The sequence below is a fragment of the Cryptomeria japonica genome, chromosome 4 (genome assembly GCF_030272615.1).
Source record: "Cryptomeria japonica chromosome 4, Sugi_1.0, whole genome shotgun sequence".
NCBI lineage: Eukaryota > Viridiplantae > Streptophyta > Pinopsida > Cupressales > Cupressaceae > Cryptomeria > Cryptomeria japonica.
This window is the reverse complement of record NC_081408.1, coordinates 371,206,206-371,350,384: the sequence shown is the minus strand read 5'-3', so window position 1 is coordinate 371,350,384 and position 144,179 is coordinate 371,206,206. Positions and strand designations below refer to the sequence as shown.

Sequence of the window (144,179 nt, the reverse complement as noted above, 5' to 3'; positions counted from 1 at the left end):
AGATCATTCTAGCTAGATCATGCATTTCATATCATTTGCATAATCATGAAGTAGCTACTCAAATCTTGAGTTGCCACTTTGGAGGTCACTGTTTCGTTGAGAGCCAACAATCCAACACCTTCAAGGTCCTCAAGAATAGAGGAAAATGGGACATCTCAAGGAAGGCTTATGGTTTGATTTCATTATGTAGTTTTCAATTTGCTTTCCATTTATGTTTTGTTCTCTCATTAATTGTGCATGTTGAATACATAATTGACCATATTTTTAGCATCACACTTCTAACTGCTCCAACCAACTCATGACTGATGGATGACATTTTACATCTCTTTCGCACTTTTTAGCAATGTTGCAACTTTACAACTTTTGCATTTTTGACACAACTTTGCCAACTTTGACCATATCCTTCTTGTATATTTCCAACATGACAAAAATGGACTCAATATAATCAATTACAACATTTTTAATCCTTTTATGGATATTTTGACCTTAGTTGACTCTATCAAGACCTATTAGGTCTCTTGGTACAAAATAGATCTTCAAGCCTTACAATTGGGTTGTTCTTGATATCAATGGACTTTATGACCTTACAAATCATGTACGAAAATTACAAATAAGAGAAAAAAAATGTACTTTGACCTCATAAGATATCTTTATGCCTGGGTGCCTCCGCACCATTTCATTATATATTTTTTTATAAGTTTATTGGGTTGATTTTGATAATGTTTTTAATATTCTTGTCGTAATCGGATGATCGGGGAAAGGCACCAGCAGTAGAGGAGAGCATCCATAGCGAGGTGCAATCACTATTATGCGATGATGACATCGCATATTCCACAAACCCTCTGGATATGATAAGGAAGACCAAAAAAAATGCAATGAAGAAATCCTTCAGTTATTATTCACAGTGCCTCAAACAAATGAGATAAGAGAAAGGGTTAAAATATTGACTGAGAGAGCACGAAACTTGTAAGTTATCATAAGATCTTTAATTATGACATAAGTTCATTTATGGTTTTATTTTTTGTACTATTTTATGTCATGAACTAAAATGTGTGTTTTTTTTATAGGATTTTTTGCGTCCTCGTGATATTGCTAGCCATCATCAGGGTACTGCAGGTGTTGCCCAAGGAGTAGGGGTTGGTACAAGTTTCGATCTTGATCTTCTTGTGCATAAATCACATCATCTGACCCCATCATCCATGCCTGTATTATCGACTAAAATGTTGGCAACACATAGCATGCAGGCATCAGGTAGTACACCCTCTGGCAACGAAAACATGTCAGAACATGTGTCAGGACATGTACCTGGGGATGCAGAGGCCACTAGTATTAGTGATGTTTTAGCAGCATTTCCTTGATCTTCCCGTATTAGTAGTACGGGAACATTTCCGGTCACATTTATGGTGATCGAGGATTTCATTCCCATAAATATAGAGAAGGTCCCGAGTACTTTAAAATGTTTTAATTATTATTATATGTAATCCAATTAAAATTTACTTATTGATCACTCTTTTTAGACTAATGATCGCATGATCTTTTTGCAAGAAATGATGTTTTTTAATAAACATCGAAATGATATTACATTGGAGATCTTTGGGCCCACTATACGTACATGGTCGAATGCCCAAAATGAATATTTAAAAGATGAGCTCATTAACCATTTAGTTGTGTTGTTCGATAATAACACATTCAACCAAACCAATGTCCTTAAGAAAGTTGGTATCTATCTAAAGTATGTGAGGGGCCAATATAGGTCACATGTAGAGAAGAACAAAAAGTACGAGCATCCCCCATGATTCTAGAGAGGGAGTGGAAGGACCTAGTGTCAGATGGGAAGGAGAAGGCTTAAAAGAAAAAAGGAAAGACACCATTGGGCCAAGGAAGGCATGTGATACTATCAACAATGTAATTATATACCGATTACTCAATATTTTTACATAATCTAATGTATTTCAACCTTTTCATAGGATGCCTGACACATCGAAGGCAACAAAGGCAAGAGTAGCACAAACTTGGCTTTGGTGGTTATATGAAATTAGTTGCACGAATTGTAAGTATCAATAAATGAAATATTGCATCCAAGTAATAAACTGCAAACAATTTTGGTTCTATCACACCATTAAATCAAAATTCATGATCTTATACAAAAATATAGGGCTTTAAATTCAAGAGAGTGCCCACAAAAGAGGACTTGAAGATTGCCTTCTAGCAAGGCTATGGAGTCGTGGCTGAATGCCTAAGACTCTTGACTGGGCAAACACAAGCTTCCACTGTATCCGACACACAGGTAAACAAACTCAATGAAGTTTATTTAAAATTGAATACTTGTGCAATCTATTCAATATTAATTTCTACCATAAAGTAATTATGTGCCCATTTGTTTTAAACAAGCAAGTGATGATAATACTGCACATGACATTGGGATGCACCTTGGTGAGGGTGGAGCACAACCTGCAGATGAAGGTCATGGTCGTGTTCATCTCGGTACTGGATGTATTCATGTGCTATACAAAATGAATTATGGATTAATACAATTAAACATCTTTAATTGCAATTGGTGTATTAATTAATGTAACCTTTTATGTTTAAACTTTGGAGCATGTAAAGCGTGATCAACATGTTGAGCATGATTAGGCTAGACAAGATCAGAAACATGATGTGGCTCAGCCATTAGGTAAAGAGGACCACTCTAATGTTATTTTAAACATATTTAATTGTGATTGGTGTATTAATTAATGTTACCTTTCATGTTTCAACTCCAGAGGATTTAGAAGGTGTTCAACATGTTGAGCACGAGGCTATAAGACAAGATCAAGAACATGATGTGGCCCCATCAAGTAAAGAGCACCACTCTAATATTATTTTAATCAATGAAATACTTGTAACAAGAATAATAAAACATATCAATTTAACATTTCTTTGTTATTGCAGCAGACCCCCCCTTGCAGCGGCCTCCACGTTGTGAGTACACAACTAGGTATATATTAAGATCATGAGCAGAGGATAGAACAACTGAAGGGGGGACAAATAATTTAGAAAATGATGCTCCACTTCTTCTTTATTTGGCTGCCAAAAAAAAAAAAAAAGTGATTTTAATCATGTTATGACAACCATATTTTTTATAATATGTAAAAACTGAAACAATGAATATTATATGTTAATGAATGAATGTGAATATTTTAATGAATGAATTTTATATGTTATTAATGGATGAATGAATGAGTGTTATATGTTATTATTAGATGAATGAATGAATGATATATGTTATTAATGGATGAATGAATGATTAATGTTATATGATCGGGTATGGGGAATTGAGAGTGATGTGAGTGTGTGGGCGCGGAGGGTGGACGGGCCATATGAGCTTCCACCTTCGCATGGTTGGCCCTATTAAGTAGAGAATATTAAACTATTCTCGAAACAAAGAGAAGCTCAAAAGGTAATGCACTTTTCAATATTTCATTATGTTGCACTTTTAAGCTTATGCAATTTTCATTAGTTCTCTTTGCTTCAATATGTTACCCTTTGTACTTATTTTACTTTTTAACACATCTCACATGTTACCTTGGATGACAGCTTTTGCAGAGGATTCTAGTTGGCACAATATTTCCAATTGAGAGTATTTAGATCATGTCTTGAATATCATCTGAGTTCGAGTCAATTTATGAAGCTGCAATGAGTCTTAGTTTGTGAAAGCCTAAAAAAAAACCCTTTCTTCATTGGTGGCATTTTCCTTAGACTATTTTGAATTTGGCAAGCACAAATACTTTGTGCTAAATCAGTTAAAGTGTTAAATTAATGGCATTATAGTTGTGGTCCATCCTTCGACATTAAGTCATTTTGTTATAAAACAATCAGATATATGGTAGTTTAATCACATAAATTCCTAGTAACATATTTTTTTATATTTTGTTTCATGCTAGGTAAGTTGTTTTTCTATGTGAACACTTGTTAATTGTTTCTTATTATAAATTAGAGAACACATTTCTACATTTGAACTTATTTAATTGTTGATAGAAACATGTTAAGGCATTCTTTTAACTTTTTTTATTCATAGATCATTATAGAGACAGTAAATTATTCATTGAACTGGATCATGCTTTGTAATTGCAGATTATTTATTGCAATATTGGAAATCCACATTCGTTGGGTCAATAGCCAATTATATTTTTCTGAGAGGTTTATTTCTTTTTGTTATTTGTGTAATTATAAATTGACGTGATTTGTGGAAGATTTAACCTTATGTTCTGCAAAATTTATTTTTTTCAATGATATTTGTATAGGTGCTAGCGTTATGTCACCATCCAACACTTCTGGACAAAGACGAAACACATGGCATCTTTAGGTAGGCCAATCTACACATGCCACTACCTTACAAATTTCAAAGCTCACTAAGAATATTTTGTATGTTCTATTGTAATTTTTTTGTTCGTAAACCTTTTTCATTGTTGTTAAGATACTAACACTTGTTGTTACAGTTCTGATACTATTAATAGGGCTTGGCAAATCCTAGACGGAATTTCGGGAAGAGCTACTGGAGCCTACAACCATAGCCAGGTATAATACACAATAAAACTTACTTTTTTTTATCTATGTTGATTTTGCATATCCATGGTTGAATAAGTTGTTTGGGAAATCTATATAAAAAGGTAGTATCTGCAAATTAACTTTACATAGTATGAAGATGTCAAACTCAGCTCTTATGAAATTTTTATTTTTGAGTTATTTTTTCTCCTTTTTGATAATAAGATTCTTTGAGCCTTGAGGTATAATAAAAATTATACATATCATTTTTTTGCATATAGGAGTGTGTTGCAAATGAGGAGAAGGAACTTTTGGACAAATTTGCAGAAATGTTGGCAAGTTCAACTACTCTAAAACCACAATTAGTGAGTCTTCTCTTAAATCACACTTTTAATATTGAAATGAGTTTCTTTGAAGTTTAACATTGTTCCACACCAGTTCACTCGGGTCACAATAATCTCATAGAATTGGCGAGATATATTCCTTAGAATGATTATTGACTTGTATATCTATTTGATGTGAATGCCTTGCAAACTTTTTTTGGCCAACTCTTTGTTACCAATAATAAAATTTGTTCAAATGTGTGTAATAGAATACATTTGAACGAATAATTTTTTTTTTAAAACAATACATTTTCATCGCAATTTCGACAATCACAAACCGATAAACCACTAAAACTTCCGATGAAATTGTTGTATGTGCGATGATATTTTCATCGTAACGACATGCTCCACATCATCACAATTGCGACAAACCACTAAAACATCTGACGAATTTGTTGTATGTGCGACGATATTTTTGTCATACTAGCATGCTCTACATTGTCGCAATTATGACAAACCACTAAAACTTTCGACGAATTTGTTGTATGTGTGACAATATTTACGTCATAACAACATGCTTCACACCGACGCACTTGCGACGAACCACTAAAACATCTGACGAGGTTGTTGTATGTGCAACAATATTTTCATTGTACTGGCATGCTCAACATCGTTGCAATTGCGACGAACAACTAAAAAACTTCCAATGAAGTTGTTCTATGTGCGATTATATTTTCATCGTAATAGCATGCTCCACATCGTCGAAATTGCAACGAACTTTTGGTGATTTTTCGATGCTTTGAAAGTAATATTTTGCAATGTTTTGTGGTTATTGTTCATCGCAAGATGGATGAAAGTTTCATCAATTTTTCGATGAAAATCGATTTCATTTTTCATGGCATTCTCCGACGACACTTGGTTGAGGATTCGACGAATTCAGGTTCGTTGGAAAAGTGATGAATTTTGTATGAGTGTTTCGTCGATAATCCAACAATAATTTGTCAAAGTTTCAACAAATATTCATCATAAATTGGTTGCAAACAAGCTCATAACACTACCAGTTAATCCACCTTATGAACCAAAAGTAAAACCTGCATGGTGGAATGATGATGAGTATTGTGAGTATCACAAGAGCAAAGGACACACAACATGTAATTATCATAGATTGAAGGATGTTATATAAGATCTTATTGACAAGGGTGACATAGAAGTTGATGGTCATACCTCCAACGAGGAACATGCGATGTTTAAGAAGCCATTCCCCGAACATGATAAAGGAAAAGCCAAAATGGATAATCAATCCAATTATGCTAAGATGTCCTATGATTATGATTCTACCGTTAACCACATTTCAGTGGACAATTATGTTTCTACCATTATCATAAAGGACAAAACTCCCGAAGGTTCTACCCAAAGGAGAAAAGTTGTTTTAAAAGGCATTAGACCATCTTCCTCATCCTCTAAAGACAAAACCTCTAAATGTAATGTCATGACCCATCGAGGTAAAGTCACTTTGCAAGGTGTTCCATCCAAGACCATAACCTCATCATCTACCAAAAATAAGTATGACCTTGTAGATTGGTTAGGGAAGACACCCGCTCTCATTTCCATCCTTGAGCTCTTATGCATATCCCCTTCACATAAGGTCATCCTTGACAAAGTATTGAGAGAGACCTCTATACCCACTAATTTGAACGTGGACCGGTTTCAAACCATGGCGGGATACCTTTCCACTCCACATTGCCTTACCTTCACAAAATCTAATGACGTATCCATATCCCAACCATATAATGCACCCCTCTATATTGGGGCCTTTCTCCATTAAACCTGTTGTTGGTCCTCACATCTGGAATGGCAACTAGGTGATAAAACACAATTTAGAGATTGGATATCCTTGAATAGCTAACTTTTCCTATGGCAAAGGCTCATTTAGTTATCAACTAGGGACGTAAACTTGAAATGGGCCAACACTGTATGTGCACCAAGTTCATATTGCAACCATTTTATATAACTGTAGGAAAGGAAATTCTTCTTAAAGTGAACACATGACATCTCTAATAAACTAATACTTAACCTTAAAACTGGAAATTGCTTTAAACAATTACTGTTAAAAGATAAAGTTCTAGCGAGCAACAAGAACTACTCTGTTGTCGTGGCTGCAGGACCAGACACAGGAACAGACAACTACAGAAACAACTATTACAAAATTATGAAAACTAGCTTAAAACATACAAAGGATTACTGAACAAGTGGGCCCCCTTGAGTGAGTATTTCCAGAACTTCAGATTACACTTATCTGATCATCTAAAATTACATTGATCTATTTATTTCATCTTTACTAGAAAATACATACATAACACCTGAAAACTTTGTATTGCAAAATACTATTTTTTTTCTCTGCTATCCTCGAGAGGAGAGAGATCCCATTTATTTATAGGAAAGCTTATAACAAACTTCTAACTAACTGCCCACATCCCTATGGAATAGGTGAACATAATTTATTTAACAAAAGAAGAAGAAGTCGACACAAGACAACAGAACAACATATGTCCTGCAACTGAGAAAATATAGCATGACCACCTCCTAGATATAAGATCCACTAAGAGCAGTTATAAATGTTTTCATAAATCAATCTTCTAAAGAACCGGTCTAGTGATCCTGATCATAACTGCATTTCCTTGACTGGGTCTGCATTGCGGTTACACACTTGATGATCTTTTGAACCGCCATCTGTCTTTTCCTCACCTTTTTTGACCCTGCATCAAGATGTTAACATGCACAACAACATGTGTATATATCAATGCTAACATGATATAACATAAACCATATTTATAATTAACTTTAGATATTTGCATAGACAAATCATTTAAAACCACTATATGACACCCTTAGGTATAGGTTAAACCAGTTTCAAAAACACTTGAAAGGTATCATCTTAGGAAAACATTATAATCCAAATGTCATCTAATCATAAGACCTAAGTAGTAGTATTATATCATAAACTTATAAAAGTAGAGCCATTGTTTGGAATCATCATCTCCCCCTAACCTAACTTCTTGTTGATCCTCCAGCAATAGGAAAATCTTGGATTCTGGCATTAATTCATAAATTGCCTGGGGGGAACCTGCCCAGAACCGCCATTCTTTAAGCTCCAGTAGAATCCTTTCATTTTCTCCAATCTCTTCAACCCGGTACATTCTTCTACTTCACTGTATGGTGGGTCACTGTCTCTACAGCCCATCAGTGGCCATAGGAGGATTGGACACTGAAAACTAAGAGGAAGCCAATGTCGTCCCTTTGTCCTTCCCAAGTGCATGTACTTGGGTGCTTTGTTTAATGTTGCATAGTAATTTTGCACAGAGTGTAGCTCAAATTGCTTTAATTCATCTATTAGGCTATCCCAACATTGGACTATATGTTCTTTTCCTTCATGTCCTTCCCTTGGAGCCATCCGTTCATATTCTTTATACACTGCTTCCCTCAGGGGTAGGATTTCCTTTCCATAGTCTGGCTCATAAACAATCTTTTGCCAATCAAATTAAAATCGCCTAGGTTCTCTTGACTCAGCCCTTAAGGGTAATGAAAGCTCAAGTTCTTCTATGTGATGCACCTGAAACTGCTCTCCCCTTAATATTTCATTTGGCATCCATGACATAAGAGCCCTCAACTGAATATCTCCAATGTAAAGGAGAGGGTTCCAATTAACATCACCAGGGATAGCATAGTTATGGACATACAATTCATAGAGTAAGTTTTTTATTGTCGTAGGAGATGTCTGAAAAGCACTATTAAATTCTTTTGGTGTTTTGCAACGAGGGACTTAAATCCCTAACAATCCTCTATAAACTGATGTGTTGTTCTTTTAAATATAGAGAGTAGACACAAGGAGGAGCTCGGCATTGCATCAGTTGTGGAACCATGGTGGCTATTGTTTCCACCTTAGCTTTAAGTTGGGTTATTTCCTCATCCTTCTACTCAATAACCTTCTTCTCCCAGTCTATTATCATCTGCAATTTTACTTTCTCCAGTTCCCAATCCTCATAAAGAGCAAGTCCCACCACATGACTAGTAAGAGAGGTAGGTGGTATATGAGCAGGCATCCTGGGTTTCTTCATTTCTTCTTCACTCCCTGCTTCAATAACCTGCTCTACAATAGATGCTAAATTGTTTAGTCTCTCAAAATTCACTTCTTCCTGTGGTTGCTCTATATTTGGAAGCTCCTCTTCTTTCTGAAGCTGCAGTTCTTGCTCTTCCCCCATATTTTGCATTTCTTCCTCCTCTTCATGTTCCATTTGAGGTTCATTAAGTGGAGAAGGAGGGATATCATGATGAAGCGGACTGTATTCGTCTTGTTCTCAAGAGTCAATCAAGATGGTAATTTTTGGCTCTGTTGATTGGTCTTGGCTTTTATTCTTTTTACGGAGCCTACCACTACTTCTTTGAACTTTCCCTTTTTCAGCTATAGGACTACTTCATGTAGCCACCTCTTCAACTACCTCAACAGTTACTATAGGAACTAGTTTTACAATTTTCCTCTTCTTGGCCGCAGGAAGGGATACATTTTTATTTTCATTTCTATTGTCCTTATGCTCTATATCAACCTATTTCTCTTTTCCCTTTTCCATTTTTGTGGCAGCCCTAGTTTTTCTTGAACCAACTTCTTTTTGTAAGGGTTCCTCTGCTGCAGGAAGATTTTGTTCTGAGGATTTCAACGAGGATGAGGGTTCAGAAGGGGAACCAGGTTCTACAAGTTTTTCTTGTTCCTGAGATGGAAGTGGTTCCTCTATAACTATGTGCTCTTCCCTAAACATTCTGGTTTCAACAAATTCATTCCAAAGCATTGGAGAAACATCTCTCAAGGATTTTTCAACTAAAAGATTAATTAGACAATGGTGAGAAATAGAATGTGGCCTACCTTTCCGGGTCTCTGTTGCACTTATAGAAAGAAGGTTGTATAATAAGCTTGAAACATTCATCCTTCTTCCGTGGCACAGATGACTCAGGAGTTTAAAGTGATGAGAATGCAGACATGAAAACCTTCCCTCATAGGTTAAATACTTTAGAATATACAATGTTGTTGCTCTCCATTCACGTAGAAGGGATTCTTGCCTAGTTCCTTGTCTATCTACCACCAATGGAGGGTCTCCTGGTCATGTAAATGATGCTCTTGCGCTACGTGCATCCTTAGACTCTGAGTACTTCTCCCCATCTCTTGGTAACCCAATTACCTCCGCTATCCATTCTTCTAAAACAACTACCCTCAAACCTTTTACCTGAGCTTCACCATTTGAAAGTGTGCGGGTAAATTCCCGCGCAATTGCCTCATCAAACTTTGCCAATTTAAAAAAATAATCCAGCCATCCACTGTTACGGAATATTGGTTCACAAGCCTTATCCTGCGGAAGAATCTCATGAGCTGTTGGCTCATGTCGAACAGGTGGACCACCCATCGCAGTGCTAACACTTTCAATTTTTATAATGGCGTAAATCCACTCAGACACTGCACTAAGTTCCACATTGTAATGTACTCAATGCCTTTCCTTTGTTGGAACCTAGCTACAATCTTAAAAATAACTCCAAACAGACAGACAAAATAGACAGAAGATATCACCTCATACTAGAAATTTAAAAAAAACAAAGCAATCCGAGAGGACATCACAATTATCACGTAGAATAATTATCAGTGTACTTCCCCCCCAACCTAAATCTTGATAGGTGTCCACACATGCAGAGGAGGATTAATATAAATGATCGTATACAAAATATCATAATGAGAAGTAATATGATTTAATTATACACATGAAGCAAAAATAATAACACACGAGTGTACCTGATATTACGTGAGAATGACTGTAGTCAGAAGATATGACGCCGCCATGCATGGAAAGCGATGCGATAATGGGTGAAGTGAAAGGAAAGAAATGAGTGAATATGGAATGAGATATTTATTATGCGGAAAAGTAATTCCTCGAGATGCAAAAGTATTTATTATGATCATGCGGCAAGGATATTTAAGATGGAGTGGTGATGACCAAGCTGTCATCAGTGGCTATAGGAATCTTGGCATATTGGGCAGTGGAAAATTGTTGTAGGAAGTCATCTTTGCTCAGAGGTTTATGGTATAGGCGTAGCCGATGACCATTAACTAACAGTATAAATTTAACAAGATCTATGGTAGATAATCTAACAGCACCATTGGAAAATGTTTCAACTATCTCATAAGGGCCTAACCATCTGGTCTGCAATTTGCCTAAGTTATCTTTATACCTAGAATCGTAGAGAAGAGCCCAATCACTCGGCTTGAATGATTTATCTTTGACATAGTGATCATGTCATTTCATGCACTGATTCAGTATGTTGTAGGGCAGATTTCCATATTTCATCCAAAGAATTAAGTTGCAAGATCCTTTCTTCTTGTGTTGCAGAAAGTGTCATATCTAAGGAAATAACTGTTCTCAAAGTTTTATGTTCAAACTCAATAGGCATCATTGCTTTTGTTCCATACACCATTTCAAATGGTGTAAACCCTATTGTAGTTTTCTAGGTGGTTCTATAAGCCCATATAACCTTAAAGAGTCTACTACACCAATCTTTTCTGTTAAGTGCTACTATATTTTGTGAATATTGATTCAAGCTCTCTGTTAGTAACCTTTGCTTGTCCATTAGCCTGGGGATGATAAGGAGTGGATTTCCTATGCTTGACATTGTACTCATTGACCAGGGTTGTGATCGGAGTAGAAGTAAATTGTATCCCTTGATCTGTTACTATTTCTCTACGAACTCCATACCGAGTGAAGATTTCTTCATATAAAAACTCGACCACTTTATTATCTCTGGCATGCTTGAAGGCTTTGACTTCTACCCATTTAGTAACATAATTAGTATAAACAAGAATATAGGAGCGGCCATTGGATGGTGGATCAATGGGCCCAACAAATTTTAGTCCCCATTTGTCAAATGGCTTAACAACCACTTGAGGGTGTAGAGGCATTTCATCAGACCAAGTTGGTCTGCCCATTCTTTGACACTTGTCATATTTTCTGGTGTATCGAGTTGCATCCTTGTGCAAGGTTGGCCAATAGCACCCTGTAGTTAATATCTTAAAAGTTGTTTGTTTAGCTGCAAAATGACCTCCACAAGGTTCATCATGACAGGCATGTAGTATGTCATATGTCTCATCTTCCCTTACACATCACCTCATAACCTAATCTGGACCTGTGTAAAATAAGCAATCTGAAATCCAAGAGAAGTTAAAACTTTTTTCTATCAGCAGTCTCTTTTCTTTGGGTGAGAAATGTGTCTTGTTAGTTGCATACCACAGACTATTGGAAATAATAGAAAATAGATACTCATTTGGAAATACATCATTAATGACTTCACTGTTGTCTGGTGTTTAATCCTTGACAGAAAATCTGCCACCACATTTTCTTTTCCAAGCTTATCAGTGATAGTAATATCAAATTCTTGCATTAGTAACAACCATCTTGCTAATCTACTGGTAATGGAACTTTTGTTCATGAGGTACTTGATGGCTGCATGATTACTATGCACAAATATTTGATATCTTGTTATATAGTGCCTGAACTTATTAAGGGCATAGATGACAGCTAACATCTCTTTTTCAATAACAGTATAATTGAGTTCTGGTCCTTGCAAATTTTTACTAATGTAATAAATTGTATTTTCCAAAACTTCTTGTTTCTTCCCCAAAACTGGTCCTATTGCGAAATTAGATGCATCAATATGAATGTGAAAAGGAACCGACCAATCGGGTCCTTTAAGCACAGGGGCCTGAGTTAAGGCTTATTTTAGTTTAAAAAATGCATCCTCACATTCAACTGTCCATTCAAACTCAACATCCTTTGTCAATAAAGAATACAATGGCCCTGCTATTTGACTAAAGTTCTTGATAAATCTCCTATAATACCCTGCATGGCCTAGAAAACTTCTCACATCCTTTTGTTTAACAGGGGCAGGAAGATTAAGTATTACCTCAATTTTAGTTGGATCTACTTGAATACCTGATTGAGAGATTCGATGTCCCAACACTATTCCTCCCTGCATCATCATAAATCATTTTTCACTATTGAGGGATAGATTGTGATCTTCACATTGCTGCAATACTTTTGTCAGATTTTGTAATGCCTCCTTAAATGTAGTTCCATATGCAGTGAAGTTGTTCATGTAAATTTCCATACAATCATGGGATATGTCTAAAAATATAATGAGAACTGCCCTTTGAAAAGTTGCAGGAGCATTACATAAACCAAAAGGAAGGACTGAATAGGCATATGTGCCCCAAGGGTAGGTAAAGGTGGTTTTCTCTTGATCTTCTAGAGCTATTCGGATTTGGTTATGACCACTAAATCCATCCAAAAATGAAAAGTATTGCTTACCTACTAAAGAGTCTAACACTTAATCTATAAATGGCAGTGGGAAATGATCCTTTTTAGTAGCGGTGTTGAACTCCCTATAGTCCACACAAACTCTCCATTTTCTTCCTTTCTTGGGAACTATAACCAGAGGAGAAACCCATTGACTATCTGAAATAGGGTAGATGATTCCTGCATGAAGCATTTTTTGCAATTCTTCTTTAACTATTTCCCTTAAAGTAGGATTAATCCTTCGTTGAGGTTGTCTAATTGGTTTACAATCCTCTTTGATATAAATTACATGGGTACACAATGTAGGATTTAATCCTTTCATGTCTTGATAATCCCATGCAAAAGCTTGTTGTTGGACTTTGAGTAGTTTTATTAATGACAATCTTTGATATGCTGGCAATTGACTATTGATATTCAGATTTCTCCCTACAACGACTTCTACTAGAATTATTGATTCTGCATTAGATATCTCAGACAAACAATAGGTTTGAATCTCCTATGGTAGCAATGTGTGAAACATATCTGTGGCAAGGGTATGCAAAGGACTTACTGGTATACCCACTGACTGCGAAGCTGTTCCATAATGATTCCTTATGATGTTAGAGAGTATTGCATCATCCTCTTGAAGTGCTATGAATGGGTCCCTTGATAACATCATTAGTTGTTGAACAAAGTTTATTTCCTCTACTTCTTCTCCTATGTCTGGCCAGCCTACTCGTTCTTGATCAAGTTGAGGTTGTGCTGGAGAATAGAGTGCAAGTGTTTTAGTAGTAATACCATCTGAAATTGTCATATCTCTGGATCTAGAACCTATATATGCATTATTTGTTGCCAACCAAGGTCTTCCCAAAATAATTGGATATCCTCCTAATGTTTCCTTAGGAGAGAGGATTATAAAACCAGCAGGATATTCCCAAGAATCTAATGTGACAACAATATCTTCAACCATTCCTTTAGGCCGAACAATTGAGCTATTAGCAAGGTGCGGAACTATTGGAGTTGATCTGAGATTAGTAATGTTGAGTTATTGCCTGACATCCTTAGTCATCACATTTATTGTTGCTCCCAGGTCTATCAAGACATTTTTTATTTGAGTTCCATTAATAACTATCTTGACAATAGGGCTACCTGGATCAAAATATTTAGGGACTATTTTTTTTTCCAGCATAATATCAGCCAACTGTCCTACTACATGCACTGTTTTTGGATCTTTTTTCTTCCTCCCACGTTTATTCAAACAGGCTTCTTTAATAGCTTTTCCATATATGGGAATATCTTTAATAGATTGAAACAGTGGAATTTTAACACATATATGTTTGAGCTGATCAATAAGATCAAAGGCTATATCATACTGCTTCCTAGATACTTATAATTGTAATCTTTGGGGAAATGGGGGAGTTCTTATAGGTATATTTGGGGTTTCTGACTGCTGAACTTGCCCAGAATTCCTAGATTTGTCAAGCATGCTTTCCTAAGCAGTCTCCTCTGCTGGTAATTCTGTTATGACTGGAGGAGGTGGAGTAGGAAATGTTGTCCCTGATCTCAAATGAATATCACTTATATTGAGAGAATATGCATGATAATTGTAGTCACATAAATCTGTCCATTTTAATTAAATGAATATTTTGTATTTATTTGATTAAAAAATCCACTAACCATCAATTAATTAAATTAATATTTAATTAATTCATCCCCAAACATTCTTCTATTAATTAAATAAATTATTCAATTTATTTTAATTAATTCATTAAATCCAATTCAAATCAATTAAATAAATAAAATCAATTTATTTAATTAAATCCCCCTTTTCCTCTTTTAAATAAATTAAATAAAACATTTATTTTATCCCCACCCCACTTGCATTTTCCTACAAATGCAACTTGCACACATTTATTGAAATAAATGAATTTTTATTTTAATTAAATCCTATTTTCCCTCACCCACCAAATCCACTTGCAAAATCTAATCCCCTTCTAGATTCTTCTAACCTCTTCCTAATTAACCTAATCCATCCCCTAAATATTGTCACATTCCTAAGCAAAATGGAGTCACTTCTCAAATGGCCCAAAGTCTTGGATAACCATTGAAGGTTTTCAACCTTCAACCACCAAAAACCCCAAAGTCTTTGAAAACCATTAAAGGCTTCCAACTTTCAACCACTTAATTCCCCAAAGTCTCCAATAACCATTAATGGTTAATTCAACCCTCCCACATGGTTAAAACATTTGTTTTGACTCAACCTCTACCCAACCCAAGGGTCTCATCAGGTCATTAATGCTTTGACCATGATTATCTCTTAATCATTTGCACAAAGGTTTATCCTTGGATTAACTCCTAATCCAGTGGGTAATCCTAATTTAGGCTTGACCCTTAGCCTTTAGATAACCATGAAGTCTTCTTAGGCATTCAATGCCTCCAACCTCTTCTTTCAACCCAATCCTGTGTTGACACTTGTCATTATTTTATTGGTGCCAATTGTGCACATGGATCCCCAACTTTCAAGCTTGACCCTTGATTAAACCATTCAATCCTGGCCATCCATTGCTCCATTTTTCCTATAAATAGAGCCCATTCCTTCATAATCCAGATCCTGAAAACTTGTATGCATTTAGACTATAGCCATTTTAGAGAGCATTTTAGCATAGCATAACTAAATCTTGTCTTTTTAGTTAAAATACATCATTTTAGCATTAAAATAGCTTTTCATTTCATGTTTAGAGCTATTCTACAATCTCAATCCTCCATAAGCATCCATAGTGCAAAAAGCTGCTGAGAGCTACACTATTTTGGAACTTGGAGAGGAGAGGAACAAGGGAGAAAGGAGCTAATCTCATGCTAAGAGACAGTTGGAGATGTCTCATTGTCTTACTTCTTTAGTTAGATTCATTAGCATGTGTTTTTAGTGTCTCCTTTGGAATGCCTTCATGTTTTAGTTTTTGATTGATTAACTCTAACATCTTGTGTGTTTTGTGTTGTTTGATCTTAAGCTAACATTGTGCCATTTAGGAGGGCATCAATAATTATTAGGATTAGTTGAAAAAACTTGTTGTTGTTGTTGTGGTTTATTATTTGGATTTGGAACAGGCTGAGTTGGCAATTGGGTTGGCTTGGATGGAGCAACATTAGGAGCTAGGGGGATTAAAGCTGGTTGTTGGGACTGTTGTTGTGGCTGCAGGAAACCTGATGACTAGTTTGCCCATTATTGTCCTCCCCTCCATTGTGGTGATTGTTACCAGTTACCTTGAGGGGGAGACTAATTCCCTTGCAGTTGCTGCCATTGAGATGAGGAATTTTGATAATTAGGCCAAGGATTCTGAGAGTTATTCCAAGACCAGGAAGTATAATTTCCAAAATTTTGGGAATATGGTGGTTGCCAATGATTGTTTTGTGCATTGAAGTTCTTATAAGGATTAGAAAATGACAATGGATCCTGTGGCATACCTTGTCTTGGAGGCCAAGGCCTTCATTGTGCAATAAAAAAAAGTTGTTCATCATCTCCATAAACAGGCTTGAAATCTAGGGAACTCTGTTGGCTATCAATTTTAGCTAACATTTTGCATCTACAGTCCTTCTTCTTTTGCAGATAGTGAGGACAAAATTCAGCAAGCATAGCCTCTGCCTCCTCATGCTTCTTCTTTGCCTATAGTGTATCCAATTGGGTAGCCATATTATTAATTATATCTTCTTTAAAATCCTTCAATAGATGAGTTATCTCCATTATTGAGACTATTGAAGATGACTTGGCAATTGAAGAACCAGGCCTATAGTGTTTTCCCCTTTTTGTTGCAGCTCTTGAATATTTTTGATAGATTTGTCTGATATCATCCCATTGAAATTGAGTAATATCTCCTCCTCCCATTATATCTAAGGAGTCAACACAGTCATCATTGATGCCCTTCAGAAATATCAACTTCATAGAGTCTTCACTTAAGTTACTATGTTTAGATTTGCTGACACTATTTAAAAACCTTTCCAAATAGTCTTCCAGGCTTTCATCTTCTTTTTGGGTCATTCTGAAGATACCATCACCATGACGGTCCATTCCTCTATAATAGTCTTTATATTTATCCAGGAAGTTTGTCTTCATTCCCTCCCAGGTAATGATTACATTTCTTCCTAAACTCATAAACCATCTCAAAGCAGCTTCTTTCAAAGTAGCAGGGAATAACTTGAGTTTATGAGCATCGGTGGTATAATCATAACTCCTACATAGGATATCAAATTAAAACAAAAAGGTATCTAGATCCTCTATTACCAACCCATGGAATTTTGGAAGTGAAGAGGCTGGTATGTTTTTCAAATTTGCATTATCATGCAAATCAGGAATGGGAAACTCAAATGTTGGATTTATAGGTGGAAGTGGAGGATTTGCTGCCATTGGTCCCTAATAAATAACTAGAGGTAAAATGTTTTGTTCAGGGGGTTCATTTGGGAAGTATAGATCTCCTTATGACAAATTAAAGACACTACCATTTAGCACATAAGTTTCTGCAAAAGGGTTTACTTCAGGTGCTTGATCTGATCTTATATCTTGAGTAGAATGTGAGGGAAGAAATATTCCTAATGCATATCTACTCCTCCTATGAATGCAGATTAATGAAAGAAATTCAAAAAGATAATTAAAAAAAAACTTGAGACTAATGGTTTACAACAAATTCTTAGCTTGGCACAATCCCAAGCAACGATGCCAAAAATGTTGGTCCTCACAACTGGAATGGCAACTAGGTGATAAAACATAATTCAGAGATTGGATATCCTTGAATAGCTAACTTTTCCTGTGGCAAAGGCTCATTTAGTTATCAACTAGGGACGTAAACTTGAAATGGGCCAGCACTGTATGTGCACCAAGTTCATATTGCAACCATTTTATATAATTGCGGAAAGGAAATTCTTCTTAAATTGAACACATGGAATCTCTAATAAACTAATACTTAACCTTAAAACTGGAAATTTCTTTAAACAATTACTGTTAAAAGATAAAGTTTTGGCAAGCAATAGGAACTACTTTGCTGTCATGGCTGCAGGAACAGACACAGGAAACTGTTTCCTATGGCTACAGGAACATACAACTGCAGAAACAACTATTACAGATGTATGAAAACTAGCTTAAAACATACAAAGGATTACTGACCAAGTGGGCCCCCTTGAGTGAGTATTTCCAGAACTTCAGATTACACTTATCTAATCATCCAAAATTACGTTGATCTCTTTATTTCATCTTTACTGGAAAATACATACATAACACTAGAAAACTGTGTATTACAAAATACTATTTTTTTCTTTGTTATCCTCGAGAGGAGAGAGATCCCTTTTATTTATAGGAAAGCTTATAACAAACTTCTAACTAACTGCCCACATCCCTACAAAATAAGTGAACATAATTTATTTAACAAAAGAAGAAGAAGTCAGCATAGGACAACAGAACAACATGTGTTTTGCAACTGATAAAATATAGCATGACCACCTCCTAGATCTAAGATCCACTAAGAGCAGTTATAAATGTTTTCATAAATCAATCTGCTAAAGAACCAGTCCAATGATCCTGATCATAACTGCATTTCCTTTACTAGGTCTGCATTGTGGTTACACACTTGATGATCTTTTGAACCGCCATCTGTCTTTTCCTCACCTTTGTTGACCCTGCATCAAGATGTTAACACACACAACAACATGTTTATATACCAATACTAACATGATATAACATAAACCATATTTATAATTAACTTTAGATATTTGCATAGACAGATCATTTAAAACCACTATATGACACCCTTAGGTATAGGTTAAACCAGTTTCAAAAACACTTGAAAGGTATCATCTTAGGAAAACATTATAATCCAAATGTCATCTAATCATAAGACCTAAGTAGGAGTATTATATCATAAATTTATAAAAGTAGAGCCATTGTTTAGACTCATCACCCGTATCAAAGGAGTCTTGATAGATGGAGGAGTAGGTTTGAACATTTGTATATTGAACACTATTAAACAATTGGGATATTCTGAACAAACTATGAATTCTAAGAACAAGATCACCATTAAAGCATATGATGACAAAGAACGGTCATCCAAGGGAATAGTCACCTTACCTTTATGAATTGGTCCAATCATGAGGGATGTCGTTTGTCAAGTCCTTGATTTAGATCTCACATACAACATACTTTTGGGACATCCATGGATCCATGAGATGAGAGCAGTACCATCAACGTATCATCAATGTATCAAATTCCGTTATAATGGAGTTGAAGTAACAATAAGAGGTGATCCAAATCCATTCATATATTGTAACAACCTGCAACCAGGATTAGAAATAATAATTCCAATCAATAGAGAAGCAACTCCATTATCAACATATGTGGATCTAGAATCACTAAAACCTTCCACGTCAAAACAAGGTGAGCTTAAAGGAAGGTACAAGGACAAAGGCATGTGAGAATATACTTTGAAACAAACCATGTATTTAAGATAAATTGTTGATTCTCCTAAAGATTATAGATGACCACATCCCTCTAAAAAAGTATCCACCATTACCATAAAATGGGATCCCACTATATTCTATAGATGGGGTGAGATGGAAGAAAAAGATCTCCACAAAATTCTTTATAAGGAACCTGAAGAAGAATCTACACAAGATCACATCAAAATACCTTGTGAAAAGTATGGTAAAGGATTCAAGTTCTTGCAAAAATTTGGATACGATGGAAAGAGCCCTCTTGGGTTACAAAAGAAAGGAATTGTCAAACTATTGCAACCAGAGCTAACATTCAAAAATCAGCATTCCAAAGGACTTGGCTTCATACCCCTTAGATTAGGCACTCATAATCCTACAGAAGCTTTGCAAATCACATACTCTAATGACCAACAAGAAAATGAATACTACTCCACAAACTCTAATGAATGGGAATGTGGTTCAGATAAGCCATCCAGTGATTATGATCTCACTGAAACATTTAGAGAACCCGAATCTCGAATCCTCGACATCTCAACATCTCAACATCTCAAGGCTCTAGGTCAAAACCATGAAGAGTGAAGACTCTCATTGTTGAGTGTCCCTCTAGTGAGGTCGATTTGGATTTGTCTATGATCAAAGCTGATGAGAAGAGTTCTAGCGATAACCCCAATGATTACATTGAAATACCCGAAGACTCTTGTGTCTTTACCCTTACCCCCATTGATTTTGACAACATTGATGGCCTTCCTCTCATTCATCCACAACTCATTGATTGGGACCAACAAGAGCCTCCACAACTCCAAGACACTTTTCAAAATGACGAGGCCTTTATTGACTAACTTGGCATAAGAAATGATCTACCTATCAGAGACCACAAAGCAGGATACATCATAGAGCTCGATAGCATGACATATCTTGGAGAGAACGCCAAACCTTCTAGTCGCAAAAGTATAAAAATAAAAAGAATCATGGGTCTTGTAGCGTCGTAAAATTGCAACACTTGCAATTTCGACTGCATTTGGGTCTTCACGATGGCGGCGCAACGTTGAACCTGAATGGAGACCTTGAGACCTGTTTACGACATCAAAAACTGCATCTTTCTGCACCTTGGCCTGATCCTCCTTGCACCCTGCTATCTCGGGAGGTGGGACCATGGCGCCTAGCGCCCTGGTCCCTGACCCTATTTTGGGCCCGGTCTCTTGTTGGGCATCGGGTCTTCAAGTTTGCAATTTGGAAAATAATGCTCCTAGGTCAGCCTAAGGTCGGAAAAATCAGTCTCCTAACCCTAATTGACAAGTATATAAACTACATTTCCCCTCCCAAAAAGGGGGAAGAAAAACATATGTGTGGAAGAGGCGGAAGCGATAGGCAAACATTCAAACATTCAAGCATTCAAGCATTCCTTCAAGCAATTGAGCATTCTAGGTCTCCATTCAAGGCTAGGTGTTGCATTCAAGACAAGGATTCAACCATTGAAGAGGAGATTACCTACAACATACAACATACAACATCATTACACCTTCACATGTAAGAATACAACATTCTTACAACAAGGTATCAATACTTGATTACATTACAAACATTTACATTTACAGCATTCTCATTTCTTGGTTAATTCCAAAACTGGGGTTTGACCTGAAGGCAAACCCCTAATCCCTAACCCCCCAATCATCCTCTCTTTTCTGTGTGTAGGTTGAAGGTACGCGGCTGTAATTGAAGATCTGGAATCCTTGTGCAGAGACGAACAGATCCCCCTTCGTTTCGCGGATTTTTCGGAGGACTGTGTGCACTCCAGGCGCCATCGTCCCGTCAACTTTCGCTCAAACTTGCAGGACAGCATCATCTCGACATTTTACTGCTAATTTCAGGTCTGCAACTTCATCCCGTTTCCCTGTCTCCATCTACAAGCGAATCTTTCTTACTTTCACATACACTCCTAGTTCAATCCTTCCATCTACGTTTTTTACAAAAGACGGTATCCTTGTTGTCTCAACCCTTGAAACTCATTTAGAATTCAATCTTGCATTGTGTGGGATTGGATCTTGTGAGTTTCAACCCCTCTTTTGAATGTAAAGTCTCTCCTAAGTGAAAACCGTCAATCCTAGTGACCTTTCTCTCTCCTTGGAGTGGGGGAACACCTAGGGTTCGATTTTCCGCTTTACAGGTCTTATGGTGAAAACCACATTGTGGCATTGTCTAACTCTAAAAAGGTAAAAAGAAAGGACATATCTGAAGGTATAAACCTCTCTGAGGCACTCGAGGATGGAAGGTTTGATGCTCTCCTTATGACATCATATGAAGAGAAATCATCAATGCTAGTGGAAGAAACTATCAAGACAAATTCTGGCACAGAAGAGGTTCCACATAACATATTCTTAGCACAATCTCTGATAGAAAAAGAAAGACTGGAGTAGTTTTTTCATAGACCGACAAATCAACTTTGCATGGTCATATGCGGATATTCTTGGATTAGACCCTAATCTAGTAATGCATAATTTGATAGTTACTCTAGGAGCTAAGTTTGTAAAACAAAAATTGAGAAAGATGCATCCACAGGTGGCATTTTTGGTCAAGGTAGAGTTGGAGAAATTGCTAGATGTGGGATTCATTAGACCAATTGACTACCCTGAATGGATCTCTAACTTAGTACATGTCAGTAAACTAGATTGTAGTATCAGAATATGTACAGATTTCAAAGACATCGATAAAGCTTATCGTAAAGACGATTTCCCACTGTTGAACATTGATTTGATAGTGGTTCTTATAGTTGGTCATGCAATGTTATAGTTGATGGATGGATTCTCTGGGTATAATCAAATCAAAATAGCACTTGAAGACCAACATAAAACAACATTTACTTGTCCTTGGGGTACTTTCTACTGGAATGTCATGCCCTTCGGATTAAACAATGCAGGTGTTACATATCAAAGAGCAATGACAACAATCTTTCATGATCTCATGCACGTCACAATGGAAGGTTATGTTGATGATCTGCTAGCAAAGTAAATAACAAGAGAAACACATCTAGATAGTCTATCAGTGGTTTTTGAACATTTGAAGAAATACAAAGTGAGGCTAAATCCTAAGAAATGTGTCTTCGAGGTGACCTTCGGGAAGCTCCCTGGATGCATTGTCTCACAAAGAGGAATTGAAGCATACCCAAACAAATTCATAGCTATATTCGAGATGCCACCACCAAAGAATATTAGTCAACTTCGGTCTCTACAAGGAAGACTTCAATCGATACGTAGATTCATCGTACAACTTGCAAATAAATGTCATCTTTTTCAGCATCTCCTTCATTAGAATATCAATTTCAAATGGGATGACAAGGGTCAACAGGCTTTTCAAATTCTCAAGGACCATCTTTTGAATCCACCGGTATTGATGCCACCTATTCTAGGAAAACCCCTACTACTTTATATATTAGCTACACAAACAACACTGGGGGCACTCTTGGTGCAATAGGACAATGAAGGCAAGGAAAGAGCAGTATACCATATCAGTCGCACATTAGTTGGCTATGAGCTTAACTACACATTGATTGAGCGTGCATGTCTTGTTGTAGTTTTTGCCTCGCAAAAATTATAACATTACATGCTAACTCATAAAACAAAATTCGTTGCAAGGATAGATCCACTAAAATATCTTTTTAATAAGGCAACACTCACTAGCATATTAGCTAAATGGGTTATGATTCTGGGCAAGTTCAATATTGAATATATGGATAGAAAAGCAATTAAAGGACAAGTTATTTCAGATAAATTGGTAGATGTACCTGTAGACACCTAAAATTGTCATGTCTAATTAAATAAATCTTTATTTATTTAATTCATTCATTTATCCTTTTCTAGCCTTATTTCTCATTTAAATAAATACATTTATTTATTTAAATTATCCTTTTCCTAAATTAAATAAATATCTTATTTATTTAATTGATCCCACTTCCTCTATTAATTAAATAAATCTTTATTTATTTAATTAATTCATTAACCTTTTCTACCTATGACACATGTCATTCATCTCTTAATTCATACACTACCTACCCTCTCATTATTTTATTATTTCTTTTACCTACCCTCTAATCATAGCCGACCATTTATCTTTTACACCTCTTAATCTTATCCCTCCATTTCTTATAGTGTCCTCTATATAAGGAGATGCTTCCTTCATTATCAACCCTAATCAATCTATGTATCCTAATCATTGATTACACTCACTATGCATTCAGCCCCGACTACGCTTTTGAACTTGCATATGCAATTAAGCCTACTTGCAACCACATTTCCGTTCTTTGTTGAGTTCTTGTGCACATAAAATCTGAGAGCAAATATATCAAGCAAGATCAATGGAGATAGGAAGAATGGAGATTCAAACCCTATTAGACATGTGATGGTATAATCTTTATGATTTCATTTGATTTGCATTGTCTTAGGTAATCTTCATATGTTATGGTGGATCTTTGTTGTTGTTAGGCTAGGGTTTTGTGGTTGAATTCATTTAGTCTTTCAATATTATTGTTGTATCCATTTTCACCATAAACATTTTGGCACGCCCCGTGGGACATGGATTTTTATTAGATCTATGTTTTTTACAGATTTTTCTAACCCTATATTTCTATTTTGTAAAACAATTTGGAGAATAACCTTGTGCAGCTCGGGTTTTGGACACAAAATCAAGATCTTGGAGAGATTTGATCATATCTCACAAACGGCTTGGAAATTTTGCACCAAATTTCTTTTGCAGGTTGAAGACAGTATCAGGAGCTCTAAAAAAAAAATTCAGATCTATTAGAGCATATTTTAATTTTCTATGAATTTAGAAAATTAATTTTGAGAGCAAATGAGCAAATTTTTCGGATTTTCTTACATTTTTGGAAATCTCTCGTAATTATACGGAGGATCTGTTCTTTGTGATTTTAATTTTGATGCAAAATATTTCCTAAAAAATTGGATCTTTAAAAATTAGGGTTTTTCCTTATTTTGATCAAATCTCACAAACGGCTTCAAATTTTGGCATCACATTTTTTGTGCAGGTCAGGAAAAGTATCAGAAGGATTCAGTAAAAATTTCAGATTTTTTGGATCAAATTTCATTTTATATGAATTATGTATGAGTTTTCATAAAAAATTAATTTTGAGAGCAAATTAGCGAATTTTTTGGATTTTCTTACATTTTTGGAAATCTCTCAGAATTATACATAGGATCCGTTCATTGTGATTTTAAATTTGATGCAAAATCATTCCTCAAAAATCGGATCTTTGAAAATTAAAGTTTTGCATTATTTTATTCATATCTCACAAACTGCTTGGATTTGTTGCAGAAATTTTTTTATGCAGGTTTGGAAGACCATCAGGACTCTCCAGTAAAAATTTCAGATTTTTTGGATCGATTTTGCATTTTATATGAATTTTTTATGATTTTTCATAAAAAATTAATTTTTGGAGCAAATTAGCAAATTTTTTGGATTTTCTTACATTTTTAAAAATCTCTTAAAATTTTATAGGTGGTCTTTTTTTATGATGAATCAGATCTTTGAATTGGTCAACAAAATGCATTGTTGAAGGCCCCTATTTCACAAAGTCTTTTGGATCTAAAATTTACCTAACTTGTGTGCTTGCAGGAAGGGGTGATCATTTGAAACAATCCAAACTACTAACAAATATTTGTTGCAGGACCTTGACAAGGATTTTCTTTTGATCTTTATTGCGTGCCTTGTTTTCATAGATTAGCAAATACTTCCATTGGTGCACTAAAATTGAACCATTGTCTTTTGTGTCTTGAGCAATAGGCTCTTTTTGTTTCATCTTTAGAGGGCCTGTCTCCCCATGTGGTCATTGAGACTACTAGTGAGGAGAGAACGACCCAAGTGGTAGCAAAAGAAAAGCCATCTTCTTCCAAACCACTATAAATAATTGTATCCATGGTGAAAACTATGGATAACGTGTGTTGATTAGTTCATACCGACACTATGTCTCCCCATAAACTCGTTTGATCAAATTTATTTGATCATTTGTAGGGTGTAACCCCTACCGGCTGGGAGCCTTCTGTATTTATAGAGCTAAAAGTGCCGCATGTATGGCCACACGAGCGAATGCCCTTACTAGCACCTTTTTGTTTTAGAAGCCAAAATCCTTCTAGTTGTTGGGGCAAGAGGTCGGACCTCTGGTAGCGGCCCACACACATACGGTTCTTAGTAGAGATACAAAGTTTGCCACGAGGAGTTTTCATGGGGACTGATGCTTGGCTGCCCCGAGAAGTGAGTGCCGAGGGTGGAGCCAGTGGGGTCAAGCATCTAAGTATCCGCTCTGAATAGCGAAGCCTCGGGGGAAACTCCATGTGGGATCAACAACTATTGTCTTTGCTAGCCATAAGAATTGTGCTTGACTTATTTAGAACAATCAAACATTCAAGACCAAACATCCAAAACATAGTGTCTTTTATGTCTTCAAGTGTATGCAAAACAAATTTTACATCAAACAACACACTTTTCTTTGACTCATTTTTTAGTCTAAACACTTGCAAACGTTGAGTCTTCATCATCATTGTGTCCTCTTGTCACGAAAAACAGCTAAAACATTTAGATTTGGTCACAACAAAAAACTTCACAAATTGGAAAAATTTACAGTCCAACAAACAAGAGCAATCAGTTTTAGAATTCTTGAGCTTCCTAAGCTATCTCTTTAGGTTTTCATCTAGCATTCAACCTATCTTTGGGTCTCACAAAGTCCATCATTGCTTTACACCTTACATTACATTCACATTTGTCTAAACTTGAGTCAAAAGGTCACTTGCTTGTCCTCGTCATACTTTGTCAACACACTACATACAACAACATTTTGCTAAGTGGTCCCTCATCAAGGTCTATCACCTTTGGGTCTCATTTGGTCTTAGTTAGAGTCAAGATCAACTTACCTCATCAAGAGAAACTATCATCTCTTTGGAAGCCACACCTACTTCACTACATACATACTTGGTCTTACATTTTGAACATTGCAAGTAAACCTCAGATTCATTTACATTCCATCCAACTCTTGGTCTTCCATACTCTTTTCCATTTTCATCTAGTCTCACACATCTTGGTCAATACCTAGTTCATGGTTGAAACCCGTTCCCAAAAATCTAGGAGAGAAACTAAAGAGGCTCAAGAGTCCGCAAACATGAGCTCCTATGAGTATGATAATGATATCTTTTTCAATTCTGATCATACTATATTACCTGACATGGATGCTTATATAAACGTTCCAAATGTTGAGCACATGGACACTACAAACAACAATGATACACACAATGAAAATATGGACAACTTTTCCGTACATTTAGCAGAAGTGGAAGACACCATTATGAATCCTCATTTCAATCAATTGGTTGAGGAAATAATGAGGAGAGATAGACAATATTTTCTACAAGTGATGGCACAAAGTGGAACCAAGATCCCTCATGATTTTGACATGTCTCAAATAATGGAAAATCGACCTTTGCAACAACCTCATTCCAACATGGATCAAAGGAGGCCTAATAGTGGAGGCAATAGAGGACCACATATGGTGCCTGAATCACCATCATCTTTGTTTCAAAAACCAGAGGTCCCTTATGGTCAAGCATATGATACTCACCTTCGTAGGCCATTATGGAAGTCTTATGCAGAGAAATATGTTCAACCACATACCAATGCTAAGGATCAACCACCAAAGCAATTGTATATTCAAAGGCATGCTCAAAATTTGGACACAAGGAAACCCCATGTCAAATTTGGGGGCAACACACTAGAACAAACTCATGACATGCCTGTAGAGTATGGTATACATGGACAAAGCAGATATTTCATTCCTCAACATGACTCTATACCAAGTGGTCCATATACGCAGCATCATTATAGACCTCCTCCATATGAACATGTGTATGATCAATATCATCCATATATGCAATATGCTCCTCCTCCACCCGGTGGTTCAGGCATGGGGTATGGTCCAAGAAGTCGGTCTCCACCCAAGAATAATTTGGAACAACAAATCAAGGACTTACAAAAGAAAATGGAGGACAAAAATACACCGAAGCCAACTTACACAATGAGAGACATATGTCCTTATCCATTTGACAGGAGCATTCCAATGCCTCCATTTCCTACACACTTTGTGAGACCTAAGTTTGATAAGTACAGAGGCAAAGGGGATCCTAAGGCACATATAAGACATTTTTTCACAGCTTGCATTGAGGTAGTAGCAGAAGAGACATATTTGATGAGATTATTCCCACAAAGCTTAGGTGATCAAGCTATGGAATGGTTCTCTCAAATCCCACCTGGAATTAAGTCATGGGGTGACTTAGCAGAGGCATTTATCCAACATTTCTCATACAACATAGAGACAAACATATCAATCACTACTTTGTGTAACACCAAACAAAAGGATGGAGAATCTTTTTCATCATTTTTACAAAGATGGAGGAATCTAGCCAACAGATGCTCTTGTGAAATTCCACAAAAACAAATGGTAGAGATGTTCACCCAAAATGTCAACAAAGACATTGGTTATGACTTAAGAAAAGCTTGCTTGTACACTTTCAAAGATGTCATTGAAAAAGGCTTGGCAATAGAAAAGGTCCTAATTGAACAAGGAGTCATTAAGATATTCAAGGAAAACAAAGATGACTTTAAAGGAAAAGATAAGCCAAGGTTTTGGAAAAAAAACAAGAACACGGTCAATGATGGTGTTGTTGATGCCAATACGGTACGACCAAAAATCATTTTTTCTAGATCAAGTTCTACAAACAATCAAGTGAATACTCAAACAACTTCAAAGTCAAGAAGGAAGTACACCCCATTGGGAGAACCACTTGAGTCAGTTTTCAAAAAGCTAGTGACAAACAAGATAATAACAATTCAAGATCTACCTCCATATGAGCCAAAGGTCAAACCAAATTGGTGGAATGATGAGGAATATTGTGAATTTCATAAGAGCAAGGGTCATAAAATAGGAAATTATCATCGACTGAAGACCACCATACAAGATCTCATTGATAGAGGTGACATTGAGATTGAAGGACACTCATCAAATCAAGAACACGAGATGTTTAAGGAACCGTTCCCAAAACATGACAAAGGAAAAGTTGCAGCCACAGATGACCAAACCAACTATACCAGAGCATCTTATAGCTATGATTCAACTATCAATCACATTTTGATGGACAATTATGTCTCTACCATTATCATCAAGGACAAAACACCTGAGACTTCTACCCAAAAACCCAAGATTGTCCTAAAAGGCATTGGATCTTCTTCCAAACCTACCTTTGAATGTCATGTTACAACCCGTTGAGGTAAATTCACTTTGCAAGGTGCTCCAGCTGAAAACACTGCTTCCTCATCAACCAAGCCTGAGTATGACCTTGTAGAATAGTTAGGGAAGACACCTGCACTTATCTCAATCCTTGAGCTCTTACGCATATCCCCCGCACATAAAGCCATTCTTGACAAAATCTTGAGAGACACTGATGTTCTTACTGATCTGAACGTGGACCAGTTTCAAGCCATGGTGGGATACCTTTTCGTTCCACACTCCCTTACATTCATAGAAGCCAATGATGCCTCTGTAAGTCAGCCACATAATGCACCATTACACATTGAAGCCTTCATACACAAGCATTGAATAAAAAGAGTCCTGATAGATGGAGGAGCAGGTCTGAACATTTGTACATCGAGCACTCTTAAACAATTGGGATATTCAGATAAAGCTGTGAATTCTACAAAAAAAATTACCATCAAGGCATATGATGATGAAGAGCGTTCATCTAAGGGTACAATCACCTTACCTCTCAAAGTTGGACCAGTTACGAAAGATGTGGTTTGTCAAGTCTTAGACCTGGATCTCACATACAACATATTGCTAGGACATCCATGGATTCATGAGATGAACGCAGTACCATCTACATATCATCGATGTATCAAGTTTCCACATAATGGAGTTGAAGTGACTGTCAAAGCTGACCCAAATCCATTCATATATTGCAACAATCTACGACCTAGATTAGAAATAACAATCCCAGTCAATCGACAAGCTATTCCTTCTTCAGCATATATGGATCCAGAATCCTTGAAAGCTTTCACATCAAAGCAAATAGAGATCGAAGAAAAGTTCAAGTTTAAAGACCTAGGATGTGGTGAGTATATCTTTCATGTTGATCAACTCCCACTATCTCCTAAGGTATTCAGTCAATATGAATAATCTATAAACAATTTGCAAGAATTGGGTGTGAACCGCCTAGTGTTGTGGCTACTAAATCTAAATGCAAATCTTCTCTAGTGGTGCAAGCAAGTGGGAAATATACAAATAAAGATCATTTGATATTATTAGAAATAATAAATTAAAAATAAAAATTCTAAAAGGAGTGAAGACAAAAATATATGAAAAATGCATACTTTTATTATAAATGTTGGAAACATAGCTCAATAAAAAATAATTAAATGGGTCTACGGGCCTATTCCTCTTTTGAGTAATATCAAATTAAAGATTGCAATAATGTGCTTATCTCATTATAGATTTAACTAAATAAGTGAAGAAAACACTTAATGTTTAAAACTATGCCGTTAGACTAATTTTATGTTTCGTGAAGTTGATAAATCCACCCTTACATAAACCTTGTACGTTGTTCTTTGAAATGAGCTTCTAATTTTGATATCCATAATTTCGATTCCATCTAAACCTTTTGAGTGAGTAGTTGTTAGAGTGTTATCCACGTCTTCTTCTACCCAATTTATATTTAAATTCAGTGGATTCCTTCATCCACTATTCCAAGTTTTTTTAATGTCAGCAATATTTTGTTTTTCCCACAATGAATATGATAGCTCATTAAATAAATATTCGCTATAAAAAATAGTATTTATTAATATCATTGTTATAAACTCATGATTTCAGTATTATTTTTTTATTTATGACTTATGGGTTGATTTTTTGAGTAGTAACGTTAAAGAGTAATTATGAGTAAGTGTAATGCATTTTATTAAAAAATACAATATCAGATGAAATATAATATATTCATACAAAAATTTATTTTTATATTTAATAAATACAAAAAAGTATCCTGTACATTAATAAGTACAAATTTTATTTGTATTTTAATAAATACAAAATCTTATCTATATTTCCAATACAAAATTGTTACTTTCAAGCTACTACAAACATTTTCGCATTACATTTCCTTGAGAAATTGTTGAATGCGTTCGACTTGTTGAGTAGAGCAACACATATTATCTGTATTTCCAATACAAAATTGTTACTTTCAAGCCACTGCAAACATTTTTGCATTAGATTTTGTTGAGAAATTGTTGAATGCGTTCGACTTGTTGAGTAGAGCAACGCATATCATACTGTTCGCCATAAAAAAAATCTTTAACGAAGTCCCCAAAATTGGCATATTTGCCAAATGTGGTGCAAAAGATATCAATAGTTTCTAGAATTTCGGTAACATCTCCGCCTTCAACAACATGTATACAAGAGCTTGTGATTATGAGCGTCTTGATAAATTCATTACACTGGTTCCTTACATCTCTTGCTAGTTTTTGGAGTTTTGTTTCATTGATGTCATTGGAATTAACACTTGATAAAGTGGGACTTCTAACAGAGACCTCAGACTCAGAATCTAGAACATCAATTATTTCTATTCCTTGCAGGTTTTCCATGACCTAAAATGAAAAATCAAAGAATTATTGGTAGATGGGAACAACTAACACTTAAACTTATTGAACTATAATTCTAAATCTCAATTTCATTTTCTATCTATATTTTTTCATTAAGTTAATAATTTTATGTTTTTGAGAAATTTGTCTATTTTATTTGTTTATCTTTATAATAATTTTTATTATAAACTTACTTTAAGAAAAATCATGCAACTAATACCTAAATTGAAATGGTGAAGTCAGTAAATCATTGCTCTTTGATGGTACTATATTTGAGAATAAGTAAATAATGTAATCCAACTAAACGAAATAAAATTTAGTTTAGTTTTAAATTTATTTTGGAAAAGAAATAAAATATTAACAAAATGCATGAAATTTGGACACGAACACGTAGAAATAAAAAATCTATATGTTCTTGTCCCAAAGTTTATCCATCTTGTTAATATTCAACTATAATCATAATTGTTAATTTCTTTTTCAATCTACATTTTTTATTTAAGTTAAAATAATGTTATATGTTTTTATAAATTTTGTCAATTTTATTTATCTTTAAAAAAAAAAATATAATATTATAATTGTAATTTATCATTAGTAGTAAATTAAATATAGAACTAATTATAACACTAACTGAATTATTCAAAAACCCTAATTGATTTGTGATAGTAATCCTAGTCCTAACTATAATTATCATCTTATTCATTTGACCATTTTAATAAGAAATAATTATAGTCCTAACCCTAATACAATATAAACATAAAAACAATGACTAAAATAACCATAATAGTAATCATAATGATTAAAAAATAAATTCATTTGAGTTCCTTGTAAATCCTCTCCATATCATTTATTAAACAGTCTAAATTTCTACTTTTAAAACCATCTTGTTGCTTTATTGTTTACAATATTAATTCTCTTTCTGCAAATCCATATTCTGAACACTAAGACTTAAACCTTACTTATATATAAATATGGTCGAAAAAAAAAAACATTTATGAGACCTAAGTTCTTTTTCCACAATTCCCATCTCTTACATCTAAAGGAGGAAGACAAACAACTTCCACTAAAGCTTAAAATATGCTATTAAAATAAAATAATTCATGTGGTGGCATTGCATTCCACATAACACAATTATTTTCATATGGTGGCATTGCATCTAACTGGCGACATTGTCTTCCAGATAAGGAATAAACATTCTACTTTTATAAATTCTTTACAAAATTGCAATAACATCCAACTGGCGGCATTGCCTTCCAGATAAGGAATAAACATTCTACTTTTATAAATTCTTTACAAAATTGCAATAACATCTAACTGGTGGCATTGCCTTCCAGATAAGGAATAAACATTCTACTTTTATAAATTCATTCACAAAATTACAATAACATCTATCTAACGACATTGCCTTTCAGATAAGGAATAAACATTCTACTTTTATAAATTCATTCACAAAATTACAATAACATCTAACTGGCGGCATTGCCTTCCAGATAAGGAATAAACATTCTACTTTTATAAATTCTTTACAAAACTGCAATAACATCTAACTAGCGGCATTGCCTTCAAGATAAGGAATAAACATTCTACTTTTATAAATTCTTTACAAAACTGCAATAACATCTAACTAGCGGCATTGCCTTCTAGATAAACTATATAATTTTTTTACTATAATGACATTTCAATGCTAGGAAATTTAATTTGTTATATCTCAATGTGGAAGTGCACTATAATAAGGTAATTAAGAAATGTGGAAATTTACTTCACAGATTCTACATGACTATTGTTGGGTATTTAAAACTTAAATTGAGCCTATATGATGCCATGCTCTTGTGGCTCTGTTTATGCATTGCCACACACCCACTTAAAATTTGTTTTAAATGGTATTATTTCTTTTATATTATATTATAATTCAAAAAAATGGTAAATCTTTCTAATTTATATGTTAAATATTGTAAATAAATGTTTTTTTTTTTTTTGATATTTACCTGCTAAACATTTAACATTTCATATATATTTGTTAAACAACCATTTAAAATATATATTTAAATATCTATATTTATATATCAAACTCTAATATATATCTATCAGTAGTTAATCTAATCTTTAATAAATCTATTAAGATTTTTTTTTTATAAAATTAGTTAACTTGAAGTATTATCAATAGATTAATTTATTAATACTCATCAATACCCTTTCTGCTTCGTTAATGCTGTTCTGTCCTGAGCTAATACAAATACCCGGTTCAGGATGGAGGGATGGAGAAGTAGTAGCCAACCTCATTGATTTTCTGTTGGCTATTCACCTGGAAGGCTGGCTAGTTCAAATACATCTAGTTTGGCTATTCACCCGTGGGGGCAAGTCCCTAATGTAGTTTGACTGGATAGGGATAGCGGAAGGAAGTGTCAATTCTCTCTTTGTTTAGTGTCTCCCTCCTCAAACTAACCTCCCTCTTAGTTACTTCTAGTTTAAACAAAAAATGGCTGATTCTGGTTCTGGACAAACATAAATAAGTGTTTTCAGTATGACTGATATAGACCCACCTCGCCTAACACACTTTGATTACCAGTTAAATATCCCTCCTCAAAATATATTGTCTATTAGATTACGATTTTATGCCTTAGTTGACCTGCCGCTAAACAATAACTCTCTAAGCCCTATTCTTGATCTATTTTCTAGCCTGGAGAATATTAGTGATCTTCAAGCTCCGGTAGAAGAAAATGGTGGGCGATAACCAATGTGATACATGGGAACATGCATGCTATGGAGCTTGCTATTGAGATGGATGAGGGTTTGCATGCTTCTGCTACTTCCCTGGGATATGACTAACAGACCTTGGAGTATCTACAAATCACGTTACTTCCATCGAAGGACTGTAACAAACTTCAAAGAGTTTGCACTAGCGTTACTTCCATCAATATGGCAGAACTGTAGCCATACTCTAGTTAATGTTTAATAAGATGAAGAGTTAATGGCCGAGAAAGAAATAAAAGAGAGAGATTTATCAATTAGATTATGATCATCGAAGCATGCAAGAGATGGTGAGTATCAATATAACCATGGACCTTATAACCAATATCTATGTTATTCGAAAACCACAAATCATTGAAAATGATAGATGAAACAATCCACTAAATGTACAACTAATAATTTTTTTTTTCAGTGCCAACCGAAGGATGCATACCTAATTTTGGCGAAACTCTAAACACAACAAATATTCTGCAGAGAACCTCCACTCGAGGAAGAGATTTCAGTGAACAACACAGAGCCAATCACCTCCGCTTGAGGAAGAAACTGTGCCGAGGAACGCCCGTGCAGATGAATACTCTGATTGCAGAAAACACTGATTGTAGAACACCCATGTGGAAATTAAAATATTTTGATTGTAGAATTGAATCGATGTAATTGAAGAGAGGTGAATGTGAGTCCTCTATATGGAGCAGTAAAGTCAATCCTTTCAACTTCCTTCAGTAAAGAAATTGTATTGAATGTGTTTGAAGCATGCATCGTAACGGCTGCAGGATCTTTAATGTTGACACGACTGCTATGTGGGGTTGGCATTAAAGAATCTGCTTGGACCATGACTGCTTGGACGGTGACAGTTCAGGAATACAAATCATTTCTTTTTTCTTACACCGTTATTGGTGATGACCCCTATATGATGCCATTGTAGGTTACGCCTCTCGGTGTAATTATGAAGCCACAATAAAACAATGTAATAAAATAAACAAGACCATCAATTCTTTTTATGTATTCAACTAGAAAACTTAACAAACATTTTAATTATGATTTTCTTACTTACCATGACCATCCTTGTCAAATAGACTAAAAGCCTCCTTGAACTTAGTAATCTGGTCATTTAATTGCTCAATCATTTCTTAGTTTAACAGATTCTTTATACATTGTAAAATAAAACATATTTAGAACTTTAAATGAATAAAAACAATCACATCGCATATAAATGGTTTTTAAAAATCAAAATGTACCAAAATAAGTTGTAAAAACACACATTATTCAAAATACAAGTCTTAGATACCACAACATTAGGCAAAATAATAAACCATTGGGGATATTGAAGGTTTATCATCATGCATGGTAGATGCTCCTTGACTCTCACTAAATATAAATTTAATGTGTAAAATATTTAATTTGATATACTTGGTGGAGGCCACCCTACTTGGAAAAGCATTAGACATGACAAGATGATGATGGATTGTGACTCTATTCTCTCTCATATTTTTGTGAGTGTAACTTTGTGAAGTTACTAGTACCGTCCTTCATGTGGCTCATGCCAAACTAATTGGTGGTATACATGTGAAACTTATTGGTGGTAGACATGCGAATGGGTACAATTAATAGAAATGAAATTCATTAGTTTATGAATTAAGGGAACACATGCCATCGTCTGTGCTCATTGGAATTTTCAATTGAACACTCAGTGAAAATATTCTGAAGGAAGTAACTAATCGAAAGATTAAACAAAGAACCCTCTATATGTCAATGACTCTATTATAAGGTCAAAATAAGCAAATTTGAGGTAGCTATTTTAAGATTGCATAAAACCTTTCTCAAGTTTAAAGTGTAATTTTAACAATATATTATTAAAATAAATAAATTAGATTAAATTTTTTATCCTAAATGCTAAATTGTTTAACTTATTAATTGCGTGTCTATTCAATTAAATGTTAAAAATATTCTAAAATATAATTATATAGACATCGTCAATATGTAGCTAGACACTGTTAATTTTTTTTAATTGTTAATACTAATAATTTTATAAATCAATATAAAATCTTCTAAAAGAGGCAGGAAATATTTCAAATGCTATTTACAGTACACAGATACTTCACTAAACCCTAACACTTAATTCCTCAACAGCATTGATGTAATACCAACAGGCAGGCTGAGTGTTTTAGGAAATATCCAATTGTTTTAGCAAAAATCAGAAGTTCTTGAGCGAGGGTTTCATCTGAAAGCTACTAGGGTTTTTGCAAGTTTACACAACTGCTATGGCGAAAATGGATTCTGATGACTTTGAGGAATTTTCGATTATAGGAGAGGAGCACGAGGATCTCTATGAAGCCGTCGTTTCGCGTTTTCAAAACTCTCAAGCTCCCCAACACAAGCATCTCTGCGCCGTTGTGGAGGGCATGGCTCAGGTCATGAAAGATCAGAATCTGCCCCCTTCTTCTACTGCATATTTTGCAGCCACAATGGCCTCTCTTGACCGTCAAATCAAGCACGGGTTATTAACATCTGAAGATGACGGGGATCCCGTCATTACGGCGCTCTGTATTTTTTTAGCCATGGTTTTGCCCAAGGTTTCATCGGCTGTAATAAAATCAAAATGGAGGTCTTCGATTAACACGCTTGTTAAGCTTTTGAAGAATAGTTCTTGTGTATCCGCCGGTGCGGCCAGGGCCGGAATGAAGTGCATTGCAAGCTTACTTTCTGTGGCGGACACTTCGAATTGGCCCGTAATTGCTCCTGCATATGGAATTCTTTTGAATTATTCTACCGACCGTCGTCCCAAGGTATTTAATCTGGAATCTAAAAGTGCAGGAAAAAAAAACTAACACTAAATATAATATCCAAAATTTAGGAAAGCTAACACTTAATAAAAGTGTCCATCTATGTCAATTTAATTTCCTAAACATAGAATGTTTCTGTGCCCAAAACTAACTAGTTTCCCCAAAGTTAATCATGGTAGCAACCTCTTTCTCGGGAATAACTTGGCTAACCAAAAGAAAAAAATTTCTATAAAAAATAAGGATTTAATTTGGAATCAAAAGGTGCAGGAAAAAAAAACTAACATTATATATAATATCCAAAATTTAGGAAAGCTAACACTAAATAAAAGTGTCCATCTAGATTCTATAGCAATTTAATTGCTAAACATAGAATGTTTTTGTGGCCAAAATTAACTACCGCTGTGTCAGATGAAAAAGAACACCAGCTGAACAATAAAAAAACAATGTTTCAAGTTTTTGAGGAAGTTTTTCAAGTTTTTTTAATTTTCTTTTTAGAAAAAAAAACAAGTTTAACTATTTGTTTTAATGTCTTTTGATTTTCGTTTTGAACTTCCATTAGCTTGTTTATATCGTGGGCTTACATTTTTTTTTCTAATTTAAAATTTTGGAACTTTTTGTAATAGCAAAATTAGATTGCAAGAATGGCCAGTAGTTCAAGTTTAGCAGGTGTGGGTGCAAACCGAAAATATAAATTGTAATGTCCCCAAATTATAAATACCCAAAATTTTGCCCTAGATCACAATTTTTAATTGAACAAAGTAGGGTTAGAGATACCTTTCACTTTGATCAAGACCCTGCAAACAAGTTAGGAATCATTTACAATCATGATTCATAAAATAGATCTCTTCAATTAGAATTCAATAAATATGTATTAGAATTATAGATCTAATCACAAGATTGCTTAAATTGTTTTGAGAAGGCTCAACCATAGAAGAGCTATGATAGGGTGCCCTAGAAATTCTCTACTCTAGGCCCAAGGTTAGGATCTTATCCTCCTTGACCTCATGTGGTCCTTAATTGATGGTCCTCAATCATCATCATGAGGTGGACTTGTGGTCCTTAACCAATGGTCCTCAACCATTTTTACGAGGCGCCATACCTAGTGAGGAATCTATAACCATTCCCCTCAATCTTGCGACTTATATCCTACTTCCCATAATTGAACATTCTTAATGCATTCATTTACCATGACAAGGAGCATGAAGAGCATTCACAATAGGGTGCCCTGGAAGTCCGTCCTTTCTATGCCCAAAGGCAGTACCCTTTGGCCCCATGAGACCCTCCAGTCTTATACCATGAGGTGGCGTACCTAGAAGATGACCCCAACACCGTTCCCCTACTTGTAATTCCCCAATTTCTCTACCATGGCTGTTTACAACAGTCAGACAGTATAAATATGCATAACATCTTATACCCTAATCACATATTTGCTATGTCCATATATTAAACCAATCATGGATAGCAACACAGCATAAATCAGCAATATATCTATTCTGCTATGTTAGGTAATCATAAACAACAATGCATATTAATTCAGAAGTATGCAGATATACACAAAATCATTATAAATAGTATTATAGCATGCTATGTCAGATAATACACAGAGTTATTATGCACAGAATTATTATTATACACAGAATTTTTATATTATGTATGGAAATCCATACCACAACCAATATATGAATCACACTTGTAGTATTATTGCCTTTCCTTTTCATCTGGTGAAGTTATATTATACCCCTCCATCGGGTCTGTAGAGTGGTGTCTTTCCTATAGAAACATGACCGATGGGAGGGTCATGTTGGTTTATTTGCCCATTGCACCTCCTGTCATCTAATCCTCCTTTTAATCACTCTATCGATTAGAGCTGAGTTACGCATTGATTAATGCTTAATCGTCCCATTGGTCAAAGGAGACTCGCTGTTCCCAGAGGAAAGGCGATTCACAAGGCAGTGCTTAGTGGTTATGAATTTGTTTAGGGTGGTGATTACAGGCTGCTGCAGACATTCTTATGATTGATAAATTGTGAAGTCTCACTATTGTGAGACAATTTCTAATTAGATATTGTTGAATCTGGTCGGGATCATGAGAAAAATTGATAAAGGTTCTCCTTATGGATGTTGGTGTTGGAAATAAGCCACACCCGGACCAACGATGGACTGGTCCAAGAGGGGCCAGTAGCTCAGTGGTAGAGCACTCCAGCAGCGTATGGAAGGTCCTAGGTTTGAGTCCTAGCTGGTCCATGTCTCAACATGGTATCAGAGCCAGGTCCAGGCTAGGAGCCCCAAGCACACGAGAGGTGTGGCTTAAGGGGGGGTGTTGGTGTTGGAAATAAGCCACACCCAGACCGATGATGGACTGGTCCAAGAGGGGCCAGTAGCTCAGTGGTAGAGCACTCCAACAGCGTATGGAAGGTCCTAGGTTCGAGTCCTAGCTGGTCCATGTCTCAACAATGGAGACATACTACAATGCTTGAAAACCTCCAGAAGGTTGGGATGTCTTTGGAATTGTAATGAGTGTAGAACCAATTTTTAAGAGCTCATATTGTTGAGTCAGACTTCACTTTTGTGGCCCTCTTGGAAAAGGGATTAGAATGTGTGAAGGGCCAGACGAGAAGGGGTTGTCTATTGAAAAAATTGTGGCAATGGCCTCCCAACATCCTTTCTTGGAGACACCCTCTATGCAAGTAGAAGATCTTGATCTTTTCCACAAAAGAGGCCCATTGGACAAAGCATTTAAAATGTAGGCAAGATACGTTGTAGAGGATAAAATTGCACATTGCATCTATGCCAATGGTTTTCCTTTCAACTTGGTGAGATCACCATGTTGGTGAGAAATGGTGGTGGCAATCAATAGTGCACCTCTTGGTTTCACAAGTCCTGGTTATGAAAAGGTGCGCACCAACTTATTGGGAAGAGAAAAGAATTTGTAGAGACATCACCCAAACCAATTAGAGATTCTTGGGTTGAATCAAGAGTTTCTATTGTTTTCGATGGATGGAAAGATTACAAAAAATGTCCATTAATAAATGTTATTGCAATGTCCCCCAAAGGGTCAATGTTTTTGAGGGCAGTTGATTTTGAGGGGCAAATCAAAGATGCAGATTTCATTTCTAAATTCTCATTGAGTCCATAGAGATGGTGGGTCATGAAAATGTTGCCTAAATCATTATAGACAATTCAAAAAATTGCAGGGGTGCAGGTGCTTTGGTTGAGCAAAGATATGAACACATTTTTTGGACACCATACACCATACACTCCCTTAACTTGGTGATGCAAGCAATTGGCACTCAAATAGTGGGTGAAATAAATATACCAAGAGGGTGAGGAGATTCAAATGTTTGTGACAAATCACCATATGTCACAAGGCATTTTTCAGGACTTTCTCGACGTTGGAATTGTTGAAGGTAAATTTAATTTTATTTACGCCATGTTTAATATGTATATAATATTTTTTAATGTGTTATTAACATATTTTTTACATGATCCTAGGGTGCCATGGTTATTAGTAACCAATGGAGTGCTGGGAAGCAGACAAATTCAGAGAGGGCCTAGGAGGTTAGGTCATTGATTCTGGATGATGATTCGTGGGCTTGTGTGGAATATGTCTTGAATTTCACCAAGTCTATCACGAGTATGATCAGGTTTGCTGATACAGATACACCATGTTTGGGGGAAACCTATGATAGCATGGACTCCATGATAGAAAAAATAAAGGTCATAATAGCACAAAAAGGTCATATATTATATGTATATATATGTATACATGTATATACACATGCATATATTTACATATATATGTACATATAAACATATATATATACACACACACATATACATATACATATACATAAATGTATGTACATATACATGCACATGTACATGTGTACATATACATATACACATGTACATACATATGTAGAGATATACATATACATATAAATATGTACATGTATACATATGTACATGTATACATATGTACATATATACATATACATACACACACATATATACGGACGTACTTAAACCCATGTACTCGAAGGCAAAAAAATTTGCATGTACCCACGTGCTCGATTCTCACACCTGTACGCGTACTCGCTGTTGGCATTATGGATGAATTGATTATGTGTTGCATTGATGTTTTGTCATTGATGTCAACACTACCTGATATGGATGGTTACCGGCAGACAAGTTTTGGTTACCGGTAGAAGATCTAGTGTTATCGGCAGAAGAGATTATATGTTGACACTTCTTGCATGTTTGGATCAGTGAAGTATATTGGATTTCATATGTTATATGCTCCATGAGCATGTTTTGGTCAGTTGGTATTGGCTTGGTAATTGGATGTTATCATACACTCTGGTAAACCCTTATCGGCACTGGTTTAAGGCTTTACCAACAGAGCTTTCATTGAGGAATCGTGACAGGATGCACAATTGGTGTTGGTGTAGCTTCTTCGAGGATTTCAGGACGCTGAAGATGTTCTTTGATCGTGCTTCAAATGCTTGAAGACTTTGCTTTGGTGTGGTGGACCCAGAATAGGTCCGATACCTATCTAGGTTATGGACTGGTATCATGCTAGCGTGTACTCTACACATTACCTGGATGATTCGAGATGTTTTATGGATTTGTTATTATTGTTTTGGTCTTAAGCCAACATGGCATATCATTGTAAATGGAATTATGTAATGATATTATTGTAATATCTTTAGGTGGCCGACCTAATTGGTTTAGGCCTTAGGGTTTGTATAAAGAAGAGGTAGAAACTCTTTGTAAAGTATCATGGTTATTTGAAAGGTCATGGTCAAGGAATGTAATGTGAGAATATTGTAATATCATTCAGGCAGAGGAGTTGATCGACCATTGGTGATCTAATTGGATTTAGAAGAGGATTTAGACCTTCGGCATTGAGCTTAACCAAGACTGTAATCAAGCATGGTAGATGCTATTTCCAGCAGTTCACTCTATTGGATTGTTGTCCATTTATCTTGAGAAGGTTGTAGCCTCTCTGTAGTCAGTGATACTCTTTTGTAATGAGTAGTACGCTCTAGGCAGTGTGCCTTCCTGCAAGTGCAGGTCCCTCATTGTAACACATATTTTTTGCAGAAGTATCATCTGATTGTGGGTAGGCTTCCCACCGTGGTTTTTCCCTTTTCGGGTTTTCCACGTACAAATCGTGGTGTTATATGGTATGGTTGCTTTGCATTGATTATCTGGTTAATTATTAAGTTGTATTGTTTACCGGTATCTGTTCCTACCGGCATCTGTCTGTGCTTAATTGGTACTTGATTTGTTTAAGATCATATTGTGGATTAAAAGTTATAATCTGTTAACATCTGATTCACCCCCCAGGCCCCCCTCTTAGTTGTTCACCGGTTATCCTAACCATTGGTATCGGAGCATTGGTCCTCTTTTGCAAAAGCTTAATTGCTTGAGTTAGATCCTATGGCAACTAACACTTCTAATCCACCGACAACTATTTCCAGAAGAGAAATCCCTAAGCTTGATGGAACAAATTATGGGATATGGAAAATTCGAATGGAGATTCATCTTAGATGTCTTGACAAGGATATTTGGGAGATCACTGAGAAAGGATACACACCTTATGATCCGACATTTGGCAATCCTGCTTCTGTAGACCTGGAAAGAATGTTGAAAATGATTGCAAAGCTAGAGAAACCCTCTTGTGTGCACTTACTGATCAATAGATTATGGGATTGACTGACAAATCATCGGCTAAGGTTATATGGGACAAATTGCAAACTCCAAATGAAGGTGACCCTACTGTCAAAATTGCTAAACTTGATGGTATGAAAACTTGAAAATGGAAGAAAATGAAAGAATTGCTATGTTTATGGAAAGAGTAAATGAGATTGTTATGGGAATGCAATGTTGTGGAGGATCTTCTAAGTGAAGATGAAATAGTTTCCAAAGTCTTGAGAGCCCTTCCACTGGCTTACAAGATGAAGGCAACTGCAATTAATGAGTTAAGAACAATGGCAAACACTTCTGTCAACAGAGACATTCTAATTGTGAAATTATCTGCTTTTGAGCTTGAAGAATTTGGATCTTCTGGAGTTGTAAAGTCTGAACATGCTTTTCATGCATCATCATCAACATATACCGGCAAAAGTGATTGGAGAGCCCTATATGCAAAAGAATTGGAAGACACGAGGAAAGAAGATGAAGAGCTTGAACAACTTGAAGCCTTATTTGCTAGAAGAGTACCTAAAGGTCCAACTGGAAGTAAGTATGAAGGAAAAACACCTTTTAAATGTTTTGCATGTAATAAGATTGGTCATTTTGCATCTAGATGTCCTGAAAGGAATGCAAGGTTTGAAGAAAGAGTTAAGAAAACTTTTATGCCTAACCCGAATAGATATAGATTCAAGAAAAGTAAACAATGCTACATAGCAGATGAGGAAGGAGTAACTGACGACTCTGGAGATGAACCGACAGAAGACTCTGCTAGTGGATTTGGAAATGGAAAAGAATGGGTGTTCTATGCTTTGAAGGAAGATGAACCAAAACTGGCTATCAAAAATGAAGAGAAGGCCCTGGCAGCAAAAGCTGAAGATAAGGATAAATGGGTAATTGATAGTGGATGCTCACATCATATGACCGGAGATAAAGGGAAATTTCTGTCCCTGCAAGAATGCAATGGTGGTCAAGTTAGATTTGGAGATGACAAGGCATGTATGATCAAAGGTAGAGGTATTATTTCTTTGGATGGCAAGCATAATACTGATAATGTCTATTATGTAGAAGGTTTAAGGCATAATCTTTTGAGTGTTGGTCAATTAGTTGATAAGGGTTTTCAACTTCAGTTTAAAGATAGAAAATGCGAAATCATTAACAAGACTGGTTTGGAAATTGCAACCGGTATTCAGACATGAAGTAACATCTTTCACTTGAACATTGGTAATAAGACATGTTTGATTGCTCATATTGATGAGAGTTGGCTATGGCATAAGAGGTTGTGTCATGTTAATTTTGATTGTATTGTTAAGATCAATTCAACTAAGGCAGTTAGAGATATACCTAAGATTATGAAGCCTCATAATCCGGTATGTAAGGAATGTCAATTGGGTAAGCAAGTGAGAAGTTCTTTTAAGAGCATACATGATAAATCTAATGATGTACTTGATTTGATTCACACTGACTTATGTGGTCCAACAAGGACTAGAAGCTTTCAAGGTGATAGGTATTTCATGCTGATTATTGATGACTATTCTAGAATGATGTGGGTGACTTTTCTGAGGGAGAAGTCTGAAGCTTTTGAGAAATTCAAGATCTTTAAAGCGAAGGTTGAAACAGAAACTGGATTGAAAATTAAATGTCTAAGATCATATCATGGCGGTGAATTCACTTCTCATGAATTTAACAGTTATTGTGAGACAAATGGAATCGGGAGACAACTATCTGCACCTAAGACTCCTCAACAAAATGGAGTAGTTGAAAGAAAGAACAAAACCATTTTGGATGCAGCTAGATCTATGATGATGGAAGCCAAATTGCCTCATATCTACTGGAGAGAAGCAGTGAGTACGACAGTCTACACATTCAACAGAGTTCACATCAAAGGTGAAACCGGTAAGACCCCCTATGAACTATGGTTTGGACATACACCTACTGTTAAGTATTTTCGAATTTTTGGAAGTAAATGCTATATCAAAAGAGATGATTCAATTGGAAAGTTTGATCCTAGATGTGATGAAGGGATATTTCTTGGTTATTCAATTAAGAGCAAAGCATATAGATGTTATAACAAAAGACTGCAGAAAATTATGGAAAGTGCTAATGTGAAAGTGGATGAACAGTACAAAAATAATTCTATATCATATGACAGGGAACCGTCAGTGGAAATGATCATACCTCAACCAGTACAGGACGCTGAAACAGTTACACCGGCACAATGAAAACATTCAACTATGACTGATGATTAGAGCAGTGAACCTGAAGTCCAAAAGACACCAAGGTATGTAAGATTAAATCATTCTGAAGATCAAATTATTGGAGATAGAAACAAGGGAGTTATGACCAGAAGAAAACTGGCAAATGAAGAGGTATGTCTTATTTCTCAAATTGAACCGACAATTGTTATTGAAGCTTGTAAGGATAAACATTGGTTAAAGGCTATGGAAGATGAATTAGATCAAATAGAGAAGAATGAAACTCGGTCTTTAGTTTCTTGGCCTAAAAATAAGAATGTTATTGGAACTAAATGGGTTTTTAGAAATAAACTGAATGAGGATGGTCAAGTTATAAAGAACAAGGCTAGATTGGTTTGTAAAGGATATTCTCAAATGAAAAGAATTGATTATGGTGAGACATTTGCACCTGTAGCTAGAATTGAAGCTGTTAGACTATTTCTTGCCTATGCAGCTTATAAGAACTATAAGGCTTATCAAATGGATGTCAAATGTGCATTTTTGAATGGTGAGCTTGAGGAAGAAGTTTACATTGAGCAACCTGATGGATTTTCATTGACAGATGACAAAGACATGGTTTGCAGATTGAAGAAAGCTTTATATGGATTAAAATAGGCTCTTAGAGCTTGGTATGCAAGGTTGGATAAATATCTTTTGAAGCTTGGTTTTACTAAAGGTAGTGCTAATAGTAATCTATATAATAAGATCATTGATAATGATATTCTGATTATTGAAGTTTTTGTTGATGATATCATTTTTGGAGGAGAAGATAAACTGTGCATGGAATTTGCTAACAACATGAAAAATGAATTTGAAATGTCCATGATTGGTGAGATGAAATTTTTCTTAGGTTTGCAGATTACTCAAACTTACAAAGGCATTTTTATCTGTCAAACTAAGTATCTGAGGGAATTATTGAAAAAGTTTTGTATGGAGAATTCCAAACCGGTAAGTACTCCTATGGCTACAAGTGAGAAATTATCTATCAAGGATACTTCTACACCGGTAAATCCGACAAGGTATAAATCTATGATTGGTGGTCTGTTATATCTAACTCAGACTAGACCTGATATTATGAATGCAGTAAGTATTGTTTCAAGATATCAAAGTAATCCTAAAGCAAATCATGAATGTGCAGTAAAGAGGATATTTCGGTATTTGCAAGGAACAACAGAATATGGTTTATGGTATTCCAGAAATGATGATTTCACTTTATGTGCATATACTAACTGAGATTGGGCAGGTGATACTGATGACAGGAAGAGCACTTCTGGTGGAGCTTTCTTTCTTGGAAAGTGTTAAGGAATTTAGATCAGGGATAGAGAATACAATAGTCTGGTAATATGTAGTGAGGATAGACTTTAATAAGATCATTGCAATGAATATGTTTTACCTTGGATGTGTATATATATATATAACTCTAACTATTTATCTTCTATGATAATATCGACAACTTGCTGGTTCGTGAAGCTGCGACGGTTATTGGTTTTAGTTCACAGCAAGTGTCAATGCCTATAAATAAAAGGATGAAGAGTCATGTCCACGTAGGGGCATGACTATATGCCACGTAGAGTCATGTCCCTACTGGGACATGACCCTTCGTTCAATGTTGTTATATATTGCTTGCTTTAATCCGAATGAAGCTATATCGTTAACACTCCCTCTTAGCAAAAGAGGATTTTATTTCATAATTAAGTTTTAAGGAACAACATTCTAGATATACACATTCATTTGACATGATCATTCACTCAGTGACACTTACTAGTGAAATACTTCATATCTCAGAGAGATATGGATTATCTGATATCCAACACTCTGGGACAACAACTACTTGAAGTCTTATCAGATTACAACCTTGATTCTAGTGACAATTGTAACATTGTCATTATCACAGGTGCAATAATTTTAGTATCATGATATCCGACACATTCCGGGACAACAAATTAATGTATTCAATCATGATATGATTGTTATCATAATTTCCGACATATTTTGGAACAATCATTTTATGATAACAATTCAATAACTCATCATAGCAAATTTAGTATCAAGATTTCCAGCACATTCCGAGACAACAACTTAATGTAGTCAATCTTGATAACAGATCAGGCTATTGTGAAAGTCGTCACCTTACAATAGCGATCTTACACTTACGTCACATGAAAGATCGTCACCTTCCATGACATAACACATACATGCAATATTGCATTCAAGATATTCATGAATATATCAATTACATATGATTAAGATTAATATCAGAAATATCCATTATAATTTAGTCATACCAAGTTTACCTCTAAAGTACTCCACTTTCAACTTTGCAAGAGGTTTGGTGAATATGTCGGCACTTTGCTCTTCAGTGCTGATGTAGGTCAATTTGATGACATCTCTGTCTACCATATCTCTTATGTAATGGTATGGGATTTCTATATGCTTGGATCGATTATGAAAAACTAGATTTACAGAAAGTTTGATGCAGCTTTGATTATCACAGTGAATCGCAGTGGGGTTTAGGGGCTTCCCAAATAGTCCAACTAGCAATTTCTTTAACCATACTGCCTCACGTGCTCCCATGGAGGCAGCCATATATTCGGCTTTGGTGGAACTCTGAGCAATTGCTGCCTGTTTTCTGCTAAACGAGGATATCATAGCTGATCCAAGACTAAAGGAACACCCCGTTGTACTTTTACGATCAATGGAACTTCCTGCCCAGTCGGAATTAGAATACCCTTGGAGTTGTATCTCAATATTTTTATACTTCAAGCCAAGTCCAATAGTGCCATGCAAGTATCTCAGAATATGCTTAGCAGCCATTAGGTGAATCTTGTTAGGTTCGCACATGAAATGACTTAACACATTGGTAGTGTAACAAATATCAGGGCGAGTGTTTACCAGGTACATAAGAGATCCAATAATTTGTCTATAGTATGTAGGATCTGTAGGTTTTGAATCTGCTGCTTCACTTTTGAGCTTATGAAGATTTGTTTCCATTGGAATGGATAGAGGCTTACAATCTATCATACCAAATTTGGTCAGGATATCAGTGGTGTATTTTCCTTGATTTAGGAAAATATAATTCTCTTTTTGCCATACTTTTAGGCCTAGAAAATAGTGCAGTAGACTTAGATCCTTCATATTGAATTCAGCCACAAGATCTTGTTTGCATTTTGAAATGAGGTGATCTTCTCCTGTTATCAACAAGTCATCAACATAGAGAACAAGTATTAACATGTCACCATTTGATATTTTGAATTATATGTTAGAGTTTGCTTCATTTTTGGAATATCCTAGTTTGGAGAGATAACTATCTATCCTTTTGTACCATGCTCTGGGAGCTTGCTCAAGGCCGTAGAGAGCTTTTTTTAGTCTACACACATAGAGATTTCTATCATGTGTAGCAAAGCCTTCAGGTTGTTCTATATATACTTCTTCCTCAATAACACCATTCAATAATGCGGTCTTCACGTCCATTTGGTGTATCTTCCACCCTTTGGAAGTTGCAATGGCAATGATGGTTCTTACAGAAGTATATCGGGCAGCTGGAGCAAATGTCTCTTCGTAATCAATTCCAGCCTTTTGAGAGAACCCCCTGTCAACGAATTTGGCTTTGTGTTTTTCAATACTACCATCTGGTGCATATTTGATTTTGAATAACCAATTTGATGAGACAATCGATTTGTCTTTTGGTCTAGGTACAATATCCCAGACATCATTTTTTAAGATAGATTGGTATTCCTCAATCATTGCATCTTTCCAAGCTTGACATGTTAAAGCCTCTTCAACATTTGATGGTTCAGATTTTGTAAGTTCGATCATGAGTGCAACATAGCATGATTGACTTCTTGTTTTCTTATTCTCTTTGAAGATTTCATCGGGTTCCACATTATTTTCTTCAATCATCTTTCTTGCCCATAGTGGTCTTTTCTTGTTGTTAGGATTTTCAGTATTCTCGAAATTAGGTGATTGAAGTTCATGATTTTCTATGCTATTCTCCCTTTGATTTTTAATTGTAGGATTTTCATCTGATTCTGTGGTTAGATCATCTTCTGCACTTAGAGATAGTTTATAAGCAGCATCTTCTTCAAATTTGACATCTCTACTGATTTCAATAGATCTTCGTCTTGGAATATAGACTATGTATCCTTTAGTGGTTTCACTGTAGCCAACAAATATGCCTTTCTTCTCGGAGGGTTCTAGTTTGGTTCTTTTTTCTTTAGGAACGTGAATATACACGTGGCAACCAAAGATTCTCAGATGGCTTAAATCTGGTTTATTTCCCGTAAAGGCTTCTTCAAGTGTTATATTCTCTAGGATTGAATGACGACATCTGTTTTGAATGTACACAGCTGTATTTGAGGCTTCAGCCCAAAATGAGATATGTAGATTTTGATCATGCATCATGGCTTTAGCAGCTTCGATGATGGTTCTGTTTTTTCTTCTGCAACTCCATTTTGTTGAGGATTATAAGGTACAGTACACTCCCTCTTAATCCCAATAGAAATGCATAATTCTTTAAAATTTTCAGAGATATATTCACCCCCATTATCTGATCTTAGAGTCTTTATTTTCTTCCCAGTTTGATTTTGCACTAGGGCCTTAAATTCTTTAAATTTCAATAACACTTCATTTGATTCTTTGAGTTTTATGAAATAGATCTAAGTTTTCCTAGAGTAATCATCAACAAATATCACGTAATACAAGAATCCCCCTAGTGATGGTAATGACATCGGACCACACAAATTAGTGTGGACAAGTTCTAGTACAACTTTTGATTTGTGTTCACTTGGGAAAGGACCCTTTTGAGTTCTTTCCTAGAGCACATCCTTTACAAGTTCCAACATGATCAGATTTTAGAATGGGTAATCCTGTGGTAATTTTTCCTATAGAAGGTAGGGCACTAAATCGAAGATGTCCTAATCTTCTATGCCAAATTTCATTAGAGTTTGATACTTCATGATTTAGTGCTTGTTTTTGAGTATTACATAATTTGTATAAACTACCATCTCTAGATCCTATAGGAATAGCATTCTTTATGTTAGAGTTTTTAGGCCAGAGTAGAACTTTATCTTCATGGAAGGTGACACGATATCCTTGATCAGCTAGTCCTGAAATAGAGACCAAATTCATTTTCATACCTGGTACAAAGAGAACATCTTTCAATTGTAATGTAACTCCTGTTCTTAATTGAATTGAGCAGGTCCCAATTCTTTTCACTGGATAGGTAGAATTGTCTCCTATTGTAACTTCTTCAATTGAGTGGCCTTCAAAGGTTTCTGATTGATCTCTAAAACCGGTTATGTGTTGAGATGCTCCATTGTCGATTATCCACATATGTTTGTTTGAGTTTAGTTCGCTTGATAAGGCTAAGAAAAATAGAGGATTCTCTACTTCCTTGACTTCAGCTATGGTTGCTTGAGCTTTCTTTCTTTTTGGGCAGAACCTATGAATGTGTCGAAATTTATCACACTTGTAGCATTGAATCTTGGAGAAGTCTTTGCTTTTGTGATTATTTCCTCTCTTCCATTTGAACTTCCTTTTCTTCCCTTTGTTGCTTGTGTTAGCATGTAGTGTTTGAATTCCCCCCCCTTTGTTTGGACCCAATCCTCTTGTGATTAGTGGAGATTCTTCTTGAGTACAATCATTCTTGAGTTGATCGAATTTTGGTAGTGTCGGATGAGCACTAATGCCTTGAATAAAAGATTTTCAACTGGATGGTAATTCCTTAAGTGCTATTAGAGATAGCTCCATATCATCTATATTATTCCTAGTAGTTGACAATTGGTCTTTTAATTTTGAAATCCTCATGAAATAGGATGTGATTGCTTCTCCTTTGTTCATGTAGATATGCATTAATTGCTGTTTTAAAGTGAGCAATCTGCTTGCATTATTTATTTCATATGAGTTTTGAATGGTCTTGAACATATCATAAGCTGTAGTTAGTTTTGAGATGGTTGGGAGAATGTGATCTTTAACAGCATCAATTATGATTTTCTTAGCCTCGTTGTTGTGTCTTTTCCAGGTTGTTTTCTCTGGCTCGTCTTCGGGCATCTTAGTATCTTCTTCTATGTATGCATCTATTTCGAGTTCTTGAAGAATTGCTGTTATTCGAATTCTCCATGAGACAAAGTTGGATGCGCCTTCGAGTCTATCCTCCACTCTAACACTGTTCACCATGATTGTTTTTCCTTTGACTCTGAGTGCAAGTCTGAATTTTTTTTAGAAAAGAGGTGTCACTATTTTATTATTTCTCTAGCAACGTTGCTCTGATACCATGTTAAGGAATTTAGATCAGAGATAGAGAATACAATAGTCTGGTAATATGTAGTGAGGATAGACTTTAATAAGATCACTGCAATGAATATGTTTTACCTCCGACGTATGTGTATATATATATATATATATATATATATATATAACTCTAACTATTAATCTTCTATGATAATATCGATAGCTTGCTGGTTCGTGAAATTGACACGGTTATTGGTTTTAGTTCACAGCAAGTGTCGATGCCTATAAATAAAAGGATGAAGACTCATGTCCACGTAGGGGCATGACTTCTACGTGGCTTATGCCACGTAGAGTCATGACCCTATGGGGACATGACCCTTCGTTCAATGTCGTTATATATTACTTGCTTCAATCCGAATGAAGCTATATCCTTAACAGAAAGAAACTGGTTTCATGGATAAGCAAAAAACAGTCATGCATTTCTTTATCTACTGCAGAAGCTGAGTATGTTGCAGCAACAACTAATTGCACTCAAGTTTTGTGGATGAAGCAAATGTTGAAGGATATCAGGGTAAATTGTAGTGAACCGGTAGTTATCTACTGTGATAACTCTGCAGCTATTGACATGTATAAGAATCTGGTATTTCACTCTAGGACTAAAGCATATTTCAATAAAATATAACTTTCTGAAGGACAAGGTAGAAGCAAAGGAAGTCAAATTGGTTTATGTGAACACTAAAGAACAGATTGCAGACATATTCACTAAACTGCTGTCTAAGGAATCATTTGAGTATTTGAGAGACAGGTTAGGGGTTTCTGCCCCCCTGACAGAGACTTGATTGATAAAGTTTGTCATCAGTCCGACATGTATTCTCAGAGACATTATTCATTTCGACACTAATGAGTGGTGCTACTACTCAGGGGAAGTAGTCAGCTTTGAGATTCGGAGGTTTATATGATTGCTTTGATATTTTTGTCAGGTTTCTGGCATTGATGTCAAAGGGGGAGTGATAGTAATGTTGTGAAAAATCATTCTGAACCTTACAGGGATATCTTTCACAGGGAGAGAGCTATTGATTGTTGGTTATCTTCCACAGGGGGAGACTTGTTTGGCGTCTCTTGGTACTTAGATGTTTTTCACATCTAGTGTTTCCATCAATGCCAAAGGGGGAGATTGTTGGCATTATGGACGAATTGATTATGTGTTGCATTGATGTTTTGTCATTGATGTCAACACTAGCTGATATGGATGGTTACTGACAGACAAGTTTTGGTTATCGGTAGAAGATCTAGTGTTATCGGCTCAAATTCCTTATATAACTGTTTTGATCAAACAAACCCTAGCCAAAGAGAAATTTTTAACTCTAAAAGGAAACATTGAACAAATCCTTTCCGACAACTGGCAAACTAAATACAGTCACAAGATTAATTTACAACTAACAACCCCATTGGGTTTTCATTTCAACTAAAATAGAACAATCATTGGTAGACAGTACTTAATTAGATTAACATCTTGAATCACCAACCCCATTATCCCAACACTAAGATTACAAGGAACTGTTACACAATAAGAGAATGGGTTGTGTAGTTTTTTTCTTGCAGAAAGAGTAAAGAATCATTAATACCACGGACACTAAACTCAAGACTGATAAGATAATCTTCAATCTAATACCTATGCATTATCTTATTAACTTTAATATAGAAGCCCAAGTTTCTCAATCACAGTAGCTTAAAATCTTTCGCAGAAGCCAATACTTCTTTGAGACAGTCATCAACTTTAATGTTTTAGAGTTAAAAAAAAACACCATGTAAAGTGTTTCTGGATGTGTGTTGTCGTTGCTCGCTTGTGGGAGCACTTGGGATCTTTTGGGAGCACCTGCTAGCGCCTTGGGGGTGTACCAGCCGCCACCCTGGGTCTACAGTGTACCTACAGAGAACCCAGGGTGGCTGGGACATTCCCAAGGTGTTCCTAGGGGGCTCCCTTTGCTGCTCCCAAACCTTGCCTGGTTGGGTATGGGAATGGGACCTAATCTGGAGAACCCGGTAACAAAGATTTAAAATGCAGCAGATTTAACTCTAATATTTCTCTGCTGCTAATTGTACAGACATATATGAGCAAATATGGTGGAGATTTCAAATGAATTTTACTGTTTGCTGGATTTCAAATTACTTTGATAAAATCTGGCAAACTCTATAACATAGGTTGTAATGCACTTGCAGTTGTTTTTCCCTCTCCCCACTGTAATTTCACCCAAACCTTGCCTGGTTGGGTATGGGAATGGGACCTAATCTGGAGAACCCGGTAACATCCATACCTAATCTGGAGAACCCGGTAACATAGGTTTAAAATGCAGCAGATTTAACTCTAATATTTCTCTGCTGCAAATTGTACAGACATGTATTAGCAAATATGGTGGAGATTTCAAATGAATTTTACTGTTTGCTGGATTTCGAATTACTCTGATAAAATCTGGCAAACTCTATAACATAGGTTGTAATGCACTTGCAGTTGTTTTTCCCTGTCCCCACTGTAATTTCATCTAATTCGGTTGCCCAAGATCCTTAAGTAGGAGGTGAAAGTCATAGGCTGTACAAGCATTCCAAAAAATCAGCTGGGTGTCCTTCAGTTAGTAGCTTTTGTGCGGCTACATTTTTTTTGGTCATCTACACCACAATCTCCTTCACCTTGCCATGTAAGTATTCAATATTCTTAACTTTTTTTTTGAAGCATCAATAGACTTGAGGAAAACGATTTAATTGTTGAGGCAACAAGGAAATTGAGAAGGGTTTGGTTTCAACCATCTATCAGACCATAAGGCATTATTGTGCAACCCCTTTTGCATGCATCATTTTGTTGATAAATCAATGCACTTGTACTCTTTACAAGCTTACTCAAATTGAACCTCTTATGTCAGCTTAGATCTGTAGTTCAGCAGTGGTCAAAACATCAAGTATTGTTGGCCAATGAGGGTATTTAAGAAAAAAACTATATCTTCTTTGGCCACTAAATAAAAAAACTTGTAAAAAATAATATAAATTTTCCAAGTATCTCCTTGCCAAATTGAATGGTATGTTAGATTGGTACCAAAAATTCACAGTTGCATCCATTGTTGTGTTTTGCTTGCCTTAGGCCAACCAATATTCTTGACTGAGGGTTTAGAACTGGGACCAAAATGAAAACTTGGGTCTTGTCAATTCTGTTTGAGTCTCAAATCTATGGTTCAAATTGATTTTTTTCTCGAGACCTTTGATACCAGCATTGTTTTAAAACTTGTGACTTGACAAAACTTGGCAGGCCCAGTTTTGACTTGGTAACTCAACAAAATTTGACAAATTTAAAACAAAACCCATAGCTTTATTTACTTGGTAAAATTCGACAAAACTCAGTATTGGCTATGATATTTTTGTGTGGTTACTTGGCTAATTTAGTAATTTTCAATCTATGGTATGAGTGATTCATGCATGGTGTGAAACATAAGTTCTTGCTCAGGGTAGTGGTTGTTTAGATATCTTTAAGGGGATGTGGATCATTCTTCACAATTTTGTTTTTGAATCTCACATCTGGTGTTTGATTGTGCCCTTGGGAGCTGCTTTTTTAAGTTATTTAGGCAATGCATGGCCCAAGTCATCTACTTAGTACAATGCAAATCCTACAGTGGTCCTGTGAGTGTAAAAATTGTTTGTAGTTTGTACAACTAATTGGATTCATTTCCACAAAACTATCAGCTTTATGGTCTTTTCATTGTATTGCAGCCTAGACTGCACATCTCACCAAAATATATCTCTAAATGCCCTGCATCATGCACAGGTTCTTGCTCAGGGTAGTGGTTGTTTAGAGATATCTTCAAGGGGATGCGGATCATTCTTCACAATTTTGTTTTTGAATCTCACATCTGGTGTTTGATTGTGCCCTTGGGAGCTGGTTTTGAAAGTTATTTAGGCAATGCATGGCCCAAGTCATCTACTTAGTACAATGCAAATCTTCCACTGGCCCTGTGAGTGTAAAAATGCCTTGTTTGTACAGCCAATTGGATTCATTTTACACAAAAGTATCAGCTTTATGGTCTTTTCATTTTATTGTAGCCTAGACTGCACATCACGCCAAAATATATCTCTAAAAACCCTGCATCATGCACCTTTCCTGTTTAGCCTTTCTTAGGGAGGTATGGCCCTAACACGAGTGGCTGTTAGTATCTTCTTTTTAAATATAGGCAATTTTTCACTTAGCTGAGGATAATGATTTCACTGCATATCGACTTTTATTGGGTAATGTAACAAATGCCTTTACAATCTTCAAATTGGCAGGGGTTAAACCTGTGAGTTTACGACAAAAACAAAGATCACTTATAGCAATTGTTGAACACATGGTATTTTGTTTTCTTTGCTTCCATTTGCTACAAATAACATTGTTCAATGGTGCATATGAGTCTCCGCAGACTCTCTATTATGATTATTTTTGTATGTCAGAAACTCTATTTTATTATTATTTTTGTATGTCAGAAACTCTATTTTGTGTTCGTAGTATCGTGCAAAGACTATATGGTGTTCCTAGTATTATTTGTTGTAACATTTTAAAATTTTTAAACCTTGTTTTTCCTGTACATTATTGAGTTCTAAACGAAACTAAAGGCTGCCTAATGTTTTCTGATAATTAATGATTAGTGATTGGTTTTTTTTGGTTTTATTTTGGTTTCTTCTTAAACCCATCCATTTATGCATGCTGTTGCATCGCCATTTATATTTTCAGGTGAGAGGATGTGCACATTTGTGTCTAGAGGATGTCTTGAGAAGCTACCAAGGTTTGCCTGTGTTAGGATTGGCAAGCGAAGGAGTTGGAAATCTATTTGAACAGTTCCTTCTTATGGCAGGTGGATCAAATGCTGGTGGGACTATAGGGAAAATTCAAGCAGATTCAAATGGTGCTAATGGTGCCATGGAAGTTCTACACATCCTTCATGCCCTTAAGATTATTTTGCCATTAATGTCAGGAAAAGTTATTTCAAAACTTCTGGCACATTTCAAATTGCTGATGCAATTGCGTCAACAATTTCTTACAAGGCATGTCATGAACATATTGTATGCCCTATGTATCCATCCAAGTGCTGATGTTCCCACTACGGAACTTACAGATTTGTTGGGTTGGCTTGCTTCATCTTTTTTCTCTGATGAGAAATCAGCTGATGAAATAATGTTTGCAGCACGATTACTGGACCATGGCATGAAAAAGATTTATGATCTTGATAAGAACTTATGCACAGTTAAGCTTCCTTATGTCTTCCATTCGCTTGCAGGTCAGTTTTTCTAATTAATCTACTGCAGAACATGCTCATATCTTTTAAAGTACAATTGTTGTTGTTGTTTAATCAGTTAAAATCATATGCCTAATGATTCTCATGAAAGGATATATGAAGCTGAATATGATCAAGTTTTAACATTAGATGTCTAGGTTGAATGAAAGCTACAATGCCAGTTAAAAGATTGTAAATAGTAAAAATTCTCAGATTGTCAATGGACATTGTCAGATTGAGTGTGCACTGTAATATATCACATTTTATGCAGTGTTCCTTGTGTTTTGTTCTGCTTAATTCTGATTTTTACTCGAAGAAAAACAAAAAACTTGTCTCAAGTTGTTTTACCAAGAAGTTGACTTGGTGGCACAAATTATGTTTTTGCTAAGTTTATTCCCCTTTATAATTTTGATAGGTCCACCAGGTTTTTTTTAATATGCATAGAGCATGTATGTCCAACACACATGCCATAGGCGGAGCCATGTGGTTGTGACTCCTGAATATTTACAGCACCAATTGTGATTTTTTAAGTTTTTACAGATTCCAAAAAAATGTTCAAATTGAGCATAACAAAAAAATTAAGACATCTGTTCCTTTCTTGCTGATAATGCAGATACTTCATGTAGAAAAGGATGGTTTGTTGTGTTTTTTCAAACATATTGTTTTGACCATGGATAAGTCTCTCAATCTATCACTTTTTTGGCAGAGGTACTGGCATTTCAACATGAAGAAGCAATATACGCTGCTTCAGAGGCTTTGCGATCTCTTACTCAGAACTGTATAGATGATAACATGATCAATCAGGGGGTAAGCGAAATCCAGGTGCAGACTGCTGTGCGCAAGTCAGGACCAACTCCAATTGAGAGGATATGCACAACTGCAGAGAGTTTGCTTGGCTATCAATTCAGCACATCTTGGGATTTGGCTTTGCAAGTGGTTTCTGTACTCTTTGACAAACTAGGTACATTTACACTGGATATAAAGGCTTGCTGTGGTACTATACTTAGAATGTAATTAGTTATAGGTGAATGGTTTAATTCCATTTTATGTACTTAGTGTCTTTTTACTGAAATTAATTATAGGCACTCTCTGGTGAATATATTACAGTGAATGTTTATTGTTTTTGTACACCAGTTAAGCATTCTTGCTTGAGCATGCAGCTTATATGCAGAGATGTTTATCATATTTCCTTTGTTAGCAACTTAGCAGGTCATTTTAAGTTCTTTAGTATTTAATAATTCTCTAGTACACTAAATTAGTCTCCCTTTTTCCCGGTCTATTTTCTGGTCTGGCTTGTTAGATGAAGAGCTATATATAGCATAGTTTACCAAATATTCAACTTGGCAATACTTGACAATTTAATAAAATACTTAAAAATGGTCACCCTAAAATATTGTTCCAGATGTGATCCCTAGGGAACTGAAACTATTCATGGAAACTGCTATTTGTGTGATTTAACTGATCTCAGATTATCTGAATGCTGTTATTAGCTGACGTTTGCCCCATGGTTTCAAGATTTCTTCATGTTTGAGAAGTCCTATAGACCCAGCCCACATGACTTTATGTTTCTGCCTCTGTTGAAGTGCCTCATTGCAAGACTTTGATGCCCTAGCCATCATGAAGTCTGCCTGTTGCATGAAATAAATGTTTTAACAATGCTTAGCTGTTCGAATTGCGTGATTATATGGCTAATGCCTAGACACACAAGTGGTGAGTTACAACTTGAGTAACTAATTTCCTGATTTCACTTGTGAGGATTTCCTGAGTCTGCTAGTACTCGGCAGGTGTGCCAAGTCCCAACTACGATATATAATGACTAAACTATATTTTAGGAAGGTCTGCCAAATTTGTAAGGAAAGAGAAAGATCTCATAGAGAAAAATAACTTGTCATGTGCAACTCAGCATTCATATTATGAGAAAGTTTTTCGTGGTTTGAGGTGGACAATATAGAAATGGCACACTCTGGCCATTCAGGGGCACACACAATAATATGAATTTGTTGAGCTTCTTATCAAGAGGCATGCCTCCAAATAAATGATCACATCAAGATAACAATGCCATGGTTGCCTTATTACCATGTGGTTACTTGTTCGATACTACTACCTTGTTTCCTCATTGAATGGTTTCCATTTAATATTTTGATGTTTTATAGTACCTGTTTTTTGCCGTGAGTACTTCATGGCTTGTTTCTGGTGCTTACTAGTTTAGGCTTATTATACATCTATTTATCTGTTGACAGTGCTAACAAAGTTTAGACATCCTCTAGATTATAGGTTTCCAACATGTTTAGTCCATGCACTTATATTTGAAATCTAATTCTTCTCTGCTTTTGTTTTCTCATAGAATACATGATGGTTGATTAAGCAATGGTTGAAAACCAATTTGAGAGGGCAAGAATACGAATAAATATAGCATACATGATGGTTAAATAAACAATGGTTGAAAACTAACTTGATAGGGCAAGAATATAAATAAATATAATTTTAAGGATGAATGGCAAGTTTGAAAGGCAGTCGCCACTGATTTTCATAACTGGTTCAACTTATCTCTTTGTTTTTATTAATGAACAATGTGTGAATTATGAACATAAAATGACCATGGCTTTTTTGGTGTAGATGTGGAGTAGTGGTGATTTCACACTTTTTGAAATCCCAGGGGACTGATATCGTATAACCCCTTTGTAAATGCAATGAATCTTCAGCTGGTGTAACCAAGCGATGAGCGTGAAGTCATACTGAATCCTGATTAGTAATAAGTAATAAATATTCCATAAGTAATTCATAAACACATATGTTACCAATTTCTTGGGAAAAGTTAACCGAGTATATGATCATCCCTTTATGAATTTGTTTAAGAAAAAATTGTGCAAAACTGATGAGTTCTTTAAGTGCTTTAAATGCAAGAGGTTATACTATGCATGAATTATAACAATTACAGTAAGTGAAAACATCACAAACATAGCATAACACAAGAGCGTATCATCTCGAATCCAATTTGGGAGGAAACTCTATAGAATAAGGCAGTTTTTCTTCTCTTGCCAATCTATCTTTTCAATCTTACAATCTTATTGCCTTCACAGGGCCTTGAAGGACATTTTCATTACTTATATAGTATCCTATACTTGGAAGAGTTTTCTATCTTGCTGGTCTGCACACTCTCAGTTGCACACAACTCCTTCAGAAACTCTCAACAATTGGCAGTTGGAAGAATGAATAAAGAGAAACGATGTATCAATTGTTGCTTATAATTGATGGGTGTGAAAAGTGATCCTAGACTAAGATGTGCATTAACCTAGAATCAATCCTTTTTCAAATACAACATCATTAGAAGAGATGTGAATGTGCTTGAGTATAGTCCTCAATGTAGAGCCGAGTTGTCCTGGATCCACACCTTTTCTGTTATCTTAGTTGTTGAGGATTTCGTTGAATTTATACAATAACTAGGCTAAAGAAGGCTAAATTGAACAAGGTTAACTGAGTGCAAAAAATGCAGAACAAAAGTACTAAAGAGGAAAGTAGATCTAGAAATGAATTGCAGAGAGGAACCTAGGATTGAAAGCAAAGGCTGACTGGGTAGGACTCTAACTTCGAGCTCTAGCATAAAAGCATTGTGCAGATGGGAGTTGATGTCAGGAATGGCTTGAGCAGGAATCTGAGCGGATTTCCTCAAAATCTAAAGCTAAAACAAGAGGACACTAGTGTTGGGCGCTACAGTCCTATGGTTTTGGGCTGTTAAAAGTCTGTAACTTTTTGTGATACTTTGCTCTGTCTGTTGGTGCCATTGTTGTAGTTGAATCCTTCGGATCTGTACTTGCACACACAAAAGAGGTAAAAATGGTTGTGTTGACAAGTGGCTTGCCTTAGTCAAATCCGGTGTTGGTGTTCCCACCTCCACAACAACAATGATGATGATGATAACAATCGTGTGCCCTTAGGAGAGCAGAGGCAAAGTAAACAACATGAGTGCTGAAAATGACAGTGGTACCTTTGTCATGAGCTGTTTTGAGGGGAGGGCCTAGTCGGCCTCATAAGCGGTGTTCCACAACAACCGATATTATTTTTGCCTGGAATGAATAATTAGGCAATAAAGCAGTGTCTGCTGGAGTGTGGGAGGCAGTCAAGTCCAGGAAATGAGAATATTCTGACCTGTAGAACTTTTGCTTTCATTTTTCATATGCAGTGATGGGGATCACAGGTGAGGTAATAATATATTTTAAGGTGATGGAACATTTCAGCTGTTTGTCATATATGATATTCACTTGAAGCTAGAATTGCTTTCCCGGGAAGAATTTTTTCACTGAACCACAATCTATGCTCTTATTTTGCAAAATAAGTCTGATAAAGTTACATGTTTTCAGGAATATGTTGGGGCTTGGGACAGCCTGGACAGATCATGCTGAATTAGAACAATGTTTTTGGCAAATGCTGAAAGGATCAGTAGGTACAGAAGAAATTATTGTTCTGTGAGATGTCAATGGAGGGTTCATCACAAATTCATTTAGGGCACAAAATTTTTGTTAGTGCAGTCATATTTCATTGAGTTTGTCATTGCTGTATTCTGATAGTGATGATGTCAAATCCAGTATGGAATCTGTAGCCAAGAAGTATGTTATTGTGCTTGAAATTATAATTGTTAATTGTGGCTAGCTTAAGTATCTCTGGAAATGGCTAGATTTTCTTGCTGGCAGTAGAAATAAGGTTTTAATTATATGGGACCTTTATTACAATTGATTCAGGCCCACAACTCTGATATACAAACTGCTAGAAGCTGTGTATGCTATTCCAAATCTATATGGGCTGGTGCCTATCATGAGTCAAAGTCCTCTTCTAAGAAGCAATAAGAAAATTAGTGTGGTAAACTTTATGCCTTGTGAAGAGGTTAAAAATTTCATTTATCTTTTTCTGATGGTGCTCAATGCTTGTATGAACAAATGGCACTGGATGCCCTCATTGGAACTGACAAAGATGACTAAAAAAGGGAAAGTTTTGCATTTCAAATCATCTTCTTGGATCAAAAAATGTTGTTTGCTACTGCTGATTATTATTTCCTCTTTTACGAACTGGTTGAGTAGAAAATGTGATAGAAAACTAGCTAGTGGTTTGTATGGTACAACATTGTGCATGGTCATGCATGTCACATTCATAAAGCTGGTTATATTCCATTTAGAAGTTCTAGGATGTCCCTGAGGCATATGAGAATCTTGTAAGTATCTCAAGTGACACCATCTGTAATGTCCGTTTTTTGTACTGGTAGTGTAGGAGTAGCATTGAGTGAGTGAACTGGGAGCATAAGCATAGTTAGTGTCTGAAATCATGAATATGGCAGATGAGTCAGCTAGGGTTAGTTAAGTAAGGAAATAAGGTGGATGAGTGAGTTAGTGTCAGTTAAATAAGGATGGATTTGTCAGTTATTGATTGATGAAGGAAGTTGTTGGTCAGACCATAGATGAAAAACTCGGCGAGCAATTCAAAAACTCGCGAGTAATCGCGATCCATAATCCCGCGCGAGTTAATCGCGGAAATACTCGGGGCGATTTTTTTATATACTCGCCGCGATTTTTTGGGCAAATAATCGCCGTTAATGGCCAAAACCCGCCCGAAACGCGGCACAAAATGCGAGAAAAACGCGACTTAAGTCGCAGGCAAAAAAAAAAACCGAAGTCTTTATTCCATTTCGCGGCTCGCGCGACTCCGGAAGGCAAAAAACGCCACGCGATTTGCATAGGGTTTGCATTTGCACGCACGACCAGGTATCTTTTTGTATTGTTTCATTTCGAATACACAGTCAAAATGACTGTGTAATACACAGTCATTTGAAATGACTGTGTATTACACAGTCAAAATGACTGTATTGTTTGCATTTGCACGCACGACCAGGTATCTTTTTGTATTCTTTTATTTCGAATACACAGTCATATTGACTGTGTAATACACAGTCATTTGAAATGACTGTGTATTACACAGTCAAAATGACTGTATTGTTTGCATTTGCACGCACGACCAGGTATCTTTTTGTATTGTTTTATTTTGAATACACAGTCATTTTGACTGTGTAATACACAGTCATTTGAAATGACTGTGTATTACACAGTCAAAATGACTGTATTGTTTGCATTTGCACGCACAACCAGGTATCTTTTTGTATTGTTTTATTTCGAATGACTAAGACTGTGTAATACACAGTCATTTGAAAATGACTGTGTATTACACAGTCTTAGTCATTTCAAATGACTGTGTATTACACAGTCACAGTCATTTCAAATGACTGTGTAATACACAATCATTAGTAATTAGTAATTACAATTTACAGTCATTTCAAATGACTGTGTATTACACAGTCATCAGTCATTTGAAATGACTGTGTAATACACAGTCATTTGAAAATGACTGTGTAATACACAGTCATTTGAAAATGACTGTGTATTACACAGTCACAGTCATTTCAAATGACTGTGTAATACACAGTCATTTCAAATTTTCAAATGACTGTGTATTACACAGTCATCATTACACAATCACAGTCATTTCAATTTTCAAATGACTGTGTAATACACAATCATTTCAAATTTTCAAATGACTGTGTATTACACAGTCATCATTACACAGTCACAGTCATTTCAAATGACTGTGTATTACACAGTCATCATTACACAGTCACAGTCATTTCAAATGACTGTATTACACAGTTATCATTACACAGTCACAGTCATTTGAAATGACTGTGTAATACACATTCATTTTCAAATGACTGTGTATTACACAGTCATCAGTCATTTGAAATGACTGTGTAATACACAGTCATTTCCAAATGACTGTGTATTACACAGTCATTTTCAAATGACTGTGTAATACACAGTCATTACAGTCATTTCAAATGAGAAATGACTGTGTATTACACAGTCATTTTCAAATGACTGTGTAATACACAGTCATTACAGTCATTTCAAAATTTCAAATGACTGATGACTGTGTAATACACAGTCATTTTCAAATGACTGATGACTGTGTAATACACGGTCATTTGAAATTTTGAAATGACTGTGTAATACATAGTCATTTTCAAATGACTGATGACTGTGTAATACATTAATCATTAATGTACATTGTAATTAATGACTGTGTATTACACAGTCAATTGTGAAATACTCATAGTCATTTGAAATGACTGTCAACTGTGTAATGTCAATGTGTATTAAAGTATTTCATTTAAATTTAAATTTGAAGTTAAAAACTTAAAAAAATACACAACCAATTAAAAATTTTAATTTTAGAGAGTCATCTATTTTGACTGTAAATAAAATACAGTTATACAGTCATTGTAATTTTTGGATGTTTGTGATTTTTTTTGGTAACAATGTTATTTATCTCTAAATGTTGCCTCTCTTTTGCTAGGTTCTTTTCCACATCTTTTTGAAAGAAAATGGATTCAGCTTCTACAGTTAAAGTTGGTGGCAAAAAGAGAGACCCTTGTTGGAAACATGGGAGACCAGGTCCAAAACGAGGAGATGTTTTTTGCAACCATTGCAAAAAAATTGTAAAAGGTGGCATTAATAGGTTCAAATATCACCTTGCAAAAATTCAATGCCGAGATACCACAAGCTGTACGGAATGTACTGAAGAGGCTACGAGAGATGCAATAGCAACGCTTGAAGCATATGATCAAAGGAAGGCAACAAAAAAGAGAACAGCAGAGGCAATGGCAGCCCCAAGGGCAGATTTGAGTTCCATGGGGTCACATACAGATGTGGGGACATCTGGTTCTTCCCTTGGGCCACGGATACGAGCAAAGGGAACTTTGGACAGCAACATGGAAAACTTCTTTATTCCACGTAACACTCCTGGTGCACAACCTGGATTGCTTGGCACTGCATGGAATAAAGAGGCTCACCAACAAGCCAAGGTGGCGTGTGCTAGATTTTTTATCTACAACGATGTCCCGTTCAATGCTATTTCTAGTCCATCTTGGGACCAATTGGTCACCGCGTTGACTGTGGCAGGTAAGGGGTTCAAATCCCCAAGCCGTTACGAGGTAAGTGGACCGTTATTGCAGGATGAGGTCCAAAACACTCATGCATTAGTGGAAGAGCAAAGGACTATTTGGGAAAAGAATGGCTGCACCATTCTTTCTGATGGATGGACAGATGGTAGGAACAGGACACTCATCAACTTTCTAGTTGCTTCAGGAGGACAGTTAGTATTTTTAAAATCAATTGATGCCTCCAATGAAGTGAAGAATGCGGAGACCTTGTGCAACATGTTGGATGAAGTGGTGATGGATGTGGGAGTGCAGAATGTCATCCAAGTTGTGACTGATAATGCAGCTGCATATGTGGCAGCCGGCAAACTTCTAATGGCTAGACATCCGACATTATTTTGGAGCCCTTGTGCTGCCCATTGTCTTGACTTGCTCCTTGAGGACATAGGGAAACTAAGTTGGGTAAAGAAAGTGGTTGAAGATGGAAGGAATATCACCAAATACATCTACAATCACACATGGGTCCTGAATCTTATGAGAGAACACACTGAAGGTAAGGATCTTGTGCGGTCGGGGGTCACACGCTTTGCTACCAATTTCCTCACCTTGCAGAGCATACTTGCTACATTGCCCAACCTGAAGCGGATGTTCGTGAGTGAAAGATGGTTGGGGAGTCCTTATGCTACAAAGCCTGAAGCAGAGAAGGTTGTGATTGCCATTTTTGATACTAATTTTGCCAAGATGGTGGAGGAGATCATCAATGTAAGTTTTGAAACTTTAATTGATGATTTATTATTTAATTTTCTAATATTTCAATCTGCTGATTTTGTTAGATTTTTTATATCTAGGTGTCGGAACCGTTGGTGAGGGTGCTACGAATGGTGGATGGGGATCATAACTCCATGGGGTATCTATATGAGGCCATGGATAAGGCCAAAGAGGCGATTCAACACTTGTATGGGTCAAACAAGACCAAGTATGAACCCATATGGCGCATAATTGATCGGAGGTGGAACCATCAACTCCACCAACATATTCATGCTGCTGCCTACTTCTTGAATCCCAAGTTTTTTTACTCTCCGAGTTTCAAAGCAGATGCAGAGGTTAGAATTGGCCTTGACACATGCATTCGGAGATTAGTTGATGATGAGATCCTTCGAGACCTGATACTTGATGAGTTGCAGAGTTATAAGAAGGCCTTAGGGGAATTGTTTTCTTCACCTGATTGCAAACGTAGGAGAGCCACCTTACGACCAGGTAAAAAAAAACATATGTTTAATTTTTACCATTTATTTCTCTCTTTAAGATTATTGAAATCTTTACAAGTTATAAATCACATTTTGTATCCTTGCAGATTTGTGGTGGGAAGATTATGGTGCCACAACGCCTAATCTTCAAAAGCTTGCCATCCGCATATTATCACAGCCTTGTAGTGCTTCTGGTTGTGAGCGCAACTGGAGTGTTTTTGAGAACATCCACACAAAAAAGCGCAATAGGTTGACTCAACAACGCTTGAATGATCTTGTCTATGTGCGGTACAACATTCGATTACATGAGAAGAAGGTGCTAGGGCAAGATTCACATGAAGCACTTGACTTGGATGACATTGATCCATATGCAGCAGAATGGGTTGCTTCTCCTGATGATGTTGATAATGATTTGGATCCATTCCTTACTAATGAGCAGCTGAGTGAGTTGGAGAGGGCAGGAGAGGAATGGGATGCGGAAGTGGCAGCACGTGAGGAGGAGCAGGAGGTTGATCATGCAGAAGAGGCACCTGTTAGTGTTGAGGATGTTGCCACTACTTCAGCACCACCCACCCAGCGGCCACAATCTATTTTGAGCTTTAGTCGTAGACGCAATTTATGATTTCTTATTTTCATAATTTCATTGATACCAAACTTTGAACTTGATATGTAATCAGAATTTCAGAGGTTCTTGTTTTGTGGTCTATGACTCTATAACTCTATGAGACTGTCACTATGATACGTTGATATGTATTGAACTCTTATACATATGTTGCACTTGGTTTTTGGTTTATGCTATGATACTTGCATTTGTTGCTATGTATTACCAAAAAAATTTGATTTATATATCATGGAAATCATATATGTTATACAAATTTCGTGTAAATGTGTGTTTTTGAATTATATATAAAAAAAAAATGTATTTTCAAATGTTCGATAAAGTTGCCGAGTTTTGCCGAGTTTTTTGCCGAGTTTTGGTGAGTCCCGAGTTTTTAAAATTTTTTGGCCTTGCCGAGTTATTGCAAAATCCGAGTTTTTCATCTATGGGTCAGACTACTGTTGATTGAAGACGGGATTGCCTATGATTGAAGAATCATAGAGTATATAGGTAGCATTGGTCAAGAGTCTCTTAAAGAGACATTATGTAAGAAATTCAGATGTTGTGGTTACTGTTGGTGCTAAAGGTGCTTTGTGGAAGGAGGGTGTGCTAGAAGGTTTTGGGAAAACAACAGAGGCCGAGTAGGAGTGCAAGTTGCCATGAGGTAAGAACTCACATTTCTTCTATTTGAAGGAGACATTGAGAGGCTCTCTAGGTATAGGGTCCTAGGGTATGGAGGAGGGATTGTAAGCTGCGGCAAATGGAAACATTAGATGCATATAATGGGGCATGACTTGGAAAGGTGAGAGGAAAGAGGGGTAGGGGGCAGGGAACAATATGGTGAAAAGTGTATAGTTCTGCCTCTCAAAAGCCATGAGACAAGAACTTCTAACTTAGTTGCAATGGTAGGGAGAGAATGGTTGTTGGTCATAAGGTGGGAGAGGTAGGAAGAGTAGACAATGTTCTCCAACAACAAAGCGTATCTTGAGGTGATGAGTAGTGGGAGGTATCTCTTGTGGGGGGGGGGGGGATGGGAGGAGGGGAAATGTGCAGAGTGAGGTTAGAACAACATGGTCGACAAGGAGAGGTTGAGAAGAGAGAAAATTAATAGGTGTGGGGGATAAGAAATTTGTCGGTAGGAACATAACCTACCTCACGCATCCACTATGAGGGAAGCAAGTAATCTTGTATTAGTTAGGGAATCGAGCCAAACCATCAAGAATATGGAGATTGTGAGACCCATCTGGTTAGAGAAATTATCTCCCACAAGCAATAATCATGTGCTTATCATTTTTAAAGTTATGTTGCTAAGTGAACTCCTCAAGACCCAACTTTTGCAAACAAAGCTTGTCTTTCATGTGATCACGTAATGGCCGGGTCTTGGTATGGGCATTAAATTTTCCAAGGAGCATAATACCATTAGGAAAAGGGTAATGGGGAAATCTCTAGATATATATCAAGGTACAGGTCACCATTTCTGTGCATTTCAAAAGGAGTTAAAGACAGAGGAGAGTAACAAGCTGCAATATAAGTGTTCTGAAGGGGTGGGCCCCTATTGACACATGAAACAAAATGTATCTTACTGTCTGCAATGCTCATTAGAAGCAACTGGTGAAGCCATAGAACATAGTTTGGCCCAAATGAGACAAACAATGCCCCTACAACAGCAAACACTACCATGCTTGTGTGCCCATTGTTTGAAGGCAAATACCATAGTTCGCAAACTTGGCATGTACTTGCTGAGTCTATGAAAACTCGCAACTCGGAAGCCCCAGCGAGCAACTTGCGGGTTAACTTGTGCCAATATTCATGTAGAAAACTCGCAGAAAAACTGCCTGCAACTTGCTGAAATCTCACAAAACCTTGCCGGAAAATCGTGTAGAGGCTTGTACGTGGGAAAAAGACAAGTTGGATGCGATTTTCAACTCAATTTGGATGCGTTTCGACATTAAAACACTAGCCTGACTTTGCCATTTTCATTGTTGATTTTTAACAGTTCAAGAGAAGTGATTTTTGGTTATTCCATATTTGCCTCTTCGTTTTTGTTTAGGGCAATTTTTTAATGCGTTTTGCCTTTCTGAGAATTTCATAAAAATAGTTCTTTAATATAGATTTTTAATATAGTTTTTAAATATAGATTTTTAGTATAATTTTTGAATATAGTTTTTAATTATAATTTTAAATATAGTTTTTAAAATAGATTGTTAATATAGATTTTATTATAGTTTTTAATATAATTTTTAATATAGTTTTTAAATAGATTTTTAATATAATTTTTAATATATTTTTTTAAAAACTATATTAAAAACTATATTTAGAAACTATATTAAAAATTATATTAAAACTGTTTTTTAAAAACTATATTAAAAATTATATATAAAAACTATATAAAAAATTCCTGAAATCTTTTCATATGACAAACCATATATAAAAACTAAATTAATTATAGTTTTTAAATATAGTTTCTATCCGGCTTCGTATGATATGCCATTTTATAATCCATATGTATTGAACAATCAAATTTAATAGAAAACACTTATTCTGTGATTGAATATTGCAAAAAAATATGTTTTTATAAGAAATTTCAGTACTACTACTTTTTAAGTAGCCGAGTTTTTGCCGAGTCAAAAAATTTGGGCCTGTCAAGTACTCTCTGAGTATGAGTCTGCGAACTATGGCTAAGACAACTAATAATAATAAGGGCCCGCATTGGACTCACGGGTCTCATTAATAAAGATAAGATTTTGTGAAGAGACAACATCTTGAAAGGACCCAGGAAGGCCAAACAGTGAGGTCCAAGGTTTCGTGCACAAAAACATGGTCAACGTGTAAAAGATCTGTGGGCTTCAAAAGACTACAAATCCTTAAGTTCCTTAGCTTGGTGTGCGCTTTTCGACCTCAAATTTTATCTCAATAGTGAGCTCAAATATAGGAACTTTTTCGACCTTGACAATTTGTACCCAAGAGTTGTGTTCATCCACCATCTTCTGAATAGATTGCATAAATGGAACGGTGTCATTCTTTAAAGTTTGATGTATGGGGATCTGGGTTTGCTTCTTGTTGATTTCAGAGACAGTTTCCTTAATGTGATGAATTTGGTTGAGGAGATCGTAGAGTGCTCAAGGATGATGATCCTTGCCTCTTGTGATTAGACATTTCTTTTTAAATTTGGCAACAAGAAAATCTTATCCTGCAATTGGATCTAGAGCCTCAGGAAAAGATTGTCTTTATCTTTTAACTGACTTTGCAGTTGGGGAAAAAGATGACGGAATTGATTGCTTCTCTTCCCAAGATTAGATACATGTTATATGATATTAGGGAGAAGGAACCGAGGGATTAGATACAGTTGTGTTCCTACTCTTAATTGCTAACCCAATCTGGAAAAATGCTGACCTAGCTGCTTTCTCTGTATGGATTACCCTTCAAATGTCCAATCCAGTTGCCTGCTTCCAGTGCAGCTGACTCTGGGACAGTGGCTGACCTTGTTGCCTGTGGGTAGCCCTGCTATGCATGGATTCTAGCCTGCCCTTGCAAATATTTTACTCGTGTGTTCCTTAATCTGCCCTGTATGATTCTGCGCTGAAAAATGTTTGTTCCTAGAAGAAGAATCAGATTTACAAGTCTAACAACCATTTATCTTTAGTGAACTAGCAAAGTGAGCTCGATATAGTTTCTCAAAGAAAGCTAGAAACAAATGGCATTTAATGTCCAGCTGGAGGAGCTAAATAATTGGTCTAGAAAGAAAAAACTTATGTTCTTGAAATATAACTCATGAAAAAAGAGTGTTTGTTTCAATGAAAATCAAACAAGAACGAAGAACAAGAGTTGAAAACAAGTAATCTTAAGAGAAACAGTTTAGGAGTGAAGTGTATATGTTTGTCTCTTTGTTGATAATATACATTGTTTTCTATTGTTCTATTGTACAAGCTATTGAGTACATATTTATGTCATTTTGAATATTCTTGATAGTGTAAATATTATGTTTGTTTCTATCGTTTGCCTTTTTGCTTTCAAAGATCTGACATAAGTTTGAACTGCAGGGGAATCTTCTTATTTTCTCATGAGGGGTGTCTTGAGAAGTTTATCCGACATGCAGAATTTGTCAGATGAAAATCTAACATGCAGAAAACAGGTAGCTAGGATTTTGTACATAGTAGTTCGAATGATTTTCTGATGACTGTGTTTGAAATTTTGAATTGTACAATGTTTACAAATAAGGTATTGACAAAATGCTTATGTTGAGTTGTATATTATTGGGTCTGAAACCTTTCAGGTTGATTTAAATTACTATTTCAGTCATGCTGTAGACCTTGGAGTAATGATTGATATAATGCCATGAATACGTAATGCTTATGTTTGAATACTATATTTCAAAGTTCTCCACTTTCTGCTACATCTTCTTGTTCCCTCTTCCACTTTGAGTTGGGCTCTTTTTAATTTGTAGATATAGGAAATTAATCAATATATAATGGCTATCATAATTTACTTATGATAACTCACCTAGACTATGATTTGCAATTTTTCAAAGCAAACTGGTTAGATTTTATAAGAGTTCAATTGCCTCAAAAAATTGTTTGGAATGTGTCTGATATCATGCAGTAAAGGTCTAGAGGTTTTATATACTGCCTCATTTAGTCAAGGTCTCAATATTGTTTGTATTTGTTTAGATTTTTTAGTTATGCTTCACAAGCACATATTTGTCTTCTTGCAGCTGCACAAAAGTGTTGGTTCAGCTGTTGCTGCAATGGGTCCAGAGAAACTTTTGCATATACTACCTCTGAACTTAGACTCTGAAGATTTGTCGGAGTCCAACATTTGGTTGATTCCCATACTGAAACAACACACAATTGGAGCTAGTCTGAAGTTCTTTGCTGAGCACATTCTCGGTTTAGCAAGGAAACTGCATGAGAAGTCCATGCTGGTATATATCAATCATTCCTGAGAATTTCCATTTGAGCTTTACTATAATTTATTAACTAAGCATATTGTTTTGCAGCTTGAAACAGAGGGGCGTCCGGTTGCTTCACGAAACAGACAAGCCTGTGCTCACTCTCTGTGGGCATTATTGCCATCATTTTGTAACTACCCTGTGGATACAGCTCAGAATTTTCAGTTTCTTGCAAAGACATTGGGTGATGCACTTGTTAAAGAACCAGAATTACGTGGCATAATCTGCTCAAGCTTGCAGGTTTGAATTGCATCCTCTGCTTTTTTCTACCAAGCATAATCAATATCGAAAGAACAAATCAAGTTTATGCCAATGGTAAAGAATACTTATTTTAAGTAATCATCATGTTTTCAGATACTAATACAACAAAACAAAAGGCCTCAGGACAAAAGCCAAGGTGGCTCAAATATTGTTGAAGATTTTGAATATTTGGAAGTTAGTGATGCTGAGCAAAGAGCCAAGTTTCATTATACATCAGAAGTTTCACTTAAGAATATGAAGGCTTTGACCTCATATTCACGGAAGTTTCTCTCAATTTTGTTTAAAATCTTTATCTCATCTCCACCAGACAAGCGTGGATATTTGCAGGTTTGTTTGAGTTCCCTCTATTTGTATTTCTGAGCATATGAATCAGCAGAATCTTTGCGAATATTTACTTTCCTCATATGTCAGATGGACCAGTGAAGTGATATTAAATCCTTAGCCTTAGGTGTTGTCTTTCTGGTATATGAAGATAAGAAATTAAGAATTTAGCCTTAGATTTTGTTGAACTTCCCCACATATTTTATGATTTTGTTGAGCTTGACATTCTTGTTTGACAATATATAACAAAGATATTTGATAAAACATGCAGTACAAAATGTTAGAAGCAAAACTTTAAAGAAAATACATCTCATTGAAAGTCAAATAGCAAAGTCATTCAAAATAACTAGCATCTGACACCCACTTTGCATGAATCACTTGGAAGTATATTTCCCTAAAATAATATTAATAGCTAAATGCAAGAATTTAGTAAGCAAGTGGATGGTTAGACTTCCTTGGCATGGGGTTATTTAATTATTCAAGGTTAAACTTTTCATGATGCATGATGAGTTGTGGCTCAAATAATTTAGAGCTGTGAAATAACATTCAGACATAATTCAACTTATATCTGCGAGGAATGAAATTGGCATAATTAAATATCTTGAAATTGGATCTTTTTAACTATGTTTTTCATATGCATATGGATATACGATTGAATTTTGTGGCAAACAATATGCAAACTCCACTGCAACCATAACCATTAAAATGACTAAATGGGTATACATAATATGACGCTTCTGCAGGAGAGCCTAAATTTAGTAGACATGAAGGTGTATTTAGGTAAGGGTCAAAGAGCACACTAAAGATAACGCATTACTTGATCAGAAAAATCTATCCTTGCAGAGCATTTGCATAACTGTTGAAATATAGCTAGGTTGTATCCCTTGATTGGGCCGACCTAGCTTGGTAAATGTTTGATGGGCCTACTCATGTGATTATATTATGTAGCTTGTGAATGTTGAAGGGCAGGCCCTATTTGGGCGCTCAACTTGTGTAACTTGTAATTGGGTCTGGCCCTAAATGGGCATTGTAACTTGTGATTCATGCTGGGCCCTAAATGGGTGATATAATGTAACTTGTTGATGTGATAGGGCTGACCCTATAATGTGTAACTTGTAATTATTATGGGTCAGACCCTATTTTGTGTGCCAACTTTAGATGCCTTATAAATTTACTGTAAAGGCCGACCTAAGTCAAATAAGATGTAAAAGCTCATATATATTCAAGGCAATGCAAGCATCAACACAACATATACACACTTAGCGAATTACCTCTACAAGGTTAGCGAACTTCTATTGTATGTGATCTGCAATTTCCTTCATTGATCAGCATCCGTGATCAGCAAATCTGGAGCTGCACTCTAGGGCAGTGAATGCTTGCTTATCAGTCAGCGATTTGTCTACTAGGTTGGGCGAAGATCTTCTAGGCTGCCGAATTTGCCTTAGGTCTGCTGGAGCGTGTCAAGGCTGCCCAAAGGCTGTCTAAGTTTGACAGCGAACTGCACATCACCCTGACTTCCAGATTAAGATAAGTTTTGCTATAGTTGATTTATGCCCTAGAAGGGTAAACTTGTAATCTGCTTAATCAAATCAGATTTGAGATTATTGTTGCTGGGTTTTTCCTCCAAGAGGGAGGTTTTCCCAGGGTATCACTGTGTTATGTGTGCATTTGTGTTTTCTTGTTCTTTACTGTCAATCTGATTGCTAAGTTTAACATAAAACTAACAATAACTTGGAATTTCATATTAATAATTTGATTGAGGATGCCAGAATCATTGCTTGAGAAGAAAACTGCACAAAGAATGAAGTTCTTTAAATTGATCAACATGAGAATAATTTTGATAAATGTAACGGCCTTATCTTGAGTGAATAATTGAAGCCTACAATCCATCTTATTAAGGAGAACATTGATGTTCAAAATGCCTGAAATTGAAAATTCTTGAATGTTTGGAAGGAGTCTACTGGATTGATGATTATATTTTTATGAACACAACAAAAATATATATTATATTAGTCAGAAAGAGAATTACATACCAGTAGCGTTCATGTAGATGTTTTCCTTCCAGATTTCAATCAAAGACAACATTAGAATCACTGAAACAATTTTATCTGTCAAAATAGAATGTCTATTACCATAACCAATAACACATAAAACACAGTTTATCTCTCTATGATCATCTTTAATGAAATAAGCAAAAATATGCTTAGTTGCTGCTGACGTGTAAAATCACAGTTTATAATAACAGTAGGAATCAGATCAATGAAATTTCATTAAGACTCATCAGCAAGTTCAAAGCCAAAGTAGCAAAGGCAGTGTAAACAGTAGCAAATTAATAATCTGTGGCTCTGGCACTTTCACCTTGTAGTTCACCATTATCTACAGTAGGACTGCCAGCAGGTGTTATTGAGTTGGGTGCAGGGCTGCCCTAATTGAGTGAAACAGGAGGGTAGCATTGTGGGTGGCCCTGCCATGACCTGACTATGTCATAATAATATTTATTATTCTAAATAAATGAATTTCAGTAAATTGTCTCAATTTATAAGACTGTAAATTAGATGTCTTCGAAGGATGGGATAGGAGTGAGTAAAGAATTGCTAGAGACTTCAAATTAATACTGAAGAGGGGAAAAATGGTCCGAAGGTTAATTGCATAAATCAAAACATGAAATACAAATAAGCATTCAAAACATACAAAATAACCTTGTTATACCTTCTCTTCTCTTCTTCCTCCGATTGAGCTAGAAGTGGAAATGCGCCCAATGCTCCACTTCATTTGTTGTGTAGTAGAGAGCAATTTAGGCATTATGAGGGTATGATGGATGGATTTTTGAACTTAAATTTATAGCATAAGAATACTCAAAAGATAGATCTTGGATTCAAAAGAGCAGCATGAGAGTGCAATGAAAGGTGGATATGGGAATCAAAAGGGCAGCATAAGAATGCAATGGAAGTGGATGATTTGTGAGGAGTGGAGACTCCAATTTATAGATTGGAGGGCCCCAAAATGGATGGCCATGATCAAAGATGGATGAAGGGCTAGGATTGAAAGAAGGTAGGAGAAGATTGAGAGGACAAAGTGGGAGATCCAAGTGATTTGCCAAGGCATTTCTTGTCTCCAAACTTCTCAAGTACATGGGGAAGAGTTGGCCAAGTACCTTGGGAAAAGAAGAAGGAATATAAAATTCCTTGGGAGAAGACGAGGAATTGAAAATTCCAAGATAATAGAATGTGTGGGAAGAATAAATGGAGAAAGGAATTTAAAATACCTTGGGTAGAGGGGGCATGGAGAGATTCAAGGGATGTGACATTCCTTGAATGGAGAAAAGTTGGTGCATTTAAGGTTTGGAGGGTGAGATGAGAAAGGCCATTTATGGCAAGAAGTTGACCCATCTCTAATCAAAGTGATTAGGGATGTGCAAGTGATTAAGAGGACAAATTAGGTGGGATAATGTGGGATTAAGTGCAACTGGGAATGTTAGGACGATGGGACATGAGGAGAGAGAATGAGTGGAGGAATATAAAATTAGAGGAAATGATAAGTATGATTAGAGTAGATTAATTAGGCTAGATGATGAGATTAAGAAGGGTGATTTGTAGGAATCAGGGGATTAGCTAATTAATTGAAATTAATTAACTAATCAGTATTTAGAAGAAATATTTGGAACAAATGATTTTAGAAGAATAATAAATATAATTAATTTTGATAAATTAATTATAAAGGCTACAGTGATAAAATTAATTAAATATGATTTAATTAACTTTAAGAGGAAGAGGACTGACATAATTAATTTAATTAATTATGCGGAAAATGCTAAATTAATTAAATATTAATTTAATTAATTTTAGGCTTCTACAAATACCTTTGCACTTGATCAATCAAATGCTTCTCATATAATTAGCGATTTGTTTAAAGGGATTAAAGCAAATTAACAAGGGTCTTAACAGCAATACTTGCAAGAGGCATGGGACAGTTATGAAAGGCACAATCTTGGGGATGGTTGTGTACATGGAAGAGGACATGACTCTTCATTGCAATTGAAGAGGTATATAGGCAAGTCAATGTTTGCATCAAAGGTGTTGAAGGAGAACAAGCAAAGCACTCAAATTTAGAACAACCTTATTTGTGATCTGTACTCATCTGAAAGGAAACAAGTTAGATAAAAGCATCAATCCCATAGAACAATTTTGTATCCTAATCCTTTTCATGGTATGCAGCAATGATAATGCTTTTACACATAATTATCACATATCATTACATGCAATAATATGTATGCAGCATATTAATATATTTGTTACATAATCTCTCATATATTAGATATAGGCAATAATATGCAATATCTATTCTATTGCTTCAATCAATCATAACAAGGTTAATAAGGGAGCACAAGAAGGTAGAGCAGAGATGGAACCTCCTTCTAAGTAGACCACCCATGCTGGATGTCCAACGTGCTTGCCACTTGGGGCCAAGGGGTGCAAAGTCATGCACTTGGGCTTAGATGAGATGTTTTGGGTGCCCTATTGTGACTTCCTCTCCAAACTATGCATTGATTGATTGTGGACATACTTGAGTGTGCCCTGTCGTGTTTTCTATTCAACCCTCCAAATTGGTTGATTACTATATTTAAGTATGTTGCCTATTTATTAAGCTTGATATAATTTAATGTTATCACTAGTGATCATTGATGCAATTGTAATAGATGTAATTATTGTTAGTAAACCTTAACCATAATAAAATAAATTGGTCTTATGAACTACATTTCCTATGCTGGCTAACACTATTGCAGGGTTGACACCAAATTCTACCAGCGAAATGCCTTAAACTCATGATTTTAGGGCAAAAGGAAGAATTTTCCTAAGTGGGGATATTACATGCCCGTCCTGCTTGTCTGGGATTCTCATAAGTCCTCAATAGGCCCATTAGTGGATTATTAGGTATCCTTATAGAAATTGAAATGGTCTTTTCTGCATCTACTTGCTCCATGATATCCATAATGCACCTGAAGAGCTGTGGCAATGCTTCATCAATGTCTTAGAAGCCAACAACCTCCTCCTCTAAGTTTTGGGTAAGCTTACACCTTGAGTACATCTCATAGACAAACTCTTTTAAGTCAGAGATATTTGATTTCCACAGTTCATGATGAATATTATGCTAAGCTTCTAGATTGCACTGTGTATATTTTGTTTGCATCAAAATATACACAGTGCAATCCAGAAGCTTAGCATAATACTCTTTTAAGTCCTTTAGCTTTCCCATCTAAATATTTCAATATTTTGTAAAAAGACTCCTTGGGTTTTTGTCCTAATTTTTTGGGCCTTTTATCTCCACTATTCAATTACATTAATGGCAAGAGTGGTAGATTTTGTGGTCATAACTGAAAAATAAATTGAATGAATGATTCAATAATCGGATGATTACATTGAACGATATACACACGTATATATAGAGGTTACAAGACGATGTTCTATGATTAGAATATAGAACATAACGTTAAAGTAAAAGATTAAAGAGCTAAAAGCTAAATTAAGCTTAAAAGCTAATTAACTAAAAAGAAAAAGCTAAATGCTAAATAAAGCTTAAAAGCTAAATGACCATTAAACAAGGAACTAAATATAGGTGACTAAAATATAATTAAATATTCTAATACCCTCCCTTAATGGTCATTCTATCTACTAACTACCCTACAGAAGACACTGTAGGTCTTTTGATCACAAATGAAAAGAACACTCTGCTGCAGTGGAGACCCTCCGTGGATCTGAAAAGTGTTAATGACCAAGAATACCAGAATCCATCCAACCTAACATTGGGTAACCAAACTGAAAACTGAAACCATGATTTTGAGGAAAATCGGCAAACCCTTTTGCAGAAGAGTATCAACTCCAAAACTGACTGCAAAGTACCATGGTTGCAGATGTTTTCCCTGGCAGGTGCGACCCAAACTAATTGCAACAAAGCACGATTTTGAGGAAAAAACCGTCAAACCTTGAAATAGGAACCCCTCGAAAAGAGAATTTACGATTTTGAGGAGAAAATCGAAAAACCAAGAAATCTGAGGGTTACAAATCATCGTTTTTGTGGAAAAAAACGGTAAAACCTAGATAACTAAAATCTTACGCAAATATTGCGGATTATAGATGAGATAATTTTTAAGGGAAAATTATAAACCCTGCGAACAATTTTTGAGGAAACAATCGTGAAAACCCTCCCATGATTTTTTGTGGAAAAAATTAGAAAACCGACAGACAATTTTTCAAGAAAAAATCGTGAAAACCCTGGGACCTGTAAGACGAGGTCTGGCCTAAATCAATCTGATCAAGGCAACAATATTCAGATATTGTGAACATGCACTGTTTCCAGGTGTTGTGACAGTTGTTGAATTTCTGTCTGTGTTCCAACATGATGTTAGTCAAAGATGCCATCACAAAAATGGAGGTTGAACGAGGTCAACCTAGTGATAGCATGAGACAGAAGAATCTGATTCAAAAATCAGAATAGAAGCAGCTGCACAAAAAATCTGAAACCCTGGAGGAGAATTTTGGCACAAATTCCAAGGTGCAAATTTCAAGGTGTGGAAGAAACCCAGAAATTAAAACTTTTTGCACTTAAAACAGCATAAATCAGCATAAATGGCGCCAAAAAAAAGCAAAAATCCCAACACGTCCACAGAAATAGCAGAAATTGTGAACCGTTTTTAAATTCCAAGGCAAATTTGCTGGCACAAAAATCGAGGCATGCAAAACGAGGCACCCAGAAAAATCTGAGACCTACCCAAAAAAGCTCTCGAAAAACCCACCAAGAATCTGAAAACAGAATGCAAATCCGACGGCTCAAAAATTGAGGCACGGAAAACGATGCACCTAGAAAAATCTGACGACGATCCAGTTGAGCTCTCGAAAAACCCACCAAGAATCTGCAACCAAAATAAAATTTCAACTTGAACAGAAGGGTCAAAACCCTAGTCGAAAATTGCAGAAACCTTAGGAAAATTAGGAAAATTTTCAACCTGCAAAAAAAAACTGCCCAGGAAGAGAAAAAAATCTGCTTTTAAAAAAAAACAGTTTTAAAAAAATCTCTTAAAAAAAAAACTTCGAAAAATTTTAATAATAAAATTTTTTGAAATTTTTAATTTCCATGCTCTAATACCATGAAAAATAAATTGAATGAATGATTCAATAATCGGATGATTACATTGAATGATATTCACACGTATATATAGAGGTTACAAGACGATGTTCTATAATTAGAACATAACGTTAAAGTAAAAGATTAAAGAGCTAAAAGCTAAATTAAGCTTAAAAGTTAATTAACTAAAAAGAAAAAGCTAAATGCTAAATAAAGCTTAAAAGCATTAAACAAGGAACTAAATATAGGTGACTAAAATATAATTAAATATTCTAATAATAACAGCCCCCTTAGTTTCCATCATGGTTTTGGGTTCAAGGCCATTTTTATTGCCTAGGGTTGTCGATGCAGGGCTCAAAGCAAGACCCCATTAAATTTTAGAACAACTTATTCCTACACACACAAAAATGCAAAAACATACCAACATATCGGACTGAAAGAGCTTTACCTCAGGACCATCAAAATGCAAAGGATGTTGTGGAAGACTAGTGCCAACGGCAGGGAATGACATGTATCGTAGAAATGCAACTATCTTCCAGGTTCTTGTGTTTCCTCCACCAAGCAATGAATTTATGCCGGACATCCAATTGAAAGTTTGTTATCTTGCCATGAAATCAGTTTCACATGTAGGCAGTCTTGGAGCAGCACCTTTAATAATTTCCTACGAAACCTAGGGATGTGTCCCTGGTCATGAAATTCTTGTCCCTGTGCTGGGGATGTGGGTACAACCCCTTGATGGCCCCTTTTTTGTTTGAAATTGGAAACAGCGTCCCCTTTTTCGGAAATGCCGTCCCCTGATGCCCCCCCAACCGTCTTGAGATGGCTATACGTCCTCGATGTCAGGGAGAGTTTAAAAAAAAAACAGTGCCAAGTTGCAAAAAAAAGACATTTGTTATTTGTTTTGTGGTCCCGTACCTCCTAGGTCGCCCTAAAAGTCATTAGGAAAAAAGTGGAGCAGCAAGATGGTTTGAAGCACGCAGCCATTGAAAGAAGAGGAGCAGCAGGGAAGAAGGAAAAGAGGTTGAATCTACGGGGGTGTTGATCCTGAAGACGTGGCCCAGGTTGATGAGGAGGACACACCAGGGGGATTGGTTGGGATTTCATTGGATGAGGTGGGCATGGACCATAACAGTGGTAGAGACTTAGAGGAGCTCTCTGATTTTGATGCAGTGTTTTTTTAAATTTTTGCATCGTTATTGAAAATGAAACTATATGGCAGCAGTGTAGCCTTTGGGCATTTTGTATTTTATTTTTTTAATATCACATGCATATTGACAATGAATTTTGAACACAAATGCTGTATGTTAAAACTTAAGGTTCTATAATGCTTTCACATGCATGCTATATCCATGTTTTCATATGAATATAATGTATATACGCATGGTTTATCCATGTTCTCATATGGACATTTAAAGTTTTCCTATATATTTTAAATTTGCCCTACATTTTATATAGTCATCCCCTTTGCCGTCTCCTAGCCATCTCCAAAATTGGCAAAAAAAATTGCCGTCTTGGAAACCTGTCCCTGTCCCAAAAAATTGGGGTAACATAGATAATTTCCGTTGCAGGACTTGTTTTATGAGGATACCATCTTCTCTCTCCCTTTGTGTGAATGATTTGGTAGGTTATTATTATCATGCCAAAAGCCTTGATTGAGGAACTTCCCTAAAGCAAGGTGACTCGAAAAAGATGTCAACCATCCTTTTGGATTAAGGAGGTGAATGATTATAAAGTGATAATGATTATAAGGGGATCAGACTACATGGCCACCCAAAGGATTTTAGTAACCATGTCGTTTACCTTTCATCATCACCAATGCTTATGAGAGCTTCTCTTAATTCATGGTCCAGTGTCAGGATTTAGGTCAATTACTTTGCTCCATAACAATTGGGTTTGAATTGTAGAGGCATATTTAGCTAAGACTTTGGCTGCTGCATTATATTCTATTGGTTGAACTTTCAGGCTAATATCTTCAAAGTACACAAAGGGTTTGGATTGCCACCATGAAAGTTGAACTGCCATCTTTTTAGCACCTTATCGTCAAATTTAGAAAGAGTGGCAGGCATTTTTTTGTCCATTGCACTATTTCAATCAACAATCTGGTTTTCTCTTGATCCCCAGTGTGCTTTATTGTTGATACCATGCCATATACCATAGGTTTGGGCAAATATCTCTGTGGTCAAATGCTATCCTTTAGAGTACTAGAATAGTGGTTTGTCTTTACAGTCCCTGCAAATACTGTTGACAACTGACTTGTAGGAATTCCTATTATTTAAAGGTTTGGATCAAAGATGAAAAACTCTTACTCGGCTATAACTCTTTTGGCTTAATATTTTTGTAAACTTGGGACTCAGCAAAAAATGGGGAAAAAATCAGCAAATTTTAACATTCAAATTTGAAACATCAAAGAGGGTTAAGGCAAAATTCATAAGGCTGCTTCTAAAATAGTTGCTGTGCTCCATGGCAACACATCCTGCCAATTTAGGACAAACCCTTTGTTACACAAATCATGCTAGATAGATTAAAATAGTTTTTTTTGTGTTACTGGGTGCCCTGCTGTACGCTAACTGGTTTGGTCTGTGTTCAGAGCCAGGGCTTGGGTATGACCAAGGCACATCCTGGACTTGTACATTCAGCTCAGGCATGTCTCAGGCATAGATGGGCTGAATGTACATGCCCAGAGTGAACCAGACAAAATTTTACAATGATTAAAAAAAGGACAAAAAGTTAAGAAAAAAAAACGTAACCCACCCTAGCTAACTCTATAAAGTGATTTTTATGTCAGTAACAAGGAGTGGGCCTGTAGTTCTTGAGAATGCAGACTTCGATGCTTTTCTTGCACAACTTTTCTGAGTTTCAATCAATAATTAGGGGCATGAGGCATGAAGCATGAAGTTGCTACACAGGACTTGCGTAGTGTAGCTAGGAGTGGTGGTGCCAGGGCTGCTTCTTGTTCTAATGAATCAATCGATTACTTGATGCTCTCAATATAGAGCAATATGATGATTATTGATTTGTATTGGTTTATCAATTATCACCATCAGCTGTGTTCTCAGTTCTCTCTCTCTCTCTCTATATATATATAATATGATGATTATTGATTTGTATTGGTTTATCAATTATCACCATCAGCTGTGTTCTCAGTTTTTATTTTTAATATTAAATATAGAGAGTAAACTTACAAAAAGTATAGCTTTAGCAGTAAAGTGAGGTCATGCGTCAAAACCAACAATCCTGATCTACATAGATCCAATCAATGACTACTAACAGTTCTGCATGCACATTATAAACAGCATAATCATATACATAGCCTATTCTATGATGTGTCCAAGAAAAAAGAGTATTCTATGATGTGTTCTCAGTTCTCTCTATATATATGTATAATATGATGATTATTGATTTGTATTGGTTTATCAATTATCACCATCAGCTGTGTTCTCAGTTCTCTCTCTCTCTCTCACTATATATTATTAAAAGAAATGCATCTTTTGGTGATGGGATAGTATCAATCTACATTTTTGGCTCCTTTCTTTTTGGATGACCTTTGCTCATCATCAATGTTTGCCTAGAGAGAAGGTAGGGGCTTCACCTTTTCTGTTAATAGTTGGTACTAGAGGAGTATTGAAACCTCTTACTCCGAGCCCAGCCCACATACTCTAGTTGATATCGCCTAGAGCTCTTAAGCCTACCTCAGAAAGCTTATACTAACAGATATCCATTAAAATGAAGAGATTGAGATCTATTATAATCAGTCTCACCAAGATCCATATATATATATATATATATATAGTAGGCCCAAACCGAGCTGTATTGAACCCAGACAAAAATCAGTAAACTCCAAACCTGAACCTGAACTAGCAACATAATTTTTCTAATTTAAACTGTATGTAATTTTTTTTAATGATGTATGTTTTATAACATATGTTTTTTTGTAATTTCTATGCAATATGTTTGACATGAAATAATACAAAACAGGTTTTGTTCTATTTTTGAACCTGATAATTGAATTTCATTTACACTTTTGCCTTGCTGTGTCAATGCCATGTAAAAGGAATGCTACTATGGTCTATTGTAGGTCACAATAGTACACTTCTGCACCAAAGCCAAAGCTTACTCAGCATTGAGATCTTGGGGTCTTTGAGTCTTTATGTATCTGGTTGTTTTAGGTTCTATAATTCTATTTGTGTATGCAATCATTTGTAGTACATTGGCCTTTTTAAAATAAAACAGTAAACTAAATTTTACCTTTCATGGATATTCACCTTCTGTTACTTATGCTTTGCCAACAGGCTACCATTGCAGACATAGCTTCTGTATCTGATAAGTCCCTGATCAAAGACTTTTTTATCACTGCAATGCAAAAGCTTCTCAAAGTAACACAAGAAGCAGCTAGATCTGTGCAAGCAAGAACTTCATCTTCGATGCTGATAGATGGTTCAAATGGTGTTGCTAATGCCACCTCAACAAGGTGATCTTTCATAACCTAGTGACTTCACGAGTGATGTATGCAGTTCCTTCCAATTGTGCGTTGATTAACTCTTGTTTTCAATTGATATGATATTAATACTAACTAAAGATACCTCTGAACATCATTGAAGTAATTGTATACTCAAGCACATTGATCCTGATCTTGAATGCAGGGCTCAACTTTTGGATCTTGCAGCATCTCTTCTGGAAGGTTTAGATGCTGAATGTGTTAGTATGCTATTTATTGCTACAAAGCCAGCTTTGCAGGTTTGACATTTTGAACTTGATAAATATTTTCTTCTTCGCATGATCTTCTAAAATGGGGCTAATGATAGGTCGTGACATGTTATTTTTGAATCTAGGATAATGAGGGAATGGTCCAGAAGAAAGCCTATAAGGTTCTTGCAAACATTCTGAGGGTATGGTTGATTTCAGATTTCTATGGTGATTTTATTGTTAGATTAGATGGAAATGCTGAAGTTGAATCCATCTCTTGTGATGTATCTTGTTCATTACATATTAATATCTGATGAGCTTGTCTGAAGTTAAGATGTTTGATAATTTAATGGGGTTATATTATTGATAGTACTGATTTTTTACTTACTGGAATTGGACTGGGCAGGAACACAAAGATTTTCTTACAAATAACTTTGTTGAGATATTTGATCTTCTGGTCACGACAATGACATCCTGCCATTTTTCTGCCAGACGGCATCGGCTTGATTGTTTGTACTATTTAATCATTCATATTTCAATGGTTGGTGATTGTTGAACCTTCTTGTATGGGCTATCTACTTATCTTCTTTGCTTGTGGTTAATTTTTTTCATTCATAATTTGTCAACATCTGTTTTGGCTTATGATATTGTTTACATAAAACATTATAGATCTTACATTATCCATATTTATTGTGTGGGATCTGGAGCACAGACTACTGAAGAGAAGAAAAATGAAGGTGTTGCACATTTCCTTACTGAAATACTTCTTGCAGTAAAGGAGGTAAGTAACCCGCCTTTAAGTCAAATTGGGTTGGCATGTATTTTTCCCAGATGTAAATTTATTTCTCATTAAACCTCTTGGGTCCTGAATTTTCTTATTTATCTATTTGTAGGACTATATCAAAAAACATAGGTTAGATAATTTTATCCAACATTGTAGGCATAATCCAATATAGATGTCAGTCTAAATTGATTTCTCTATTTTATTGTTTAGTCTCATTTGTTTTCATATCTTGCCATATTTGTATCTCTTTAGTTAAATTTATTGTTCACTCTTTCTATTGTTATTGCTAATTCCAACATATGTTTGGTATTGCTTGACTATTTCAAATGTCAAAATGAGAGAAGCTGAAAAGTCTATTGTGCCTCATTTTAAATTTGGTGGTGGTTATGACCTATATGATTTATCATTTTATTAATGTACAATTTTTCCTTTTTTGGTGACATACTGTCTTTTGAATTTTATATTGTTTGGTAACGACAATACATTCAATTGAAGGGTTGGATTTAGAAAAGAAGCTAGTCTGTACCAAGTCTTAGACTTTTTTTAACATCAAGGGTCATATGCAAAGTACTAGAACAATGCCCATCTAAATCTTTCAGCATGATACACTTTTTATATTAAAATAATATTAATATCTGTTTTATAATGGTTATCTTAGTTGTCGACTTATATAGCTATTTATAGCTATTTAGCTTTTTAGTCGACTTATTTAGCTTTTTTAGTGCGTTAAGTGAAACTGTTGCTTCTTTATTAAAGCCGCATAGTTAGCTTTTTATTATTTAGCTTTTAAGATTTATTTAATATATTAAGCTTTTTAGCTTTTTAGTTTTCACTTGAAACGACTAGTTCTTGATTAAGAACGTCGTCTTGTAATCTCTATATATACGGGTGTATATCGTTGAATAGATTATCCGATTATTTTGAGCAATCAATTTTTCATGGTATTAGAGCATGGATAAAATTTTTGGAGAATTTATAATTCTAGAAAAAATTCACAGCGATTTTTTTAGTGAAATTTTTCCGAAGTTTTTTTTTCTTGGGCGAATTTTTTTTTGCAGGTTCAAGGGTTCGTGGGTGGAATATTTCTGTAGGTCATTTGTTTTTTTTTAGCGCAGATTTCTCCAATTGAAAATCGCGTTTACCCAAAATTGCACTTATCGTGATTTGAGGTCTGGAAGAATTTTTTTCTAATCATGGTGTTTGTGGGTTTTGTTGGGTGGTGCAATTTCCATTTTTCGTGACCTTTCGGTGCGATTTTTGCAGATTTATGCTACCCGCTTGCGAATTTTTCACGTACTTCTGGTGCAATTTTTTTTGCGAGCTCCGTGGTTTCTTTTTGTCGCGATTTTTCACAACCGATGCAATTTTATGCCCTTCCCGCGTTTTTTCCCGCTAGATTTGGGTTGGTGACAGATTTTCGGCGGCGATATTGTGCTGACTCTGCGATTTTCGCGAGTTTCCATACCCGCGTTTTTTGGTTTGCATTTTTTTTCGGTTGTAGGTTTTTGGCAGGATCAGTTGGGCGCCTTTGTCAATTCAAATTAGGGTTTTCCAGTTTTTTTTTGGGTTCATAGTTTAATTTCTTGAGTCTTCCAGATTCTTGCCTTGGGAATCATGCCAGATTTATATATCTCGAGATTTGTGCCAAAAAGTTGTTTTTAACTGATTTTGATTTAAAATCAAAATTATTTTCTGCAGATTATTGTTTTTGACTTTTTTTAGAAGATTTTCAGGGTTCAAATTTGCAGGAAATTTTGATTTTTGGGTTTTTCAGCAAACCTAGAAATTTGTGCATTGGGATTCGTGCTTAGAATTTCGCTCCAAGGTTTCTGTAATTGCATCTGACCAACATCATGTTGGAACATAGTCAGAAGTTCCACGACCTCAACAACACTTGGAAACAACGCATGTTAACGATATTTGAATATCGTTGCCTTGATTAGATTGTTCTTGGCAAGATTTCTCGACCTATAGCAGCAGGTCCAGACCAGGATAAATATGATGAATGCAATCGAGAGGCTGTCATGCTCATCAAGTTGTCCGTCAGAGACGATCAACTCCCTCAGGTGCCTTAAGGTAAAACAGCTAAAGAAATCTGGGATCTCTTGAAGGGTCTTCATGAGACATCCGACAAGAGCCGTGCTTTCTTTATGAAGAATATGCTGTTTTCTATCATGATGGATGAGAAGTCGTCTATCCAGGCTCATCTTACGAAGATCAAGGACATCCATGACTAGTTGCAAGCTATAGGCCGAAAAATGGAGGAAGAGGATATGGTAGTGATCACGCTGAAAAGCCTTCCGAGATCCTATGCGCATTTCAATGATACGGTCAATATCACTTCTACTAGTGTTGATCTGAAGTTTCCTGATCTCTGCACCAAACTTCTACAGTAGGATCGATGGAAGCAACAATTTGGAAGTAGCGCTAGTTTGTCCATTGAACAGGCCTTCACAGTTGAAGTTTTGGATAAGAACAAGGGTAAAGCTCAGTCTTTCTAGCAGAAGGGACAAGGTCAATATCAACAGTCTTCAAAGAAGAAAAGTTTACAATGTAACTGCTGTCATTAGTTTGGCCATATGAAGAAAGATTGCATGAAATTGTTGGCATCAATGCAATCTAAGTTGGGAGGGTCTAAGGAATAGGAGTAGGCTCATGTTGCAGAGCATTCTGAAGAGAAGGAATCAACCTTCTATGCTTTGTGATAGGCAAAATTCGTGTTTGTAGGGTTTTCACGATTTTTTTCTTGAAAAATTGTTTGAGGGTTTTCACGATTATTTTTCCTGAAAAATTGTCAATCAGTTTTCACGATTTTTTCCTCAAAAATCATTTGTAATACGCGAAGTTCGCGTGAGATTTTGAGATTCACGAAGTTCTTAGGGTTTGACTGTTTTTTCCTCAAAAATCGTGCTTTGTTGCAGTCAGTTTTGGGTCGCACTTTAGGGCGAACATCTGCAACCGCGGTATCTTGCAGTCTATTTTGGAGTTGTTGGAGCACACAGTGCTCAGTAATCTTCTACAAAGGGTTTGCCGATTTTTCATCAAAATCATGGTTATAGGCTTCAGTGATTCACGTGTGCCAGCTCTCTAATTCGCTTGTGAGGATAACATCGGCTTGGATAGCTTTTGGTACTCTTGGTCATTTTCATTCTGCAGATCCTGGGAGGGTCTTCGTAGCAGTAGAGTGTTTTTGCATTTGTGATCAAACACCTGCAATGTCTTCTTTGGGGTATTGAGTACGATGACCATTAGGGAGGGTATTAAAATAATATTAATATCTATTTTATAATGGTCATCTTAGTTGTCGACTTATTTAGCTATTTAGCTTTTTAGTCGATTTATTTAGCTTTTTTAGTGCGTTAAGTGATACTATTGCTTCTTTATTAAAGACGCATAGTTAGCTTTTTATTATTTAGCTTTCTAAGCTTTATTTAATATTTTAAGCTTTTTTAGCTTTTTAGTTTTACTTAAAACGACTAGTTCTTAATTAAGAACGTTGTCTTGTAATCTCTATATATACAAGTGTATGTCGTTGAATAGATTATCCAATTATTTTGAGAAATCAATTTTTCATTTTTATCTTTAGTCACAAGAATACATAACAAATGATGTCAATTTCAATTGTTGCTAGGAGATCTCATATACAAGCTATGTTTTAGGAATTGACTGATGAGAAGGCCTAGCCTTCCAATTACGCAGTCCTGCATCTAGTTGCCGATTTTGTTCCAAACTTATACACATCTCTGTATATAAATCTCTGTTGCCCATAACCATTGGAAAGTTCAATTCAGCTTTTGGATCAAAGGTATTGAGAATATGAAAGTAGGAGTTGATATTTGGTCATCAGAAAATCTATTCTAGGCACTGTAGCCTACACCATACCTAACTACAATTACCTTTAATGCATAACAATCTAAAGAGTAATCTTATATATTTAAGCAAGTGATTTATGTCAATTGAGCTTTAAAATTACAAGGAAAATCTCTTCTTATGTAGGCCATGCACGCACATACACACAATTAATCATTAGATGTTACTAGAACAAATATTAATGTCAGTTGAGCATTAGAACCGCAGGGAAAATCTCTTATTATGTAGGCCTGTTGTGACCTTTCCACACATCGCTCCATCACAAATGGGGATCCCCTATTCTTGCTTTATAGGGTTTTGCCTTGGCATGGCAACTGCTAATCACCAATTTTTTTTTACAAGAGTTAGAGTTTTTCAGGAGTCATCCTAGGTCAAATGGAGAAATCATGCTCAGAATTGTGTTTGGATGTCACGGAAGTGCTTAGAAGGCCCAAAGGATGAAAATCACAATTGCTTAGGGTCAATTCTGACACCTTCCCTTTTTTGTGGGATTTTGCTTTTTTGATATTTGGTATTTTGGGACCAATCTGGGAAGCCTCTTTTTTCCTTAATTTTTTTGCTTTTTTCAGCTTTTTTGAAAGTTGACCTAGGATTGGGTCACTCAGGTCATGGCAACAACATTCCTATCTTCAAAATAAAAAAATTGTGTCTCCAAGTGTAAAGAGCAAGGGAAAATTTCCAGACAAGGTATTGTTCTAGACGTTCCAGACAAACATGAGTTATTGAGCAAGAAAATTTATCTAAGTGTTTATGGCAAAAATAGAAGATCATGTCTCTAGCCGGCTCAAAATTTGCCATCAATGGAGCTGGCCATGTCCAAGAAAATGTTTGACCAATGAGCAAGTCTGCTAAAGGTAGGAGTTTCCAATGTCCAAGCCGTCGTGAAGTCTGCTCAAGAGAATGTCCAAGAAAACGTCCAAGCAAGGCTCAACTCTGCCCATGGAAAAAAATTCAAAAATGTGGCTAAGTGTTGATACCTTGGGGAGAAAAAATTCAGAAAATTGGCTAAGTGTTGATACCTTGGGGAGAAAGAATTCAAAAAATTAGCTAAGTGTTGATACTTGATACCTTGGAGAATAAAATTTCAAAATTTGGTTAAGTGTCAAGGAAATTTCCTAAGCAATGAGCAACTCCGCCCAACATGGCCAACCAATCATGAATTTCGCCAAGGCTAAATTGAAGATGTCCAAGACACAGCCAAGTTCGCCAAAGAATGGCCTGCTGATCATGAAGTCCGCCTAACTAGCAAGGAAAGTAGCTTGCCAATGATGAAGTCCTCCTTGGTAAAAAATAATGGTGTCCAAGGTACAATGAACTCCGCCATGCTATAAATTCAAAACGTCCAAACAATGCTGAAGTCCACCATGGGAAAAGCAAAGAAAATGTCCAGCCTATGATGAACTCTGCCTTGACACTTTGGAGAAGATGGCAAAACAATCATGAAGTCTGCCTTGACACTTTGGAGAAGATGGCATGACAAGTGGTAAAGTCCGCCAAGCATGAGGTAAGTTTGATATATGGCAAAGTTCACCAAGAAGAGAAAGAAAATGGCACGATAAAGTAATAAATCTGTCAAAAAGAAATGTGAAATGGCACGGTACATGGGAAAGTCCGCCATGAATGAAGGTTTAACCAGGTTTGGATGTCAGAAAAATTTATCCAACACTTAGAATTATTTTAGAATTATTTTTCAAAATTTGCCCAATACTTAGAAAATTTTGAACACATGAATTTTTAAGAAATTCCTTGCCAACACATGGCCAAGATGAAGACAAGTTGGCTAAGTGTGAAGTGGCGCCAAGAGCATAATTAAAAACTTTCTTTGAAAGTCCTTTTGAGAGGATTAAGTTGCCATTTCAAGGAGGATGAGAAGAGGACTAGGTTCGATGAATCTACCAAAAATGTAAAAATGCTAAAATGGATCGAACTTGTCGTTTTCATTCTCATTCTTTATCAAGTTGAAAGGTCTCTCTCTCATTGTCCTACTCTTGCAAGGAAAGGAATTTCAAAGTTCGACCCAAGTGTTGGAATTTGCCAAGAGGAAACAAAAAAATGGCTAAGTGTGGATTTTTCCACAACAAAAGAGTCAAATTTTAACTAAGTGTTGGAAAGGAAACAAGAAGAATGAAGAAGAATAAGGAGGAAAGGTAAAGAGAAAATGAATAAAATCCTTGTCCAAGGATGGAGTCTGCCCTACTTAACACAAGCCAAATTCAAAATTGAAGGCAAATCCACAGGCAAAGTTCGTCTGAGCATAGAGATGGCCAAAATCTTGGCTAAAGTTGAAAGGTCCACATGAAGGTGTTACAAAATGAAATTGAAAAGCCGAAATTTGGCACTGTATGGGAAATATTTACAGAGAAAATTCCAATTTCCTCCATTGTGGCGAAAGCACAGAGAAATCCTTCTCCAAATTTAAGGCACTTGAAAGAATTTCAAAGTGATCAAGAAAGAAAAGTTTAATAACTTCAAGTTCAGACATTTGCTCCAAGGGGAGACTTCCAAATCTCAAAGATTCAAATGTAGGTAAGAAGAGATCAAAATCTCGAAAGGAATCCAAGATCGAAGCTAGGAAGAAGCAAGCATCAACAAGGAAAGATATTCTAAGGCAAGTATGTGGGGGAAGAACAAAGTGACCAAGGAGGACATCCGACATGTTGAGGTGGCGCCTTGTCATCTTCCAACCAATCAAATTGTTCGAAGTCAACATGTCTAGGTTCAATGAACCTGACTTGTCCACAGAGGCTTCTAGAAGGCATACTCCACAATGCAACAACTTTCTATTTTATTATTGGTTTATATTTAGTAGAAGGACAAGTGTCCCCAATTGTAATTTTCTCATTGGTCGAGGGGTTGATAGTTGCAACTAACCCTAATTAGGGTTTTATTTTGTAATCTCGGCCATTGATTTGAAATTAATCTTGGCTATTGAATTGTGATTGAAGAGCCTATAAATTGAGCTCACCCCTCATTTGTAAAACCTGGGAGCATGTTGCAAAACATGTTAAGATAAGTAAATTGTTGTTTTCGATTGCCAAAGTAATAAGTAATGCATTGTTCAAATTGATGGTGATTACTTCTCTTATTTGGAGTTTGCATGGTTCTTATCCCTCATCATAGTTTAGATTTTATTTCATGTCTGTTAGACAAATGCAAGATTTGATAAGTATTGATTTATGGTGAATCTTCCACTCATACTTTTGATGAACATATGATTTTTGTTCATTGTGTAAAGTTAATCTGAGCTTTCTTTGTGGATGCCTAACTTTTGTCTGGATGAATATTGTTTGATTTGATGGTAGCTATTCATGACGTGAAAATCATAAACACACCCCTTGAAGATTGCACCTACTTTGTGTAGTTGTCCCAGCGTGGCAAAGCAAAGTGTGGTTATTGGTTTCACCTAGTCAATACCATCTCTTGAATTCTTAGGAATAAATTATAACTTCTAAACCTTTATCTCTTTTTCAGTTTTCTTTAAGTCCACGATCCAAGACCTAAATGATAGAGCTTCATTGTCTAGATCTTCATTGTGAATTGAACGAGAGCTTCATTGTCTAGATCTTCATTGTGAATTGAACGAGCCAAGCGTAAGACCCCCTTGTATTTCAGCATACATAACCAAGGAAGCTACCCAACATAAAAGTTGCCCGTTCGCACGTATAAACCTTGGAGTCACCGTGTGGTCTTTCTTTGCAATCTTGGCACACATAGTGATTTTGTTCAAGAGAAGATACAACGTCCTTGACATTTTATTCTAATGTTTGGTGAATGATAAAACGTATACCAACAAGGCCAAGAAAGAGCACAAAGGCCTATGCTTCAATGAGCAAAGTTGTAACAAGTCCAATTGTTTTACCCATTAAATTTACTAAGTTTTAACCCACTTGAGAATAGTTTATAATACAAACATCTAGGTAATAAAATTTTTCTTTTCTATTTCATAAACAAGATACATGTTTGAAATAAATCCCATTTCAAACTTCTCAATTGCATCATAATTCATTTACAGTTTCTTTTTCATAATCATATGAATGATAACATTTACAATTCCATTTTCAAAATTTCAAATATCATAGAGATAATTCATATAGCTTCCAAGAGCTTATATAAGAAATACGAATGGTCTAGATGTCCTTGTTGGCATACATCCTCAAATTTTTGGCTGCCAACTACATGAGGAAGAGCATCATTCAAGCACTTTTCCACCCAACCAAGACTTAACAGTCCCTGGTGTCTCATCATACTAAAAGAGACCCGACCTTTTGACGAAGAGATTGGTTTGTTGACCTCATAATAATAGTCATAGTGTTGTGTCCTGCATATCTAGAGCTATAATACATTGGGTACAACCTACATGTATGACATTTCTTGCCTAGTATGTAAACTTGGATCATAGTGAACCAACAGTGTAGACAGTGGCAACCTACACTACTTTGGCCAAAGAATTGATCACCCAATACTTCGAGTGAGAGTTGTATGTTCACCCACTTCTTATCTCAATTTGGTATATTGACCATTCATATTCTTTCCAATCATAACACAATTCATCCCCTTAAAGGTGATAGCATAATGACTGACTAGATTACTCCCATCCATAGATTATCCCAATCTTAGGAACAATCAAGTTAAACATACTCACACCTATTTCTATTCAACATTATTACACAATTTTTGACATAGAATAATATTTGTTTGCCCAAAACAAAAGAGCTTCATAGTAACAAGACTCTTCCAAAAATCATGCATGCTCATTCAAACAAGAAAACCTAAGTACCAATCAACAAAATCATTATAACATCTTTCTTCTAGCACTTGCATTCAAATATGATTTCAATAAAAAAAGAATAGATAGAATCGCCATGCCTGGATTTATAGCTCCAACGAAGGTACTTCTTCCTAAGCTTAATCCATGCCTACTTCACCCTCTTAGAATCAACTTATCCTCAACCTTAACGTTTCACAAGCTCTCAACAAAACAATTTAACCTACTTCCTTTCTAAAGACTTGAACAATCTCTCTCTTGCGAATATGAAAAATGGAAAATGAGAAAATGATGAGTGAACGTGAGTGCTCTCAAGGTAGAGAAGCTACTCTATTTATACAAGAATTTGAGAGACTTAATGCTACAATTGTGCTCTCAAATCCGCTACCTTTCTCCCATCTAATGCCATCACTTAGTTTATAATATTGACTAAGCCTATTCACAAGAATATGTGGCTTCCAAAATAACTATAAAATCGACACATATAAAGTTCCATTTTCTTCTAATAATGAATCACTCCTAATTTTACTAAGTCAAAATATGCTTTTCCATAATTTACTTCTTAAGCAAATAGGTTTCTAATTCTTATCAAATGATAGAGTTTAATATAATTAACACTTGCCATGCTTGCAAAGTGGGTCAAATGCTTTGACCACGTGTGCTATGAAATAGGAGGGGGTGGTTTAAAACATTAACTTCCCCCACTCCCTTAGGAGAAGAGGGTACGCCATCCTTAGTGGTGGTCGGCCCTATTAACTGCCCACATGGAATTCTTGTCGACCTTTATCATGCCATTCAATAAACTCGATTCATATGTATGTGTGTGTGTGTAGTAATAATTTTACATTTATTTGTAATATAAATATTGTATTTAAATTAAATATTAAATAATCTAAACATTATATATATAGTCCCATATTTCGAATAATTAATAAAATATATTTTTAATCAAATTAATAATATATATATATATATATTTACTTTTAATTATATATTCATTGATCTGTATATATTCTTTAAATGTATAAATATTCATTGATTAATATATAGATATGATCACACGATGATTTAACCTATCACAAAGATTCAATCACACATTCCAAATCAAGAACAACTTAAACATTGCAAAACATCACCAACTCCGACAGAAGGTTACTTACCATTTCCCAACTAACTAGGATGTGAGTGTGTGATAGCTCAATTAGGCACATATTAAAGATTACCAAACTAAGTTCTTCTCCTGAGTGATACTCTTCCTCCCTTCTGGAGGCTTGATCGTTTCCTGCATCCAACTTAGCACATTACAACAGTAGCTAGCCGTTATCAATACATACGTATGCATTGTAGATTTTCATCTTCAAAGTATCATAATGTTTCCACATTCATTCATTAGATTTTCCAATCAAGATAGATATATTTAAAAATGTAATTATGCATTAAAGCATTTTAACTAAACAAAGTAACAGTAAATAGGTGATATCACAATGGGGTGTAACAAAAGTATTCACATCCTCCCATAAATATTCATGTTTAGCTTGCAGTATCAAAGTCAAATTCTCTAAAAATGTTGCAACGTGCCCACACTGACTGAGATGGTATTTTCCTGAAAAGTAACTTTACTTCTTTTCTTTTTAGAGAAACTGATTGCTATTAATTTTTCCAATTTTTTTCATCGCTGCCACCCTTTTGTCTTGGTTGGGACCTCTTATAGTGGATTTTTTGATGGTTAGGTACAGCTGCAGATTGGTACGTAGATTATTTAGTAGTATGAAGTTATAAATTATAGTAGTTAGCATTATCAGTCAATATTTGATTTGTTTGTCTCTGTGAGTTGGATTTCCTGAGCCCTAATTTGTCCCTCTGGATCTTCAGTTGGGAAACAGCTCCACTCTCACAACATTTGGTGATTCTCCCAAATAATATTGTGCTGTATTCTAGCTTACCCTACAGTTCTGAGTTTAGTTAACTGGCAAGTAAATTTGATAAGTTTAGTAAAGTTCCAGTCTGTGCTATGACTACATTATAAGTTGCATATTTATGCTCAAATGGGAAGTGAATGAGAAAATTAATGTTGCATTCCCTATTTTGAATGCTATCATTTATTTTGCCTGGAAAAAGTGTGAAAAGGGTATGGAAATAAGTGAAACTGAAAATTTATTATGTCTTCCTACTTTTTAGGTTCCATATTATTTTTTTGCGTGTTTACTAATGGAATTCGTATCCATAATTTAATGTTGTGTTATGATAATTTTTCCAGTCTAATAAAAAGACACGGACTCGGGCTTATGAGCTGCTAGTCAAAATTGGTCACTGCCTGGAGGACTCAGAAAGTGGAGGTTCAAAGGAGAAGCTGTGTCAGTTTTTTAACATGGTAATGAATATAATGGCTTTTATGTGTTGTGAATCTCTGTTTGGTTCATGCCTTCCCTTTTTGACAAATGATTTTTTTAGAAACATTTGAAGATAAATTCTGCTTTATTTCTAGTCACATATTTGAAAGTATGTCATTGGACTTTCAAAATTCTTCCTATTGTAAGGAATGTTTTAGCTTTTATGTGATTCTACTTCTGCCCTGATGATGCCATACTTTTCAGATGTCTGAAAGAAAATTGCTGGCCTTCCAAGATTCATCCTTGTGTAGCATGTTTGTGATTAATAACTGTTAATGTCAGGCCTTTTGCCGTTTATAAGTTGTTTGGGATTGGGCAAAACAGAAAACTTAATGTTTGGAGCTAATTGAAACTTTACATTAAGATTGTTATGATTTAAGGATTTCTAGGAGCTTGCTTTCAATTATCTTGTTCATTGCATACCATGAGAATTCTGATGCAATAATTTCTGTGCATTACTATTGGACAAATGAGCAAGCTGCCCATAGAATAGTAGGGCACTCATGGAATCAATCCTATCCTATTCCTATAGGCCGAAGGATGGCTCTTATCCCTCCTTTTGATGTATTCCATAAACTGGCAATTATTGATTCCTGGCTTAAGCATGCACTAGTGGTGGGTAAAAAACAGTGGGTCTAATTAATTTTGGTAATCTGTATATTGAAAGTTTTATTAAAGATGGAGGTTTTTGTATATGAGGACATTGTGTAACAGCACTTACTTTTAAGCCTGCTTTATTAGATAGACGACATAATGTTATAATAAAAAAATAAGCCTTCTATTGCAGGTGCTTGGGTGTCTGGCTGGTAGTACACCACATATGATGAGTGCAGCAGTAACTGGGCTGGCAAGGCTGATCTACGAGTTCTCTGATCTCTGCTTGACAGTGCCCAACTTACTTCCATCTGTGTATATGCTTTTGCAAAGTAATAACAAGGAAGTTATCAAAGTAAGTTATACTTGTTTGAGCCCACATATAGTATGAAATCTAAGATGTTAGCCATCTATTTCTTCCATTTGCTGCACATTGTATTTCTAAGCATTCTTATGGATATTTTGGAAATGCTTTACAGGCAACATTGGGACTAATGAAAGTGGTTATAGCCAGACTTAGTGGAGAGGAGCTGCAAAAGCATATAAGATGTATCGTAGAGGGTTTATTGCTTCGGTCAGATGACTCAAAAACTCCATTCAAAGCAAAGGTTTGCTTTATTAACTTGTGTTTTTGATGTTATGTTTAATCTGTTGCAGTCATTGAATCTTATAGCAACCAATATCTTTGTTATTTGCTGATTTTACCACAGATCAGGTTGCTGCTTGAAATGCTGATACGAAAATGTGGTCTAGAGGCTGTTAAAGCTGTGATGCCCGAGCAACATATGAAGCTCCTTACAAACATAAGAAAGGTAAGCTATAATGTGTTACTTTCCTTTAATTACCATTCAGTGCTAACTGAATTTCAAGTGTAATGGCAATTATGGTTGTGATTTTGCATACAGACCAAGGAACGTAAAGAAAAGAAGAAAAGTTCCTCATCCCAACATGGAGAAGATGAAACCAAATCCTTGCATTCACGTGCATCTACATGTAGGTAAGTGTCTTTAGGAAGTACCAAAATATAAAAACTGACAAATCTAATGCAATGTGTCGAGATCTTCAATATGTGAGTCGTGACATAACAGAAATTTGGTTGATTCTATTCAATTGTGAAGAGCACTCATACTGAGTCTTATTGTATCAGGCGAAGTAAGTGGAACCACACAGATGTATTTTCTGAATTTGGAGACGAGGACAACGATGACAGTTGTGAAGACATGGATTGTAGAACTACTGAATTTGGAGTGAAGAGTTCAATACCAAAGTCAAAATCTTCTACATTACGGTCAGTTACTTTCTGTTTTTAAATGGCTCATGATAGTATTATCTTTTTGGTTCTAAGATACCCACAAAATGCATCAGATGGTAGCATATCTTGACTGTTAGTATGGTAAATACATCACTGTTTTTGTTTGATTATTATTTTCAAGATGAATGAGAAATTTGAAATTATCACAATGCTGGAAAAATTTAAGTTTTGTTGATTTTTAGTTGCGTTTCTTTTGTTACAACTAAATATTGCAGGTCAAGAAATATCAGAAAATCAAACAAGAGGCTCCCTGAAGATTGCATGGATATTTTAGAAAATGAGCCTCTTGACTTATTAGATAAGCAGAAAACTAGGGCTATGTTGAAAGTGGGGAAACGGATGGACCAGAGATTTGACAGTGATGATGAACCAGTTCTTGCTCCTGATGGTCGTTTAGTTATAAGCGAGGAAGAGTTGGGGCATTCACGAAAGAGGAGAGCAAAAGATGACGAATTGGGAGAAGACACAGATGGTGGAAGTCAGTTCAGCAGGCAGTCAAAATCTCAAACCACTTCTGCATCAATGTCAAAATCTCGTGAAAAGCGACGCAAGACTTCTGCATCCGGATGGGCTTATACTGGTAATGAATATAAATCCAAAAAAGCTAGCGGTGATATTAAGAAAGAAGGAAAACTTGAGCCATATGCATACTGGCCACTTGATCGCAAGATGCTAAATCGGCGAGAAGAAAAGAGGGCAATTGCCAAAAAGGGCTTGTCCAGTGTGGTGACACTTACTAAACAGCTGCAAGGCAAGAGTGTAAAGCATGCATTGTCAACGACAAGAATAAGGAAGCAAAAATCTCACAAGGGTAAGAGCTACAGAAAAAGCAAATAAGGCTCTGTCTGGGGAGGCGTTGATGAGGTATTTTTAAAATAGGCATGGTAATGTTTGTAATATTTTTCTTACCAAGTGCCAAGATTATAAGCTTGTCTTTTTTGAAAATAAGATTGCTTATGCATTTAAAATGTTACAACTGCGAGCTTATGTTTTTAAGTGATCATAATGTCAAGCTATGCTTTGGTGAACAATGCACAAAATAGTGATTAGTAGTAAAATTGCAACAAAATTGCAATGTGGCCATTTAAGATATGTCAGATTGATTTTCATTGGAAGAAAGAGTGTACTTGTATTTCAATTTCAAATTTAGATTTTTCAGATTTATAATTCTGAGATAGGTCTGTTTTAAAGTTTGTTGTTGTATGAGTTTCGGCAGCAACTTCAATTCAGATGTATGGACATTTCAACTTGATAATATGCATGATAATAATGAGGGAAGTTTAATTTATAGACACATCGACTGCATGTGTCAAGGAAGATTTTGGAAGAGATGCAGTGGAATTTAGGTTTTTAGGACTTATTATTATATAAGAAAGGTCCCTGAATAAGGGAACAATACGTCCTCTTTTTTTGTGAATTCATGTATAATTGCCATGGTTCGCAATCATGAAATACTTGAGGAATATAAATTTGAATCAAAATTTCTGATGGCATTACACCTTAAAGTTCCATGGTAGCATTAATCTGCAAAAAATCTTGAGTACTTATTATTATTTGATGTTCGTTGAGTTTTACAAAAAATTTCAAACAAAATTTCCCAGTTATTTCATTAAATCATGTGTGCCCCATTCTATTTCCGATTTTATGCCTGTTAATTGCCTAGAAATGTGATGAATCAAAATTATGCGAGCAGCCATAATCTGGTTATTGATAGAGGGTCTAGTGTTGTAAATCACGGTTGGGGCCTCTATCAATTAACACTTATTATGTGGCTATCTATTCTCTGTTTCAATAATGCCCAAGTACTTATCCCATGTGGTTAGTTTACTAGCGAGCCTCTGTTGCTTACGCATACCAACATTCCCAATTTCTACTATCATAATCGTGATTAATCGCAATAGGTTTCATGATTTTTCTCCCCAAAAACTTGCAATATAAAAAATAAATCGCAGTGATTGCAATGTAGCTGAGGGGCACAGTGATTTTTAGTATATTTTCCATTTTGACTAACGAATGATCTTTTCATCTAGCTCTGTTTTTACGCGCATTGTTATTCGTCTGATTATCTGTTTGAAAGCCTCTGGCCGTTTTTGGACTACATACTTTTTGTTTGTTTTTGCTGCTGAATCTTCATCTTGAGATGCAACCGATTGGTTTTGGTGAAAAAGTTGTGATATATGTTACTGAAGTTTGGATATTTTCATTTGTTTTTAATTACTATCATTTTTTATTATTTATTTTATGAAGTATATAATTAATTTTATTTATTATACAATTTTTTAATCGGTGAAATTCGGCTTGAGGGAGTCATACAGCTGTATATAATATCAAAATTCAAAAATCATCGTCTGGGAACTCCGTAGGAGTCATAGCTATATAGCACAAAAGTTTAAGCTGAATACATTCAAACTTTTAACAGCTTATTAATAATATATCTTATAATGATTATTTATCTTGCCTTCCTATGCTTTGCCACCTTTTGAATTTGAGTTATCAGACATCGATGCAAAGGAAGAGTTGATGTTCCACAAAGTGGAAACACATGTAACGACCTTCAGGAATTCAATGCCCCACTTTGCTTTATGGTGGCGACCATTATCATTTTCAACCATTGCCCTGATAATGAAAGGCACCCACAGGCCAGAAAAGTGTGGATCAATTAGAGGCTCATTCTCACTATTGAAGTGAAAACCTAGCTCGAGGACATTATTCACAATTGTTTTGAAGCTGCAATGCTACCGAGATTTGATGATTGAATCAGTGATCACACGTATTACCTCTATCGACTCACCCGCATATAGGGGAGAGGAGGCCAAAGTGGAGCTGGGTTCAATAGTGGAGATGATAGTTGGACACAATTAGTCGTTTAAGTGGAGTACAAAAATTATCTCCAAAAATATTTCGGTAAATCTAAAATGATAGCTAATTATGTGATGTTAATCAGCACATAAAAAAAACATGATTTAGTGTGTAACTATGGGTCTATCTTCTTTTAGGGGACCCCTTTTGGACACCTTAGCAAAAAAAGCATGTGATGTGGCATCATATTTGCATCATATTTGACCACATGGAATTAAAACCAAGTTTTTTAAGTAGCGGTCTTGACAAGTAAACATCTGTACAAAATTGAAAGTGATCTAAAATATCCATGACAAATCTTGGGAGGCGTGAAGTTAGGGTGTTCCACTATAGAGGCCTATTCCCTAGTAGAACAATAGGAAACATGAGAGAAATGTTCTTGTTTGTGGTGAAAAGTGGAAAGAAAAGTATCCCCATGTGCCAACTTTGTAGCATGCAACACAACTACTAAATTTGACTTGAACACTGTCTTCAGCGTAAAATGTGACACCTTGCCCCTAAAAGTAATTTGACAGTTTTTTTTTTTCGCTTGGAGGGAAATCTTTGCATCCATCTTGTATGAAGTGAGATAAAGTTGATACTACTAGTTTATAGCTTTAATTCTTCTATTAGCGGCTAGGGCTTTAATTCTTCCATTGGTGGCTAGGGGTGTGGAATCGTTAAATCTTCATCCATGTCAGATGAGTTTGGTTGGAATGTTTTTGGCAAAAAAACAAGCCAGGCTCCTCATTTCATTAAGACATGATTGAAATCATTTGTGTTGGACGAGAGAGGATGGAAGATCGGGAGCGAGTTTGTCTATAACGTTTTTGACAAAAATCAAGCCAACCTCATCTTGTTAAGACATGATTGAAATCATTTGTGTTGGATGAGAGAAAGGATGGAAGATCGGAAGCAATATCTTGCCATACCTTAGGAGAGGTGGCGAATGATAGTCCTTGGCCATTTCAACCATCATGTTTGGTTGACTATCATTCACTCCAATTGCTTAGTGGAACACATGACCGATCTTAAAATTGTCGAGGGTGTCCAATACCTTCCCACATTGATATAAGAAGTTATTGAGTTTCCAGTTAGGTGTTTGACATTCACGAAGGACATTAATTATGATTAAATAGCCCCTTTCAATTTGCATTTTTTTTTATATTTAGGTTTTTACAAATGTGAAGCTCCAACAATATAGCTTGAAATTCTGTTTTTTTTTGTTTATTTTTTTCTATTACACCATCGAGAGCCCTTCATGATTTCGTATTAGGCAACCATTCTTGATGGTCTCAAATTTTATTCTTTTTTTGCAATGGAAGTTGCGTTTACCCATCTAAAGTTGAAAGAAAGATAAATATTAAACTTTTAGTATACAATATTTGTTTATTTAATAACTTTGGTAGTAATTTTAGGATATATTATTCATTAATTCAATAAATTTGTTATTTATCAAATATAATTTATGATTTGAGTTACTAAATTTAATAGTAGTAATACTAACAAAAAATATTACTAAATGGTGTGCATTAACTAGCTTTGGATCTAATAAAATATTAATCACTAGTCAATATTGGAATAGTTAACAACTCTTATTTTTACTAAAGACCTAGGGGAGAGGGACTAGTAGTTGTGAGGGCAAACTATGTTAACATGTAGCTGTCACATGGAATATCGTAAAATCTCTGTTTTCTTTAGAAATGTGAAATGGACACTTAACTATCTACAACTAAGGTTTGAAGATGTGAGTCATCATGCAACTTGTCAAAATAACGTGTTAGGTGCAAAGTGTCCAAAAAATGGCTTTTTAAAGATTCGACCAAAACTTAATCTAAAAATACCTTAGTAGTTGAATAAAAAATTATCATTTGTAATTAGTATGATATTGTATTCATATATAAACTATAACTTTATGCAACTTAAATGGACCGCATGCCTATTAGTAATCATAAGCGTGTTTTATATCTAACTTTTATATCCAACACCAAAGGATCAATAGTTGAACACAAAAATATATTAGTTGTTTTAAAAACAACTCATCATCATTATGTAAAATACAACTTATATTGAACACAAAGTGACCAATTGTTGAGCACTAAAACCTTTGGAAAATCCTCCACATTTCATGGAAAAAGATAGGATATTTTTTGTGTTTACCTTTTTTAATTGTGATAATACAAATTATTTATATGAAATACTCCAATGCATATACATTGCTACCTCAATAGTTATACACATAAAAATAATTTTACTCACTATGATAACTTGTTAAGTAAGCATCTTGTTTTATAAATGACACTTATATTTGAAACAATAAATGATTTATTTCACATGTTAATGAAGTATTTATGCTTTTTTTATATAACATTTATAGGTTCTCGTGTTCAAGTATTGGTCCTTTTTGACCAACATTTAGTAATTTTTTTATTTATGTGTGGATTTTTTATTTATAACGTGTGGATAATTTATTTACAATATATAGTATAAATATGTGGCAAGACCGGATATTATAAGCACAATTGCTATAACGACTATTGGACCCTATACAACTACTGGCCCCTCTCCTCTAGTGGTGATAGTTCTTACATAGACTTATTGTAATGTTTATTATTTTTATATTGATAAATGAGATTGCAAGAGCTTGAACCAACAGAGCAAATGGTAGACAAAATATGTATTATAGGCAATGGGGCATGCAAAAGCACTTCTCAAGACAAAAATGAGTAAGGTGAAGTTGCAACTAAGTTGCCAAAAACAACTACAAACAATAAATAAAGCTAGAACCCTCAAGTTCCCACTTAAGGCAATTTTAGACTTTGCTCTAATTGGTACCTTGTTAATATGCAAAAACAACCACTCGCTTTCCAAGATTGAATATATACTGCAATTTTATATTTATAAGAATTGATTTGTCTTCACCATTCCATTTGACAAAGTAAATTGTAATTTAAAATCTAAAAAATATTACTTTCTATTTCTCATTATGCACTATGTTGTATCCACTGTGCAATGCAAGGTTAACAATGATATGAACATAAATGAAAACAAATCTATTCTACAATTTATGGGCTAATTTTTATTTTACTTGCTCTCTATCTTTTTGCTAATAAAAAACACTACTCATGAAGCACGTGTCAATGAATTTGACTTGAAACTACACAGTTGAATCTTGATAGCAATATCATAATTTATCTTGTTATAGAAAATATCTCCTACCTGTTAATTGATGAGCTAAAGAGGCTCTATAATGAATGGCTCATAAGGTACAACACTATTCCTGAAACTTGGGTCAATAAGTTTGACTTAAAAAACTACATAGTTGAATCCTAATAACAATAGCATAATTTGATGTGATGTGGAAAAGGTCTCCTACTTATCAATTGATGAGCTAAAGAGGCTTTATAATGAATGGTTCATAAGGCACACCACTTGCTGAAAGTTTTGCAATGGGTTAGCAAACTAAATGGGCTTAACCTTGGGGGAAACTCCATGGTTAAGGATGCTTGAGTTGGAGTACTATTGGGATGGGTTACCTCCTAAGAAGGCCCAATGCTTTACTTTTGTGAGCATCACCTTTATTCATTGAGTGCTAATTGTACTATTCATTCTCACGAGGTTCTTGTGAACTACTAATGAAACTTGGGTCAATGAGTTTCACTCAAAAACTACACAGTTGAATTCTGATAGCAATTTATGTAATTAAATCATCATTTAAAGAAATGTTAAATCTTTTATTTTGCTAAACTGTTTTCAAAAGATTTTTGGAGCCATGCCTCAAACAATTAATCTTATTGACATAGATTGTGCAACCCAAGCACCTCGACAAATTATTCTCTTAGAGAACATCAAGAAAGATGCCTTCCTTTAGTGTTTTCATTTGAACTTTTGCATGTTGCAACTATGTGCTACCTAAAAAATCGGGCATAGTGACGTAGATTGTATTTAAATTTCAATAACATTTAGAATTTTCACTAGGAAAACATCAACCAAAACAATATGGTGTCACTTTTCTATTTTTTTTTTTTAATGTCCTTGATCGCCCCTTTTTCATTGCCCCATATTTTATCGAATCTTGCTATCAACCATTGCATGTTTGGTACAAGAGTTGATGTTATACACTATGAAATCATGTCAAGAGAGTTTTCATATCTCCCTATAATTTGGCTATTCTTATTGCTTTTGCACTTAAATAGAATCTTTAGCATGATTTTAATTTCTTTCTATGGTTTTGATTTGATTGAAAGTAATTATTGTCAATTGTAAATACTGTAAGCCATTGTTGAATGCATCATGTGTGTTGGTCTTAGATTAATTGATGATTATATCTTTTGGGTGTAGGCAATTATCCTTGATAAGTTTTAAGAGGAATTGAAAAATTGGGTCAAGTTTTTGTGTTTCCTCACATATGGGTTTTTAATCATGCTCTTATCGCTTAGGGATTGTTTATCTCCTCTCACCCTAATTCTCTTCTATTGACATCTCATTCGAACTCTTATCCTATTTAGCCACAACCAGCCTTTCCTTGTTCACCACCACCAACTAGTTTTAGTAACCATGACCGACCCCCATCATAAGTTAGGATGAGAAGCTAATAGAATTTATATTGCCTTGGTTTTTCATCCTATGTTTATGTAGTTGATCATGGGAAAATGGAGGCGCTGGTTAAATCATTTATAATAACAAGCAATTTTGATGAAGTATATTGATTGTCTAGGCCATGTGATTATATACATAACTCTAGTGAAGTATATTGATCGATTTTTTGGCCATCTTAAAAAAACAATTGAATAAATTAGCATTACTAACATTAATCAACTATTTGAATGAGTTATTCAAATATTAAATTAAATAAGCCAACAATTTGGATATTTTAATTTGTAATTTTTCCTTTGGTGATTGTTCTCTTTTCAACATTGATAATTGAACTCCAAGAGTTAGAATTCCCCTCCCCCACTTTAGTGTTGGTTGAGTACTTTTTTGGAGCCTCACACCCTCTTTTCATTGGATGACATAAGGTTTTCATCTACTATTATATGAGTAGTTTGTTGGGATTATATTGTGTGGCTTAAGGCCCTTGATCTCTTTTGACCATTGTGTATCTTTGTGCTCTCAAATAGTTGGGTTGAGGGGGTGGGCTTGATTGCCAATGGATGGAAAGAATGAGGGTTACATTGGGAAATAATCAATGTCTTGATTTGTCGTTGCTTACATTGTAGATGTGGTTCATTGCTTCCCCTATCAATCAAGGTGCTTTATCTTCTTAAGAACAAAATAGAAAAGTTAAGCACAATATTAATAAAACAAATTCAACATGGTTATGTATGAAATCCTATTTTATAATTTGGATTCAAAAATATTATTTTTGTTGGAAGTTATAAAATAATAATTGCATTTAGAGATTCATTAGACACATTGATAGGATTGCGAGAAAATTGTCAAAATTGCAAGAGGGATGTTTTTCTTTTAGTTGTACCATTAGATTTTTGCACTTGGAGGGACATGGAATATCCATAAGAGTATGATATAATTAGTATTGCGAAGAACACCACTTGGAAGGTTACTTGATTTCCTTTATATAACGAGCTATCATTATATTGTGCCAACATTGTTCAGAGACGCTCCTATTTCTGTAGGATTACACAAATATTGTTTTGCATGTTTGCATACCTCTAGAATGATAATGCATGGGAGATGTGTAGATTAGACAATATTTATACTCATGACATTGTTATGAATGTTGTCTAAATATGCAACCGTTTTCCTAATATCATCCTTTGGGGATTTGACCATATAATTAAACCACAAAATTGTAAAAAATGATGTTTTTGGTTGTTTTATTGCTCAATTGTCTTTTCCTTCCTATGTGGCGATTCTACTTTTCAAATGGACAAGTGAGCTTTTTTTAATGATTGAGCTTACACAATTTCATTCACTCATGCAACATCCTCACAAATAGGCAATTAAGGTCTATAATAAATCTTATACATGTTTCAAAACTTTTATGTGGATCAAAATTTAAAATTGAAGTAAAGCAAATAAACAAGATTTTAAATTGAAGCGATGAAAATAAATATAACATATTAATGTCTTAATATGGTAAAGATATATTTTCATTGCTTGCAAGGAAAAAAATTCTCATGCTCTAAGTTAATTTTAAAAAATAATTATTAAATCACATGACCATAATACATTTAATATTATATTCTCAAGTTTTTTGTTTCAGAGCAACGATGTTGGGATTGTATTGACCTTGGTGTCATCTCTATTTATTGTTGCTAGAAGGGACATGATTCAAATATCATAGAGATGGTTAGAAATTAGGATCTTAGGTTACTAATCATTACAAATAAATATAAAATAAATAAAATGAGAATTACAACATACAAATTTTAAACACATTACACAGTATATACATGGATAAAACCCTTTTTACATAAAAAAATTCATAAAACATTGTTTCAATATTAAAATACTTATAGAAATTATCTATATAAATATATATAGAACATAGGGATATCACTTATCTTCGCTTCCACATAGCCTTTATAGTCTTGTGTAGAAACTCCAATTCTTACAAACTCTCAATGAGGGAGAGCCTTTTTAAATAGAAAAGAGGTGACATAATTATTAAAAGGGTATGTGTTACACCTATTCAAAACTAACAATTACAAATAATCCATAATCTATTAGTTGTTAAACTATAATTATTTATAATGGGATATACTCAATAATAAATATATAAGCTTAATAACATTATATTCTAACACCCCCTTAATATTGGGCATCACTTGTCAATTTCTATAGAAGAAAACATGAAGTACCTCAATTTAATGTAGGCCTTCTTTAAAGTTATAAACAATAACACAAATACATGTCAAAATGAAGGACATATTTTTTAGACTATATGAAAGTCATCTTCTCATAATTACTAATCCCAGTGTTTTAAAAAGAATGTTGTATTCAAGATCTTATAAAGCTTCTATTGGTGCTCAAGACTCCTCCAATCAACGTCCCCTAGGTTCATTACAAAGTGTCCATAGGCCTTATATGATGCAATGCTTCAAAAGGTGAAAAGTTTACATAAAGAATACTTTATAAAATGTCCAAAGACTTGTAAATATAACACCTATATTTTATATGTTACAATCTTACATCCAAGATTTAATTAATAAGAGGTGTCATTGACATGCACATTTTGCCTCAATGTTATCACCTAAGGTCAAGCATTTATTTGAATTTGTAGGATTTGCGGTTGCATTGAGGTTTAATATGTGATTGCTAAGGTTATAGCATATTTCTTTTTTTTTATCATAGAATATCCTTCATTTGATAATTAGGTGAACAAAAGTGGAGAAAAAAATTATGATCTCGAATGCATAATTTCTAAGATTTTTGATATTTAGTAGGGACAACCATATTTTTTTAATTTCAATGGTAACCTTTCTTCTCTTTTGATTTATCCCATAGAAAGACTAGATTGAATATCATAAAGGCTTTCAATTTGGCCCTTTTATTAAATCATCTTTTAACCACTACTTGATGCTTGGTCACTCATTCCAAGACAACATTTATTTTTTTATTCCAGGTTTAACAAGTTTATTGATCTAATTTCAACTCTATCATGAATCCTTAAATAATATTTCATAAATTTCATGGTTGGATTTTTCAAGTTTATAGGGAATGCAAGATGAATACCATATACTAGTTGGTATAGAGAAGTTCTAAAGAATCCTTAATACAACATTTCAAGTGGGAGTGCCAATTTCTAGGATTCTTTTCTTAAATATTTTTAATATTAATTATATTCTTATTCGTAGATTTTATAACACCATTTCCTTGTGGATAATAATTGGAAGGAAATTTAAACTACCAAAAATAAAAGTTCACTGCAATAATTTTGTTGAAGAAAATAGATGACTATTGTCACATATTGGAGAAAAATTTCCAAATCATGTCATGATATGTTCTCCAGAGAATTGAATAACTCCCTCACTAGTTTAGTTTTTATAGGTAATGGCCTCTATCTAGCTTAAGTTGTAGTCTATAACTGTCCAAATAAACTTATGCCCTATAGAAGAGTTTGGGCTAATAAAACCAATATAATCAAGGCCCTATTGAGTGAGAGACGCACATAATGAATTGTTAGATGGGAAAGTCGTGATATCACATCTTTTGAATAGATAAGAATGCATGTGATGTTAACATCCCCTTCCAATGAATTTCATATTTTGGTTGTTAATATGTATATGAAATGCCTAGATATAATGTGAAAATATCCTGATTGTTTTAATTAGGAGGTGGTTATTTAAGGATACTCTATTAATGATGAAATGTGTAAGTTGACAAGTGGGTTTCCTAATTCATGTTTGTTATGTGACCTCTTTTGGGAAATGAATAATGATCTAGGGTAACACCTTCTATGTCTGTTTCCTGAGTATGTTTTATTTGGACTTATGTTGAATTTACTTGCATGTAATCTGTTTGGAGTACTCATACTTGATTGATTTGTTGAAGGTTGTTTATGATTAATGATTACGTTTAAGGACATGCCAATGTTATGATGATTTATATTTAAGGACCCATTGGTAGTGTAGACATATAAATTTGTCCACTAATTAAATGAATATTAAATATTTATTTAATGAACTAACATTCCTCCATTAATTAAATTTACATTTAATTAATTCGCCTTAGCCTATTCTTCTATAGTTCATCTGTTAAATAAATTAAACATTTATTTAAAATCCCCTAATCAAATCTCCTATTTAAATTGTTAGAGTTATCTTGTATTAGCTAATAATTATTTATTTAATTATTAGTCTATTATACTCTACGCTTAAGCTGCACATCTTTAGGGTTGCATATTCTCCTTTTATAAGGATTGTATTGTATTTTTCTATTCTATTCCCTCTCTGAATGATAATCTTTTTCTTTAGAGCCATTATTGTGATTTTGTCTCCAATCTTCTCTTGTGACAGGTATTTTGCTTGCAGGTGCTCTTGAGATATCTGAAGTTGCATTTTCTCAACTTCTTCATGGTATCAGAGCCTACATCTCCTGCTGCTTGGTCCTGATTTTTCAGAAGAATTTTTTTGGAGGTAAGGGTTTTAGTTTGTTTCAGAGTTTTTTAATTTTGGATATGGGATGCTTCTTTGTTTCTGGGCATTTTGAGCTTAAACGGACCTCATTGTTGAGCTTAGAACACCCAAAAACGCCCATTTTCATATAAAATTCGTCCATTTTGGACAACTTTGGCTCTGAGAATTTTTTTTTGATTTTGGCCCTTCAAGGGCACGTTTTTCGAGAAAACTCAAATTTTTTTATTTTATTTTTTATTCAGCTAGTTTTACAGCTTGCTTAGGCCGGTCTGGTCATAGCCGAGTCGCCGGTAGTCTATAAACCACAGGGGCCATCCTAGCAATTACTGCGGGCTGGAAGTTACCCGCCGACCCCTAGCGGTCTCCTCAGACTGCTACTGGTGGTCTTTAAAACACTGACAATTGGGAACCTCTAGCCCCCACCTCACTGTTATCATGGCAGTCAACCAACTCTGACGCCCCTGCAAGCCACCCGTCGCCACCGCCCTCCACCCGATCGCCGCTCGGGACCAGCTCGCCACCCGACCGCCACCAGTCGTTGCTCCGCCTGGCCGCCACAGCTGCTCAGCCTAGTCGCCGCTGCTACTCTGCTCGGTCGTCGCGAACCACCGCCGCTCAGCCCAAACTCCACCTCCCTGCCACCAGCAGGGAGGCCTTTTTTTTCTTTAAAGGGTTTTTTGACATGCTATTGGTTTGTTTGCCATAACTTGGGCAAGCGGAGTCGATTTTTGAAAAATCTTATATCGCCGAAAAGCTCTTTTCGAGATCTATTCAGATCTGGAGGTGAGATTTTTTGATTTTTTCAATTTGTACCTATTTTTTGTTGTCAAAGTCAGAGCTCTTTTCTGCACTCCGGGAGCCATAACTTGGGCAAATAGACTCCGTTTTCGACAAACGAATAGGCATTGGAAAGGTCTTGAAGAGACCTATTCAGATTTGGGGTTCATTTTTTTCCAGAAATGAGGTACACAAAATATTTTTCTAAATCTTTTTTTTCCTCTTTCCTTTCTTTTTGGCTCTTAGATTGTACTGGGGTTTGGTTTTTCATCTTGTGGGGGGTGTTATTTTACTACTTTCTGTAATTTATTTCAGAAAATCAAGACACCTAAAACTAAAAAAAGAAAACCCTTTCTGCATCCTCTGTCTAGTCTGAAAGATTTTTTATTTAAAAAAATGAAGAGCAGGTCCAGGTACAGGTACACATGGCAAATTCTTCAATTGAGCTTCTTACATCCCAGAAATATCACCTCTGGAAAGCTCGTATGACGAGGCTTCTCAGATCACGAGGGTTGTGGTCCTGTTTGGATGCGGATTAGCCGCATTTGTAGCGTCCTTTTGAGATTCTTCAACACAAGAATAAGATGGATGAGGCTATGGGTGTCATCTCCTTACATGTTTCAGACAACTTGCTTTTTCACCTTGGTGGTTTGCTCACTCCTCGGGCTATGTGGTCCAAATTTGATACTCTCTTTGGTACTATCAATGAGTTTAGAGCATTATGGATTGAGGCAGAGTTCCCTTCCTTGTTATCTGAGTCCTTTCCTCACATTGAGGACTTTCTGAACAAGTTTAAAACCACCAGATCTATCCTCCACAGTTGTTGTAGTAAAAATAAGACAGACACCGAGTGTATCTACCTGATTCTCTCTAAGCTTTGAGGTCCCTATCAGATATTTTCTTCCATATTTTCTTCTACTATGAATGCCTTGGGTACACGCTTCACCATGCCTACTTTTGATGTGTTCTGTGATCACTTGACTCGTGAGCAGGCTCACCTATCTTAGTTGGACACTCTCACAGGATCAAAGAACAAAGATTCGGTTGCTTAGACTTATAAGGAGAACAAGAAGCAGAAACTGAAGCCTAAAAACTACAGCTTTTCAGAAACTCCTACGTTTGATCACCTTAACTTGGTCAAAAAATTCGAGGAGGAGGAGAAGGCGACAATGGAGAGCTCGCGTGGAGGAAGAGAAGGCGACAATAGAAGAATTTAAAATTCGAATTCTCTACAAGGCGGGAACTCAGGTTCCAATAGAGGTAGCGGCCAGATCGATGGAGCTGGCCAAATGGGGGAGAAGGACAAGCCTCCAGATATTCTGCAGGCTGATGGTACTCTGCCAGAGAAGAATGTGGGTTCTGGAAACACAATGGGTGGGTCTAGCCCATGTGAAGTTGTTTTGGAGAATGGAAAAGGAACTAGAATGTGGTCATCCCTCTTTGGAATTAGACCATCTGGAAAATCCTCCTTGCCTCCTGTCAAGAATATATCGGATCCGACTAGTGGTAAGTTCGCCATCTCTATTCCTGATTCGGCTTTGCATCCTAACATAAGTAGTATGTCGAACTCTCTGGTGGGTAAATTCATGGGACCACGCTCAAACATTGAAGTTGTTAGGGCTTATGTTAAACGAAAATGGGCTTTGAAAGGTAATGTTGAAATTTTGGCTCTGCCTAAAGGCCTCCTCACCTTCGCCTTTTCCTATGAAGAAGATAAAATAAGGATCCTCTGTGGTAGTCCTTGGTTGGTTGGAAAGACAACTTTGGTCCTTCAGAAATGGCATCCGAATCTAAACATGAGTGAATCTCCTCTGGTGCAAGTCCCAGTTTGGGTTAAGCTACCAGGTCTGCCTCTTGAGTATTGGGCAGAAAGTACTTTCTTAGGGTTAGCAAGCTCTTTTGGTGAGCTCCTCTCAATAGATCCAGTTACAGCTTCAAGAAGAAGGCTCACTCACGCCATATTTTGTGTCGGGACCGCCCACGATGTAGATATGCCTGAGTAGATAGATATAGTGTCAAAGTTGGGAACGTGGAAACAACAGATTGAATACGAACCCATCCCCTTTGCTTGCTTCCATTGCAAAAAGGGCCAAACTTTGTCCTCTCAAGCCTAAAGGGGAGAATAAGCAAGCCAAACCTTCAGTAGAAAGTAAAAAGGCTCCGGAGAAAAAGGTATGGCAAGTCAAAAATTTAGAAAATAAGGAAACTGACTTAGTTGATACCAACTGTTTTGGACCCCTGGGGGAGAATAAGGACGTGGTTTCCTCTGCCTCTGTCTCTAATCATCTCCCCCCAGGAAGCTCTGAATAAGGTATGAATGAAAGAAGACAACCCCCTGGAAGGGCAGATCCGAATAGAAGAAATAAAAGATCAGAATAAATCTTTTAAAGAAATTACCGATATGGTAGTTGCTGACACCTTGGCCAGTAAGGAAGCTCCCAATGAAGAGGATCAAAAGGATAAGGAAACTAAGGAAGTGGAACAATCTGAGGAAGGGGAGATCACTGGCTCACAAGAAGAAATGACTGATTCTTCCCCTCTCACAATTAGGTTTGATTTGCAAGAGGCCCATAAATGTGCTATATTGGGTATGAACCTTTCAGATTCTGATCAAGCCTCTAAAACAGTCAATAGCTCTTCACATGATTCCAGATCACCTAATTGGGGTAATGAAGAGGAAATTTCTAGAATCCTTAGTAATCCCGAAGCGGTTTTTGAGAAAGAAGCTGATTGGAAAATTCCAAAACACAGGAATAAAAAAGTATCCACTCTCTTGGCCGCCCAATTAAGGAAGTCTAGTAGAATTGCTCAAGTTGATGTAGGGTATGTCTCCTCATCCCCAAGATGACCTTCAAACCATAAAGTCAGAGATAAGGAGGCTAGCAAGAACATAGCAGATGGGACTCATAAGACTCTGAAGGAGTTAGGAATTGGTAAGTAATTATGAAGATTGTTTCTTGGAACATTAGGGGACTTAATAATCCCCACAAGCATGATATTATTAGGAATATGATTAGGGATAGAAAACTTGATATTTTTCTTATTCAAGAAACTAAGATGAGTAGAGATAAGGTTGAAGCTTTAAATTTCTTTAAATCTAGGAGTATCAGTGGTGGTAGCTCGGAAGGTGCCTTTGCAGGCATTGCAACAATTTGGAATCTAAATAGTGTTAAAGGTCATGTTCTTATTCAAGAAAGCAATTTTTCTTGCATTAAATTTGAGCATTTAAAAGATGGAACCTCTTGGGTCCTCACTAACATTTATGCTCCTAACACCTTGAAAGCCAGAAGCAGTTTTTGGAAAAAACTTATGGAAATAAGGGATAGTTTCAAGAACCTCAGCTGGCTGGTCATGGGAGACTTCAACACCCCTTTGAGAGAGGAGGAAAAATTTGGTGGAAGCGTTCCTCAATTGGATAAAAAGACTAGCCCTTATGGATTTTATAAACACTCAAGTTCTTAATGATGTGGAGATGCAGGGATGCAATTACACTTGGAATAATAGGAGGGCTGGAAATGATCTTATTCAAGTTTGCCTTGACAGGGCTCTTATTTCTGATGATTGGTACAAACATTATTTCTGTTCTCTGTCTGCTCACATTCGTGTTGGGTCTGACTACTATCCCATAACTATTTTTGCTAACCCCATCAATAAAAGAAGGCACTTTCCTTTTAGGTTTGAAAAAATGTGGACTCTTCATTCGGATCTCACCCATTAAATTTAGGAATGGTGGAACATTCAAGTTGAGGGTACTGCCATGTATAAAGTTGTGAAGAAACTTAAAAGCATAAAAGACAACATAAGGACTTGGAATAAATCCAGCTTTGGGAATATTTTTGAGGCCAAAGGAAAAATTCAGGAAGACCTCAATAAAATACAGGTCCAAATCCAGAAGGATGGATTCTCTTCTGTGACTATTGATGAAGAAAATGAGATCCTCAAAAGATACCATGAAATCATTGCTAAAGAAGAAGCTTTTTGGAAGCAGAGGTCTAGATGTATTTGGCCGAAGGAAGGAGATAAGAATATCAGATTGTTCCATATGTCGACTATTAAACATAAAGCGACTAATAGGATCAAAAAATGAGGCCAAATGCTTCTTCACTGATCTTCTTTGTAGGGATCACAACCTAGATGTTGATGTTCAAAATTCCTTCCTTCAGAACATTCCTTGCCTAATTGATGAGCAGAAGAATGCCTTCCTTACTTCTATCCCTTCGAATTTGGAGATCATAAATGCCGTCTTTTCTTTTGAAGGTAACAAATCCCTTGGAGCTGATGGCTTCCCCATGTTCTTTTTCCAAGAGTTCTGGGATATTGTTGGGATAGATGTCTGCAGTGGGGTTAAAGAATTTTTTGGGGCTAGAAAACTTCTGAAAGAGATTAATGGTACCTTCATTGCTTTAATCCCCAAAATACAAGGCGCTGACTCCATGGATAAATTCAGGCCAATCAACTTATGCAACTCTTTTTATAAGATAATTTCCAAGGTCCTAACCTCCAGACTCTTGAAATTCCTTCCTTCTTTGATCAGTCATCAAAAAAATGGTTTTGTGTTAGGAAGGAAAACTATAGACTCCATCATAACTATCCATGAGAACATCCACTCCCTTGTTTTGGCTAAGAAACATGGTTTTATTCTCAAGCTTGATCTATCTAAGGCCTCTGACCGGGTTGATTGGTCCTTCCTCATGAAGGCCCTTTTGGGTTATGGCTTCTCTAATAAATGTGTGGACCTCTTCAAGCAGCTCATCTCCTCTGCCTCCTTTGCTATTCTTGTTAATGGATCTCCCTCCTCCTTCTTTAAAGCCTCCAGAGGACTGAGGCAAGGGGACCCCATCTCCCCTATCCTCTTCATAATTATGGCTGAATGTTTTGGTAGGTCCATGGAAAGCATGGTGACTAGAGGTATTTTTAAAGGTCTCCAACCTTCCTCTGCAGATCATACTTCCTCCCACCAACAATTTGTGGATGATACCATTGTTATGGGGGACTCAAGCATTTCAGAAGCCAGAATCCTGAAGGACACCCTTTGCAAATTTGCTTATGCTTCAGGACAACTTATCAACTGTGTCAAAAGTGAAGTGTTTTTTATCAACACTCCTAAGAGAAGACAACATAGAATCAACAGAATTCTGGAATGTCGGATTGCTGATCTTCCTGCTACTTACCTAGGTCTCCCCCTGGGCATTGCTCCACCTAATTCCTTTTGGAGTTCTTTGGTGGATAAATTTCAAAGAAAGCTTGCTGGTTGGAAAGGTGCTCTCCTAAGTCAAGCTGACAAGCTTCAACTTCTTAAAGCATCCCTTCAAAGCATTCCTATTTATGCCCTCAACCTCTTTAGAATTCCAGTTAAGTATGCTGATGCTATTGAAAAAATTCAAAAAACATTTCTCTGGTCTGGGGTAGAGGAAAAGAAAAGAATGGCTTTAGTGGCTTGGGACAAGGTTTGCAATTTGAAAAGTAAAGGTGGTCTGGGCCTGAGGAGAATCTAGACTCTCAATGAATCTCTTTTGTCTAAACAGGTTTGGAGACTGTTCCACTCTGGCAATGAGTGGCGTAAAATTTGGCGAAGTAAGTATCCTCTTCCGTCTTCTTCTCTTCTCTCTTTCATCAATTCTGATTTCAGTATTAATGGGTCCCACATTTGGAATCACGCCTCTAAGTGTAAAGACAATATTGTTAAAGGGGTGAAATGGAGAGTGGGTAATGGTAGGAAAGTTAGATTTTGGGAGGATCCCTGGTTGTTTGATAAGCCATTGTTGGAAATTACTGATTGGGCCCCTTTTGCTACCCCTGTATTAGAGTCTTCGGCTCCTTGGTTGAGGGGTATTAGATAGGTGATAAATGGCAGAACATAGAAGGTATTCACCCTGACCTTATCAGTCTTAAGAAACACCCATCTTCTGCCTGACTGAACAATGAGGAAGATACTCTTATCTAGAAATATGATCCCAAAGGCAACATTACTGTTTCTTCTATGTATGGAGTTCTTTCCCCAGCCCCCCCTGAGAACCCCTTCTGGTCTAAAGCATGGATAAAGGGTTTTATCCCAAAGATCAATTTTTTCTACTGGACAATTCTTTAAAACAAAATTTTGACTTTAGACAATCTTAAGGTTAGAGGTTTTATCCTCCCAAATAGGTGTGCTTTATGTCTCGAGGAGGAAGAGTCTGTGGACCATTTGGCTATCCACTGTTCCTTCACTGCTTCAATTTGGAAAAGATTTGTAATGCCCCGCCAGGAACCCTAAAGGAAAACAACACAACTAGGCAACTAAAGGGTGAAATATTAAAAAAAAAAAAATATTAAGTGCATTAATTATAACTATTGCACATTTAATAACACAACGGAAGTCTAACACATGATTTCCTAAGGGTTACCAACGAAGATTAATTCGTAGATTATATTAACACCATGGTTAATCCAATTGTCCATTTAATTAGATAAATTAAATGCTTAAGATTAAAACTACACATACATCTAAATTCCATAACGAAAGAACCAAAGTATTCCAATGCATTTATTTATCCATATTTCATTTATACATATGATCAAAGCAACTGAATTAACATACAATCCACTAACATAATATTACAATATCCATAATTACATGGCTTCCAATAATACCACGGATTACAAAGTTACAATATCAAGGTTACATAAAAGTCTGATACAATGACCACAAGGTCTCAACTGAACAATGATCTCGAACATGAACTGGTACATGAACCACGAACCAAGAAACACCAAGGAAGCCTTTCCTTGCCTCAAGATACAATCCAGAACATCCAATGGGAAGTGGCACTACCACCCGACCATATGATCATGAAATGGAACCACACCGTGCTAGGAGATAGTTGAAAACCCTCAAGCAAGCAAAGTAAGACAAGTACGAAAAAGCTACAAGACTCCGCAAACATCCATGTGACTCAACTCACAACACTAGTGACTCTAAGGAGAGAGTTTCATCACATAGCTTGATGGTTACCATGGTAGGCCTCCTAGGTCCTGACTCTCTATCCTGGTAACCTCTCCCGACTTCCAGCTCCAACTAAGTCTCATGCGGACCCTACCAATCCTTTCGTGAAGACAAGGTGGTAAGTTTTCCATTCCAAGCCTTCTCGCAACATTATGAGCCCTGTACAAGCACTCACCTATGCACGAGGTATATTATCTTAATTAATATTTATTCCACTCCCCCCAATATATTATTAGGTTATCACTTTTTAACCGACTTTCAATGGGTTATCCTGTCATCCACTTCGGGCACGACCCCCGCTCGAAAGCCACTCTCTCAAAGGACACTAACATGAAGGGTCTCTCTACGAGAACTCTATGGTGAAACAGACAACCATAACTAATCCTGACAAATCACAGGTGAAGGATGCACAATCACTAACCCAAGATTGACCATTTGGACAAAACACACAATGGCTCACATCAATAAGGTTATACAACACCTGGCCAAGGAGATATAATAACATAGGACACAATGACAACTCAACCAGAATTGCAACAAAATTAATCTTGACTACAAACACCATTTACACAAGATCCTAATACAGACAATCTTTTCTTTAAACAACCAATAGCATAAATAACTTGCAATTAAATATTTTCCAGAAAATAAGAATTACAACTATATTAATACAAATAAATCAATTTTGTCATTTGTCCAATAAGGTTCAAATCAAGCACATAAAAATTAACCCCCTAATTATATGCTCATGATTAATTTTCAATTAAATCCGATAGCTTATACCAATAATCTAAGTTAAATTTCAAATTAAAAATATATATATCAATATAATAAAATTACATTAAAAATATATAATAAAATGAAGATTTAATTTTAAAATAACTTTTTATTTTCAAAATAACACAATAAACCCACAATACTATATATATATAAATATATTATATATATATTTTTTTAAAACATTAAAAAAATCAATAAAACTAAATTAAAGAAAAAGGAACCAAAATTATAAATTTCGGTGAGCAAATACTAACGGTGAAGGCGCTGTTGATTTTCTCTTGGGAGCCCCTTGCTACCGCCGGGTAGCAAGTGCTACCTTACAGTAGCATTGCTATCACAGGGTAGCGGTAGCACTTGCTACCGTTCGATAGCTGGTGCTACCTTGGGGTAGCGCTGCTACCTTACGGTAGCATTGCTATCGTGGGGTAGCAGGTTGCCGCCTTCCCCCATCATGCAACCATTTAATTTTTTTTTATATATATTTTAATTTTTTTTTTTAAAATAAAATAATAACAGTTTAATACAATAAAAACTATTTCCCAAAATAAATACCACATTAAAATTTTAATCCCCATAACTTAATTAATACAAATTAAAATTTTAATTAATACAAGTTTTCCATAATATTTAATAAAATCAATAATTTTATTTCACAAATAAATTTATTTCGATGGCAATTTCCATAATTTAACAGGAATACATAAAGCTAAATTAACATCTAGAATAAATAACAAAGATAATTAAATCTCTAGCTAAACCTCAGTGATAGTACAGCGAATACAATCACAGTCCAAAATTAACAATACAAATACCAAACAAGAGGGAATGATTCTCTGGTAAATTCCACACCTCCCAAATCTTGCAATTTCCATGCACAATAAAAATCTTGGCAAAACTGTAATTTTCTCAATTTTCTCAAAATTTAATCCACAAACACTAAGGAAATAATTTCAGACTCATATTTTATTATTGTTTACTTTCAGTGGATACATTACCATGATGTGTTTTTCAGACTTATATGACATTATTTCATGCTTTATCTAGATATGAGATGCATAATTTATTTGTAGTATTTCAGTACTTGTGATTTATGGCATTTTATGGATTATTGCTATGTACTAACACTTTACTTTATCTATGCAATGTGGAATTATATGTTGTGTGTCTGCGAGTGTATTGGATGCAAGGGGACGATTTTCCTTCACTCATTTCGGTGAGATAGGGAACGTCGCGATTCTCCTTCATCGGTGTGCATGTTGTGTTTTCTATATTGTATATATGCATGTGTGGTTCGGTGATGCAGGATATTGCAGGTACAAGTACCGGGTAGGTACGAGGTATCATCTTCACTTAGCTTCACAGGTTTGAGCGTGCCTTATATTTTCCAATGGAAGTGGAGGAGGTAGGAGCCCTAATCCTTTCAACAAGCTTCCAAATAAATTTCTTCACCTAAATCCCCGACCTGTTTCCTGTGTATCCCAAAATAATGACCTATTCCCCTTTTTAAACTAAAATTCTAGGTTGAATATCTTTTTCCCCAAAAATCTAAATTTAGTAATAAAAGCAATTTTCTTTTCTTTTCTAATTTCCTAACAAAGGATAAGTTAACATGCAATAATTAAAAATATTTTTTCTTTCTTTCTCTTCTCATGCAATTAACTTTCCAAATAAAGAAATTAAAGCAATACTATAATTCTAATTAATTTTTTTATTCATTCATTTATTTATTCTATTTAAAATTCTAGGAAACAATAAATGCAATTAATCCAATTTATTTTTCTATTAAAATTTAAATAATTATATTTCTAAAATCATGCAACTTGCAACTTAATTTAATAACTTCTTTTAATTAACTAAATTTATAATCTCAATGCATACCTAATTCAACTATGAGATAACTCAATAAACTTAATTAATTAATCAAATCTACTAAAACACACAAACTGAACAAATCTCAAGCAAATACTCATAAAAAAGATCAAACGACAAAATACGAAGGCCGAACTAACTATCAGGACGATTAACTGACGACACTCACACGAGTGTGACTGAATAAAAATAGGGTCAACTACTATCTCCTCCACTTTCATTAGAAAATATAAGGCACACTCAGACCTGTGAAGCCAGGTGAGACGATACCCCGTACCTACTCGGTACTTTTACCTACAATATCCTGCATCACCGTACCACACATGCATATATATACAATATAGAAAACATGACATACACACCGATGAAGGAGAATCACGATGTTCCCTGTCTCACCAAAATGAGTGAAGGAAAATCGTTCCCTTGCATCCAATACACTCTCAGACATACAACATATAATTCCACATTGCATAGATAAAGTAAAGTGTCAGTATATAGCAATAATCCATAAAATGCCATAAATCACAAGTACTGAAATACTGCAAATAAATTATGCATCTCATATCCAGATAAAGCATGAAATAATGTCATAAAAATCTGAATAACACATCATGGTAATGTATCCACTGAAAACAAACAATAATAAAATATAAGTCTAATGAGTTCAAACGAGTAGGGGTACTACAAGATTTCTTAAGAATTTTTGTATGGAATGGGTGTTTCCTAACTCTATCCGAGATTTGTTCTATTCTTGGAGTTATCATTGGTCTAACCCCACTTTGAGATCTTTGTGGCAACTTTCACTCCCTCACATGCTGTGGGGGATCTGGAAAGAAAGAAACAACCGTATCTTCAGGGACACTTCTCTCATCCAGGTTGTTGTTTTCTAGAAAATTCAAAGGTCTATTGTGGAGAACATAAAGATCATTGGAGAACCATGCAATTCTGCCAACCCCATGGAAACTCACATTTTTCAACTCTTGGAATCTGAAGTGCTATTAGTACAGATTCTAAACAAAGCAAGAGACTTGAATCCAGATGGCATCCCCCTCATGGTTGGATCAAAATCGACTTTGACGGAGCTGCCAAAGGCAATCCTAGCCCAACGGGACGTGGTGCAATTCTCAGAGATGAAAATGGCAGTTGTAAGGAAATGATTGCTGTTCCTATAGGTTGCCAAACTAACCACATGGCAGAAGCTATGGCTGCTCTCTAAGGCATTCCCTTGGCTAAAAGATGGAACCATCCCTACCTATGGATTGAGGGGGACTCTAACAACATTATCAAATGCCTAAAAGGAACGTCTAAGCCTTCATGGACTATCAACAACATTATAAAGGCTGCTAGATATCTTATCAACACCTTCGATAAATGTTTTATCTCCCACATTTATCGTGAAGCTAATGGTCCAGCTGACTGGGAAGCCAACGTGGCGGTCAATCACAACAATATGGTTACCTGGAAGGGTGAGGAGGGTCTCCTCAATGATGTCAGATTGATCATTTTCATGGATTGATACAATTGCACCCCAAAGATCATAAATGAACAAAATAACGATTAAATGGATTAATAGGAGGGCTATGAATAATCATCATTGTGTCAGTACCATTTATGACAAGATAAACACCACCTTTTCCCACACTTTCTGGGTATATGGGGTTTCTTCGAGAAATTTGTTTCTTGTAACTTTCTGCAACTCTCGACCTTCTGTTTTGAAGAGCGAAAAAATGGGAGGAAATAGATGCCGCTGTGAACCCAACAACTGTAAGGAGTGGAAACAAAAGGAGGTTATTTGGAGCATCTTGCAAAAGGGCGGGTTTACGAAATTTATTGAGAGACTCCATGGGAGGGATGCCACAATCACTAATTTTTTCTGCAAAAATTGGAGGAAGGGCACTCTAAAGATGGGAGATCAAACTATCTCCATTGATGAAGACCTCACAGCTTAGGTCACGGGTCTTCTCAGGGAAGGAAGCAATTACTACAGAGACAAAAAACTTAGCAAGGAGGCTATTGAGCGATACCCTGCAAAGGAAAAGGAGAAGAAATGCTTGGTGAAGCTAAGTAAGACCTACTACCCACCAAGGGCTTTTGTTAAGCCATAGAGGGAGGTTCCGTTTGTTATTATGCGATACATTACCTTGGATGACAGATTCACTAAAGTGTATGACTATCATTTTGTATTGCTCAACCATTTTAGGTATGATGAAAAAGTTAATATTCCATATTTCTTGATTTGTTTAATGAATGCTACCATTCATGCCCATAGAGAGAACCCTAAGGGTGATACAACCATGCACCAAAGTCTTATGGGTTTAATATACGACCATTTAAAAGCCAACCAAATTGCCCGTCCCCAACCTTCAATCTTTGAGTCTGAGGAGGAAGGGTCAGATTATGGTTTTTCAATAGGTGATGAGTCTGATAGTGATTCAATGAGTCAGATGAGAGTTTGGAAGACTCTGAAGCTGATCTTGGTAAGAAAAGAAAACAAATGAGTACCAAACCATCCTCTTCTAAGGGTAAGAAAAAAACTAAAGAAAAGGTTTTCCAGATTCGCTCCTCCTCCTCCTCAGAGGTCTCTAAGGACTCTAAGAAGGATGAACCCCAGTCCTCGCGGAAAAAGAAAAAGAAAACTTCCATTTAGATAAGGAACACATAGAAAAGGTAGTATGGTTATGAAATGGAATTGGAGGATAAAGTGCAGAGAAAGGATCCTGATGTCGACCAAAAAGTGGAGGAGGAGATCATAGGGGAAGGTTTTGATCACAGGGTTGGTGGAAATGTCGATCAGATCACTAGTGGCGATGTCCCTAATAATGAACAAGACAATCCTAGTGAGAAAACCCCCCCTTCAAATCCTCCCACTAAGGGTTTGAAAGGGTTTGTGGACACCCTCAAATGGTTAATCAATAGTCACAAGAAAGCTATGGAGGATAATAAGAAGCTGATCCACAGGGTCCAAATTCTGGAGACAATCAGTATTGGGGAAGACAAATCTATGGCGGATTATGTTGAGGATTTGAGTAAAACTGTTGCCAAAGCTGAAGAAATTAGAGATTCCTTCAACCCTAGGTTTGAGCAAATTGAGAAGGCCTCGAAAAAGATAAAAACCAATGACAATGCTACGGACCAGAGAATGGCGGAGACAACAAATCCAACAAAATTGAAAAATGCCTCAAAAGCATTGCTGGACAAAGCTACAACATTTTGAAGGTCTCGACCGACAATACCAAAATTATCATCAGCAAGCTGGAGAATGAGAAGGATTCCCTGGAGCTGGAACCTGACACTGAAGGTATGGGAGAGGTGCAAGAACCGAGAATGAGGACCAGAGGAAAAAAGAAGGAGAAGAAGCCAAACAAGGAAATGGAAGAACTCAAAGTTGTTTCGGCAAACTATGACCAGTTGGTCAATATGGTGGCTAATTTCTTAAGTCTTTATAGTTGCTGTTAGTTTTTTAGGTCTTTTCTCTAGTTATTTCACTTTGCTGTTCCTTTCTTTTGCTGTCTGTTCGGTTTACTGGCCTTTTTGCCAATCTTTTGTTACCTGTTTCTATGCTGGTCTAGATGCTCTATGTTGAACTATCTTATTATCCTATGTTAAAGGTTTCAGGTCCTTAAAACCTGTTTTTCATATTAATCAAAACTGAGCCTAAGAAGGATTCAGTTGGCAGTGAGAGTTCCTCCAAGCCACCACCTAAGTCTGATTATAAATCAAAGTCCTATCCCAAATAGGAGAAATCTTCTATGTTTGGTGAGTCTTCCTCCAAGACTAAGAAGAAATCAGATGAACTTTGTAGTTTTTGTGGCAAAGAAAGACATCCAGTTTCCCGGTGTTGAAAACTATTAGAGGCTTTGGAGGAAGCCATACAACAACATCATATTTCTTCTCCTCAACCTCCATCTTTCTCTTCTACAGGGAAAGGACATGCTCTTTCTGCATGAGCTATTACTTATGCATCTATTTGGACTATTGATTCAAGGGATTCTCACCACATGACACATTCACATCAGCTTGTTACCTCACTTGCTCACAGTGATACTTTACAGATTTCAGTTGGTGATTCAACACAACTTTCAGTTTCAAGTTTAGGTTCTGTTCCATTGACAGGTGGTTGTTTTCAGGACGTTCTTTTGTTTCCTGACATTTTAACGAACCTCCTCTTTGTTTATCAGATTTGTCATTCTTGCTCTAGTAAACTAGTTGAGTTCTCACCACATGATGTGGTTATTAAAGAGCTCCATGATCTTGATTTGGTTGTGGCTACTGGCAGTGTTGATACTGATTCTCAGTTGTACCGGTTTGATGGCTTTGAGAGTACAAATGGTTCAGGTGTTTCTCTTGTAGCACATGCAGATTCAGTGAGAAGACTTTGGCATGAGCGTTTTGGCCATGCCAATTACAAATACTTACAACAGATGAGCACACAGACACTTGTGATTGGGATCCCTCAGATATCCTATACTGATGGTGTATTTCAAGGTTGTGCACTTGGCAAGCATCACCGAGATCCTTTTCCTACAAGTAGAGCCACACGTGATAAGAAACCCTTGGATTTGGTACACAATGATCTTATGTCATTTCTGACTCCCTCTTTTTCAAGGTCCAAGTATGTGCTCACATTCATTGATGACTTCTCCAGACATACACGGGTGTACTTTATTAAGAACAAGTCTGATGTCTTTGATTCATTTCGAATCTTTAAGACATTTTTAGAGAAGCAGTCTGGTCTTTCTATCAAGAGGATACACACAGATAATGAGAGAGAATATGTGAATCAGGCTTTTACAGATTTCTGCATAGAGCATGGTTTGCAACATCAGTTATCAGTTCCTCACACTCCTCAATAGAATGGTGTTGCTAAGAGAAAGAACAAAACACTACGAGAGATGGCCAATTGTATGCTTCATTCATGTTCTATGCAGCCTTCTTTTTGGGCTAAGGCAGTTAATTGTGCCACTTATATTCAGAATTGGATGCCTCATAAGGCATTGCGTCAGATGACTCTTGAGGAGGCTTGGTCCCATGTGAAGCCCGATGTTTCATCATTCTGAGTTTTTGGTAGTGAGGCTTGGGCATTTATTCCAAATGCTCAAAGGAAATCCATGGAGAGGAAGAAATGACCACTCATATTTGTTGGCTATTGTTAGGATGTTAAGGCGTACAGGTTGTTTGATCTTGATTCTCGAGAGGTCCTGTTTAGGTGGGATGTCCAGTTTGATGAGCGCCTTTCTCAGATGGATTCTCCATCACCAACTTCTCCCTCACTGCCTCCTCCTCCCTCTTCATCTTTTGAAGATTCCTTATTCTTTGAGGATGATGTAGATGATGTAGATGATGGTCCACCATCCTCACCACCACCACCATCCGCAGCTCAGCCTTTGCCCAATTGGGCCTGGTTTATAGTTGATGCTACTAGTTTTATGGCAGGTGATCCTTTAGACACTCATCATACTCATTCACATACATATGGTTCTAGTCTTCTGAGTCATGCCATTTCAGATGATCCTCAAAAATTTTTAGAGGTGACGGGCCACCCAGAGTTAGATAGGGCCATGGATGAGGAGTATTCTTCTTTGATGAAGAATCATAATTGGGATCTTTGTACTCTTCTGAAAGGAAGAAAGTTGGTTCGCTACAAGTGGGTGTACCGTACCAAGTATGTTGCAGATGGTTCCATTAATAAGTATAAGGCTCTTCTTGTTGTGAAGGGGTTTTCTCAGGTGGAGGGTATTGATTACTCCAAAACCTTTACTCCTGTCGCCAAGATGAATTCTATTCGTTTTGTACTTTCACTCGCAGCTTCATAGGGTTGGACAATTTTTTTAGATGGATGTGAAGAGTGCCTTCTTGCATTGAGACTTTCATGAGGAGATCTATATGGAGCAGCCTCAGGGATTTGTGCAGGATTTTTCTTTGGTTTGTATACTTCGGTGTTCATTATATGGTCTCAAATAGGCTCCTCAGGCCTGGTATGAGAAGATGGACTCTTTCTTGCTCTCCACACTCTTCACACATTGTCATTCCGATCCCGCAACATATATTCAGTGTCAGGGGGATGATATAGTTATCCTTTGCTCCATGTTGATAATCTTATCATTACCGGTAGCTCATCCTCCTTGATTCTGGATATTCAGAGAGCCTTTATGGAGTAGTTTGAGATGACAGATCTTGGCCTTCTGCACTATTTTTTGGGCCTACAGGTTATTCAGTCTTCTGATGGGATTATCATCTACAAAGGCTGAGTATCAAGCATCGGTGTTAGCTAGTTAGGAGGTTTTATGGCTTCGACAGTTGATGACTGAGTTTGGGTTCACTCCTAATAGTCCCACTCTTCTTTGGTGTGACAATAAGATTGCCATTCATATTTCCTGCAACCCAGTGGAGCACCAAAGGACTAAACACATTGAGCTTCACATGCACTTCATCAGACAGTTGATTCAGGATGGATTTCTCATCTTGGAGTACATTCCTATAGAGGAGCATGTTGCTGACATCTTCACTAAACCTTTTGCATCTGCGTGCTATCTTCAGTTGCGCTCTATGCTTGGGGTGAAGGAATTTGTCCTTGGGGGGTCTCATTGAGGCCTTCTTTCCTTCATATTTTTTTATAGGATGCTTTTCCCATCTCTTTTTGGAGTAGAGTTTTTTCCCATGTGTTTTTCTCTATTTCTCCGGTTCATAGAGATTTGGTTGTGATTGGGTACCTCACCAGGCCTTGTTGCTGAGACCCAAATTTGCCTTCTTCATGTAGTTGCTTTTTGCTTTCATTCATTTAGTTTTTTAGCTACTCCCTAAGTTCATCTTAAGGGGGGGTGTTAGAGTTATCTTGTATTAGCTAATAATTATTTATTTAATTATTAGTCTATTATACTCTATGCTTAAGCTAAACTTAGGCATTTAATAATATGGTAGGTATTTAATAATTATTCTAATTATTAAATACACTTTATCCCTTTAGGGTTGCATATTCTCCTTTTATAAGGATTGTATTGTATTTTTCTATTCTATTCCCTCTCTGAATGATAATCTTTTTCTTCAACCATTATTGTGATTTTGTCTCCAATCTTCTCTTGTGACAGGTATTTTGCTTGCAAGTGCTCTTGGGATCTCTGAAGTTGTATTTTCTCAACTTCTTCATAAATAAATTAAACATTTATTTAAAACCCCCAAATCGAATCCCCCTTTAAATAAATAAATATTTATTTAAAAATGTCTCATCCACTTGCATTCTCCTACAAATGCAAGTTGCATATTTTAGTTGAAATAAATGATTTTATTTTTAATTAAAATTTCACTTTATCCTCACCCACTTGCTTCTAGATTCTTTTAACCTCTTTCTAGATTCTTCTCACCCCTTCTAATTTAGCCTAATACCTCTTCTAATAATTTTCACAATCTTAAACCAAAATTAACCCCCAACCCATCATCTCAACCATTTAAGACTCTTACAGAGTCATAAATGTTTCCCTTCTTCAACACACTAACCCACATGGGTCTTGACCCTTTAGTCAAGGCTTAACCATGGGTAAAATTTGCACAAGAGTTTACCCATTGGATAATAACCTTACCCTTGGATAATAGCTTTATCCAATAACCCAACCCACATAAGGTTACCTTCATGTCTTCTTAGGCATTAAATGCTCCTTCCCTCTCCTCTCAAGCCATCTCATGTTGACACTTGTCATTGTGGGATTGGGTTGAAAACCATCACATGGATCAGGAATCATGCAATCTTGGCCCTCCACAAACCAGATCAATCTTGACCATCCAATCTTTCATTTTGCCTATAAATAGAACCCTTCTCCTCAAGCAAAGGAGGAAGCATTAGAGCATTGTTATTATAGTGGAATTTGAATAGATACTTAGAGCTTTCTCATAGCATCACTCTTTGCATTTGAATTGCATATGTTTTCATTTTCAACCATCTTGAATCTCCATTTGGCATACATGGCTAATGCTAAAAGCTGAGAGCTACACTCATTTGGAACTTCGAGAGGAGGGAAACAAAGACATCATGGAGGCATCTTAGGGAGACACTTCTCCTTTCTTGTTTTATTTAATCTTGTTTTATTCTTTTTGAATCTCCTTTGATATGTTTTTGGAATGGTTTTTAGTTCTTTGTTTTGGTTTTAATGGTTGAAACTAGCATACTAACATTGAACTTTGTTTTTGGTTCTTATCCACATTTCCATGGCATCAGGTGGTATTAGGGTTTATGGTTACAATTATGACTTCCTAATGATTTTGATACGATGAGGATATAACGATGATATTAGGGTTTACTACTCATGGTTTCTTATTGATTTTGATATTAAGGTGATGTATTATGATTATTATAAATCATGATGTACTAATATATGTTTTAGGTGATTTTACTGGAGGATTGATTATGACTACTAATTTTATGGTATATCATGTTAGTTGTATATATGAATTTATATGTTGTGCAGGGGTTTTGTGTTTTGGTTGATGCAGGTACAAGGCATCGATTCCACCCAACTTCACAAGTCTGAGCATGCCTAAACAGTCCTTGATGGTGGTATATGGAGATAACATTAAGGCCCATTCGACCCAACCCTAGCCATCATCCTAAATTAGGGTGATAATCTTGGTCTTGAGTTTACCTTCTCAGATTAACATAAAGGAAATGTTCGTGTACCCTACGTTAGTGATTTTTGGTTGTGTGGTGTTTGATGGATTTAATCTTGGATATGCTTATTAGAGTTTGTGTCTTCTGTTATTAAATATTATTAATGGTATAATGTTTCCCATCCTTTTTCCTATTATTATTATTTTATCACTTTTGTGTAATTATGAGCACAATTAGTACGTGCAAATGTATTTATTTTGTGGAGTAAATAATATATAACTTTTTTACTTGTGTAATTATTTGGGTGGGAGTTGGTTGGGATTAATTAATTAAATTATTAATTAAATAAAATTTGATTTGTATAGTTTGGTTATTCTTGGTAGTTGTGTTTCCCATACAAGTTTGGTGAGAGAAATATTATTTTTGTTTTTGATAGGGAGTTACTGCAATTTTTGGGAGGAGGTTTTTGAGAGTGATTTGGAGGGAGATTCTTGCTATTTTGGTGTGGATTTTGGAGATCTTTGGTGAATGATTGTGTGGGTTGGATTGAGTATTGGAATAGAGTTTGGTTTGCTTCAAATTTCTTGTTGGTTGGTTGGATTCACTGTTGTTCGTTGGAGTATTGTTTTGCAAGCTTCTTCCTCCATGTTCCTTGTTTTCTCAAGTTTGAGGTAGGGATCATTATCCTCTTTGTTTGTCCTTTTATTTTCTGTATTTGAAATAGAAAAATGTTGTGATTAGGATCTTTCATTTCAATCTAGAAGTGGATTCAATTTCTCGTTTAAAACATAAAGTTATATGTTGTAATGCTTTTGTTTCCAGTGTGAAATTTGGGGTTGTTTTTAGGTTTTTTGATCTTGTTTATTGTTTGTGTGTCTTGGGATCAAATTGATGGTGTTTATGGAAGGTAAAAAAGCACCCCTCGAATGGGTCTTGGCTTGAGTTTTCCTTCAAAGTCCATTCGATGCTCGTTTTTGAGTCCCAAGTCATCCCTTTGCAATTGCATAGTTGCTAATGCAAATGCACAACAACAGACATCAAATGTGCAACATGAGCCAACATATGCATAACATGATCTAATATGTGTATCTTAAGACTACAATTATGCAAGACTCAGGTCATATGCGTAGGTTTGTAGTTTTGGCCCTATTTGGCCATGTTTTGATTAGTTTGGTTCCCTAGAGCATTCTAGAGGCTTGGATTGGTCTTTTACCTTGTATATGCTATGTTTTTGGGTTTGTATCATCAGTATTGGATTCGATTATGTTTTTTATGTTCTTCCCTATGCTTTGTTGTGAAATAATTCAGTTGTGGTTGCATTTGGGAATGGTTCCATTGTTGAATCGTTGATGGTTAAGTTCTAGAAAGGCCTGTGTGTATGATTCATGATTCAACTTATTGATTATGGTTTCATGTATGATATATATGAGAAATCCATGTTATTAAAAATTTTCATTCCTTGGATTGAACCCTAGGGTAAGGGTGTCTAGATGCAATCTAGGGAGAGTGGCTCTTAATGGGGGCTAGAGACCTAAAGAGGCTACTAGGGTAGCTCATTGAGAGTTCCTTAATAAAGTGATAACCTAATAAATGATATCATAAACATTTACAATCACTATAAATAGTTTCCTATTTTCAACTTTTGAATAGAGATTACTATGTATTGTACCTTTCTTGAAATTCTATTGCAACAAGTATCTATACAACCTTGCATACCAAGCTTTGAGAGCTTTCTTCAGTCCATAAAGTGCCTTCTTGAGTCTATAGACCCTATCTATATCTTTTGACAACTAAAACCAATTAGGTTTCTCAATATACACCCCTTCTTCAAGTTCTCCATTCAAGATTATTGACTTGACATCCATCTAATAAACCTTAAAGTTATTATAAACAGAAAATGCAAGAAACATCCTTATATATTCCATCCTAGCTATCGGAACAAAAGTTTCCTCAAATATATACCTTCATCTTGTGAATAGCCTTTACAATCTAGTCTTTGCCTTATTTCTTGTGAGTTCTCCATCTTCATTTAGCTAGTTCTGAAACAACCACTTCAAATGTTCCTATCACAATCTTGTCCACTAGTCTAGGTACCCGTTCCCATATCTAATTCTTTTTTATTTTTCTCGACTCTTCTTCTATTGCCTTAATTCATCCATCAACTTTGCTAGCCTTTGCAAAAGTTTTTGGCTCCACCTTGGATAAGAAATATAAATTTTCTTGTTCATGTGTCTTAGCAAGCTTTCTTCTAGTCTGAACTCCTTTATTTTTGTCTCCAATGGTTTGATCTTCTGAATGATTCTTCTATACATACTTTGCAGGGATATTAGGTGCTTGTCTAAGTTCCTCTTCTTTTGCATTTGACTCTTCCTTATCTTCCAGAGCATCCTTCTCTTTTGCAGTAATGAGGGTATCTTCTATCTCAATCTTAGGTTCAAGTACAATTGGATTCCATTCTTCACTTGCTTTGACAATTGCACATTCCACAATCTTCATCAACCTTTTTTTGTAACACTCTAAGGTCGTGCTCTTTGTAGAGTATCCCAAGAATATTCCTTCATTTGATCTTTCAACAAACTTTCCCAAATCTTCATCTCTTCTGATGTAGCACTATCTTTCAAACATTTTGAAATATTTGACTATAGGTGATCTTCCATGCCATAGTTCATAAGGTGTATTTGTGTGACTTACTCTTACGTGTTCTCATTTAAGAATGTATACACAACTTCTTTCCAATACACATTAGGCAAGTTAGCTCTTTTAACACAGTTCTAGACATTTCAAGAACAATCCTATTCTTTCTTTCAACTACTTCATCCTGTTGTGGAGTCATGGGTGAAGATAATTGCCTCATAATAACATGCTCTTCACAAAATCAATCAAATTCATTTGATTTAAATTCTCCTCCTCTATCAAACCTTAAGAATTTGATCCTACCTTCTATCTAATTTTCAACTATGGATTTGAATACCTTAAATCTATCTAGAGCTTCTGATTTTCCATTTAAGAAAATAACCCATGTCATTCTATAATAATCATCAATGAGAAACATAGAATCCCTTTCACCATTTAATCCTCGTACCCTTGTAGGTATGCATAGGTCGGTATGAATCAAATCCAAAGGTCTTGCGTTAGAATACTCCTTATTTTTTAATATGTTGCTTGTTTGTTTTCCCATCTGACATTCCTTACACACTGTATTGGTAGGTTTGATAATCTTTGACAAATCTATCATAGCATGAGTAGAACTGATCTTTAACATGTTGTCAAAGTTAATATATCCCATTATTTTGTGCCACAACCAACATTCACTAATTTGAGCCAACAAATAACTACTTCCTTTTACATAGTATACATTACCATTTGTTCTTATACCTGTGGCAACTAAACTTACAAAACCTCCTTTGTTGATCTCACATTTGGACCCATGAAATATGAGCTAGTAGCCTAAACTACACATTTGACTCACACACTCAAAAGATCGTCTCAATCCTTTAACATAATAAACATCATCCACCTTATGCTTACCATCAATGGATATGGTTCCTTTACCATAGATATGTGCATCCTCCTCACCAACAAAAGTCACTGATATACCATCTTATTTTTTAAAGTCTATGAACTTTCGTTTGTCACCTATCATATGATTTGAGCATCCAAAGTCAATTATCCAATCTTAAGGTTCCACTTTTGCATACAATAAAATCTTTACAGTCTTTGATATTTCATTGCTCTTCTCATCATGCAAGTACTAGACCTTTCACTATCCTTTTCTTCAATGGCCACAAATAAAGATTCATCATTTGAATAATTACAATCTTCTTCTTTAGAGGAATATGTCTCCATTAAATAAACTTTTTAGTCTTATCTCTGTCATCTATTATTTTGTTTGTATGATCTCTCCTATAATTATCCTTCCTCTTGTTATCATCATCTATTCTCTTATAGTTATCTTCCTTGAAAGTACATCTAGCAGCATAATTATCAATTCTTCCACAATTAAACATTTGAAGAGTAACTTACTTTTATCTTTTTTGGATCCTTTCTTTAGTCTCTGCACAATTTTTTCTTCAATATTGTTTGGATCATTGCTTCTTTCAAGTACATCTTCAATCTTCTTGGTGGATTTAAATGCAACTTCTTGGTTGACATTGTGAAATTCCTCAAACTCTGATATCTTAAAGGAAGAGAGCAATCCATAGAGCTAATCCATGTTATATGTATCCATGTTATGACTTTTTTCAATAGCATACAACTTAGGTTTACAAAATCTAGGCAATGTCCTCATTAATTTCTTCACAACTTCATTTTCTTTCAATTATCTACCAATACCTTTGATTGCATTTACTATCTCATTCAATCAGTGTAGGTAACATTCAATTTTCTCATCTTCAAACATCCTCAATTTCTCCATTCTATACTTTAGATTCTACATATCGACATACTTGGTCTTCTGATCTCCTTCATGAATGTTGCTTAACTTATCCCAAATTTCTCCCTATAGTTTTTCATCTCGTCACCTTTAAGAACTTTGATTCACTGAAACAAATGACAATTATATTTCTTGCCTTGGCATTATTTTCACGATTCTTGATCTCATCTAGAGTAGAAGGACCACAAGTCAGAGTAGTACAACTAGTCTAAATAATATCTCATATTCCAAGCGATAAAGAATTCAAATGATATTCCATCTACACCTTCCAAGAAGAATAATTTGTGCCATTAAGCTTTAGTTATTTGAAATTAATATCCTATTCTATCCCTGACGTTCCTCAAGTGGTCAAGCTTATTGTAGAGGAACCTCGTTATGATACCAAATGTTGAACATACCATAAGATTAAGAGGGGGGCTGAATTAGTCCAGACCTTAAAACCATTTTATCTTTAAGCCTTTAAACTTCAAATTGCAACTATTTTATCTCTACCATTATGAAACATGAAACCAAAAAACACAATGCACCAGAGAATGCCGAATTTACGTGGAAAACCCTAAGCAGGGAAAAACCATATTGAGATTCACACTCACAATATGCATAATTGATTACAATGTTTTAGGCTCAAGGACAAGGTAGCTCACTGCTCCTAATTTTTATTTGCAAGACTAAGGTGCACAACTTTAGGTAAATATAAAATGAACTTCCATTACTGAGAGCACAATCTCAAGGTAAGATATAGTGGACTTGCATTATTGAAGCTTACTACCCCGGGGCAAGATACACATCTACATAAGCTACCAAAAAAACACATTGTCTTCCAACAAGAACAAATAAATGATGAATTAAAATGAACAAGATCTCTTGATAATAAAACTACCCTTGAACCAATGTGTAAAGTGAACAATATCATGGAAAACACAACCCCCACACTCACTATCTTAAAACTCTGTCACACTGAAGAATATGATCATTGGAGCTCATCACAAACTAAAATATGCACTTCTGCTTCTCCAAATATGATTTCACATCATTAATAATTAATCCACACCACAATTCACACATCCACACAATATACTATTTTATTCATTAAAACCCTCAACTAGGTGAACCACGGATAATATATATATAAATTACACAAGGTCATCCACCAGAAGAAACTACAACAAATGCAGTCCACCCTAGGAGATAAAGGGGACCCAAATACATCACAAGTCTTCCTAAGTCAATTCTAATGACACACACACACTAAGACATCCTCCAAAGTCGATATCAAATGTAACATGTAGATAACCAATAAAGCATGTTAACTAGTTGACTCAAAAACATCGCACAATGCAAATTACTTAATTTGGATCTTCAGACTCCATATTAAGATCCATAAAAACATTATGTTTCTACCTTCAATGTATATCGAAACCACAAGAGTATGATCCAAATAAGATAAGCCAATTGTGTTGGCTAGAGACTAACACAACTGTCCACACCGAATAAAAGAACAACATAACTTCACTTGTAAAGAAAAACAACTCATGAAACTTGAATCGAAACATTTCAAAAGCTATATGAACATACCCTCCAACCTGCAACACAATAACCAATACCATGGAGCAAAGTAGGGCATTCTCCAGACCAGTCCTGACATACAACCTCATTGTTAGAAAACAACAATAACCAACTTCAACATCCGAGAAACTAAGGCCCTTAAAATATGATAGTGAAACTTCCACAAAACATAGACATTAATTCTAGAACAAGTCATCATCTTCAAAAATCAGAGAAATGCAGAGCATTATTCCATAAGGGCATTAAATACTCTTTTCTGCATATTGTAACTTCCAATATTTCCACCTTTCAAAAACACTTCATATACACTCAACATCACCTCTATACAACATACAAACATCTGAACACTCATTTCTAGACCACTTACCACAACCACACAATTGTGCATCAACGACTTCTTCACTTTTGTCACCACACAATCATAGACAACACAAACTCATCTTCACTTGTGACATCAATGATAATATCAAATAAGTTTGACATCAATGACAATAAAATCATACTTGCAACAATGTTTTAAGTGACTACAAGTGTGGAATATGAAAAAATTCATAGTGTCTTTGAAAACTTCTTCAGATCAATATGCCTTTGTATGAGGTCGACTTGACAATGATTACCAAGAAGCACCAAGTAAGGCCATCAAATTATTTATGTCCACCATATTTTTTCTACATGAAATGATAACTTGGAATGCATCATGAATTTTTTATGAACAAAGGGTGGCTTAGTGAAAATTCTCATGCCTTTGTGCAAATGGATCAATGTCCTTTGTAAATGCTGGCGAGGGTATTTTTTTAACAAGAAACTTTGCTATCAAAATTCATTTGGTTTGGATCAAAGAATAAAATTTCAATGCCAAAAATGTAACAAAAACCTTTAACCAAACATGCAAATAAGAGAAATTAATGTGGAGGGCGATCTATCAAAATACACAGGTCAATTCCAAAATAGAGGCTGCTTTGTCAACTAAATTTTATAATGAAGCACAATCTCAAATCCACAAATTGGAGATGGAAGCTTCAAAATGTGTTGGAAAAAGGCCAAAATTACAATGCCAAGATATGGTGTAGCAAATAAATGGAGCCTCCAACATGGAAATGGCTTGAGAGGTTTGGTGAGGCCGATGAAGGCCATAGATAGACAATGCAAACCTTAAAACTTGCAACCAATAGAACACTATAAAACTTTAAAATGGATATGATAATTGTGAAATACCTCCATAATAACCATAAACCAACAATGGGAAACAAATTTTCCACAAAATGATTGCAACAAAAATGGTGTTTAACCTAACAATAGGCTGAATAGTCCACAATATTCTACACAAACAAGCCAAAAATGCCAAAAATTCTGCAAATATAAAATTATCTACCAAAAAAGGCAGATTGGAAGAGGGTCAAATGAATTTTTTCTTACACAAAATTTCAAAAACAAAATCAAAATTTTATACAACACATGCACATGATACAAAATTCAAAAAATAAAATTCACCAAATTTTAGAAAACAAAGATATTTCTCCATTTCTCAAGCCTTCTTGATGTAATAATGGTGTCCTTTGTAATGCCCCGCCAGGAACCCTAAATGAAAACAACACAACTAGGCAACTAAAGGGTAAAATAATTTTTTTAAAAAGATTAAGTGCATTAAATTATAACTAGTGCACGTCTAATAACACATCAAAAGACTAACACGTGATTTCCTAAGGGTTACAACGAAGATTAATCGCAGATCATATTAACACCATGGTTAATCCAATTGTCCATTTAATTAGATAAAGTAAATGCTTAAGTTCAAAACTACACATACATCTAAATTCCATAATGAAAGAAATCCAAGTATTCCAATGCATTCAATTTTCCATAAATCATTTATACATAAGATCAAAACAACTGAATTAACATACATTCCACTGACATAATATTACAATATCCATAAATACATGGCTTCTAATAATACCACGGATTACAAAGTTACAATATCAAGGTTACATAAAAGTCTAATACAATGACCACAAGGTCTCAACTGAACAATGATCACGAATATTAGTTGGTACATGAACCACAAACCAAGAAACACCAACGAAGCTTTTCCTCGCTTGAAGATACAATCTAGAACATCCGATGGGAAGTGGCACTACCACCCGACCATGTGATCCCGAAATGGAACCACCCCACCGTGCTAGGAGATAGTAGAAAACCCTCAAGCAAGCAAAGTAAAACAAGTACAAAAGAACTACAAGACCTCGCAAACATCCATGTGACTCAACTCACAATACACTAGTGACTCTAAGGAGAGGGTGTCATCGCATAGCTTGATGGCCTCCTAGGTCTCGACTCTCTATCCTGGTAACCTCTCCCGGCTTCCGGCTCCAACTAAGTCTGTAGTACCCCTACTCATTTGGACTCATATTTAATTCTTGTTGTTTTCAGTGGATACATTACCATGTTTTGTTATTCAGACTTATATGACATTATTTCATGCTTTATTTGGATATGAGATGCATAATTAATTTGCAGTATTTTAGTACTTGTGATTTATGACATTTTATGGATTATTGCTATGTATTGACACTTTACTTATCTATGCAGTGTGGAATTATGTGTTGTGTGTTTGCGAGTGTATTGGATGTAAGGGGACGATTTTCCTTCACTCATTTTGGTGAGACAGGGAACGTCGCGATTCTCCTTCATTGGTGTGTATGTCATGTTTTCTATATTGTATATATGCATGTGTGGTTCGGTGATGCAGGTTATTGTAGGTACAAGTATCGGGTAGGTATAGGGTATCGTCTCCACCTGGCTTCACAAGTCTGAAAGTGCCTTATATTTTCCAATGGAAGTGGAGGAGATAGTAGTTGACCCTATTTTATTCAGTTACACTCGTGTGAGTGTCGTCAGTTGGTCGTCTGGTCAGTTTGTTTGGCCTTTGTATTTTGTTGTTTGATCTTTTATGAGTATTTGCTTGACTTTTACTCAGTTTGTGTGTTTAATGATTTTAATTATTGCATGTTATGTTTTATTTGTCTATGAATGGTAAAAAATTGTTAATAATGTGAATTAAGTAGTGACTCTATGATTTAATGTTCTTCGTGTAGAAGTAGGTGAATTGTCGAAACTATATTCAATGGTTGGTTTTCAAAACTATACTATAGTTGTACGTATTTTAAATATTAGGAATCAATTATAAACTTTTATATATATATTCGAAGGTGAATATAGTATATGACTAATTATATTTTAATGTGATTTATTATAAGTTGAATAATTTGGATTCTACGACTTAACATACCTTATATCAAATGATTATTGTCTTTTGTATAAGAAAGTATAATTTTATTAATGCTTGTTTTACAAATTTTATATAAATATTGTTTTAATGAAAAGCCAAAATATATATTTACATATATATTTAATTATAGAAAATGGTTATTAAAGAATTTGTTAAACAAGATTAATGTTTAAATATATATATATATATATTAATGAAAGGTCATTAACTATATATTAAAAATATAATAAAAAAATAGAAATAAAACAAATTAAATAAAGTGGCGGGTGAAGTTTAAGTTTTAAGATAATTAAACAATAACTAGGGTGGCCGATAGTAATATCGACCACCCCCCTTAATAAAAGGGAGGGGTCGGTATTACCACCGACCACCCTCCTCCCTTTTTAAATACATGCCCCACATTGCAGCAAATACGGTGGGAGGCACCGATCGTTATGCAACCATGACCATTAAGATATGTGGTGGTAGGGATTAATGTAGGGGTAGAAATTAATGTAGGGACTAACTTGGAAAGTAACGTGGTTCAGCAGCCCACGTAAACCCATCGATATCCACCATGATCGACATGTATAAAGTTAGTTATTTAACTTGCATGTTTTAAGGAAGTCATTTTTAGTAAGTTGACTTAGTATAGGAGTTAAAAGCCACATGGATAATCTATAGATATGGACTTAACCACTTTAGAGGTGTGGTGTCACATAAGAAGTTAATGGATAACTTTGCATGTGAACACATAAGAATTCAAAACCATTTAGGACTATTATGTTGCAATAAGACCTTGAGTGGTGTCATTTAGAATCAATCCACCACTAAGAGAGATAGCCCGAAAGTAGGAAAGAGGGTAGATGACTATTTTTATATATAGACCATTGAGTTGGAGAAAAAGGGGATGAGGAAAAATGGAGATGTAGGTTTGAAAAGGACACACATTCACGAGAAATAGAAGAGATATTTTTATAGTTTCGAAGAGAGGGAGAAGAGAATAGATTTGTTAATAGAGTGATAGGATAGATTGGAGGTATATTTTCAAGCAAGGTGTAGTTCTAATTGGCGAAAGAGCGTCAGAAATATTACAAACTAGTCCAAGCTTACAAGAGGTCGGATTTCTTTTGATTATGGTTATTATTAGAATTAGAAAGTATGAAATTAGAAGTTTTATAAATAGAGCATGATTATTTATATGTGCTGCATATGTTGTTATTTATTGGAAATTCATTATAAATCATTTAAAATAGATGAAAGGAAATCATAGAGATATAGATGTTAATTAATTGCTATAGTAGTGTAATTTGTCTAAATGATTAGGTTTTTTTTTTTAATTTCCCAGTAAGAAACGTGATTGCATACCTTTTTGTTTATATATGAAAGAAAATTCATGCATGTATAACACCTTCTTATACATTGCATTGTAATTTTATTAGGATCTTGTGTAAATGGTGTTTGCAGTCAAGTTTAAATTTTGTTGCAATTCTGGTTGAGTTGTCATTGTGTCCTATGTTATTATATTTCCCTGGTCAGGTGTTGATGTATAACCTTATTGATGTGAGCCATTGTGTGTTTTGTCCAAATGGTCAATCTTTGGTTAGTGATTGTGTATCCTTCACCTGTGGTTTGTCAGGATTAGGTATGGTTGTCTATTTTGCCATAGAGTTCTCGTAGAGAGACCTTTCCTGTAGTGTCCTATGAGAGAGAGAGTGGCTTTCAAGCGGGGGCCGTGCTCAAAGTGGATGACAGGATAACCTGTCGAAAGTCAGTTAAAAAGTGATAACCTAAAAATTGATATGGGTGGGATATATATTAATTAAGATAATGTGCCTCGTGCATAGGTGAGTGCTAGTACAGGGCTCATAATGTTACGAGAAGGCCTGGAATGGCAAACTTACCACCTTGTCTTCATGAAAGGATTGGTAGGGTCTGCATGAGACTTAGTTGGAACCGGAGGTTCGGGAGAGGTTACCAGGATAACCCAGGATGGGTGCCGGGACCTATGGAGGCTGTACCATGGTATCCATCTTAAGCTATGCGATGACACTCTCTTCTTAGAGTCACTAGTGTTTGTGAGTTGAGTCACATGGATTTTTGCGGAGTCTTGTAGTCTTTCATACTTGTTTTACTTTGCTTGCTTGAGGGTTTTCTACTATCTCCTAGCACGGTGGGGTAGTTCCATTTCAGGATCACATGGTCGTGTGGTAGTGCCATTTCCCATCGGATGTTCTAGAATGTATCTTCAGGCAAGGAAGGGCTTCGTTAGTGTTTCTGGGTTCGTGGTTCATGTACCAGCTCATGTTTGTGATCATTGTTCAGTTGAGACCTTGTGGTCATTGTATCAAACTTTTATGTAACCTTCATATTGTAATGTTGTAATTCATGGTATTTTTGTAAACATGTATTTATGGATATTGAAAAAGGGAGTCATTGTAATGTTTGTTAATTCAGTTTCTTTAAACCTTTTGTATATATGAACTATGAGAAATGAATGCATTGGAGTACTTTGATTCTTTCATTATGGAATTTAGATGTATGTGTATATTTTATCTTAAACATTTAATTTTCCTAATTAGATGAACAATAGGATTTCTATGGTGTTAATATAATCTACGAAGTAATCTTCGTTGGTAACCCTTAGGGAATCAGGTGTTAGACTTCCGCTGTGTTATTAAACGTGCAAGTGATATAATTAATGCACTTGTTCTTTAATTTTTTTTTTTTCACCCTTTAGTTGCCTAGATTGTGATGTTTTCCTTTAGGGTTTCTGACGGGGCATTACAAAGTCTCATGCGGACCCTACCAATCCTTTCATGAAGACAAGGTGGTAAGTTTTCCATTCCAGGCTTCTTGTAGCATTATGAGCCCTGTACAAGCACTACACCTATGCACGAGGCACATTATCTTAATTAATATTTATTCTACCCACACCCTAATCAATTATTAGGTTATCACTTTTTAATTGACTTTCGACGGGTTATCCTATCATCCATTTCGGGCACGGCCCCCGCTCAAAAGCCACTCTCTCTCATAGGACACTAACAGGAAAGGTCTCTATACGAGAACTCTATGGCGAAACAGACAACCATAACTAATCCTGACAAACCACAGGTGAAGGGTACACAATCACTAACCCAAGATTGACCATTTGGACAAAACACACAATGACTCACATCAATAAGGTTATACAACACCTGACCAAGGAGATATAATAACATAGGACATAATGATAACTCAACAGAATTGCAACAGAATTAAGCTTGACTGCAAACAATATTTACACAAGATCCTAATACAGGCAATCTTTCTTTACAACAGCCAAAAGCATAAATTACTTGCAAATAAGGATTTCCAGATAATAAGAATTTACAACTATTTTAATACAAAGAAATCAATCTTGTCATTTGTCCAATAAAGTTAAATAAATACACATATGAATTAATCTCCTAATGTATTTCCAAACATAAATATAAAATCTAAATATTATAGTTTTAGTTTAATATGGCATTATATTATTTAGTATTATTTTTTTGAAAATTAATTCATGAGTTAATTTCCAAAAAAATAATACTAAATCGGTAGCACTACTACCCGCACGGTAGCATATGCTACCCTACGGTAGCACTGCTACCGCACGGTAGCATTTGCTACCCTACGGTAGTAGCTTCTACCCTACGGTAGCACATGCTACCGTCGGTAGTCTTACTACCGTATGTGGTAACCTGCTACTGTCAGATCTAATTTTTTTTTTATATTATTATTTTTTATTTCCTTCAACAATAATGACATAAAAATAAATTTCCCATTTCTAGTAAAATTCACTTTCACATAATTTTATCTATTTTTATTTTTATTTATTTATTTTCTTTTAAAAAAATAATAATTAAATAAACTATTTTCCAAAAGACATAAATAACCCAATAAATTTAATTAACAATTAAATTTATTTCTAAGTAAATAACAATTTCACAGAGATGCGATAAAAAGATTGCCATAGCCAAATATCGGAACAAAATCAAACAATAGGGAATGATTTCTTTGGTAAACCCTATTCCTCCCAAATCTTGCAATTTCCATGCACAATAAAAATCTTGGCAAAATTTGCCATATTAAACTCCCAATTCTCTCAAAATCAAATCCACAAACACGCAGGAAACAATTTCTTTCCAATAATAAAAAATTAACTTCAGGAATGGATTCTAACCAAGGATAAGAAATAATTAGACAAGATTTGAAACTTGACAAACACCTTATTACACACATCATTCAAAGAGGTGAAAGAAACATAATTTTTTTCTTAAAAACAACAATCAAAAGAAGCCACCCAACCTGGTATAGCTATCCTGGAAGAAATTTGTAGAAGAGCCCTAATCTTTTCAACCAGCTTCCAATAAATTTCTTCACCTCAATTCCTGACCCGTTTCCTGTGTATTCTAATATAATGACCTATTCCTCTTTTTAAACTAAAATTCTAGGTTGAATATCTTTTTCCCCAAAAACCTAAATTTAGAATAAAAGCAGTTTTATCTTCTTTTCTAATATTCTAATCAAGGATAAGTTAACATGCAATAATTAAAAATCATTATTCTTTCTTTTCTTTTCTCACACAACTCTAATTAATTTTCTAAATAAAGAAATTAAAGCAATGCTATAATTTTAATGCATTCTTTTATTCTTTTATTTATTTAAAATTCTAGGAAACAATAAATGAAATTAATCTAATTTATTTTTCACTAAAATTTAAATAAAATACATTTCTAATATCATGCAGCTTGCAACTTAAATTAATAACTTATTTTAATTAATTAAATTTATAATCTCAATGCATACATAATTCAACTATGAGATAACTCCATAAACTTAATTAATTAATCAATTAAATCCACTAAAACACTCAAATTGAACAAATCTCAAGCAAATACTCATAAAAAGATCAAACGACAAAATAAGAAGGCCGAACTAATTGACTGGACAACCAACTAACGACACTCACATGAGTGTAACTGAGTAAAATAGGGTCAACTACTATCTCCTCCACTTCCATCGGAAAATATAAGGCACACTCAGACCTGTGAAGCTAGGTGGTGTCACAACCCTCCTTTATCACTTTTGATTTAAATACAATTCTATCATATTTTTGGATAAACTATTTAAATGATTGAATAAATGTTATAAAAAAAATGAAAATAATAATAAACACACACACACACATGGAAAATATACATTATTTTTATTTATTTATTTTTCACTTGCAATTATGGCACATGTTGTAGGAAGAATAAGAAGCTTCTAGAGGATTCTCCACCACCTTGCATGTAACTCCCCCACTAAGTTTAATCAATTTGCATGAAGTCCAAAATTGGGAAAGAATCTCCTTTTTAATTAAATTTCCTAGATAGTGGAATGGAGGGATTTTTCTTATAAAATTGTATGCAAGTTTCAAAGAAGGGGGTTGATTATGTTTTGAAGAAAATTTCCCAAGTTTTAGAAGTAGATCTTCTTTGGTAGTCTCTTTTTTTTCGTTGTAGGAATTTTAAGTTGTTGTTTGAAGGATTTCTCTCAAGTTGCAAGGAAGGATCGAAAGGATAACGAGTGGATTCAACATCAAGCTCGATAAACCAGATTCACTCCTTGTTATTTCACATTCACTTATGAGGAATTCATTTTATCAAAAAAAATAGTTATAGATCTTCTTTTATATAAAGAAATTCTTTTATTAGATTTTAAATCTTTTATTTGGGGATAAATAATAATGATAATGCTTTCATATAGTGCATACAAAAGATAGTTATTTATTTATTTTATTTCCCTTAAGAAAATATGCACATGATCTTGCTTTTTGTTTTTTTTTCAAAGATTTTAGCAAAAAAAAAGAGAGAAATCATATTCCTTTAATTTTTTTTTTAAATCTCTTTTTCTGAGAATAAAATTCTTTCCTGTGTGATTTGAATCTTAATCTTTACCTCTTCCCTCTAATTCATTTCTCTGGTTCTTCAAATGGAAATTTGAATCTCATTCTTTAATCTTCCTGTGAGTTGAGTAAGATCTCTCTGTGAATAATAGTTGAATCAAAATCTCTCTGTGAATTTTAGTTGAATAAGACCCCTCTGTGATTATTAGATTAAATAAATCTCCCTATGAGTTCAATAAGATCTCTCTGTGAATTTTAGTTAAATAAATCTCTCTGTGATTATTAGATTAAATAAATCTCCCTGTGAGTTGAATAAGATCTCTCTGTGAATTTTAGTTAAATAAATCTCTTTGTGATTATTAGTTAAATAAATCTCCCCGCGAGTTGAATAAGATCTCTCTGTGAATATTGGAGATAAACAATCTTCCTATGAGTACTGAAAATAAACTCTCTACCCCCCTGTGAATACTGGAAATATTAACCTCTTGTTTATTGTAAAATCAATCTAAAACAATTGTTTGATTATCTATGTTCTTATTTTCATAAATAAGTTCTCTTTTGTTTATATATATATATATCAATAAGTAATTGGGAATGAAAAACCATATATATATATATATAATTTATTTCAAAAGTTAAAATATTTTAATGTTGCAAGCAAAGACACGAACTTCGAAAATTATTTGAATGATTCACGGAGGCGTACAGGGGCGGCGGGTATTGTAACCGCTGGAGGGGGCAGTGGTACCCCCCACTACCCCTGCGGTCACTGTCACGACAGTGGCCGCAGGGGAGTGGAGGGGCCCACGGTGTCCCCTCAACCCTGCGGGCCTACGCATGCAGGACCGCAGGGGTGATGGG

At 35.5% G+C, this 144,179-nt stretch overlaps 1 protein-coding gene across 2 annotated transcripts; it reads left to right on the top strand.

Annotated features, from left to right (window-relative positions):
• Nucleotides 1-36,164: 36,164 nt before the first annotated feature.
• Nucleotides 36,165-98,521, top strand: LOC131047356 (uncharacterized). 2 transcript variants are annotated; one of them, XM_057981240.2, is made up of 19 exons: nt 36,165-36,882; nt 55,785-56,328; nt 57,032-57,286; nt 70,186-70,277; nt 70,857-71,066; nt 71,142-71,333; nt 71,448-71,681; nt 83,084-83,262; nt 83,435-83,528; nt 83,624-83,680; nt 83,884-84,018; nt 84,190-84,258; nt 95,154-95,267; nt 96,074-96,235; nt 96,360-96,488; nt 96,591-96,692; nt 96,786-96,877; nt 97,028-97,168; nt 97,408-98,521. In XM_057981240.2, exons 1-19 carry the CDS (start codon nt 36,358-36,360, stop codon nt 98,027-98,029), a joined length of 3,948 nt encoding a protein of 1,315 aa, XP_057837223.2. In that variant the 5' UTR covers nt 36,165-36,357; the 3' UTR covers nt 98,030-98,521. The 2 variants fall into 2 exon arrangements, with proteins under 2 accessions (XP_057837223.2, XP_059075817.1); XM_059219834.1 differs by lacking the exon at nt 71,448-71,681.
• Nucleotides 98,522-144,179: the final 45,658 nt, after the last annotated feature.

Coding starts and splice junctions, on each gene's coding strand:
- LOC131047356 (XM_057981240.2), top strand. CDS start 36,358: ATGGCGAAAATGGATTCTGATGACTTTGAGGAATTTTCGATTATAGGA. Junction 96,693..96,785: donor TCCTTACAAACATAAGAAAG/GTAAGCTATAAT, acceptor TTTTGCATACAG/ACCAAGGAACGTAAAGAAAA. Junction 97,169..97,407: donor TCAAAATCTTCTACATTACG/GTCAGTTACTTT, acceptor TAAATATTGCAG/GTCAAGAAATATCAGAAAAT.